Source organism: Alnus glutinosa, chromosome 5 (genome assembly GCF_958979055.1).
Source record: "Alnus glutinosa chromosome 5, dhAlnGlut1.1, whole genome shotgun sequence".
NCBI lineage: Eukaryota > Viridiplantae > Streptophyta > Magnoliopsida > Fagales > Betulaceae > Alnus > Alnus glutinosa.
In genome coordinates this window covers 5,021,346-5,139,047 of record NC_084890.1, presented here as the reverse complement: position 1 = coordinate 5,139,047, position 117,702 = coordinate 5,021,346, and the positions used below count along the sequence as shown (strand labels likewise).

General features: G+C 34.8%; 15 protein-coding genes across 19 annotated transcripts; 10 read left to right on the top strand and 5 right to left on the bottom strand.

Annotated features, from left to right (window-relative positions):
- The first annotated feature begins 6,467 nt into the window (after nt 1–6,467).
- Nucleotides 6,468–8,995, top strand: LOC133868765 (probable NAD(P)H dehydrogenase (quinone) FQR1-like 1). Its single transcript, XM_062305762.1, has 4 exons — nt 6,468–6,619; nt 7,846–7,939; nt 8,067–8,332; nt 8,624–8,995. The coding sequence occupies exons 1-4, from the start codon at nt 6,597–6,599 to the stop codon at nt 8,853–8,855; spliced, it is 615 nt and encodes a 204-aa protein (XP_062161746.1). The 5' UTR covers nt 6,468–6,596; the 3' UTR covers nt 8,856–8,995.
- Nucleotides 8,996–13,040: 4,045 nt separating this feature from the next.
- Nucleotides 13,041–16,203, bottom strand: LOC133869350 (transcription factor bHLH112-like). 2 transcript variants are annotated; one of them, XM_062306326.1, is made up of 7 exons: nt 15,682–16,203; nt 14,719–15,352; nt 14,439–14,549; nt 14,240–14,305; nt 14,067–14,126; nt 13,891–13,944; nt 13,041–13,796 (listed from the first exon to the last, which is right to left on the bottom strand). In XM_062306326.1, the coding sequence occupies exons 1-7, from the start codon at nt 16,026–16,028 to the stop codon at nt 13,644–13,646; spliced, it is 1,425 nt and encodes a 474-aa protein (XP_062162310.1). In that variant the 5' UTR covers nt 16,029–16,203; the 3' UTR covers nt 13,041–13,643. The 2 variants fall into 2 exon arrangements, with proteins under 2 accessions (XP_062162310.1, XP_062162309.1); XM_062306325.1 differs by having other exon boundaries at nt 14,061–14,126; nt 15,682–16,198.
- Nucleotides 16,204–29,802: 13,599 nt separating this feature from the next.
- Nucleotides 29,803–32,633, top strand: LOC133867705 (DAG protein, chloroplastic-like). The gene is made up of 5 exons (XM_062304469.1): nt 29,803–30,209; nt 31,470–31,567; nt 31,663–31,728; nt 31,844–32,020; nt 32,320–32,633. Exons 1-4 carry the CDS (start codon nt 29,845–29,847, stop codon nt 32,017–32,019), a joined length of 705 nt encoding a protein of 234 aa, XP_062160453.1. The 5' UTR covers nt 29,803–29,844; the 3' UTR covers nt 32,020; nt 32,320–32,633.
- Nucleotides 32,634–35,447: 2,814 nt separating this feature from the next.
- LOC133868499 (uncharacterized) lies at nt 35,448–36,542 on the top strand. Its single transcript, XM_062305407.1, has one exon. It carries the CDS (start codon nt 35,533–35,535, stop codon nt 36,370–36,372), a length of 840 nt encoding a protein of 279 aa, XP_062161391.1. The 5' UTR covers nt 35,448–35,532; the 3' UTR covers nt 36,373–36,542.
- A 4,715-nt stretch (nt 36,543–41,257) lies between these two features.
- Nucleotides 41,258–42,327, top strand: LOC133869503 (uncharacterized). The gene is made up of 2 exons (XM_062306527.1): nt 41,258–41,702; nt 42,106–42,327. Exons 1-2 carry the CDS (start codon nt 41,282–41,284, stop codon nt 42,159–42,161), a joined length of 477 nt encoding a protein of 158 aa, XP_062162511.1. The 5' UTR covers nt 41,258–41,281; the 3' UTR covers nt 42,162–42,327.
- Nucleotides 42,328–44,044: 1,717 nt separating this feature from the next.
- On the bottom strand, nt 44,045–46,645 carry LOC133868037 (transcription factor DYT1-like). The gene is made up of 4 exons (XM_062304835.1): nt 46,442–46,645; nt 46,172–46,348; nt 45,301–45,477; nt 44,045–44,116 (listed from the first exon to the last, which is right to left on the bottom strand). The coding sequence occupies exons 1-4, from the start codon at nt 46,643–46,645 to the stop codon at nt 44,045–44,047; spliced, it is 630 nt and encodes a 209-aa protein (XP_062160819.1).
- Nucleotides 46,646–50,723: 4,078 nt separating this feature from the next.
- Nucleotides 50,724–54,219, bottom strand: LOC133869314 (G-type lectin S-receptor-like serine/threonine-protein kinase RKS1). 2 transcript variants are annotated; one of them, XM_062306275.1, is made up of 6 exons: nt 52,830–54,219; nt 52,231–52,559; nt 51,902–52,112; nt 51,523–51,760; nt 51,170–51,320; nt 50,724–51,089 (listed from the first exon to the last, which is right to left on the bottom strand). In XM_062306275.1, the coding sequence occupies exons 1-6, from the start codon at nt 54,106–54,108 to the stop codon at nt 50,790–50,792; spliced, it is 2,508 nt and encodes an 835-aa protein (XP_062162259.1). In that variant the 5' UTR covers nt 54,109–54,219; the 3' UTR covers nt 50,724–50,789. The 2 variants fall into 2 exon arrangements, with proteins under 2 accessions (XP_062162259.1, XP_062162258.1); XM_062306274.1 differs by lacking the exons at nt 51,902–52,112; nt 52,231–52,559.
- A 1,638-nt stretch (nt 54,220–55,857) lies between these two features.
- LOC133868853 (transcription factor DYT1-like) lies at nt 55,858–58,155 on the bottom strand. The gene is made up of 4 exons (XM_062305868.1): nt 57,952–58,155; nt 57,683–57,859; nt 56,784–56,960; nt 55,858–55,884 (listed from the first exon to the last, which is right to left on the bottom strand). The coding sequence occupies exons 1-4, from the start codon at nt 58,153–58,155 to the stop codon at nt 55,858–55,860; spliced, it is 585 nt and encodes a 194-aa protein (XP_062161852.1).
- A 1,970-nt stretch (nt 58,156–60,125) lies between these two features.
- On the top strand, nt 60,126–61,675 carry LOC133869328 (small ribosomal subunit protein mS78 (rPPR3a)-like). The gene has a single exon (XM_062306302.1). It carries the CDS (start codon nt 60,200–60,202, stop codon nt 61,337–61,339), a length of 1,140 nt encoding a protein of 379 aa, XP_062162286.1. The 5' UTR covers nt 60,126–60,199; the 3' UTR covers nt 61,340–61,675.
- Nucleotides 61,676–64,828: 3,153 nt separating this feature from the next.
- LOC133869327 (small ribosomal subunit protein mS79 (rPPR3b)-like) lies at nt 64,829–66,362 on the top strand. Its single transcript, XM_062306301.1, has one exon. The coding sequence runs from the start codon at nt 64,990–64,992 to the stop codon at nt 66,127–66,129; it is 1,140 nt and encodes a 379-aa protein (XP_062162285.1). The 5' UTR covers nt 64,829–64,989; the 3' UTR covers nt 66,130–66,362.
- Nucleotides 66,363–66,777: 415 nt separating this feature from the next.
- Nucleotides 66,778–68,437, top strand: LOC133869329 (small ribosomal subunit protein mS79 (rPPR3b)-like). Its single transcript, XM_062306303.1, has one exon. It carries the CDS (start codon nt 67,164–67,166, stop codon nt 68,301–68,303), a length of 1,140 nt encoding a protein of 379 aa, XP_062162287.1. The 5' UTR covers nt 66,778–67,163; the 3' UTR covers nt 68,304–68,437.
- Nucleotides 68,438–69,321: 884 nt separating this feature from the next.
- Nucleotides 69,322–73,364, top strand: LOC133869325 (small ribosomal subunit protein mS78 (rPPR3a)-like). Of its 2 annotated transcripts, XR_009900413.1 has the most exons (3): nt 69,322–70,565; nt 72,218–72,304; nt 72,973–73,364. XR_009900413.1 is itself a non-coding variant. In XM_062306299.1 (2 exons), coding segments are annotated over exons 1-2 (1,152 nt in total). In that variant the 5' UTR covers nt 69,326–69,414; the 3' UTR covers nt 72,974–73,356. The 2 variants fall into 2 exon arrangements, 1 of the variants encoding a protein (XP_062162283.1); XM_062306299.1 differs by lacking the exon at nt 72,218–72,304 and having other exon boundaries at nt 69,326–70,565; nt 72,973–73,356.
- A 14,739-nt stretch (nt 73,365–88,103) lies between these two features.
- LOC133869321 ((3S,6E)-nerolidol synthase 1-like) lies at nt 88,104–90,752 on the bottom strand. 2 transcript variants are annotated; one of them, XM_062306293.1, is made up of 7 exons: nt 90,480–90,752; nt 90,118–90,385; nt 89,642–90,017; nt 89,331–89,549; nt 89,103–89,241; nt 88,753–89,001; nt 88,104–88,598 (listed from the first exon to the last, which is right to left on the bottom strand). In XM_062306293.1, the coding sequence occupies exons 1-7, from the start codon at nt 90,684–90,686 to the stop codon at nt 88,308–88,310; spliced, it is 1,749 nt and encodes a 582-aa protein (XP_062162277.1). In that variant the 5' UTR covers nt 90,687–90,752; the 3' UTR covers nt 88,104–88,307. The 2 variants fall into 2 exon arrangements, with proteins under 2 accessions (XP_062162277.1, XP_062162278.1); XM_062306294.1 differs by having other exon boundaries at nt 89,774–90,017.
- Nucleotides 90,753–106,378: 15,626 nt separating this feature from the next.
- On the top strand, nt 106,379–107,126 carry LOC133869330 (small ribosomal subunit protein mS79 (rPPR3b)-like). Its single transcript, XM_062306304.1, has one exon. It carries the CDS (start codon nt 106,561–106,563, stop codon nt 106,951–106,953), a length of 393 nt encoding a protein of 130 aa, XP_062162288.1. The 5' UTR covers nt 106,379–106,560; the 3' UTR covers nt 106,954–107,126.
- Nucleotides 107,127–108,015: 889 nt separating this feature from the next.
- Nucleotides 108,016–112,474, top strand: LOC133869326 (small ribosomal subunit protein mS78 (rPPR3a)-like). Its single transcript, XM_062306300.1, has 2 exons — nt 108,016–109,288; nt 112,240–112,474. Coding segments are annotated over exons 1-2 (1,152 nt in total). The 5' UTR covers nt 108,016–108,137; the 3' UTR covers nt 112,241–112,474.
- The last annotated feature ends 5,228 nt before the right edge of the window (nt 112,475–117,702 follow it).

Below are 117,702 nucleotides of genomic sequence, written 5' to 3'. Positions count from 1 at the left end.
ATTGTCAAAAAATGTTGGTTTATCTGACATGATATTCTATGGTCAGTACCCTTTTTTGTTTAATGGGTTGTTTAAGGTTTTGACTCTTCTGCCTTTGGAAGAAACGATGAAGCTTCTTCTTTGTTGTCTTTCACGTGTGGACCGTCTTTGGTGGCGGAGGTTGACTTATAATTCATATCTCTTAGGGCCCGCAGCTTATTAAAATGGGTTGTTTGATATTTACTGCTTCAAGTAGTTGCTGCCGTCCTATGATAGTGATGTGACTATATATATCATCATCGTCATTATACCTTACATGATAAAACTGTGATCATATTTGCTGTAGTATACTTCAGAAATTTAATGAATTTAAGTTCTTATATTTGAAGAGGTATTAGAATACCAAGGGAATAAAGTTTGCCTTCAAATTGGGTTGAAATAAAATTCAAAATGCATGTAATTTTTATATCCATTTTTAATCGAGTATCTGATTTTTATGTGCATTTTAAAGAACGTACGTGAGAATTACATACATTTTAGATACATGTCAGTTTAATAGATTGGATTAGAGCCTAGATGAGATTTCTTCAACTTTGTTTGGAGATATCATTCTAATGAAAAGGACTAAAGACTCTTTGTGCAATTTAGGGATATGAATTTTCAGCAATTTGTTGCTTGGATTATTAGATTCATTATTGATAGAGGAGGGGGGCAACCATCCCTATACGGAAAATTATGAGGTGCTGCCATTGGGATGAGGGATTTATTTGGAGATGCCACCTTTACAGATGGTGCAATTTGGGGATTTGGATCCCTAGCAAATGTGCCATAGTTTCTAAGGAGCATACTTGTTTGAGTAGGTAAGTGGGTTGCTCGAGATTTGTTTAGGTAGGTGGGCCTCACAGAGGCTCTCTCACATTCATTGTCCGAATTACTAGTGATTCCAACAACAAAATTACTGATAATCTCTATCCGCAATCTGGTGGACAATATTGACTTGTCTTGTACGGATAAAGCCATCGGAGTTTATGGATTATTAAGAAGTTGTTTATTTAACATTGCTCGCACGTGTCTTTGATAAGGATAACAAAGGTAAAACCCAAAGGAACCATGAGCTGCTGCCCATTTTTAGCCACTAAGAACACTGGTAGTAGATTCTCTAAATCTCATTCCCTTTCCTACGGCCTACATGCAGGGTAAACTCCTAAAAAATTACTTAAATCAGATTCTCTTGTTATTCCCTAAACTAAAAAAACACCAAGAAAATCAAAAGTTGTATCTTACATTTAGAGAAGCAAAAGTGTATCTCTTAGCATTGTTTTAATATAAATAAATTAAAAAAAATATATATATATATATTTTCTCTCTCATTCCTCTAACATTTATTTGAAACAATATTTAAATGATTTCTCTTTCTTCTCCTTCTCTTAGCATTTAATTTAAAGAATACTTAAATGGTACGAGGAAATGATAAGGGAAACAATTGTAAAGTGCATTTAAATAGGGATACAATAAGTGATTTAATTCTCCAAATTGAAATGTTTTTTTTAAGGAAAATTGCTTCTAAAGTGCTCAAAGTGAGCCCTAGTATTTGCTTGTCTATGAACTTTTCCAACTTCCCAAAAAAAGGAATCTTAGCTTTCAAAGTGTCAGAAGGAGAAGCAGTCCAGACCCAACTTGACTGGAGAAGGCTGCAAACTAAGATGGATATTATTTTGAATATGGTTGATAGATTTGAAATCAAAAAGCATCTTCAATTTGTCTAAATCCCAACTTCTATCATTCTATTTAGTTGTATATGTAGGCTTGGGTATCATTGTTGGGCCGTGTTCATTATTTCCCCATTAGAGGGCTTTTTCTTCATTCCAACAAGGCCCAAATTTGCATATTGGATCCTTTGTTTGTTAAGATAGGAAAGGGGTGGAGAGTTGCCGGCCGAAAGAGAGCGGATGGAGAGGAGAAATTTCTTGACAGACTAATGAAATAATGTCGTCTTGAAAAAAAAACATATCATGGTTTGTGTTTTATATTAGATCCAAATCCATGCTAACTAGCTAGGTCTTCTTATTTGTCGATAATTGTTGGAAATAGTTCGTTTTTTTTTTTTTTTTTTGTGGTTAGGTAAGTTCAAAAAAAATGGTATCAGAACAAAAAATTTTGAGTTCAAATTTTATCTCAATTTGTTGAAAATAGAGGGGCGCCCACATGGGCACATTCCTCTGTATTCAACCCGGGCGATACAATGTCTAGCTTGTAAAATATGATTGGCAAACATAACAACGCATGACAGTTAGTTTTTATAGGGAGTAACCACTCTCTACCCGTTAAGAGAGTAAGATTATATATAGTCTCCTATTAAATGAGTTGAGATAAGAAATTAAGAAAAAACATAACTCTCTCTCAGTTTTTTCGTAAGTGGTTCTAGATCATGAATTTTGTAAATATAACTCTAATACTTTTTGGTAGTGTATTCTGGCCACCGCTCAAAAATAGAGGTTTATTAGAGAATCACGTGGAATGATATTTGATCGCAGTGCAGATAAGGTACGTACTGCCCTATTCTGTTGTGCATTACAATTTTATTTTTAATACCGTTGTTCAACATTCAAATATTTTAGGTGTTGATCATCACTTATAAAGGAGAGTCGCATGAGGAAATTAAAATGTTAGAATACTAATTAAATTGTTAAATTTATCATTTTCTATCTATTTAAAGTTTTGAAATAAATAATGATTAATTGGCATGCAAATTAAACGATCCTTAAAGAGGATTCTTCCATGAGTCTGTTAACAGCCATAAAGTGGTGGATCTGATCGACAGGCATCCTTTTGGGTGGTGGACAATGTTGGTGGTTGACCAACAAAACCTACTTTGCGGAAAAATGAAGAGACTTTGCTACTAACTATGCATGAGTAGCGGTGAGCCAGTAGCGGTGAACCAGTAGTGTCTCTCCTCTCAAAAGCCAAAGGCCACCACCAATCCACCAAAAGCCAACTCAAAGCCATGATGGTAGAGTAGGAATGTTCAGGATTACCCCCAAAAAAGAGAAGAAGAAAAATCGGAGAAGACATCTGGTCTCCTCTACCTCTAGCAAACAAACTAAAGGTCTATTGGATATGATGGCAGGCAGGGGCCATTAATTGTATACGTGAAGCAACAGCTATTTCTTCTACTCACACCTTTTTAGAGCCAATTCAGTCTTCTGTGGGTCCATTGCCAGAAGAGAGACAAAGACAGACACTATTATTGCCACTACCACCTCTACACTGATCATAGAATTTGCGTGCCCAAGATCAAACACCCAATACTTTGAAACAGTATTCAATTTTGTCGCAATTTGTGTTTATGTGTCTAATTTTTCAATCATAACATGTTAACTTTGTATTGAATTTATGTCGAATTCGTGCGTTGGTGATTAAGGCCGGAGGGGAATGCAGCTGAGCTTTTAGAGAGAGAGAGAGAGATTGAGAGGGAGGGAAAAAAAAAAAAAAAAAAGAGGAGATATTTTGAGTACTATAGTTATGGCTGTTTAATAAGGGCAAAGTAATAATCATCAGTGCGTAAATGGGATGAAGAGTAGAAGGTTAATTAGCATAATATATAAGAGAAGCATGCTTGAGGACAAAGGCCATTGATGCCAATGCCACAATAGTTGCCTCCAAAGATAAAGCACGCATGGCATAATTGAGCCAGTTTCGGAGAGCAGACCCACGGGCATGCATGTGCCTTTTTCACCTATTCATATCAATATTATTTCCAGTACTCTCCCAACACATTCAAAAGGCTAAAAGTATTGAATGAGTTGGGACCTTCAATTCTCCCACGCGCTATCTCCCCTCCCGCTCCTTCTCCAGCAGTGAAATAGCTCGATCATAATTCCATAAATCCTAGTCTATTTACAAGTTGAACTCTTAACTTTCACAATTAAAGCAAAAAGTCTGAAATTTATTAGGTCACATGGGTCATGAAGTACCTCCCCTTAAACTTCAGTTAAGTGAGGAAGGCGACACAAGTGACCCATATCCGAAGTGGGAGAGACAAAATTGGTAATTGGACGGAAACACACGTGACCTCGTTTTCATCCAAAGAGACGGACAACATGGACGGAAGGTACTATATATTGATCAAAGTTGGCTAAATTGGGAGGGTCTATATATTGCCCATTTTTGAGCATTGAATGCCAAAACGCAAACGGATATATGAATACTTTAGGGGTGTAAAGTGTACTTTTTCCTATTATAATTAATATCAACACCATTGCCCCATCATAAATGGATCGGGTCATACTTTTCCTTGTTAATAATTGTATTTGTCTATGTATTGGCTTTAATAAACGCATCCTCATATTCTATATATATATATATATATATATTATTTAATAAATTCACCAAAATGACATCGTTTTGGTATTTAATACTAAAATGACGTTTTAGATTAGGTAAAGGTTGTTTTTATATTAGTTTAAATGGTTGTGTTGCTTTCTTGTGTAACACTTGAGCAAAAAGACGACAAAAGTAATGTGAAATCAATATATTTTTAAAAGATTAGGGCTTTAAAAAAAACTAAAACAAACCCAAAACACTAAAAATTAGCTTAAATTATTTTCAAAATCGTTTAAAATAAGCCTTAATAGAGAGCCAAAAGAATAAAATAAATCCAAAAAGCCCATTACCTAAGATGCGGGTAGCAGATAATAACCACAATAATCTCATGGATACGGTTAGTAAAAACATGATACGGGTGCGAGTATTTAAAAGTGAAATCGGCATTTTGCGAATGCGTAGATGCAGATGTCGCAAATAATCACATCCGCATGTATACCCCTAATGTTTATGACTTGTTATGAAGTGTTGTGATGGTGCATTTTCGTGAGTGTACTATTTGTGTACGCGTTAGAGTAGGAGTACAAAGCTAGGTTTTTCATAAATAAAAATCCAAACTTTGGGTTTGTTGGTAAGCTTGTGAGCTCGAGGAGTAGTGTTCTAGATCGAGTTTCGGACAATGTAAAAGGGAATTTTATTTATTATTTATTTTTTGCGTTTGCATGTGTAAGATTGGTAGATATGTAGGTCCTAGAAGTGTTAGTTAAGGAGAACATGGTAATAGATGGAAAGTTTTGATCTTTTGTAGAAGAGTGCATTTTTAAGCCCAGGCAAAACAGTGTTAGGAAGTGGAAATGAGGTGTTTTAAGGCTCTAAAACGTTGGAGAAGTAAAAAATGAGCTAGAATTAGGAGTTTGGAAGAAATAACTGCGATAAAAAATTTTAGGTCGAAGACTTTGATGCTATTACTAATTAATACGGTATTTACAATACTTCGTTACCTTCAGCTTCTCATTGTTTTTTAAGAAATAACTGCGATTTAGCAAGTGACTACCTCTCAAAGGAGCCCAGCTTAATTTGAAAATTAGAATTTTTTATTTTTTTATTATTTTTTTTTTTAAAAAAGAAGAAGAAGAAGAAGAAGAAGAAGAAGAAAAAAGAGAAAGGAGCTTAGCATGTTCATTTGAGTGTCAAATTCTTATGCACTAGATGCAACCTTGGCTTCCCAAATACACAATGATATTACATGATTGAAGCTTTAATTAACTAATAGGAAACGATAAATTTAATTAATTAATTAATATTCTAACGCTCATTCTCAACAAGTGAGGCCAAATATGTAAAATATTTAATAAATAAAAGGAGAATTGTAGAGTAAGGGTTTGGATTCAAGAATAGGAACTCCCCCATTTCAAGTGCAATTGAGAATAGTCATTTTATGATCAATATATATTAGATTTCACTATCTAATGGTGCATATATTGCAAACTGTTGAATACGTTGCCACATATTAAAAAAAAATTAAATAATGGGGCACTGTATACTTAATTAGATGTAATAAAACAAAATCGATTACAATTATGAAATGATTACTCTCTATTTCAAGTTAGAAGATCCTAATCCTCAAACTCTGATCAGGACCTTTGTGATCTAAGACCATGTTGAATCCTTAATTATCTATAAAACTTATGTTAGTTAATATATATATATATATATATATATTCTGAATCCAAATAACGAGGAAGAGAAAATTAAAACAAAGAAAAAAAAAAGTTTTCAAAGAAGTTTCTAAAATGGTAAGTAGCACATGCTATCTATTAAAATATGGATCAAAAGCTAACTACTCACAACTAATTTATTAGGGAAAATTATGATATCAACAACTCCATACAGTACAATTCTAGCTAGAAGATCGAAGAACCCACTAATGATGCAATAAACCCAAAAAAAGTTTTAAAAGAAGTTTCTAAAATGGTAAGTAGCACATGCTATCTATTAAAATATGGATCAAAAGCTAACTACTCACAACTAATTTATTAGGGAAAATTATGATATCAACAACTCCATACAGTACAATTCTAGCTAGAAGATCGAAGAACCCACTAATGATGCAATAAACCCTGACCTCATTGAGCACGACTAATCAAAGACACTAATATGAGTGACATCATTATTATAAATAAGGGTAGTACTCCTCTTCCGTCCTTCCTTGTCGAAGCTCTAATTCACTTCAAAGCACACAGCGAAAGACACATACAGACAGACGTACAGACAGAGACTGAAAGACTCCATCAATGGCTACCAAACTCTACATTGTGTAAGCACCTCTCTCATCTGTCTCTGTCTCTCTCCCTCGATCTCTTGTTTGTTTAATTTTGTCTTGTCTATTTATGTTATCCTTTGCTTTGGTCGTTCTTGGTTTATTTCTTCATTTGGGTTATCTTTTTTGTTAATTAGTGCATGGAAGATAAACCAATCATTTTCCAGGCCCTCTGTGCGTATATGGCTTCTGGGTTTTCTAGTTACGTGTAAATATCATTTTTGCTTTGAGAAAATGTTGGGTTACTCCACCTTCTCATGCATTTGTAACATGATTTATATATATATGCTTAAAAAGTAAAAGCAAAAAATTGGATTCTTTTGTAGAATTTGTGCGGTGCATTAATTATGATAGAATGAGAGTTTTTCTTTTTCTTTTTTCTATTAGTAAAACTTGAAATCTATCCAAGTTATTTGTAGATGTTTCAAATCCTAAATGGTCTGTGTGGTTTATTGGGAAAGGGAATTATAACCTTTTACACTTGGGGAAATTTGACGATTTTTAATATCTTAGGGAATTTCCTGGATATTTTTGGGTGTAGAAACAAAATTAGGAAGCCAAATTAAAGAATCACAATTCACGATTTCTTCTGTACAATGCCAAACCATATTCTAATTACATTAAGAAATTTAGAATTTGTTCACTGAAACCAAGACAAACTTTAAATTGATTTTTTTTTTTTTTTTTTGGTGTTTATGTAATAAATCACATAATTTACACCTTGTCAAAAAGAACAATCACAAATATGTACATCGAAAACAGCAGATTTATAGTATACACCAAATTTTCTGCTCACCTGATCAGTCAGGTGGCATGCAGTTTCATAGAGTTGCAGCCTAAATATGCATGTGGTGGTGTTTGGTCTAATTAATTTTTATTTTTATTTTTGGAAGATCCCTCTTGTTTTCCCCAGTTTTGGCATGCTTGGCGGACGCCAACTAAGATTCCATTTCTTTCTTTTTATTTATGCTGCCTTTTGTTTTTGAAACGCGAACTAACTTTTGAAATCATGATCGATCTGAAAGAGAAATGGAGGACCATGCATGCCTTTTTAGACCTTGTGGTCCCTGGAATTCCCAGCGTCGATCGATCACTACTGAGATTAATTAGTTCATCATTATTAGAAAATTGAGTAAATTTTTTTTTTTTTATAACTGCAGTAATTTTCTACAGTTGAGTTAATATAATCTGAGTGGTTTATTGAAACTTTCCTGATGGTACAGTTACTATTCCACCTATGGACACGTTGAGAAGCTGGCGGAACAGATAAAGAAAGGAGCTGAATCCGTGGAAGGAGTAGAAGTAAAACTATGGCAGGTAGAATTGTTCAGATTAATTATCATCGTAATTAATAATAATATATGCAAAATCTTTCATGTTGAGATCATCCATATATAGAAATGGTTCTTCTGAAACTATGTCTGGCACCTTAATTAATTTGCAGGTACCGGAGACATTGCCTGATGAAGTTCTTGAGAAGATGAATGCACCACCAAAGAGTAATGTCCCTGTCATCATCAATCCCAGTGAGCTTGCTGAAGCAGACGGTCTACTTTTTGGTTTCCCCACCAGATTCGGAATGATGGCTGCGCAATTTAAAGCATTTCTAGATTCAACTGGAATGCTGTGGAGAACTCAGCAGCTTGCAGGCAAGCCTGCTGGAATTTTCTTTAGCACTGGATCCCAAGGAGGTGGACAGGAGACTACCCCGTGAGTTCTAATTTCACAAAGCCTCGCATATGTGTTTCTTCTCATGAGAAAAATGTTATTTAGTAGACTGCTATATAATTGTCAAATAACTAAGTTTACTTGACAATGAAAATTAGCATTTAATTTTTTTCTTTTTAAAAGCCCTTTACTTGATGCATGATCTAAAAAGATGATTTTCTACCGTCACATAATCCCAGTTATATAACAGAATGCTATAACTTCTTCTCACACATTTTTAAGAAGTTAACTTTGTGTTGAAGTTTCCTCCTTTTTCATTGGAAAACTATGCAGATTGACAGCGATTACTCAGCTTGTTCACCACGGAATGATCTTTGTGCCCATAGGGTATACATTTGGAGCTGGCATGTTTGAGATGGAGAAGGTGAGAGGTGGCAGCCCCTATGGTGCAGGAACTTATGCTGGGGATGGATCAAGGCAGCCTTCTGAACTAGAATTGGACCTAGCTTTCCACCAGGGCAAATATTTTGCTGGTTTTGCAAAGAAGCTCAAGGGAACCGCTTGATTTTCACTCACCTTAGCTTATATGTAAACAACTCCCTCTTTATATACTTGCAACAATATTTTCCATCTCAGAATTGCTTATCAGAAATACTACTTGTTTGCCTCTTCTTCGAATAAAAGTATAATCATATGCTTTGCTAATGATCATTTTGTTGTCACATACTGATCATTCTTCAAGACAGTACGTGGCTCTCGTTATAGTTTGTCTACACTTTGATTTTTATATTAGCATTAGTTGATCACTGTTTAATCTCCTCCCTCGCATGGTGAATTGAAGGAATAACACTTCGTTGTTAAGTATATCGAACTAGGGGAAGCCAAGAGGGAGTACTTTTCTTGTGCATAAGAATTTCCGTCAAAATCTGCAAACTTGTGAACAGATAGTTGTATGGCCAATATGTCACGCAATGTCAACTTTTCTCAAATGCGACATAGGCAAATCTGCATCCTAACCTCTCTCTATTTTTTTGTTCTTTTTGTTCTTTTTGTTACTTTTACTTTATATATATATATATATATATATATATATAACTTTTTGAGCCAGGAAATAAATTAAGTTAATTTCAAAGAGCTTTACATTTTTTTTTAAAAAAAATTCTCTCTCTCTCAAAAATAAATATAAAATAAAAAAAATATAATATTATGTGAAAGATAAAGAAAAAGAGAGCGGAAGCTGAAGCGGAGAGAAACGTATAGGTTACATCTTGTCTATTCACTATATTAAACATTATTACATAACTCTCTATTTATAGAGAGATAATGAGTAGTGAGCAAGACACCCTAAACTCAAATAAGGTAAATATTAATAAACCTAATTTAGATAATATAAATATTCTAACATAATGGGAATAAACCCTAGAAGGAAATCAAACCTAAACGGGAAATATTAGTATAAGAAAATACACCAACGTAATATTGAAAATATAATCTAACATCTCTCTCTCTCTCTCTTTCTTTTTTTTTTTTTTTTGTGAAAGTATCTTACATAAAATAGGCCTACGAAAGAAAAGAAAGAAGCCATAGAGATTTACTTATAACAGAAAGAATTACCCTAATAGATATATGTTCTGGTTTTCATTATTAACACAATCCCTTGCTAATAATAAAAACGAGCGGTTGCTAGCCATATTAGTTAGTCAAGTAGTCAAGGCCAGTAGAGCAGGAAGAAATTCACCAAGCAAAGGAGACTCCGATAAAGTAAACAACGGCTACCAGAAGAGCAGCATCCGTTTTCCACAGGGCCCCTCTTTTTCTGTTCCCTACGTATGTGATTGAAAGAAACAAATAGAGGACACATAGCGAAACTCTAATCATAATGGACAATCTTTTCAATTGGGAACAATATTTCAAATAGATCGACCAATTAAGCGCTTGATCACAACCCAAGGTATAGAATTAGTTAGCTAGTGTCAAAGCTTGCCGTCCCAGCCATACAGGAATATTCGAAATTATTTTCTGAAGAGTTTAATTAAGCCATGTGTTCTGGTGTATGGCTTGCAACATTAGATTCTAAAGGTGCAAAAAGAAAGAACCCTTTTAATTAATTCGAGGAAAACTTGTTGCAGAAGACAAAAATATAGTTCTCCGTTGATTAGCCAAAACAGGAAAAAGAAAATCTGCTATCAAATATTATAAGTACGTAACTGCTGCTGGCCTGAAGCATACAATGCTTTATAATTAATTAACATCAAAATGATGCTTAAATGCTTGGATGCTTTTTTCCTCTTTGGTTCCTTTTTATGTCTCTCTACTTTATATTAATAAGTAACCATACTCTTGAGAAAAATTATCCCGATGCTTGAAGGGTATGGTATAATACCCATTGGCCGATCAATTCAAAAGTCACAAAAAGATAATAAAGCGGGCGCCAAGAGATACCAATCAACATGATTTCAAAAATTAAAGTACTTTAGTCATGATTAGTCACTTGTCATACAGATTCTTCAACTTTAAGCTTCTTCGATCGGATTTTACATATATAATATACTTGATTTAATTATAAGCTCTTCACATCATTCATTTTCAATATATTTATAAGCTTAATTTATATATTGTGAAAGGTACGTTTCCTTCAATATATGTGTAATTTATATGTAATATCTTGGGTTTAGATTTAGGGTAATTAATTACTCTGTCTAAATGAGATTCTTAGATAATAAACTGTCATCATAAATGTACGTTGTGATCGATGGCTAATAATTGTCAACATAAATGTCACAAAATATATACTATATATATTGGAAACCATCTCTTGGAGTTGGAAATCATGAATTTTTTGTTAATTAGACTGCCTTTTTTTTAAGTTCGATCTATACAGATTTATTAGTACAAGTAATGAACTATTGAAGTTGTTCTTTATAGTTGTCTCTTAACTGGCAGATAGATATGCTCACCGGCCACATTGTTGGTTGATGTTGGAATGCTTGGGATTAAGGTGTGGAACAGCTCAAATGCTGGGGATTTATCCGTACAATTAGCACATGTAATCCAGTGATTAGCTGTCTGTACAAAGTTTTAATTTCCTCATTATAAAAACAAATTTCTTAAAGTTTGTCTTAGTTTCAGGTAATCAAAATATAGTAACAATTGTAGCATGTTTAATTCCCCATGTTGGACAAATTAGTGGAAGCAACTTAATTGCACCTGATTTCTTTTTTGAAAGAAAAAAAAAATCCTTCAAATTATAAAATGAAGCATGAAATATATGAATAATTTAAAACACATATGTGATCATAAAACTGTACGTAACGATTATCTAAATCTGTATCAATAGATAGAAACAAATTAAAGTATAAATGATTGATGCACATTTCTTTATTGAACCAAAAAATATGTTGGAGATTCGATCTCGGGGATAAATTGTGACAACATTGATGGAGTTTCACCATTTCATAAATATAAGTAATTAAGCTTACTTGAAGCTCAAAATTATTCAATGAAATTAAAGCAATATATATATCTTTTAAAATTGTTTGAAATAGTAATATCAAATGGCTAATCTTTTCACTTAAATTTGAATGGAGGATCACAATGCAAATATGGTCAAATTAATATTATTATTCACTTTTATTATCCATTGTTTAACATTAATCCTTATATATTAATCCATTGATCAAGATCTCAAATTGTTATTAAGTTTCACCTAATACATATATATATTAAGTGGAAATGAATGAAGTCTCATCAAGATCGATGAGGCACCAACCCGTAATAGTTTCTCCCTTTAGAAAATTATCTTCTAAAAATGATGAACAATTGGATCGTAGTGGCAAACTTTACTCAAGAACTGGATTTGAATTGAAATAAAGAAGTAAACAATAGTACCCGTTGAGTCTTTTTTCGCTATAATTGTAGCTAGCTAGCTAGGTTAACTTCCTCACAAAATATACCATAGCGGGCCCTTATATAATCATGCCGGACAAAGTTGTAACAAACTTCCCATTGAAGTCATTCTGCATATTAATTAACACACTAATTAAACATAATGATTCGGAAGACCTTGTACATGGAACAAGTTTTACAAGTCAAAAGACCCAATTTCAGCTTATTAGAAGAGAGTCAACCGAAAGAGCTTATCTAGCTTGCATCCTATTATTCAATAAAAGCAGGCAAGTCAAACTTATACATACGTAATTGAAGCTTATTAATAGTGAAAAAATCATGTTATTTAATAGTAGTAGACTGTTATACGATCGTTATACAATTTGATAATGTAATAGTAAAAATCAGTCATTAGATTGACACTCACAAAAAACAAAAAAAAAAATTAAAATTTAATTTTTACTGTCAACTTATTTTAATTTTATAACAATAATATAATAATATACTAAATAACATTATTTGATAACTATGAATTGTATTACTCTTGAAAGAGATAATGCATTCACCCTTCACCCCGTTGTGGCCATTCCATATCCATAGAAAGCATAACGCTTGGCACATATATGGCCCCAAACGCGTATACACATGGGCACGCGCGCATGCAAATTGAACTCTCTCTCTCTCTCTCTCTTTCTCTGCAAATTATCATTTATCAGAAACCCTAAAAGCAGGAGCAGTGGGCCGCCCTCTGCCCCTCTGAATTCCACTACGACATTCAAAACATATAAACAAATGAAAAAGTTAAAATAAAAAATAAAAAACCCCAATCAAACGAGCTCCACTCACTCCTATTCTTGAATACGAATTCAATACAATAATCTCCTTTATTTCTTCTCCTCTTTTTTTTTTCCTGTTTTCATTAACATAAATAAAAGGTGGTGCCATGCCAGCTTTAGTAGACATACAACAACAGGAACAAAAGGCCCTTTAAGCCCCCTTCCTGCTAAATTCAGCTATCAACAACAACAACACCAGCAAATTATCTCTAAACTAGTGTCAACTTCCGCTGAATTTAGCAGCTGTTCCTGCTCCAAACCCACCTGATCATCGATCTAACTATATTTAATACTTGGGTAATTACTACAACGTACACCTGTATTCTCTCTTCCAGAGGCCTCTAATCATTTGCTACCCTACACATCATTCTGCTTGCAGCTGGCCCAGCACTGCCTGTCGTCCGTCTTTGAAGGGTCACTTCCCTTTATTTTCTCTTTCTCCTTTTCTCCCTTTTTGCTTTTCCTCATCACTGGTACAGCACAGCACTTGTAGCTTCTACGTTTCCCAATTTTCTTTCTTTCTTAATTTCTAAATTTAAATTATCATTTCTAACTTGGCTCAAGTTGTTCATACTATATACTATTTGTTTTGGTATATATGTAGAACACCATATTTGGCCTCACTCTCTTCCCTACCTGAATGTTCCTCCAAATGTTGGCGTCCAAAAATCAGCTGTGGTCTCGTTAGCGACAGGATATGTGCTTGCAATCGGAGCCAAACAGAGTCCTCGGCTTCTTAGATCTTGTTTTGCGCCTTCCGTGTCCTGCTGATGTTTGTCGGAACCCTGCAACATATATAAATGAATGAATGTTTAACCAAGAAATGAAAAGTTAAAAATGGTGATAATCATGAAAAACATGGATGAAAAAGTTTTGTACCTGCTGGTGTTGAATTGGGGTAGTTCCATTTTTCATATATGGATTAGTTAAAACCTGAAATTACAAACACAAACATATATTAGAAAGAGTTAAGATGACACGTTTTCATCCACTAGGGTTCCTTATATGTTTACTTCTTAAGGAGGAATTAAGAAGATAATGGAACATACACTGACTTGCTCATGGAGGAACTTGATGTATTCAATAGCTTCGTGGAGAACGGAGGCTGTATCAGTCTGAAAAAGAAGAATATGAATCAAGGCGAGCTTTCATTTGTTTCATAAAAGTAAAGATGTCTTTCTGATTGTACTCTTTCAAGAAGCAGTAGAGGAAAAATCCAAAAATTCACCTTTCCGAAAGGTGAAACCAATTGCTGGAGTGCAGTTATTCGGTCCCCTAGCTTCTCTTTCCGGACCTGGAGACAGAAAACGCTATATGCTCTCAACAATTTCTTTAAAGAACGAAAATAAACAAAGAAAAACATATACGAATAATAATAAATACAAAGATAAAGCTCCTAAAAGTTTGATCGAATATATATATCGTACCTTAAAAGTTGGTAACGGTGATGGAGTTTCAATTCTAGGCCTTTTGAATACAGGTTCACTGTTACTTTTCTTCACCACAGAGACCGAGTCTTGAACATCATCAATGTTGGGCTGAAATTCCGATATACAAAAATTAGTGCCGAAACCCTAGTTTCTATTAAACTGTTGTATGACTTCATACAATTTGAGATGATCTGCCGGTGAAAATCTGTTACAAGTGATGATCTAAACGCATCGCTAGTTGTATCTAAATAGCATTGCTGGATCACTTGATATTTACCTTTGTGGGGAGGTTGGAGCACTTGGGTTTCTCTTCAAATGTTGGCAGAAGATATTGTGGTTGCGATGAAGGAAAAATTCCTGCTCGAGCATTGTCACTTAGAGCAGCCGTGGAAGCATTCCAAAAGGGTGTTTTGTTGGAGAAGTGCAATCCCCAAGGCGGCGGCTGCTGCTGCTGCTTTGACATAGAGGGAGAGAACTTAGGCCAAGAAGGCAATAATTGATCAATATTAGTGTTCGTCCCATAATTAGCGGTGGAAGAATAGTTCATGGACTGATTGTTGAATAGAGATTGCTGCGGTTGAGAGTCAGGATGATCAAATAAACTTTGTAAGACTGTTGAAGGGTACCCATATGGAGTTGAACCCACCGGAAAGCCGGCGGATAATCCCTGGCAAGTCACTGTACAATTGCCGGAGCTACTGACTGTGTCCAAAGAAAAATCCTGATTTATAGACTTCAAAGCTGCAGTGATGGATAAATCTTGATCACCTCCACTGGAGAAATTCTTGGGGCTCCAATTCTTTTGGATTTGAGAAGAATCTAGCCCTCTTTCTTGTTGGTAATTCAACCTTGAATTCATGTCTTCGTGCATCATGGAATTATAATTGCTCTCAGCTCTCCCACTACCCCGGCTGCAAAAAGATAAGATAAAAGAATATGATTGGCATAGAATTAATTTCTCTAGCTAGCTCCCACAAACTTCTGATCGATCATTTGTATTTTTTTTTTCCTAGATAATCAAAAGCTCAGTTGATCCTATTGACTTCTTTCAAATGAAAAGGTTAACAAGTACTCCACTTTTTATTCCTTAGTGGAAACTTTAGACTGTAAGATCTTCTAGGATTTGGATTAACCATGACAGAAATTTTATATTCAAAATCAAACATCATATGCATCATTTGACAGCTTGCGATACGCGCGCAGCCTATGAGTGGTTAAGCTAGCAAAGCACCAAACTTACAGCAAAGCTTGGTTCCAATCCGATGATGTTGTTGACGGTGATGAAAAACCGAAACCCATCATTTGCAAGGTGGAATCAATCAAGATGCTACTGCTTCCAGTACTGGCAGAATCTGCCTGCTGAGGCTTTTGCGCATCTTGGAAAACCATGGAGTTACGATCAGAAACTGAGTTAGTCTCCTCACATGCCGTCGACCTTCCCTTCATGTCCACCATATCCGACCACGCATAGCCCCCCGTGTCGTTAAGTGCCACGGAACACGGCGATGTGCTCCCGGCGAACGGGCTTCTCGATGTACTCAGCCACCAGTTCCCTCCGCAAACACCGGTCTGAAATTCCTCTGCCATGGCCTGGAAAAAAACAACTTAGTACTCTGTGCTAGCTAAGTCGTCAAACGTTGATATGTTTTAATTCTGTGTGTCTCTAGCTCTCTCTCTCTGAGTCTATGTCTTGGTTAAGCATATATATCAAAACTCTTTTGTGGGGGTGCGATTTATATATGAAACGGTTGGATGGGTACGGACCGTGGAGATTTAATTACCGGAATCCGGTTGACATTTCGATGAGATGATTGGACAAATGAGAGAAAGCATTTTGAATCGAATTCTCTTTTCTTTTTGGCTTTATTTTTTTTTAATACTTTGTTTTTCTTTCTCTTTCATAGTACTTTTTTTTTTTTTTTTCTTAGTATAATACTTTTTATTTTATTTTTTTTTTAATTTTTTTTTTTGTGTTCCTTATAAATAAAGGGATATGGTATGATGATGATGGTGTTTCATCTGACTGACACGTCATGGTTCTGGACGAATAAACTCACCTTCTTTTCGGTAATCAAACGGATGGAATTCTTTGTTGATTATTATAATGTAAAGGCTTGGATAAATCTGAATATTTAGGACCATTTGGTACTTTGATGGTCCAAATGTATGATTGTAGGAGGGTATGTAGTAGGTTACGTTTCTATATTCTGATCGGGTGACGCCTCAACGCGGGGATAGAGGCGCGTGCTCTTCACTTCAAATGATATTGGGATCCCACCCAAAAAAATAACTAATGTGGATGTGGCCAAACACAAATATATGGAACTAGAGGCTCGGCACATCGATAGGAAGGAGCTTATCATAATGGAGTAGTTCAATTGGCTGGAGGTCATGTTTTATAAAGTGAAGGTTAGTAATTCGAATTTTTCTTTCAAAATAATTTTGTTAAGAAAAATGTGGACATAAGATAATAAATTTTAAAGAGCATTGGTTAGAGTTTCACATGTGAGGATGGTAATTTAGCTACCCTCTCTTTTATTTCAAGAGCGGTTGAATCACCCCTACAGACTATAAGATAAGTCGCTCACCCCATTATTCCACCTTTGGGGGCAGTAAAACTACCTCTAGCTTTTGGGGGTGGCCGAACCACCCCCTATTCTATATATCGAGGGTGGTCAAACCGGCCATCCAGTTTGTAGATTTTCTGGTTTGGAATGCGTATTAGCTGTTGTGAAAATAGGGGTCCCAAATTAATTCTTTTTTTTTTTTTTTTTTGCTTTTTACTTCTTTCAAAGGTGAATGAATGGAATAAAGAAAAGAAGCAAAGAGGAAAGAAAGTGCTTCACTCATACGTCTTATTATTCTTAAAGCTCTGGACCTTGAAGTGCAATGACCCATTTCTAACGACAAAATATTGTCCATTTTTAACTCTATTGGATTAGACTTTCAAGGAGTGCACGTATTATTCTCGCAAAAGCACACTTAATTGTGAAATTCTGATAGGGTCATTATCATCACGGCTTTAAAACGCGTTGTGTCAAGAACAGTGCAAATATACATATAAGCACATCCTCATTTTTATACCCAGACGATGTGGGATATTACTATCACCACCTCTTGGGACCCAGCGTTCCCACTGGCAACTCTCATGGGATCACTACATTCTTGGCGTCCTAACAAATGCCTACTGGTAATCCTCATGGGCTTGTGCATGCTCCCCCATCTCAAACTGGACAATGACTCTAATACTATTTATAACGACCTACTCCCAAAGAAACAATATTGTCTGCTTCTAACTCTTCCGAACCAAACTTTTTAAGAGGTCACTCATCTTGGTATTACTCTCGCAGAAGCACACTAAACTGTGAAGTTCTGATAAGTTCATGATCATCACGACTTTAAAACGTATTGTATCAATAAATGTGTGATATATATGTATATATAAACACATCCCTATTTCTATTTATATTGTAAGAGCAACAAATAGATTCGACGTCGATGTATATTTTCCAAGCCGAAGAGGTTGGGGGAAAAATGAAGATGATCGATAACAACATGCCAATAGGTGGGGGCTAGTCCAATATATAGCACAGTTGACTTGACGATTTGCTGCCTAATTTTTCTACAAATCCATTGTGAATATTCCAAATTTTTATAACCAATATATATAATTCGTCGATGCTTATGGCGACGGACCACAAAATTAGTTGACTTCCTCTCTTTATGTGCAAAATATCTCTCAATATTGTCCATGTTTGATTTGTACGTAGGCGCTTGCTTGTATACTATCTTATATATGTGTAACTGTACATGAAACAGTGTATGTTCTTTGGGACGAGAGAGATTTTAGATTATTTCAGAGGAGAAATAGAGTTTTCGGGTACATTAATTGTCTCCGAGATTATGCTTAATTGCCTATGTTTTCTTCCTTGTAGGCACTTGCTTGTGTAGACTTCCTCAAACTTTTATTTAGTCCCTTTTGTTTTTGAGGAGTTGCTCTTGGATTGTTTTTTCCTTGTTGAGATTTCAATAAATAATTACTTTTAAGGAAAAAAAAAAAAAAAAAAACACTTATTGCCTGTCAAATACAGCTGGGCCCTTCAAGTTGAGTATAACGTCTAAGTAAACAGTAGGTTAGGTCTACAAAACTCCAATGAATTCAACAATTTTCTCACTTAATTATGCTATCGAGGATCAATAGACTTTGGAAGTAATAGTACGTACCCTAGCAAAAAATGTATATTTCAGTTTGACTTCTGTATTTGCAAAGTCAAAGTCAAGTTAGGTTAGATCCAAGAATTACTGGCTTCCCCGAAAATGCAAGGAAAACGACTCTTTTTTTTTTTCTCTTTTATATATATATATATATATATTACAAAGCTCAGTTGACTCTAATACTCCAATTGCCCAAAGTCGACTTGTGTTTTTCAACCTCATGGATTTTTTTTTCAGCCACCGTGGTGGAGAGGGGAGGCTCTATGCCACCTTCATTTTTAAAAGAAAGTTTTTTATTCTTTTTTTTTTTCGTAGTTTTCAATCTTTTTTTGGTTATTTTTAATTTTTTTATTAGGTGTAAAATCGAGTTGGCATTAGCACCCTCACAATGTTTAGGAGATATATATATATATATATATATATATATATATATATATATATATATATATATATATATATATATATATATATATTTTACTTCCTACCCAACAGCATTTTGGGGCGAAAATTTCACGTGCAGCGTACGTGATGTAACTTTTGTTTTAAAAGACAAAAAATTAATGAAGAGCGTGAAATTCAAGATTAAATAGTTTGTGAGGTTTGAATGTCACTTTTTAAATTTTGAAAGTAAAAGTAGAAAAGTAATAATACTCTGGGATGTAAAGTATATTTTTTCCTATATTTTTCTTTGAAAATGAAAAAAGAAAGCTATATATTTGGTGGACTTCCTCTTTTATTTTTTATTTTTTAATGAATAGGTTGTTCTACTATTTGTATTATAAGATAATTTTTTAGTTATTGTTGTTTCTTTTGTTTTAAAATTATTTGACTTACTAAACAGTTGCACTTCAAATTAGCAAGTTTATCTGTTTTGATCATGATTTTGTAAGAAAAAAAAAATTTAAATATAATTAAAAAAGGTCTAATAGTCGTTTTTATACAAACTGCTTTTTAGTTCATCTTCTTCTTCTTGATATTTGGACGGCCGATCTACAGCTATTAATAATGATTATCGTGCTCGACCCGCCACTGTATACATTGACAATCAACTTGACTTTGCCATAAAAGTTTTACGTTGAAAACATAAGCCATCGAAGCAACAGATTGTCAAGCTAGACCTAAATCCACACAATTCTATGCTCCATCCTTTGAATCTGCCACCCAGCTTGCCTGTCTATTTCCGATATAGTTATTACCAAAAACTAAATTAATATACTTAATTAAAACAATTTCTTCTTCAACCCAACAACCAATCAACCACATCAAATAAATAATAATAATATTATTGAGCTTCATTATTCGGGTTTAATTAATTAACTTTCAAACCGCCAATGCTTTAGTGAGAGGGCACAAACGTCATGCTTTCTGACCAATGTTGAAAGAGATGAGTCAACGTAGGACCCACACAGCACGCGCGCGTGGGAGGCACGTTGGACCCCCATAGCTGCGCAAAGAGTCAAAGGGCGTGTGTGACATGTTCTTTATGCAAATCATTTGGCGTAGCAGAGACGTACGCATCTTCTACTTGCATCCTCAGCCGTCCATGAACTAGTGGGCCAGATGCTGACGTGGAGGGCTAAGATTCAACCTTCCCTTTGAATGGACAACCTGCTTTTGGAATTTAAAACCACCCCCCCTACCTCAAAAAAAGCCAAAAATAAAAAAGGAGAAAAAAACAAAAAAAAGGGAAGAAAATTTTTACCGTCTACTTTGGATTTTTATTACATCCTCTAAATTCAACGACTCAATAATACTGAAGGGGACCAATTTATGTTTTTATCAACACAGTCAAGGTCTTTAGCTAAGACTTGAATTCAAATTTCTTATTTCTCAAAAATCTTCTTCATTACAACTATAATAATAATAAAAAAAAAAAATTATTTCATTGTTTTGATTAAATTTTTCAAATCTAATAATATTGCTGCATGATGAATAAATTATCGCGTTATTTAATTTTTTTAAATAAGTTAACACCATATAATCCGGTAAATGCAATAAAACAAATTTTACCATATAATCTGTTAAATATAATAAAATAAAATTTAGATCATAAAATAAATTTTAATCCCATCAAAATAGTATTTTTCCCAATCTTATACTGTGTATATTTACCTGCAATATTTGGAGTACTAGTACGTTATTGAAATTTTCAAATGGTATCTTTCAACATAATTCTTATTTTACCGAACATAATTCTATCTGCAATATCTTTTGCTCCCTGCATAATGAATTATGCTTTGTCATTCACTGTCTCGGAATATCTTTTCTAAATTAAAGTATGTAACATCAAATTAAGCCCATCATGAAGATCTTTTTGTTCCCCAAGTTATATAAACTAAATTTTTATTTCGCTAATTTACAATACTAACCCTTAGATCAATCTTTTTAAATAAAAACCACAAATATCTTATTAATTATCTTTTGCTCCCGGCATGGATTAGTGGTCTATTAATTTGTCGACCATACGGATGCCCAAATCAATGGAGATCTGCAATTTTGAGAGGAAAAACAGCACTATCGGTGTCGTGTATATATATATATATATGTGTGTGTGTGCGCTTGGGTAATTAATTAGTGACTGATCGAGTTTATATATAGTGGTTACCTAACTAAAAAGACCGACTGACCCTCTTACTATTTGGAGCTAAGACACCCAATTAAGTGGTCGCTTTCTCTCTAGCGACGACGGAAAAAAGGGAGATTAGGTCATATCCACCCCTTGGATTTTCTTCTTGTCATCTTTTGCTGCCAGAATGTTCCTTCTTGACAAAAGTGACCGCTCTGGACCCTCATGCCCACGCCCCATGTCATGTCTTATGACTCCTTACCATAACCCAAGAGTTGTTCAAGAACGTCATTATGTTAAATATACACATCAATCTGGATCGAGTAGATGAAAACGTTTTACCTTTAGATTGCCGTACCCGATCTCCACAGCGACCCGCTTTATTGATATTGATCCCAAAATAATCCTTTAATTAAGCTTAGCTTAATATATAATATATATATATATATATGGTAAACAAATATTTTGTCACAAACCCCACCTGCGTCTGCCTATAATGTTCGCTTTCGCGACAATAACAGCGAGTAACATCAGATCATTTTGGGTTCAAACTTCAAACCCGCCTGTATCTGCCTACAAAATACGTTTAGAAAGCATTATATTAACAGAAAGGAAGGTAGTAAATGAGTATTTAGAACTGCATGAGAGATTATCATGTAATTACACGATTTATGCTACTATACGTAGAGGGTACAGCGTGTATATAGTTACGTACAACTATACGTTTGTTGACGTCATTCTTAGGCAATAGTGAGGTGTGCAAGATGACAAAATGGAGACACCCAGTTAGGGTTTGGACAGGGGCTCGACACTAAAGAGTAAAGAGAGTAACAACAGTGAGCGGGGCAGGGAAAGTACGACGGGATCACGTGGCAGTCTGGACAGAAGAAAACACGTGCAGGTGACCCACAACTTCAAGTTTATTTCGGAAAGAAAAAGCGTTTGTGGCCGTGGGTTGACCATGTGCAATTGGACGGTAAGTTGTGTTTGTGTGAATCCGGCGTGCGAGCAAATGGTATCTTAGTCAACCCCAAACTCAGTAAAACGTGCACCATAAGAGAGCCGCCCACTATTTTCTTATGATTTTGCTAGCCATACAAAGTATATATATATATATATATATATATATATATATATAATATATAAAATGAAAGTGATTGGTGAGGAATTAAAGAACGGTATGTTTCGGGTAGGTGTACGTGCTTTTTCCTCGAAATATTCATCAAAGGGAGGAAAATCATTTTTCATTTGTCGTGATGGCTGGTGATATGGTTAAAGAAACTAAGAGCGTCCACACAATGAATTTTTTAAAATTTTCTTTCAATTTTAAAAGCTACGCATACTTTTTTTATTTTTTTAAAGATGAAAGGCACTCTACATATATATATATACTTTCTTTATGTGGAAATATATAATAGAATGTCTTAAAAAAAAAAATAGAGCAAAAACAAAGAGAGAGTTTAAGACCCACGCGTGATGACTGTTAATTAGGGCTACATCTTGATTATTGAAACAAAATGAAATTGCATTATAATGAGTGATAGTCATAAAACGATTAAAGAGTGAGTGAGTGAGTGATGAACAAGAAAACTTAAATAAGGAAGGGAATAATGATGGTCTTAATTACAAGAAAACTTAATAAATATACCTATATTAGCTAATATAGAGAATATTCTAAAATATTCTAACACTTTTGGAGAATAACTCTTGAATTTTTTTTATTCTTTCTTTATTTTGGAGAATGAGCCTCACAAAATGAAAAATTACGGAGAGATAAGAGAAAATTTAGTTTTTTATTAGGTAGAGAGAAATCAATAAAATAGGATACAGTGATCTTAATTTCATATACGAAATATCACTGTTTAAAATAAAAGATGAGAAAAATAGGATGCCTCATCATTTTCTTTTTTGAAGAAGAAGATTCCTCTTTAATTAGAGATAGATCTAATATTGGATGGTCTAATGGTTCATACGAATTTGCGAGTAAGAATGTAAGAGTCAATATATACAGCTCCGACATAAGAAAGTCCCCGCCGGATGACTTGAAATGTGATATTTGATTTGATGTTATTTTCAAATTCAAATATCATAATTTCAACACGTATCAAATTGATTAATAGTACGTAGCATATCTATGCAAGATGCTAATACTTATCCGTATCTGGGGAAGAATGTCAACCCCCCTTCACAATTGTGTAAAGAGTAGGGAAATTGTTAGTTCGATTCAGAGTTACCACCAATCATAAGATTTTAGGTTTCCTTGATGATCACTTATGTATAATCAAGTTTATTATCCAAGTAATTAGATGTAAAGAATGTTTTATTGATTTTGTTCCACAAATTACATGTTGAATATTGATGAAGATCAATAATATGATTTTGTTTTTGGAAAATGTTTAATTGGAATACTACAATTTTTTTACAAACTAATATTGTGGTTATTTATGTGTCACTGTCACGTTAAGTACAATCAAATTTAATTGTTTAGTGGCTGACATGATCATAAGTGTCAAATAGATTGTCACTTCAATTTATAAAAAATTTATAATATCTAGTTTAAAATATTTGAAAACACTTTAAAAAATCATAAAGCACTGGAGTACGTTCTTGAGTCCTCGTCTAAATTGAAATCCCAACGAGCCTAAAACGGGCCGCTTTAGTAAGTTTACAATGGGAGCTTATTTTAACGGGAAGATGACCAAATGGATTGGTGACATTCCGCTATAATGTGAAATTCCTTCAAAACAAAGTTATTTTGTGATCCATTTTTATGGAATGTAAACCCTAAATAATGATTTTGCTTGCAAGAATCATGTATCAATTAAATAAAAATTCAAACGGCCGATCTCGTAATATTAATCAAACGACTTAATTACTATTTAAGCTGACCCTAGCTAGCTGTAATTAGCATATTTTACTCATGTGTGGATTGACATGCTCAATGAGAAAATGATTACAGAGAAATTAAACCTATAAATTAGCTTGTTAATTGGATGCTTTTTTCTTGCCGTCCTACCTCAGACTCTATCATTTAACAGCAATTATTAATGTCTAGCTAGGTCTCTACAACTCCTTCTAACCCTAATTGTAGTCCATACCTAACATCTTCTCATTCTCTCTCCCCGTTTATTAAATGAAATTAGGTTTTGTTTCCTCTACTGATATTTCTCTCAAAATTGACTTCTGCAATTAAGTTGATTTTTTTTTTCTTCCATTTTCTCAGCAAATTCACTCAAAAGAGATCGAGCTACAAAAATTCCAAAGGGTGACATGTCATTAATCATTGGCTTTGTGGACTCGTGCAATGTCACCAAATTAGTCTTCTCCGTGGTGGAGTTGACATGATAATTGACTCGCGTTGATGAAAACATTCTTTTAGTCATCACTTACTGGCCCCACGTTTCTAAACCCTTCAAATTCTTAGAAGATATATATGTTTAAGACATTGATTGAAATATGGGTCATTCCATGTCTCATAACCTTCAATTCACACGTATCTTTCATTCTTTAGACTATAATTATCTTGGTGATCTGTAATTAATTAGCAAGAAACTCTTGGATTTTCTTTAATTTGTCTTATATAAACCCTTTTGAAATTTTTGTTTCTTTTGATTCTTTCTCTAAATTTAGAGGCCTGCCATCTTGTATACTTTTTTGTGGTCATTGGTATTTTTGGCTTCAAGTTTTTGATTTTGTTATTTGTTTTGTCAACTATACCCTAGTCTCGCTTATGGATCCTGATCGATGAGATAGCTAGTATGGGGCAGGTCTTATCTAGTTGGTCAAGTTATCGGGCAAATTAGGTTTCGCCTATTCGGATTGTTCAAATAGATGTTCGAGCAAGTAAGGCCCACTTCAATTCTCACATAGAACAACTCTTATCGCACCGATCTCACTACAAAAAATATAGAGCTTTCTAGCATTTTTTAAACGCTAGAAATCAGTGTATAAATGCCAAGAAAAAAAAATTTGGCGTTTATTTTCTGGCGTACCAGAATTGTCGTTATTTCGCTTGTCAGGGATTGGGTTTTGTTAGCTTAAATTAAATGTCATAAAAAATTTAAAAAAATTTTAGAATTTACTGGAGTTTAATCCAAACGCCAAGAAAAAATATTTTCAAATTTTTACTGGTGTTTAACTCAAATGCCACTAAATTTGTGAATATATATATATAAAACACCCCACACCATATATAACGCCCGAAGGTTAAACTGCGTCCCACGACCACCATGAGGTGTGATGGCTGGCGACACGTCAAGCTTCGTTGCACACAAGTTACACAACCCTGAAGCTCCCCTCTTGCGCCTCTCTCATCCTTCTCTTTTCGTTTCTGTTCTTTCTTTTTTTTCTTTTTTTTTTTCTTTTTTGCAACCAAACAAACAATAAAAGCGAAAAAATACGAGGGATGCATGAATTTACTTAGAGTCTGCTCCGCCGAAAACCTTCTATAAATGTCCTTGCATAGCATCTATCTTAGCAGTTTCTTAACTGTCGGTGACACTGAATGGAAAACCCTAGGTGACGGGTCCTATTGCATGATTTAATTTTTTTATTATTTTTTTTTGCAAAAAAATGACATTGTTATTACCTCATTGAAGGACAATTTTTCAGGTGGGTCAATTTAATTCTAATTGATCAAAGGACTTTGAAAAGTCATGGACTGAGGAAGTTATATAATATAAGTTTTTTTTTTTTTTTTTCCTGAAAAGAGGAAGTTATATAAGTTAATTAGTATTTGTTTCGGGTTTCATGATGGTAAAATGGAGGTGAGAGATGGGTTGGACGACCTACTCTTTCTACCTCTTTTCTACACTGTCATTATTGCTGAAGAAAGAAATTATTCATACTCATTGAACATCCTCTCTCTGTCTCTCTCTCTCTCTCTCTCTCTCTCTCTCTAATTGCCACAGTATTGTAGTGACCATGTGAGGTATGCCATTGACGTTAGGGGCAACAACATGTGTTTATATGTCAGTTTCAAATCGTTTCGAGATATGGGTATAAAATTATATGTGTTAACTTTTATTTGACCCATTTAATTAAACGGATTAGACTTCTCAACCTGAGTTAAGTGGCATGCTAATTTCGTTTTAGGTTCGTGGACCGTGTCAAACATTGTTAGTTTTAAATGTCGCGTGTCGGGTTTCAATCGTGTCGAAACACGAAAAAAAGAAAAGAAAAAGCAAATTCTTGACGGTTTTAAACCGTCCAGAAATGCAGAAAAACCATCTAGAATCAATTTTAAATGTTTTCCAAAACCGGCCGGACTTCATTTTTTTTCTTCCTGTTTTGATTTATTTCTTTTTGTTTTATATATTAATATCATTAATTAATATCCACAATTTCTCTCGTTTTTTTTGTTTCCCCATCACCGGCATGCTCTGTTTCTGCCCTTGCCGGAAACTTCTTTTATTTTTTTTTTCTCCCTCGCCAGAAGCTTCTTAAAGGGCCGGTAAAATCTTCCCCTTCCTCCCCAAATGAAATCCAACCCAAAATTAAAATCCGGACTCCCTGGCGAGACCTCAACCCATCATCTCCGTCACCGACAAAAAGGACTAAAAATCACCAACTCCGGTGACCAACAAAAAGGACCAAAAATGAGCAAAAATCACCATAAAAAAGGACCAGAAATCACTAAAAAGGAGGCCTCCTCCGTCGCCGGATCTCCTCCCTCTCTCGATCTCGATCTCTACTTCTCTAAGTCACCCGATCTCCCCAGGTGGTGGCGGTGAGTCATGCGGCCGGGCAGGTGGGGATGAGTGGTCAATCATCCTGTGGAAAAAAAAAAAAAAAAAAAAAAAAAAAAAAAAAAAAAAAAAAAAGAAGAAGAAGAAGAAGCAAACAACAAAATAAGATCAAAAGATAGTAAGAAGGATCAGAGAGACGAGAGAGAGAAAAGAGTTTTGGGGAGAAAAGAGTTTTGGGGAAAGAAGAAGAAGAACGAGAGAGCTAGAGAAAGAGAGAGAGAGAGATCGATGGTTTTAATTATTACAGAGATAGATGGTTCTAATTTTGGATGAGAAAAAAATCGGAGGGATGTGGTGAAATAAGGGGGGCATCACGCGGATTGATGACATGGCGTGAGAAAAAAAATTTCCAGGCAGTTTGTTAAAAACCGTCCATAAAATTCCAGACGGTTTTAACTAAACCGTCTGGAAAAAACATTTACCGATGGTTTTGAAAAAAACTGTCTATAAATTTATAGACGGTTTTTATAAAACCGTCTGGAATTTTATAGACGGTTTGATTAACCGTCCATAATAAATTTTTTCTAGACGGTTTCAAAAAAACCGTCTGCAAATTTTATTTTCTAGACGGTTTTAGATACCGTCTAGAAAAAAAACCGTCCATAAATACCTTTTTTTTTGTAGTGTTAAACATAAATATAATACTATATATGTCAACTGGTACTAGCCTAAATGAGTCAAACGTAACCTCACAACCCTAACCTATTAATTTCGTGTTGAGTTCACGAGTCATGTAAAAAATTAACCGCTCTAAATTTGAGGCCTTCCAGATTAGGTTATAGTGTGAATCATTTAACAGATCCTTTGAACATATAATATTATGTCACAACTTGATATATGGTAATTACACTAATTGGATTGATCTCAAGTTTTGAGTATCTTCATAAAAATGCCCTATATACCCTCCACGCCAACTTCATTGGGATACATACGCATGCATCATGCACTTTTGTTGAACAAGTTGGGATAGTTAAGTAACTTGCCCTAGATGCATGATAATACAAACAAACACAAAACAAATATCAAGGAGCATCACATGTAACAGCTTTTGTATTATATATCCTAGTTCGGAGACAATTAAGAATGGCAAACACGATTAGATAATCCTGTCACATATGTTATACCAGTTTAAGTCAAACAATATATATGCGAGACAACCCTGGCCTGATCCTATAAGGTCAATATTGCTTTCGTCCAAGTAATACTAAATTCCAAATGTCTCACAAAGGAAGGTTAAACTGCTCCTGCAACAAAGGTTTAGTTGATAATAAATCTGATCAAGCTTTTGGTTTGTAAATCTTGTCAAGTTTGTTGGCCGGCGTTAACTGGAAAAAATAAAAAAATCAGTATTTAATTCCCCTCAAGCTTGGAAATTTCCAAACACTGTGTCTCAAGAAATTAAATAGATGTTTGAAAAGAGACGCGTAGAACACATGTGTACAAGGGTTGGTTGGCTTATGTTCCTGTTCTCTAGCGTTTGATCTTCTTCTATATTCTCTGCATTTCCACTATAATAAACATGTTCTTGTTGAACTATGATAAAATATTAAGATTTGGTCAAATTATTATAATAGAGTAAGAGATCCGGTTATTATTATTATTTTTTTATATGGGAATTGATCAAGAACCCTCCTTTTCTCATAAGAGACTAATTAAACTAACTCTCGTTGACATAACTAGTTTGGCCTTTTTCTTGATTTTGTTGAATTTGATTTGATAGTTTAGGTGACGTAACATGAACCTAATCTTGTAATTAAGTTAATTTATATTGATCAATATATATAATACATGAAGGTATCATAGTCTTGATAACTTAGACTTACTTCTTTCACGAAGATTCGACGAGTTTTCCATGTGTTCAAAGTCATCAATGAGAAGAAATTAGGGGCAGCGGGTGAGGATGACTATTTGACAATTAATTCATAGTGGGGGGGCATTTTTTATTATTATTTATTAAACTACCACTTATTTAAAAAATTTAAGCTTGTAAGAGACGGTGAATTTAATCATTTAGGTTACGTTTGGTACACGGAATGCTTATTCTATTAGAAAAATAAATAGCTTTTATTAGGAATTGAAGAAAGTGTGCTTCAAATAAAAAAAAAAAAAAAAAAAAAAAAAGGAATTGAAGAAAGTGAAATAAAATAACTTTGGTGTTTATTTCATGGCTGGGGTCCACGCTTCATAAAGCGGAGATTACTAGTTTGAATCCATCATTCCCCCTCTTGTGTGGATATGTAAAAAAAAAAAAAAAAAACTTTGGTGTTAAAATATATGATAAGCATCTAACACTTTGAATAATCATCATTGCCCATGAGAGAATGATTGTTCCTCATTTGATGTACGCATCTAAGGAATAGTCATTCCCTCATGGGTAATGAAAATGATTATTCTAAAGTCATTTTTTTAATGAAATAGTCATTCTACGTATTAAACATAACCTTAATACTTTAACAGTAATCTCCATTCACGTATGAATTCATACTTTTCCTAAATAAGTAAGAGCTAACACGCAGAATAGTTATGCCGAAAGAAAGGATAAACTGTGGAGCATTTGGGATTCGTCAGTCATATGCACTTCATAAACTTAACCCAATTGAGCCCAACTCGGATTGGACCACAAATATTCTGCCCCAATACAATGGCATGGACTCAAAGAAATTTTTTCCTGCCTAACTCAACCCCTTCAACCCCTTCAAACACACCCACCAAAAAATGAAACCTTGGCCCATTGGGCAAGCAAATGTTAAAACCCTTACAAAATGGGCTGCTCACAAAACGATGTCGTTTCGATCAATAAAAATCTCCTACCCCCCAATCTCCCTCTTATCCCCCACACGGCAATCTTTTATTTCCCATTTCTCTCAATCCTCCAATGGCAATGGTTAGTCTCTCTCTCGTCTCTAAACCCCTAACCCCTATCTCTCTCCCCAAACCCTCCGCACCCGCTATCACTCTCACTCCCACGTATTGTCTCCGCTTCCGCTACACTAGCCCGCACTTGAACCCCGCCGCCGTCGCCAAATCTCGGCCGTTCGTTCGAGCAGCAGCCGTTGATGGGGAGTACTCGGCCAAGAGAAGCAGTGGTAGTAGCAGTGGCGAGCCCAGGGAAACCATCATGCTCCCGGGTTGCGACTACAACCACTGGCTGATCGTGATGGAGTTCCCCAAGGACCCTGCGCCCACCAGGGAACAGATGATTGACACTTACCTCAACACTCTCGCCACTGTGCTGGGCAGGTCTGTTCGCTTTTGTTGTTGTTTTTGTTGTTTCTTTTGTGTTTCTGTGTTAGGTTGCTGAGAAAACGGAGCTTTATGAGTTGAGTTGAGGTTAGGTTCGGATGTGTTCGTGGTAACAGATGGGTGCTCTTTCTATGTGACTAAAATGTAATATATAAGTAGAAGTTACATTCGGTATGTAATTTTAGGGGGAAAGATGTTACTACAATGATGAATGGTTGGGTAAAGAACTGGATTTTATTTGCAAGTGATGATTTTGAAGGTAATTTATGGCTCGGAAATGAATTTTCTAGTTTGTAATGTGGAGAGGTATGTTGTTCTCTCTTTTTTTTAATAATTTCTATTGGGGTCTTGGTAGCATTATCTTGGAAATTGATGGGTTTGGGAAATCAACATGGGTTTAGTGAATAGGGCTAGTTTGCTATTGCTTTTTAGAATGGCTTTTTTGTTTTTTGGTTCTGATGTGACATAAAAATTGAAGTAGTTTTGAGGCCTTTGTGTATTGAGATGTTTGTTGATGCTTTTAATTTTTTTTTGTTTTTTGTTAAAAAGCAAAAGGCAGTTCTAAAAAGCATCATCAAATGAGCACATGTTTCGCCTTAGTGATGCTTGGTTCAGCAGAAATAGGGCGTTTGAAGTTATTTGAAGGCCCTTTGCTAATGCAAGAAATCTAAGTATTTCAATATTGCCCATGACATTAATTGGTGGATGCTACATCTTTGGGTTCCCAAGTTTAGAATTCCAAATGTAATCTAATTCTCTGCAATCCTACACAGACTTAAATTGTAATCGTTTTGCACTTAGACTTGTAAAAAAAAAATTGTTTTGTACGGCTCCGGGGTTTATCCAACAAAGTACCTATACGAAGTGACCCTGCTTTGAAAGGATTCCTCATCATAAAAATAAAAATAAAAAATCGTTTTCCAATTATCATAGTTGCTTTCCTAAACCTAAAATCCCATCAATTTGGGTTTTCCTAAGGAAGAAAGATATCTTAAATTGCTAATCATGCAATGCCTCATTTAGAGAAATGTTCTAATTATGTGGTTCATTGGTTTCCCATTTCATGTTATGACAATTATGATATTATTTTCCCTCTAGTTTAAGATTATCCCATCATAACATTGAGATGCACAACTCTAATGGGACTTCTGTAAATAATTATGTTCTGTTATTGTTGGTGGTTTTGAACCTGTAGCTATATAGTTGCCATCTTTTCTACTATTGTTTCATTAATATTGCATTGTTTTCACGTGTCAGCATGGAAGAAGCAAAGAAGAATATGTACGCTTTCAGTACCACCACCTACACTGGATTCCAGTGCACAGTTGATGAAGAAACATCTGAGAAATTCAAGGGTAGATAGCAATGTCAAGCACTTCTCTTGTTAAACTTTATGGGTTTCTTTATTTGCATTCTTCATTCTAATACATCTTCAAGTGCATTGTTGTAGGATTGCCTGGGGTTCTCTGGGTATTGCCAGACTCATACATAGACGTCAAAAATAAAGACTATGGAGGTGACTGATATGACTGATCTTTGATTGAGAAATAGTTTGTTGTACACCTACATATCCTAATTATGTCGTGATAATTTCTATAATCTTTTATTCACTTATGTTTCTTCTTCTTTAGGGGATAAGTACATCAATGGAGAGATAATTCCCTGCAAGTACCCTACTTATCAACCAAAACAACGTAGTGGATCAAAATATGAAAGTAGAAGGTACGAGAGACGGAGGGATGGCCCCCCTCCTGATAAGAGAAGACCCAGACAAGAGGCAACTACTTCAGACTCAGCCTCTGATTGAGGTAGTGGGATTTTCGTGCCATACTATGCCTTTCTTTCAACATTCAGTACTCTCTCTCTCTCTCTCTCTCTCAAATTTGGATTTCTTACTGCTGAATGAGCTATCAGATTTTACTTGCCTGTAAAAATTTTTCCTGTATAGAACTTTATTTATGTACTTGATTTTGATGCTCTCCTCACATGTAATATTGGTTATTGCACGGAATTGTATTTATAGGTTTTCTTCCACTTGTAAGTTTAGAAATGCCTATCTTTATTATCAGTTTGTAACTTGTTTTGTTTGATGCTATTTCTATTGCAGGTTTTTTCATGTTTGATCTAGTTCTTAGTCTGATGGGAGTTGCACTGTATCATTCTTCAACATGTTTCTGTGAACAATACTGGCATGGATAATTTAGCATGAGGTCAGAGAAACCTGCTTATGAATGAAGTCCAGTGGGGTGCACTGTTGATGTATCTCTTGTCAGATCAACTAAGCAGTTTCATCTAGAGGAGTATGTAGGTCTGATATATGAGTATAGTACATAAAGGGGATTTTGAATTGATGAACTTATATGTATGCGATTGGAATTGTTTTCACATATCAATTTTCTTGCCCTGTCTTCTATCTTATCAGCAGCATAAGTAATCCTTTGTGTAGTATCATTAATTTTCTACTTGACAACAACGTGCATATGTGGTGTCACACTTTGCTAGTTCAGTGATTTATTGTCAAGCGTAGCTTTGACGTCTCTTATGTTTGGGTCTCAACTCATCCTTTAAAAACTTAGCCAAGACTCGCCAGCAAATTTGGTGAAGATCCATTCTTGCAGGGTGTATTTTTTGAAATCTTCTTGGGTAATTTCGGACATTTAATGGAGATGAGGTCCTTCTATATTGTTTCCAGAGTGCTCTGATTACCTGCTGAGCCCAAAGACATGATTATTGTATATCCAACGTTTTGTAGATGAAACTAAAGCGTTTTGAACATAAAAAATAAGATGCATCTTTTAGATTACTTGAATTGATTGTTCAAAAATCCCTGAAGAATTGAGATTGCCTGAAGTCTTGAATCAATACTGATTCCTTTGTTCAGGCTAGGGATGTAATTGAGCCGAGTTGAGTCAAGTTTGAAAATTTTAAGACTGGTTCGTTTATAAGTCGAGCCTAAATAGTCGAGCTCAAATTTGAGTCGAGCTATAAATTACATGTTCAAGTTTGACTCGTTTAAAACTCGGGCGAGTTCGAGCTCAAGCTTGAATTCATTGAAAATGACATTCGAGCCGAGTCGGGTTACTCGACAAGCTCGGCTCAACTTGAGCTCGAGATAGGCTATTAAATTTTTCAATGAATGGTCAAAGTAGAATTCAAGCCCAAATTTATGAACAACCTCTATGCAATTATTGATAATATAAGTATATATTATGTAACTATATAAGGCATATTATAAAATAAAGTACCTAACTATAGTTTATAAGTAATAAATTAACAATATATTATTATATATAACTAGAGAGCATAAACTATGGTATATGTATAATGTGAACAAATAGTAAGTCTAATATATTCTATATAACTAAGTAATTATAATATAAGTATAATATATAACTATTGTTAACCATGTGTGATGTAATATATATATATATATATATATATATATATATATATATATATATATATATATATATGCTAACTATTTAATATTGTTATATAATAACTATTAATAACTTAATATGTTAATTTAACATACTAAATATTGTTATCAAAGTATTACAATTAATATGTAATACAATATTTACTATTTACTAATATATATGTAAGATATGAACAAGCTAACGGGTCGAGCGAGCGGTCCGGTCGAGCTTTAAACGAGCTGAGCTCGCGAGCTCTTATCGAGTTTTGTCGAGCGAGTCAAGTATGTATCACTTACTAATCGAGTGAGTTTTTACAGTAACGATCAAGTTTTTACAGTATCAAGTTCAGATCGGGCTAAACCGAGCGAGTATCAAGCGGTTTGTCGAACGGACTAGTTTATTTACATCCCTAATTCTAGCAGTCATCTGCTTTTATTTCACTCGAAGCTTGCAAACTTAGCTGTATCTTCGAGTCCTGGTATCATTTGCAGCATGGAACTGGCCAGCTTTGGATCCCCTATGTTAATTAATTAAATCCATTTTGTGGAATATCGGGTTGGATTCATGATTAGTCTATCGTGGTTACGATGAACTATTTGTGAACCCAACACAAAATTAACAGATTAAGATTAAAATGTTTTACCCGTTTAATTAAATCAATCGGTTTACAATTGACATTTATAATATTATATTCATATCTTAATAGGATTTCAGTTCAACACGCAAATTCGAATTGTCCACCCTAACTCTAAAGAAAGACCGTGGAGATTCTCTCTAACAAGCTGATTATCTATGTGAATGGGACCACTGGCCCTATAGGTATTTGGTATCTAGGTGACAACAGAGTCTATTAAATCCCAAATATGCTTAAAAGAGAAGGAAGGAGGTCCTTTCTCTGTGAGGCAAAATAAGCATATTCTCTCTTTTTTTAATTTGGGTAAACAAAAGGTATTATTATGTTCCTTACATTTTGCATCTGCACCGACTTAGATTGTCCAAATAGCTTAGCCACCTTCTTAAGCAATTTATGGAAAAAGGTTAATCTTATTAAGCGAAATTTCTGGGATTCTTTTCCAGTCACATCTCGATCCCATTGTGGGATCTACCGATCTAGTGCTCGCAAAAGTAAAACGTCTTCAATCAATGTGACTTTGAAATGTTTGCCCACTCCTTTACACTTTACAGTAAAGAGTAAAGGCAAAGCTGTAAATATCTGTTGACTGTTGTGGTCGTCACATTGCAACAAATTCTTATATGGTAATTTTTTATTCACCTCACAACAAAATTATTAGGTTACGTACCCCTTATTTAAAAAGTTTAAACTAGATAAAAAAATAAAAAATTGTAATTATTGAATTAATATTTTAATATTTTCTGTACAAGTAGACTTATTTTACCTTAAAAGTTGGGCTTATATGAGGAATATTTAACTTACATAAGGATAAATTGTGAGTAACTGAAATAAAGGATAAATTATAAAATTAAGGTTTGAAAGAATTGTTTTTGTTTTGATTTTATATTAAATAATCATTTATCGTAAAAATTTATATAAATAAAAATTGATAAATTTAATTATTTAATTAATTTTTTCACAATAATTTTAGACGATTTTTTTTTTTTTTTCTCGACTAGGCTTCGCATATTAGATAAGAATTGTATGGCCGGATTCGATGGACAGGTAACCACATAAGGATTATGATGCATATGCATGTATGCAGAAAAGTCTGCTTTTATTTTATTATTTTTTTTTATTATTATTAAATTTTTTTTTTTTTGGTAAAGAGGATAAGGACTTATCATCATGTCCTACTTTTCTCCAAGGGCTTGCTTTTTTCTGCTAACTTTGAATCATGCACAAGTTAGCTGCTGCAGAAATTATCAGAGTTTGATTGAAATCGATAATGGCCTACTACAGCTCCAGCTATTTCGAGGATCATGATCTTGTTGATCAGTACGATCAAAACCCTTATGGTGGCAGCTATGATTCAGCTCCAGCTCCAGCTCATGTCTCAATGCCTTATTCTAGCTATGACTCCAACATCCACCAATTCTTTGAGTATAACGCAGTCCCTTACTATGGTTCTTACAGTCCACAGAGTTATTCATCAATGGCGTACTCCTCCTACACTTTCAGCCAGCCAAGGTTTCTGGAGTTCACCCAGAATCCTGCTGCGACTCAATTTCTGATATCTTACTCTACTGTGGAGTCTTATGTGCCTGAATTTGAAGATTATGATCCAACCCCTTATGGCGGTGGCTATGATCCTGCTCAAACCTATGGCAAGCCCCTTCCACCTTCAGATGAAATCTGCTATCCTCGATCTACGCCGGCGGATCCAAATGCTCTCGGGTCTCTCGCATTGCCTAGTGGGAAAGAGGAAACTGATGTTGGAAAAGCAGCAAAACCCAGCAATGGAATTAGTGAAGAAGAGCAGCAACAGCAAGTAGGCCATGAGAGCTACAAAGAGGAGCCGGAGCCGGAGCCGGAGCCTTATGAATATGACAAGCCGGTGCCCTATCCTCCAAGCGGGTATGGGTTGGAAGCCATGGACCTTTGTGAAAGCTTATTTGGGTATTGGCCTTGCTTGTCTCGGGAGAAAAGGAGATGCAGTGATGGCCAAGAATGTTGTGATGATGAAGGAAGAAGCAGCAGCAGCACTGCAGATTATCTCTTTGGAAGTTCATATCCCTATGGTGATCCAAATTATGGACCCCTTTACAGGCAGGTTGAATATGAATGAGGATTAATTAATATTCATGCTAGATTTGCAAATTTTAAGGAACATTTGGGGGTCGCTTGTATTTATTTTATCTTTTCAAATAATTCTGAGATTCTAATTTGTAAACTCATAAGTATGTTTAGTTCTTGATGAAACCTCAATAAGCCTCATTATTTTGCCTCACAAATTCATTATTTTGTTCCCTAAATTTATGAAGATGATTAGGTATCTACTTCTAGTGTTGTTATGAGAAATATAAGAAAAATGATATGGGTGATTTTTTATGACTCTTTTTTTTAAAAGAAAAATTCTTATATTTAGAATATGGAATGGCCTATAAGATATATGCTATTAGCGCTCTTATGACTATAGAAAATTAAGTTTTGTTAGAGTGACAAATTTGACAAAAGGGCCGATTGACATTTTTTTATGTATACCCAACAAGAATTTGCTGCGAATATCAATAATCATGACATGACATCATGTCACGTATGCAAGTTGTAACAAACAATAAAAGAAAGGAAGAAAAATAAATAAATAAATAAAAAACCGAACAAAAGGAACAGTAAAATTAGGGTCAACCGTACAGAGCTTTTGTAAGGTGGATCTATACCCTTTCGCCCCATAGATGAGGTGGGGTTGGAGCCACTCCTTGTCCCCTACCTTTGTAGGGGCGGTTTCGAACTACTCCCACAAAGGAACAAGAGTGATTCTCCACCCTCACAAAGACGATTGGCCCCTTTAATAGTGGTGAAAATCCAACCCAACCCCCCCCCCCAATGAGGGTGGTTCTCTGCCCACGTATCACCGCACCACTTCTATGAGGGAGGATCTCCACCCACGCCCCCCCCCCCCCCCCCCCCCCTACAGGGGTGAAAGTGTGGAGGTGAACCAATAAAGGGGCAGCGGGCTACTTCTATCGCTCTTCAACTTAATTTTTTTTTTCTTTTTATAATTTTTATTTTAAAGAAAATAAAAAATTTGACATTGTTGGGTAATTATACTTTGGGTTATTGGATTGGGCCTTGAGAATAGACCATGTTGGGTGATTATACTTTGGATTATTGGATTGGACTTTGAGAGTAAACCAGTACCATAAATGAGGCAACGCGGGACAGGCCTATCAATCAAAAGAAATCATCGTAACAAAAGACTTCTTTAAAAGAAGTGGCAATGTCGAGCATCCAAGTGAGTAATGCTCGGACACTCGGACGACCAGTTAAGTATTCAGCATATCTTCAAAAGGGAAGATCCCCTCATTTATGAAGATCTTTAGCCATTTATTAAAATGAGATCAGCCAGTCCAATCAGGACTGAATACAGAGGGAACAACGGCGCCATGCGCTGCTGTTCAGGCCGGCTCATCATGTTAATGGTCAAAACACAATAAATGACCGCTGATTGTGTCAGATCAAAGTTAAGTTAGTTCTCGTCGGTATTGTGAAAATCACACGTGCGAGCTCACAAAAAGAATGTGGTATAAATAGAAATCATAAATGGGTAACACCTAATTTTTCAGTTGCATTAATTATCATTCTTCTTCACTAAAACGACGACTGACTTAACCATCGGAGGAGGCGTTGCCGGCCAACCCCCGGCGAGTCTTTTTCTGTTTTGCAGATTCTCAGTCCAACGGCTTAACAATCTTCTTCAGGCCCCCACTGTTAGAAAAGTAACCTTACGATCGACATGTCGCTGTTCGAAAACTGTGTAAACAGACATAATTGTATTTGGAACATATGTGAGAAATCCTTATTGGGCTTGTGACGCGGGACATAATTAAGATTGTTCTAATAGAGTAATATAGCAGCAGAAGTTATGAATTGAAGATAAAAAAAAAAAAAAAAAAAAAAAAGGAATTCAGGAAGAGAGAAAATAATAAATTTGGAAGAGAAAATCCCTAATTGCCCAAAATAAGTAAACAGAGAAATAATTTTGAAAAACTTAAAATTTAATTGATACTTCAAACTTGATTCCAAAATAATACATACATGCCTTTATATAGGCAAAGTTTGAATATTTTTCAAAGAAAATACTTGGAGAAAAAAAAAATAAATAAAATACAAAACATAACTGTAAACTTAGAGACAAAGTAAGATTCTTGTACAGAAAATAAAATATGTTATTCTAAAAAAAATCTTCAAATATTTTGTATGATTATTTCAATTTTTTAGTTGATCTTATTTAAAAAATAATCTTTAAATCTTATGCCTAATTTTCTCATACATCAGCTTGCATAGAAAAATGTCAGTCATACTTCTATCATTAAAAAAAATAAATGAAAAATATAACAAAATACCTATTTCTCACTTGAACAAATCTCAAATTTTTAATTGTCAAAATTAAAAAGGCCCTTGAGGCCAAAACACAAGAAATTTTATAGCAATTTCCTTCAAAATAAACTTCTAAATAAGTCTTTTGAATAAGAATTAAGAAGAGACAAATTCCAACGAAAATTTCGTAACCAAAAAGCATCCAATGACATGTTAATGTAGCTGCTTTGCTTCATTAATTCTATGACATGTACAATTTTCACTTTATTAGTTTCATTTTTGTCTAGAAAAAACTGTAGACTGCTTTTTCTATGAAATAAAATAATAATAATAATAATTATTGTGAGTAATAGGAGAAGGGCATGGGCTGTCAAAAGGTGAGGTCAAAGACAAGCACAGGACATTCCAATCAATTAATGTACGAGAATGTCATTAAGGAAGCCGAAAAAGTTGTAAAGGCATGAAAAGTGGTTGTCGATAATATGTTTGATTAATGTACTTATATTGTTTATTAAGACGGGGATGGATTAATCTATATTTGATTAAGATACAAGCATTAGCTTTACCATATATTAATCTCTTTAATGATTCATTGAGTGCCCAAATGCCCGCAAAATTAGGGGTTTGTGATGTTAAGTAACGCCCTTGGCTTAACTCAAAATCACCATTCACGGATTTGAAAATTGCAACGTTAAATACCGGGCCATGGCCCATGGCTGCTTGAGTAGCTGCCGGAGTTTGTCAGGGGAGTATTTTTTTTTTATTTTTAAGATAAATGCATTAACAAATAATTTAAAATAAAATAAAAAATAGGTTTTACTTTATATCATTATAATATTTTTCAAACCAAAAACAAAAAATACCCCATAAAACATTGACAAACATATATTATAAATACTCGATAATTCGTGTTTTAGATACAAAATTCAATTAAGTTGGTTGTTAAAACAAAGAGTAATGGAAGAAATAACATTTCCATCCTACAATTATCTCTTAATATTAATGTGGCAGTTTCAACTAACATTTTGATCAATTATTTTTTAAAAAATAAAAATAAAAATAAAAATTCAAAAGTTGGTTGGAATTGCCACATCAAAATTGTGGGATAGTTGTAAGATAAAAATATAATTTTTAGAATTTCTCTAAAAAAAATATAAAAAGAAAATATTAATGCTAAAAACTATATTTTTATCATATAATGCACACATGTTAATTCTAACCTACTCTCCTGTTTTTTTAAAATAAAGACTAATTAATCTATAATGAAACATCAATATTATGAAATAATTAAAAAAGAAAAAAAAGAAGTCATTTGTATCATTAATTTGGCACCTTGCCTTCCTCTGAACTTTATTTATTTTTTAATATTTATTTATTTAAGGGTGAAGTTTCAAACCTCGTGAATTTCACCCTGAGCCTGAGAGAAGCACCTTCCCTTCTTGTATTTTTGTGGCCGTCGACTGAGCAGCTCTTGTGAGTTGTGACATAATCAGGTTCCTTTTCGGCCCTTCTTATCTCATGCACAGCTAACCGTCGGTCCTTAACTTAAACCTTTTCAAACACTAAGTTTATGGTTAATTTTTTATTTTTTCTATTAATTGATCACCCGATTACACAATTCAAACCGAATCAAACTAAAAAACTTAGAAATAAACTTTTATAATGAATAATAGAAACTTAATACTAAATGATTTATGCACCGTAGTGTTATGAATAATTAAAAGACTGACTTAAATAGATAACTATAACTATCCTTATTTAATTAAACTACTCCTACCCTAATATAAGATAGAGTCAAGATAACTTTCATGAGATATTCTGTATTGGTAAAATCCTCTAACATGCAAATTCAAATACCCTAATAGATATGTCTGTAGAAAAATAGTACCACCCATTTTTATAGCGCATGTATTTGATCCCGCCATTATAAAATGTATTATGTGTGATAGTTAACAAGAGGTAATGAGGCGCGTTTTAAAAAACGCATGATTTTAAAAATTAAACCGTGATATTACCATACGCCTAACTATATTTTTAAAAATAGTATTTTTATTAACTATATTTTAAAATTGTTATTTTTTAAAAATTACACGTTTTGAAACCAAAAAATCAAACGGACACTTAAGGACAATACCGAGATCTTCCTAAGTACGTTTTTGAAGACAAATTTGTGTGAATTGCATTATAACTCATTCATATTTCCGCAAGAGAGTTGTGATTGTGAATTGCAATTCATCCAAAAGCCAATGCACAAGAAACCCCACCTTTTGCATCTTTGCTAGCGTGGTACCCTCTCAAGTTTTGGAACATTCTAGTTGCGGAGAAATTATCTAGAATTTGAAGTATTATTATTATTATTATTATTATTTGGTTACTGCTACAAATAAAATTAGACCAAGAGGAGTTTGATTAAAGTTATGGGTATATACAAATCACTTCTTATAGAACAAATGTGATTAGGAGTGTCATGCTAAACCATAATATAGACAGTCCATTCTGGCCCCACTTCCCATAATAACCTTCGAAAACTTAACTTAAATTAACCTTAAAAAAAAAAAAAAAAAAAAAAAAAAAAAAAAAAAACTTTAACATAAATTCACTCTTAAAAAACCTAGACCCAGAACATACTCCAACATCAGCTCTGTGCGTCTGTGACAATGCCTCTGACACCCATGTCTTTCCTCACTCTTTTTCTTCTCATTCTCCATCCTCTGACAGCCACCTCCTCCATCCACAATCTCCTCCAAAGCCAGGGCCTTCCGGCGGGGCTCTTCCCGGAGAACGTGAAAGCGTATAGTCTTGATCAAACGGGTCTTCTGGAGGTGCACCTGGACCAGCCATGCTTGGCCAAGTTTGAGAACAGAGTATACTTTGATAGCGTCGTCAGGGCTAACCTCAGCTTTGGTGGGCTTAAAGGGTTGGAGGGTCTGACTCAGGAAGAGCTTTTTCTATGGCTGCCGGTGAAGGATATCATTGTGAACGATCCATCTTCAGGGCTTATTCTGTTTGATATTGGTGTTGCTCATAAGCAGCTTTCCCTTTCTCTGTTTGAAGACCCTCCTGTTTGTAAACCCCAAGGTACCCAATTTTTCTCTGATTTTTTATTAGGTCTCCAATTTTTGGTTTGATTCTGGGTCTGGGTTCTTAATTTTTGGGCAAACTTTTTCGGGAATTGTTAATTTGTTGTTCCCTCTATTACGTTTACTCTGTTTGGCTGGTAAGAAATCCCAGAGGCAAAAATTGGAAAATTCAGGCTTGTACTGTTTGGTGCGCTGAGGGATTGATTAAACAGCCTGATTAGATTTTGCAAAGTCATTTGTTACACATTTTCTCAAATTTTTTTTTTTTAATTCTTTGGCAGCCAAACAGAGTGCTCATTATTCAATTATGTCTCTTTGATTCATTGACTGAAGTTTTCTACCATTTAGGGTTCTATAATTAGCATATGTGGCGAAATTAACAATATAAATGTGGAGTGCAGGTGTGTTGTTGGAGAAGGGTGGCAGGAAGAAGATGGGATTTCAATTTCAGAGATGATAGGTAGATTGAAAACTTTTTCTTTTTCATATGAGAGATCCTCTTCTTTTTGTTTGTCAATTTTTTTCTTTTTTTCTTTTTTGGGAAAAATTGTGAGAGTTCAGTTCATAGATGATGTGAAGGCTGTAAAAAAAAAATGGAAAATCGATTATATTTGTTGATCAAATGGCAAAATTTTCGCAAACTGATTGTGGCGTTTAAACAAAAACTCTGCTGATTGTTTTTGTCACTTTATCTTCTTATTTATAAGGTCCGTTACACTTAATAAGATCGGTCATTTCTTATAAAACGTTACCCTTAATCAATAAGATTGCTCATTATGATGAATGTGCAAAAATTAAAAAAAAATAAATAAATAAAAAATTAATCTTAGCTTCTTAGGTGGCTGTTTGCAAACCATCCGATGAATCAAGATCAGCCTATAGAACATGGATTTGAAGCAACATATTCTCATCTACTTGTGTTTGGGAGCTTATGTTATGCATCCACTCTCACTCGAATGCGAACCAAATTTGAATCTAGAGCTAAACCTTGCATTTTTCTAGCGTATCCTTAAGGTTATAAGCTTTTTGATCTTCGTAACAAATCAGTTTATAGTTCAAGGGATGTTATTTTTCATGAATGCAAATTTCCTTAGCTTCTAATCTTTTACATCCTAACTCTGATGGTTGTTTCAAGCTCCCTCATCCCTCATCTGATATAGGACTGTGCCTATTTCTAATCATCAGCATGACGGTGTTTCACCTTCGTCACCAAATATTTCTGATTCTTCTATTCATAATTCTCTTGCCATTCGAAAAAATATTCACGGGTCAGACATCCTCCTGTTTTCCTAGCATATGCTAAAAATGTGCGTTGTTAGGTGTACTACAATTTTTATTACAAATTATTTACAAACTGACGTGGCAGTCCAAGTGATATTTACTACATCAACCATTAAACAATTAAATTTATCTGTCAAATTTTATTACTTACGTCACATTTGGTACACAGGAATATACCTAGGAATAGAATAGCTATTCTATAGTTTGGTTGAGCCACAATTAGATAGTATTCCCCTAAAATGAAGCATAGTTATTTCTCTTAAAAATAAAGAAAAATAAAAAAAAATAAAAAGAAATGAAAAAAAAAGGGTAAGGAATAACTCTTCCCCATGAATGCAATAATCAAAAAAATGTTTTTCGAGAATACCCTTTTTTTTTTTTTTTTTTTTGGTATAATAAAAAATCATTCATATTTGTCGTGTCCTCCATTAGTGGCCAACCACCCCCTTGGGAGTTGTCAGCCACCACCCGGCCCAGCCAATCACCGACAAGTGCCCAGCACTGGCCTCGGCCCAACCTACCACTTGCAACCATATTCCACGGACCTCCGCTGTCACTGGCCACAACCCACTGTTGTCTTAGGCGGCCCTCCATCACCATTGGTTACGATTCGCCGCCATCTCAGACAAGTTGATGACCTTGCACCGTCACCGACTACTACCAACCATTGTCTCTAAAGGTCCTTCGCCGTCACAAGCCACTGTCGTCTTAAGAGGCTCTCAACCTTCACCCATGTGTGCCACGTAACACTTATAAGGACTGCCATATGAATTTGTAAAAAGATAATAGTAAAGGATTTGGAACCTAATATTGTGAATATTTAGCCGGCTGCCCATTGGAAAAATCTTTGTTTCATAAACTGATCGCTATATTAATTTAAGAATGGTGTATAAAAAAGTCTTGGCTTATTACATTAATTGCACCAAACATATATAATAACCATTACTTTCAAACCTCCAAATGCTTCCGCAGCTAGCACGTATACACTAGAAACCAAAAAAAAAATGCCCTTTTAATTGTATACATAGATGAAGATGATTATTTATACTCTTAATTGCTCTATATGCCATTAATGATCTCTAACAGCAACTCCTGGGTCTGCTGAACTTGAAGCCTTTCACCATAAATTCCCTGAAGTTATAAAAAATTCAAAAATAAATAAACATTATCGATCTGTTGAAATCTATGAAAGCTCATGTAAAAATTGAGGTACTTTGATTTGATTTTTGGTTCTATGTCTGTTACCATTGCATTGGATGTCGTACTGAGACGTTGTAGTTAGTTATGAGTTTGTTTTGAGGTGATGGAGGTGCATAGGAGAACATGTCTTTTTTTTTTTTTTTTTGGGTAATTACCTTTTCCTCTCATGAACTACCGGCCTGTGTCATTTTGCCCCCACGAACTACCATTTCGACCAAAAGACTGCATCAAACTACCATTTTTACACACTTTGGCCCCTTCCGTCAAGAATTCCGTTAACTTGGATGGAATATACCATTTTTTACCGTTAATTTTGATTTAAAGACCAAAATACCCTCTACAGTAATTAATAAAAAATATTAAAATTAATATATTTTATAAAAAAAAACCTGAAAGAAAAGGGGTGGCCGCACGGCCACCCAGCTTCCGGGGTGGCCGCGCGGCCACCCTAGAAAATACCTAGGGTGGCCGTGCGGCCACCCCTTATGCCGGGGTGGGCCGCGAGCCACCCTAGAGGTGGCCGGAGCCACCTCTGGGGGTGGCTTGCAGGCCACCCGGCCACCTCAGGGGTGGCGGCAGCCACCCCTTTTTCTTCAGGTTTTTGTTTTTATTTTTTATTTTTTATTTTTATTTTTTTAAGATGAGGGTATTTAGGTCATTTTTAAAATTGAGTTAGGGCATTTAAGTCTTTGCATGAATTAGACTGACAGAAGGGGGCAAAGTGTGTAAAAATAGTAGTTTGATGCTCTCTTTTGGTCGAAGTGGTAGTTCGTGGGGGCAAAATGACACAGGCCTGTAGTTCATGGAGGGAAAAGGTAATTACCCTTTTTTCTTTTTTTCTTTTTTTTTTTTGTTTTTTTTTGTTTTTTGTTTTTGTTTTGTTTACAAGTAACATTGGAAAGGTGCCACAAAAAATGCTTGTTGTTGCCCACGAGAGTTATTTCAAATGATTGACTGGTTTGGTTAATACTATGAGATTAACTGTTTGAATCCCCACTCAACCGATACATAGTTCTTGCAGGCGGGTCACGTATCCGGAGTTTATATGACGGGTATAATTTCACATCGTCCTGAAAAAAAAAAATAAAAAAAAAAATAGCCTTGTTCTTACTAACCTTAACACAAGATGAAACAAGCATTGCTCCATTGGAGGTAGTAACAATTGTATCAACGAGTTCAAATCCAAGAGCATTCATGGCTTCCATCAGTCTATTGAATCCACCCCTTTTCTTCTCGAAGACTATCTTTACCCAAAGTTTGTTCTCCACAATTTGTGTGGCCTCAACCTCTGCCTAATCACAGCAAAATGAAAGTCATCACCAAGTTATGTGTCTAAGAGTTCAACACAAACAACTTAATCAACTAGTTAATAAATAAAGGGATAATTGTATCGTTAGTCTCTTTGGTTGGCCATAATTATTTTTCACTCCTTGTGGTTCAAAAAGTTCATGAAAGATTCTCGTGGTAAACAATAATTACAAATCAATTCCTAAACACATTTTTCATCCAAAAGTTAACAAATTCTGTTAGTCAGTCACGTCACACCCAAAAGGAAGCTGACACATGTCTATTATAATAAAAAAAATATAAAATATAATAAAAATATAAATAAATAAAATTAAAATATTAGTTTTGAAAAAGGAATTAAAAAAAATACAAAGGCGGCAGCCACCCCCGACAACCTGTCGGGGTGGCTCCCGGTGGGCAGCCACGCCTTTGTATTTTTATTTTTTATTTTTAAAAAAAAACAAATATTTATATTTTATTTTATTTTTAATTGTAAAGGACACGTGTCAACTTCTTATTGGGTGTGACTTGACTGACTAACGGAATCTGTTAACTTAGTGGATGGAAAATTGATTCATGAAGTGATTCGTAATTATTGTTTACCACGAGGACCTCCCATGAACTTTCTGTACTACAGGAAGTGAAAAATAATTATGGCCAATCCCAGAGACCAACGGTGCAATTATCCCATAAATAAACCTGAATGCCGCTTTTCTCCATCTCGTCTGCAGCTTCTGTTTCTTCAGTACTTCTTGGCTTTGTTTCCTCTTCAGACGACGCTTCGATTTCGAAAAGCTGCTCTTGAAGAACATTCACATTCCTCTGCAGGTCCTGGACGTATGAAATGGCATCCTCGATAATAGTTGCTTTATTCATCTAGTTAACCAACCAAAAGAAATCAAATCAGAAGCTAAATGCTTATTGAAAAAAAAAAAGGAGGATTAAGAAGAATGTTGGGTGCATGGTTACATTTGTGATGAAAGGGATTAATGCCCGCAGTGCCAGAAGCCTTTCACTGAGCTTCTGCCTCCTCCTCCTTTCAGCAAATAGGTTCTTAGACTTGAACTCTAGCGTGTCTTCGTTGCTGTACCTCCTTCGTCCCATCCTTCCCCTGCTGCTACCTTCTTCTGTTATGTGTAAATCATTCAAGTCAGAGCCTATTACATATTCCATTTTTGTGAAGAAATTGGTTGTTGAGTGAACTTAGTTAGAGAGAGATCTTCCACTACCTGTTTGATATTGTGTGAGATTATATAACTACTCCTCACAAGGTTAACATGTCATAGAGGAAGAGAGAGGGATTCTATGTGGCAGGGCCGGCTGAATGCCTAGGCAAATTAGGCAATCGTCTAAAGTTAAGATCCGTCCCAAAAAGTGACAACATAATTAAATTTTTTTTTTTTTTTATAAAATAAATAAATAAAGTACAATTCCAACAACTTTTTTTTCTTCTTCAAACTAATTATTGGATCTGTTTTTCTACATGTGGATCCTGCACATCTAATGGTTAATTTTAAAAAAAGTTGTTAAAGTTGTACATGAGTTGTAGACATATCATCTCTCAAGATAATAAGGAGGAAATGAAAGAAAAATAGAAAGATACATTAATTGCACCCCTAAAACAGTTAATGAACTTATAATTTCACATAAACTTAAAACCTAAGTTCGTTAATTAAATTTTTAGAATTAAGTAAATTTCATTTTGTGCTAAATTCTATATAAAAAGAATTATATGTAGTTCAACACAAAATATGATATTTGTTGAAATTAAATATCTCTTAACATAGATAAATTTTGCAAGTCGTTTGGAAAAAATATAAAATATTTAAATATAAAAATGTCTCATATAAATTTATCGCCTTAAGCATCAAAATCTATAAAGCCGACCCTTCTAGGTGGTTTTTCAATTTTTGTGCGCCCATACAATTCTTATAATAATCGTGGTTCTTATTTTGCTAATTAAGAGGCTTAGGGATTTTACTGTGCCTTATGCCAGCTTTCTTTTACGGCAAAATGAGCCGCCTCCGAACTATACACCGGAAATATTCTCATCTTCCCCCAACTGTGCCTCTCAATTCTTATGACAGTGGAAAAAATCCCTCATAGCTTTGATCTGTTGCGTTGTTTCTTGCTTATGAAAAAAAATTCACATAATATTCACATGACTATGATTTTTGACACATTCATCAATAACTTTTTAAATGACTTAATTATTACCACCCAAAAAAAAAGAAAAAAAGAAAAAAAGACTTTAGTACAAATATATTCAATAATGAACAGAAATCTATCTCCTAACAAAATATTTTAGCTTTTCAATCATTGTATGAATATAATTGAGCTATCCGGGATATTTCTTTACATGCCATGTAGACTCATGAGACAAAGGAATCTGGGCGGTTACAATCCTATTCTATAAGCCAACTATTATAATGCCACTTTTGATCAAATGAAGATTTCAAAAGTCATTTCATTATTAGAGGGATACAAGATAAATTTGTAGGATTACTTCACAATATCTGGTTTGTGTTATCAATTTATTATGTAGTGTACCATGTGGCTAGTTTGATAAGGGTGAACTCTTCGCTTAGTTTTCAATAGAGGCTTTAGTTTGTGTCATTTGCCATGTGCATAGGCGGTGCAAGCCAAGGAGGTGGCATGCATCTCTAATTATTGATGCGGCACTCTCAACTTGTGTTCTATACGCATAGGACAGAAGACACAAGCCTCATGTGCGTAGGACGCAAGCTGGGGTACCACACATCCCTAATTATTAATGTAACACTCTCAACTTATGTCCTATATATGCGCACATAGACAGAAAACGCAAGCCTTACTCTACGATAGGATAATTCAATTAAGTTGCATTCATATTTATACTTCACCTTATTCTTTCTATAATATAAAAATTCTTTATTTTTTACTTACATTTTTTTAAAAAAATAAATATAAGATGGGATAGAGTCAACATTGAATTCGATATTATTGTTTTATATTAAAATTTAAACTAATAAAATTAATTACTTAATCATTATTCTAATACAATGAAAATTTGAGTTTACATGCCATTGAAATGCCACCCAACAGTTCTACGAGTAATTCTAGCCGGCGCTCTAGCGTCCCTCCCATGTCCATCTCCGTCTGACTTGGCACGCCACGTCAGACCTTTTTTTTATTAAAAAAAAAAATTCAAAAATTTCAAAATTTTCAAAGCATGTTAACCACGAAATAGCTGCTGCCAAATTCTCCCAAAATATTTTTGCCCCCAAAAAGCTTACCGCCTTTCCCTCCTTCCTCCCTTCCTCCACCCCACCGACAGCCACCCACTTGCTGAGCACCGTCGACCACCAGCTACCACCGCCACCGAACCCCGGTTCGTCCATCTCCGGCCTCCATCCACCACCAAGCTCCGAAGATCCATCCATCGTATAGCTCCAACGACCCATCGACTGTTCCACCACGACGAGCCCAGCCCAGCCCAGCCACCACCACCGCCAACAAGCCAAGCCGAATCACTACCACCGCAGAGGACTTCGACGACCCATCCACCGTAAGGTCTTCTCTGTTTTATTTTGATTTTCCTTTCGATTTTCTCTTCTTCATACAGATCTCGATTTTGTGGTTTATTTGTGTGCTAATCGCCTGTATTGTTTGTTTGTATAACTTCACTCATTAGTCACTCAAGAGTTACACAAGCATATACATATACACACACATGTATGTATATATTTTTGTATAGATACCAATGAATCGTACAAAAGATATTTTTAATGATGGGGTTAGTGGCAGAGCCAGGGATTTTTACTTGGGGGGCTGAATATTGTTGCCAGGCAAAAGAGGGAGGAGGTTTGAAAGGCGACTTGGAGTTGAGAAGAAGAGACAAAGCAGAAGAGAGGGAGGGAGGAGTTGAGGGGAGGATGGATGAAAGGAACAAACGTCTAGGTTTTAGAAAAATAAATCTTTTGGTTTATAGAAACTTTTTAAGGGTTAAATTTTTTGATTTAAAAAAGAGCTCAAATCTTTTATCATATTTTTTTAGGAGAGGACTTTTAGATTTTAAAAAGAAAAGAAACCCAAATATATTTCGTGATGGTGCATTTTGTAAGAAAAGAATTTCCTATGTCTGTGTTAGTGTGTGTGTGTGTGGTTGTTCTTGATGAGGAGTTGCATATATTTACATTGTGTATGTATTTTAATGAGTTGATATGAGCTATTTGTTAGTTAAAGTCCTAGTGTCGTTATCATTGATTCTGATTTGGGAACTCATATGCAATTCATGTGATTGAATATACGAATTTGTGGGTTCAATTGTTTGCTCTAGTAGATCTTTGTAAATTGTTGACAGTATTGGTAGACTAACATGGGTTCCTCCTCCAGAAGTTTAAATCAATGAATTTTGAAATTTTTCGAGTTTGAGCACAATCAAATTTGTTACTCTTGTTGATTCTCACTGTGGCCAACTAGTTGTCTATGTTTATGACATGCCGTGCCAATCAAGGTTGATTTTTTAGTTGTCCCTTTTAGTAAGTATGTTGTTTAAATTGAAAGTTTATCATACTTATATAGCACTATGTAGATTGTCTTTTATTTGTTTTTTTTTTTTTTTTGGCTGATTTTGTTCATTTTTTAAACATGCAGTGAGACACTGCTTGTCATGGTTAGTTTTGCAATGCTGTGTGATTTAGTTGCTTCCTAGCCTTGTGGGCTTTATCAAACAAATAGATTATATAGTTTATAGCCGAGCTGAAGGTTAACTTGATAGATTATTGTCACTTTTTGATAAGTATGATAGATTATTGCCACTTACAAGGCATGAATTCTTGACTGGATGAATGATAAGTTAATAAGTTTCTTTATAACTAGATTGATATGGTTTATGGTACTTGATCTTTTAATATTTTTCCATTTTTCCATTGTGGCTTTTTTGTGCTTCCAGACAATTGGCAGAGGAGTATCGTCTTCTTATTGGTTTATATTTATTTATTAAGATGGACACGTATCGTTTTCTTATTGGTTTGATGTGACATTTAACAGAATCTGTAAAAAAATTTAACGGAATTTGACTCCAGGGATCGATTTGTAATTATTGCTTACCACAAGGACCTCCTATGAAATTTTTGAATCATAAAGAGTGAAAAATAATTATGACATACCACAAGGACAAATGGTGCAATTATCCCTTAATTATATTCTCTTGGTAATGATTTTATATTTTATTCATATATAAAAGAGAAATACATATATCTGTGTACAATTGATTTACAGGAAATTAAGCTCAAGCTGTAATAGCATATTGGTGCACTATCCTAACAACTTATGGTTAGCGAGCATTAATCATAGTAATTGTTACTTTATTTACAGAACAAGCACCTTCACTAATTGATTTATCTTTACTATTGTAAGTGCTCTTCAGAATAAATGCAGGTTGTTTTGGATAAGAAAGAAGTGTGTCATTACCCAACATGAAAATAACTGCTGACATGGTTGGCCTATCTATTGCATATTCTTGCACACACAACAGACCAATTTGAATACATCTCAAAACTTCTTTAGCAGATTGGTCACCCAGTGATGAATCAACTATTTCCATGGCTTTATCTTCTCTCCATAGGTCCCAAACCTACAAACAACATATTCATCACATTAGGTTTAAAAAAAAATAGCAGGCGGATTTGATAAACACTTTGCCCATATTCTTACATGTCCAATCAAGTTTGAGGAGGGACCATCATGATAATAAGCACTGTTCTTTTTGCCAGTAATGAGCTCTAGCATCAAAACCCCAAAGCTATATACATCAGACTTCACTGAAAATAGCCCATGCATTGCATACTCCGGTGACATATATCCACTGTAGTAGCAAAATAAAATGATCAAAGATAGCTTTATGTTTGTGCATTAACATGGCATATAAACTTTCTAAGAACACAATAGGAAAAAGAATTACAAAGGTTTGCTTAAAAACCACTTTGATTTGTACGTACTTTTAAGACATATAATAATGGAAGGTACCTAATAAGATGGAAACTATCTTTATTTTGTAATGCACTTACTATGTTCCAACGACGCGTTTTGTATTTGCTTCATTTTGGTCCCCTCCAACAATTTTAGCCATACCAAAATCAGCAATTTTTGGATTCATTGCATTGTCAAGTAGAATGTTGCTGGCCTTTAAGTCTCTATGGATAATTCTTAATCTTGAGTCTTGATGAAGATATAAAAGCCCTCGAGCAACCCCACAAATAATCTCGAAGCGTTTTCCCCAATCTAACAATGACCTTTTTGTTTTGTCTGAATGAAGAAATGAGAACTTTAAATATATATGCTTTTGTATTTTTGCTACATACTAGGAATTAATTCATATGTTTGTAGTTGGAAGACCATTTTTGAGTGATACTGCAAGAAGTTTATGTGAAAAGTATACATACGTACCAAAAATGAAAAAGTCCAGGCTTTTGTTTGGCAAGTACTCATAGATTAACATCTTCTCTTCTCCTTGAATGCAATAACCTAGAATCCTCACAAGGTTCCTGTGTTGGAGTTTAGCAATTATTCCAACTTCATTTTTGAATTCTTCTACTCCTTGTCCGGAAAACCTTGATAGTCTTTTTACTGCAATTTCCTTATGATTATCTAAGAGACCCTGAAATTGAAGTACAAATCTCATTTAGTCATAATGCATAGAAACAAATCTAGTGCATTAACACACATATGAACTGAAGTTACTCAAATTTTGGGACTTTTTCAGGGAGACTAGCTACCTTATAAACTGGGCCAAAACCACCTTCTCCAAGCTTGTTTGCATCAGAGAAATTATCTGTGGCTGCAGCTATGATATTTAGATCAAAGTATGGTAAATCTGAATTTCTTGTACTCTCATCAAACTCCCTGCTTTCTTGATGGTATTTTGAAGTTGAGGTACCACTAAACAGATTTTTCATCCTATTTTCATCCTCATTACGTCTTTTCACCCTCATTACCAGCCAATACACAATGGAGACTAAAAGAAGCAACGTTACAGTAACAGAAACCACAAAAACTGCCAGCATCCTCTTGTTCCGAATAAGGCCATTTTTCTTTGAGTATTGAGCTAAAAAAAAAATATTTGTAAGAAACTTATATCGATTTAATAATTAATTTCATCATTTCTTATTAGTTTAAGTTCTAAAGATATATGATGATTTAATATGATATCAAAGCAGACGTCTTAAATTCATACGAGCTTAAATCCAGACATAAGTAAAGTGTTATATATTAATTAAATTATTAAATTTACTATTTTTTATTTATTTAAATTAAGATAACGTTTTCCAATTCAACAAACAGTGACAAAAGAAAAAGCTATAAATGTGAAGAATACCTAATGTAGCTACATCCACACGTACATACAAGTCTTGTCCCCCATTGGCAAACGTTCTGGTGTCCACCAAGTGCCCGTGCCATGACAAGCACCCAATCCCACCCCTTGTTTCATCTGCACTTGTGTAAGCCGTACAAGAACAGTTCCTTAAGCACTCCTGCTTACATTCCTTCAAACTCAAACTCATGTCCACACGTGCTATAGAAGTATCCGGCACCTTCACACGTGGCAGCTTCACAAACCCTTCTCCACTGCGGCACGCGGATACTCCTTGGCTCCTCACGCACCCGCCTGACCCGTCTCTCAAGTACCATTCACGGGTCGAATTGGGTTCAAACCCGGGTAAGCATGTGCACTGGAACTTGTTGGGATCGTATGGGTCGCAGTAACTATTTGGACCGCACTCTCCGAACGTATCGCACAACTCTTTCGGAGTATACCAAAACACGAACCATCTACTCTCGTGCCACGTAGACCGAGCAACGACTCCTGATTCGTTCATCACCATTCTGGTGAAAATTTTAGGGTCGTTTACACTATACACTATCGTGACCTCATCTTGATTATTCACAAAACTAACGTTGAAAATAAAATGTTGATTCATTTCAGGTACACCGCTCCACCTTTGGCCGGTCCAAGGTCCGCCTCGCCACAATGGAGATCCACCCTTGTTTAAGAACAATTGTGGGTACCCAGTTGGGTCAATCTGTAATGAGCTGTTGCCGGTTGCCGGGTCATCTTCGGACTTCCAAGATGTTAGGTACCGGTTGAACCCTGTCCGCCGGTCCAGCCCAAATTTCATGAACGTGAGCAGAGTATTCGTGGGATAATCGAAGCTCTGCCATGCGAAATTTTCGCTGTCTCGTAGAACCAAAACAAGATTTCCAGAATCTAAGAGCCGAGCCGCCATAGAATTGTTCGTGGATGAGACTGAAGCGTTTGTTGACCAGACAGGAGTGCTTCGGTTTTTGCTGTTTAGGACGAGGTTTCCGCGGGTGTTGATGGAGAGGACTCCGGAGGTATCATTGAGAGGGTTGTCTCTGTTTGCTACCCACACAACGGTTTGTTCAGGAACTTTGTTATACCATATTCCGACGTAGTGGCGGCCAGAGTTTCCCGGGCTGAAAAACCCAAGGGCGAAAGTTTCTCCTTTCGAAACTAGGATGTCACCGTCTTTAAAGGGCTCGTTCGGCGAAATGGTGTCAAGGGAAATGCAAAATCGGAAAACAATTAGGGAGAGAAGCAACCATGTATTCAATAGCTCTTTGGCAGGATTCATGGTGGTTTTTCCGATGAAGATTATAGGTTGGTTGGCTAATGAGAATGCTTTGTGTCGGTGTTGGGGTTAAGAAAAATCAAGAATCAAACTCAACTTGAATAGAGGGACATTGAGGTCGAGATCTTAGGAGGAGAAAAATCTGGGAGGTAGGTGAGGGTCTTTAAGAGGGGCGATTGGTGCAACTGGGGTGCACCTTTCTAGAAAGAGACTTGGGATAAGACCCACCTCATATCTCTATGCTCCTGCGTGAGCCTTTTTCCGGTTTTTAATTAGCTAGGTGCTAGAGCAAATAGCTAGAATGACATTCAACTTTCTAACCTACTGGACGAGCCTGTTAATTCGTATTGTCATGTCATTATCGACGTTGATCAACACACGTGGGCAAGAAGTCGACCATAGGTTTCAGCTTACTGGCTTGGAGCAAAGGTGTCCACATAATCGGTACCATGGAGAATATATGGTGGAAAACAAAAAAATGCCAAAAAAAGTGCTGGAAAAAATCAATTTTCAATTGCACAATTTGCACGTACTTTGACATTGACCTTAAACGTCTGTACTCTTCGGAGGGTGATTTGTTGGTTTCAGTCGATGCCAATCTCTTTGGGGTGGATTCATTAGGATGAATCTTCCAAATCATATCGCCTATTTGTGGTTTAAGGTTATCTTCACGGCCTGAGTATGACAACGGATTTTGGTATTTAAATATGAGACAAAAAAATTGATTATGAGGGTACAAAGGTCCCCCATAGCTTGATGGTATCGGTTCAATGGAAGTTACATGACGATTGAGAAAGGGGCATTGATATCATCGATCGAAAGCCATTTATTGATTTGCTAATTTAAATCAATTCAGATCTTAACATATAACCAAATAAAAGCTACATTTAATGCTGAAAATTAATACTCTTCTTTATTTTCAGTAATCAAGCATTGAAAATTAATATTCAACAGATTCTTCAAAATCTCTTCATTTTCCTAAATATTGAGAAAAATTAAATCTCAAAAAAAAAGAAAAAAAAAAAAAAAAAAAGAAGCCAAATCCATGAGATAATCTATAGATTTCTTATTTATTATTTTAATTTTTAAATTAAAAAATATTTATCCCTCCTCTCCCCTCTTTGCCTCTCTTTGGAGACTGTATTGAGACTTGAAATTTTCTTAAAAAGACTTGCAGGCACGAAAGAAACTTACATATAGTAAAGAAAAAGGGGCACTTTATTTTAATAAAATACCCCGTGACATTTACTCATTTAGGACCCCCTCTCCCATCCATGTGTAGACTCGACCTAGGGTCCATTAATTGGTGAGGCAGGAGCACCCTACCTTTACCAACTTTTGCACTCTTTCTTGCAGTTGATATATATATATATACAGAACAACAACTTACAGGTGGATATTAATTGCTTTGTAGATGATGTGTACCGAGTCTTTCAAGACTCATCTAATATCAGCCACACAAACACCCACTATACTAATTTTAGTTCTCACTCTTATTTATTTATTTCAACTCAAAAGATTGATTGATTTATTATAAATTTAATAATAAATTTTAAAATGACATAAGACAAACATAAAGGTGACGTGCAGCATTAGAAGTAAGAGTTTTGTCCTTATCATTTATAGGTGATAAAGACGACTCAAAAGGCAATTTTGAGGACTTCATTCAAAGAAAAACTCTTGCCCCGGATAGAAGGTTTTTCAATTGCCAAATAAGAAAGAGAAATGCTAAACGTGAGCCTTTTGTCCGTATCATGTCCGTCTCTTTCCAGCATGGCACTGACAAATTTATTAAAAAAATGAAATAATTTAGGAAACACCGGGATACTGAAACTTCATTGCACCATTACAAATTTTCTCTCATTTCTCTTTCCCTCAAATCTCCTTCCCCATTTTCCGACAATCTCCATTTTTTTCGGCTGATTTCCAGAAGAGGCGTGCCCCCATTTTTCGGCCGATTTCTAGCAGAACCCGGTCTGCTGGAGACTGGGTTCGACAGAGAGCGGCGTCAGCGTCGGATCTAGGCGGCCGGTCTGTGCTGGGTTGTTGGGTTCGAGAGATCGAGAGAGCTGGGCAGGTGGGTCGTAGAGAAACCCAGTCGATCTGGGCAGCGTCGAAGATCCGGTACCCATCGGTGAGAGAGCTGGGCGTCGATCTGGGAGTCGGTCGGTGGGTCGTAGAGAAACCCGGTCGATCTGGGTGGCGTCAGAGATCCGGTACCCGTCTGTGAGAGAGTTGGGCGTCGGTCGGTGGGCCAGCAGGATCTGGGTGGTTGGTCAGTGCTAGGGCGTCGGATTTCCGATCGGTGGGATGGGGAAGGCGACAGTGAAGAGGGGAGGATTTGGTCGGTGGGGGAGGGGACAATGGAGAGGGGGAGAAAAATGAATCTAAATGAACCCTTTTCTTCAAGCTTTCTTGTTTTAGAAAAAAAAAAAAAAAAACGAAAAACAATTACACGTGGAAAAAAGGCTGAAGAGGGACGGACAAAAGGCGCATGCGTAGAAGCTCTCAATAAGAAAAACCCTAATAAAACCCTCTCAAAATCCACAAGGCCCTCACACACCTGAGCCTACTAAAGCCGTTGCTCCCTATCACTGCGTCATTTCTCTTCTAGCCCCTCAAAATCCTAATAAAAAATTGATTATAATATATATATATATAGTCTTGTTCTTACTAACCTTAACACAAGATGAAACAAGCATTGCTCCTTTGGAGGTAGTAACAATTGTATGAACGAGTTCAAATCCAAGAGCATTCATGGCTTCCATCAGTCTATTGAATCCACCCCTTTTCTTCTCGAAGACTATCTTTACCCAAAGTTTGTTCTCCACAATTTGTGTGGCCTCGACCTCTGCCTAATCACAGCAAAATGAAAGTCATCACCAAGTTATGTGTCTAAGAGTTCAACACAAACAACTTAATCAACTAGTTAATAAATAAAGGGATAATTGAATCGTTAGTCTATTGGGTTGGTCATAATTATTTTTCACTCCTTGTGGTTTAAAAAGTTCATGGGAAATTCTCGTGGTAAACAATAATTACAAATCAATTTCTAAACATATTTTCCATCCAAAAGTTAACAGATTCTGTTAGTCAGTCACGTCACACCCAATACGAAGCTGACACATGTCTATTATAATAAAAAAAATATAAAATTTAATAAAAATATAAATAAATAAAATTAAAATATTAGATTTGAAAAAAGAATTAAAAAAAAATACAAAGGCGGCAGCCACCCCTTTGGGGGTGGCCACGTGTCACCCTCGGCAACCTGTCGGGGTGGCCTGGGGTGGCTCCCAGTGGGCAGCCACCCCTTTGTATTTTTTTTATTTTTAAAAAAACAAATATTTATATTTTATTTTATTTTATTGTAAAGGACACGTGTCAACTTCTTATTGGGTGTGACATGACTGACTAACAGAATCTGTTAACCTAGTGGATGGAAAATTGGTTTATGAAGTGATTCGTAATTATTGTTTACCACGAGGACCTCCCATGAACTTTTTGAACTACATGGAGTGAAAAATAATTATGGCCAACCCCAGAGACCAACGGTGCAATTATCCCATAAATAAACCTGAATGCCGCATTTCTCCATCTTGTCTGCAGCTTCTGTTTCTTCAGTACTTCTTGGCTTTGTTTCCTCTTCAGACGACGCTTCGATTTTGAAAAGCTGCTCTTGAAGAACATTCACATTCCTCTGCAGGTCCTGGACGTATGAAATGGCATCCTCGATAATAGTTGCTTTATTCATCTAGTTAACCAACCAAAAGAAATCAAATCAGAAGCTAAATGCTTATTGAAAAAAAAAAGGAGGATTAAGAAGAATGTTGGGGGCATGGTTACATTTGTGATGAAAGGGATTAATGCCCGCAGTGCCAGAAGCCTTTCACTGAGCTTCTGCCTCCTCCTCCTTTCAGCAAATAGGTTCTTAGACTTGAACTCTAGCGTGTCTTCATTGCTGTACCTCCTTCGGCCCATCCTTCCCCTGCTGCTACCTTCTTCTGTTATGTGTAAATCATTCAAGTCAGAGCCTATTACATATTCCATTTTTGTGAAGAAATTGGTTGTTGAGTTAACTTAGTTAGAGAGAGCTCTTCCACTACCTGTTTGATATTGTGTGAGATTATATAACTACTCCTCACAAGGTTAACATGTCATAGAGGAAGAGAGAGGGATTCTATGTGGCAGGGCCGGCTGAATGCCTAGGCAAATTAGGCAATCGTCTAAAGTTAAGATCCGTCCCAAAAAGTGACAACATAATTAAATTTTTTTTTTTTATAAAATAAATAAATAAAGTACAATTCCAACAACTTTTTTTTTTTTTAAACTAATTACTTGATCTGTTTTTCTACATGTGGATCCTACACATCTAATGGTTAATTTTAAAAAAAGTTGTTAGAATTGTACATGAGTTGTAGACATATCATCTCTCAAGATAATAAAGAGGAAAGGAAAGAAAAATAGAAAGTTACATTAATTGCACCCCTAAAACAGTTAATAAACTTATAATTTCACATAAACTTAAAACCAACATATTGTCTAAGTTCGTTAATTAAATTTTTAGAATAAAGTAAATTTCTTTTTAAGTTAAATTCTATATAAAAAGAATTATATGTAGCTCAACACAAAATATGGCATTTGTTAAAATTAAATGTCTCCTAACATAACATAGATAAATTTTTCAAGTTGTTTAAAAAAAATATAAAATATTTAAATAAAAAAATGTCTCATCAAAATTTATCGCCTTAAACATCAAAATCTATAAAGCCGACCCTTCTAGGTGGTTTTTCAATTTTTGTGCACCCATACAATTCTTTTAATAATCGCGGTTCTTATTTTGCCAAGAGGCTTAGGGATTTTACTATGCCATTTGCCAGCATTCATTTATGGCAAAATAAGCTGCCTCCAGACTATACACCTGATACATTCTCATCTTCCCCCAACTGAGCCTCTCAATTCTTATGACAGTGGAAAAAATCCCTCATAGCTTTACTCTGTTGCGTTGTTTCTTGCTTATGAAAAAAAATTCACATAATATTCACATGACTATGATTTTTGTCACATTCATCAATAACTTTTTAAATGACTTAATTATTACCACCCAAAAAAAAAAAAAAAAAAAGACTTTAGTACAAATATATTCAATAAGGAACATAAATCTATCTCCTAACAAAATATTCTAGCTTTTCGATCATTGTATGAATATAATTGAGCTATCCGGGATATTTCTTTACATGCCATGTTGACTCATAAGACAAAGGAATCTGGGCGGTTACAATCCTATTCTATAACCCAACTATTATAATGCCACTTTTGATCAAATGAAGATTTCAAAAGTCATTTTATTATTGGAGGGATACAAGAGAAATTTGTAGGATTACTTCACAAGATCTGATTTGTATTATCATGTAGTGTACTATGTGGCTAGTTTGATAAGGGTGAACACTTAGCTTAGTTTTCAATAGGGGGTTTAGTATGTGTCATTTGCCATGTGCATAGGCAGTGCAAGCCGAGGTGGCATGCATCTCTAATTATTGATGTGGCACCCTCAACTTGTGTTCTATACACATAGGACAGAAGACACAAGCCTCATTTGCGTAGGACGCAAGCTGGGGTACCACACATCCCTAATTATTAATGAAGCACTCTCAACTTATGTCCTATATATGCTTAAATAGACAAAAAAACGCAAGCCATACCCTTCAATAAATAATTCAAGTTGCATTCATATTTATACTTCACCTTATTCTTTCTATAATATAAAAATTCTTTATTTTTTACTTACATTTTTTTTTTTAAAAAAAAAATATAAGATGGGCTAGACTCAACATTGAATTCGATATTATTGTTTTATATTAAAATTTAAACTAATAAAATTAATTACTTAATCATTATTCTAATACAATGAAAATTTGAGTTTACATGCCATTGAAATGCCACCCAACAGTTCTACACCCAATATTCAATTGCCACGTAAGAAAAACCCTAATAAAACCCTCTCAAAACCCACAAGGCCCTCACACACCTGAGCCTACTAATAAAGCCGTTGCTCCCTATCACTCCGTCATTTCTCTTCTAGCCCCTCAAAACGATGTCGTTGTCTCGCCTCCTCCGCCGCGCTTTCTCCACCTCCGTCGAATCTGACTCCAAACCTACCATCAGATCCATTTCTCGCGATCTCTACGAGGAGCGCAGCCTCAAACAACTCGTCCAGAGGTTCAAGAAGTCCTCCGAGCACGAACGCTTCCGCACCAAAATTGGCATATACAAAGTAACTGTCCACCGGCTAGCTTCGGCGAAACGTTACAACTGGATCGAAGAGATCCTCGAAGATCAAAAGAAGTACAAGGATATCTCCAAAGAAGGCTTCTCAGCTCGACTCATATATCTCTACGGGAAATCGGGCATGTTCGAGCATGCTCAGAAAGTGTTCGATGAAATGCCTGACCGGAACTGCGAGCGCACGGCGTTATCACTCGGCGCGCTCTTGGGGGCATGTGTGAACTCGAAGAAGTTTGGCTTGGTTAGTGAGCTTTTTGAGGAGTTACCGAAGAAGTTGTCCATTGAACCGGATTTGGTTTCGTATAATACTATTGTTAAGGCGTTTTGCGAGATGGATTCGTTTGATTCCGCAGTTTCAGTGCTTGATAAGATGGAGAAGAAGGGTGTGGAGCCAAATTTGATTACATTCAATACCCTTTTGAATGGGTTATATGGGAAGGGTCAGTTTGCAGACGGTGAAAAGATATGGGAGCGAATGGAGAAGAAGAATGTGGCTCCTAATGTTAGGAGTTACAATGCAAAGTTGCGTGGATTGGCGTTGGAGAAGAAAACCAAAGAGGCGGTTGAGTTAGTTGAAGAAATGAAGAGCAAGGATGTCAAACCAGACGTTTTTAGCTTCAATGCTGTGATAAAAGGATATATGAATGAAGGGAACTTGGAGGAAGCTAAGCGTTGGTACAATGAGATAGAGAGGAGCGCGCTTGCCCCGGATAGAAGGATTTTCGAGATGCTTATTCCCTTTGTTTGTGAGAAGGGTGAGGTGGAGCTTGCCTTTGAGCTGTGCGAGGAAACCTTCAAAAGGAAATTACTTGTTGATGCTTCGTTGTTGCAGCTTGTGGTGGATGGACTGGTTAAGGAGTCTAAAATTGAGGAAGCCAAGAAGCTTGAGCATCTGGGAAAGTTTAATCAGTACCGTCGTTATAGTCTGAAATTGCCCTCAGATGAGTAGTTCAATCGCTTTCTTTCTTTCTTTCTTTTTTTTGGGTCTTTTCTCTCGTAGTTATGATTTTAAAATGTAGTGCTTTTTTTTCCCCCTGCCCTGTTGGTCTTCTGTCTCAAATATAATTAAAGCATGACCTTTTTTTTTTTTTTTTTTTGGTGGTATGTGCCTCGAAAGATATGATCGTTGTCCAGATAGCCTCATGGATAATAATGAGTTTATTGATGGTCCATTTAGAGGGGCGAAGGGCGATGAGGCTTTCACTTAATGCTTGAAGTATATGTATATATAGAGATGACATTTTTATTTCACAATTATCTCATAACGTTGATGTGATAATTGCAATTAACTCTTAAATTTCACCTCAATAGTGCCCTTAGGATGGCCGACCACTCTTTTGGCAATATTTCCCATTTTATCATTGGGATTGCAATGTCTCCCTTTCATGATGGGATTACAAAAATTAAAACATTGAATGGGGCATTACAAAAAGGATGGTAGTTAGAGGGGATAAATATAGTTTTGCCTTTTTTTTTTAGAATGTAATATGGCATTTGTCCTTTTTTTAATGCTTATCTGGCTTAATCCATGGTTTTCATTTTCAATGAACAACCTAAATAAAAGAAATTATAGGCCCTATAATTTTTTAGAATTGTAAGACCTCTATTCAAATATTTTAGCTTTTAATAGTACATGTAACGACTATTAGGGAAAACCATTAGCCACATCTTTGCTATCACCTAAAACATGATTAGTCAATTTGAAGCTTCTTATAATCATTTATAAAGTTCAGTTTTACATAATAACTAAGCAATTTGTAACTTAGGCCCCGATTAATAACTCTCCTCCCCTCCCCTTATTTTCACATCTCTCAAAAAACATCAACTTCAAAACATTCTTAACCTGTTTTACTTTTTATATCACATAAATAATTTTTTATTATTATTTAAATAAAAAAATTCACTACAATACAAATTTTTTTTTCACTTTTCCATATAAATTATTTCTACTTTATATCACATCAATCACTTTTTATTTTCATTCAACAAAAGAATTCCCCTCATAAGGAGAGGGGAGGAGGGTTATTAAACGGGGCCTTAGCTTTCATAACTATCTTTATAAACCACTCATTTCATGTGAATTACTTTTCATTTTTCAAATGTGACAAAGGGTTGTTACAACTATATATATGAGTTATCCATGATGTATCTTTACATGCATTGGCATTGGTTTGGTCGAACTAAATAATATAAATCGATGGGTGGTTAGGGATGGATATTTTCCTCAATTATAAAAAAAAAAAAATAAATAAAAAAAAAAATAAAGGACAATTCTATTCCCTAAGTTTTCCTTTTTTGCTATTTATTTATTTTATTTTTATTTAAAGTTAACAATCCTATTCCTAAGCCAACCATGACAATTCTAAAGGATGTGGTTTATATTGTGCAGAGTACCATGTGGGCAGTTTGAGAATGATGAACTCCTTACTTTTTTTTAAAAAAAAAATTTAAAATTTTTATTTTTATTTTTAAGAAGGAAAAAGATTACAGGGGATGAACTCCTCACTTTTGTTTCCAATAAATTTGACTACAACTCATATTCGTCTGCTAAAAAAAAACAATCTACGAAGTAGGGTAGTTTGGTTCCTCTATGGGATAGGTGGTGCTGTTGTTCCTCTACGGTGCTACTTAAATTGACAAATTTATCTTTGATTTGAAAATTATTTTTTATGGATCAGAATTCTCTCTATTTCATTATTAATTTCATGATTTAGACTAAATTTTTCAAATTTAATGATGTATATATCATCATGTCATTTAAAATTTTGAAATGATGTGACATTATGTACGTTTTAAGGAGATTAAGAGTCTGTTTAAAATTGCGTTAAAGTGCTTTAAAATTACTTTTGGCACCTAAAAAACTGTGCTAAACAAAACGTTGGCTTGTTTATTGAAAAACTAAAAAAAAAAAAAAATTAACTTCTTTGGCTTTTTTAATTCTAAAAGTTGCCAAAATACACTTTTAGGAAAAGCTTAAGAATAAACTTTTTTTTTTTTTTTTTTTTTTCCTTCTTCTAAAAAGCTCCTTTTGATTTTAAGAGTTCTATTTTCTAACGCAATCATAAATATGATCTAAGAGTACGTTTGCCTCTACGATTTTGTTGGTAAAAAATACGATTTTAAACAAAATTACAAACAATGTATCGCTTGAAAATACGTTTTTAAAAAAAATAGTGGTATGAAAACGTTTAAAAATATACGTTTTCAAATAGCTAGTAATGAGATGTGTTTTTAAAAACTTACAACATTATAGGTCAAACTATAATTTTAAAAGTATAATCATGATTTTACCAGACGCTTAAATTTGTTTATATAAATCGTATTTTCAAATCGTTCATTTTGAAACCACAAATGCTAACAAACCTAAATACAACAAAACCAAAACTTAGATCCTCTCCTTTCCACTTATATTCATTTCCCCTCATGCCGAACACCTAGAAAAATAAAACGAACAAACACAACCCAAATATGTAATTGGGTTGAGAGAGTAGTGGGGGCATCGCTTCCGATTCTAAAGTCAATAAAGTCGGGAGCAATGTAGACTAGAAGATTTAGGGTATTCATAGTGTGTACCTTTGGCTGCGTCCTTCTTCGGTTGGAGCACCTGGGCTTGCGGGCTCCGGAAGTCGTGCTTGGGCTGCTTGAACGTAAGCCCGGCAAAGCTTTGGGGAGCCTTTGGGCCGGTTGGATACTGGGTCAGTAGGGAGTGCAAGCCTTCATTCCATCACGTAAAAATTAGGATTATTAATTTTTAATACGAATAGAGAACCTAACACAAAATTAAAAAGATTGTTTTAAAGAGTCTAGTCTATTTAATTAAGTGGGTTGAATTAGAGTTAACCTATATGATTTTATACCCATACTTCTACACAATCTAAACTTGACACGCAACATAATGAATGGAATGCAATTTGATACGAACCCAATACAAAATTAGAGGGTTAGGGTTAAGAAAATTAATCCGTTTAATTAAATTGGTTGGTTTAAAGTTGATTTATATAGTCTTATATCCATACTTTGACACGACACAACCCCGACTTGTGAATACAAATTACTACCATACGTAAAATTCTCATAAGAGCATTTCTAGTGAGCTTTCAATTTCAAAATTTCTACCAAATTTAATAAAAAAACTAAAAAAAAATCCACTTCAACAAACTCTTTATAATTTCTTTATTTTGTCTTTTGTCAGAATTTTAATCTAAATTTGGCTCACAAATTTTATGAGCTATTGAATATTTTATTATTTCTCTCTCATTTTAATTTACCTTTCATTTTTCTTCTCTCCTCATTTGTTAGGAGTGATTAGTTAAAATCAATAAAAAATTTGTATTTAGTTGAAATAAAGAAATATTTGGAGAGGTTAATGTGTGAAATTTGTTAAAAGTAATAGATAAAATACCAAAATTAGATTGTTTAGCTAAAATTTAGGAAAAAAAAAAATGAATAGCTCAATGCTCTAAAACCCTCTCTATCCTCGGTTTCAGCCTCATCAAACCCTCTCAAAACCCCAAGACCCTGACGCACCCGGAGGGACAGAGCCTACCAATCCATTGCCGCTGTTTTCACGCCGTCATTTCTCTTCCTACACCTAAAACGATGTCGCTGCCTCGCATCTTCCGCCGCGCTTTCTCCACCTCCGTCGAATCCGACTCCACACCTTCCCTGAAATCCATTTCCCGCGATCTCTACAAGGAGCGCAGCCTCAAACAACTCGTCCAGAAGTTCAAGAAGTCCTCCGAGATAAAACTGTTCCGCACCAAAACCAACATATACAAAGACATGGTCCATCGGCTCGCTTCGGCGAAATGCTTCAACTGGATCGAAGAGATCCTCGAACACCAAAAGAAGTACGAGGATATCTCCAAAGAAGGCTTCTCGGCCCGACTCATAAATCTATACGGGAGATCAGGCATGTTCGAGCAGGCCCAGAAAGTGTTCGATGAAATGCATGAGCGGAACTGCGAACGCACAGTGTTATCGCTCAATGCGCTTTTGGGGGCGGGTTTGAACTCGAAGAAGTTTGACTTGGTTGGTGGGCTTTTTGAGGAGTTGCCAAAGAAGTTGTCCATTGAACCGGATTTGGTTTCGTATAATACAGTTATTAAGGCGTTTTGCGAGATGGGTTCGTTTGATTCGGCAGTTACAATGCTTGATGAGATGGAGAAGAAGGGTGTGGAGCCAGATTTGATTACATTCAATACCCTTTTGCATGGGTTATACGGGAAGGGTCAGTTTTTGGATGGTGAAAAGATATGGGATCTAATGAAGAAGAAGAATGTTGTTCTGGATGATAGGAGTTACAATGCAAAGTTGCTTGGGTTGGCGTTGGAGAAGAAAACCAAAGAGGCAGTTGAGTTAGTCGAAGAAATGAAGAGTAAGGAAGTCGAACCAAGCCTGTTTAGTTTCACTGCTGTGATTAAAGGATTTGTTAATGAAGGGAACTTGGAGGAAGCTAAACTGTGGTACAATAAGATAGAGCAGAGTGGCCTTGCCCCGGATAGAGTGATTTTCAATATTCTTATTCCCTTTTTTTGTGAGAAGGGTGAGGTGGACCTTGCCTTCAAGCTGTGCAAGGAAATCCTACAAAGGAAGTTCCTTGTTGATGTTTCGTTATTGCAGCTTGTGGTGGATGGACTGGTTAAGGAGTCTAAAATGGAGGAAGCCAAGAAGCTTGTGGAGCTGGGGAAGTTTAATAAGTACGCTCGTTATAGTCTGAAATTGCCCTCAGATGAGTAGTACAATCGCTTTTTGTTGGCCTTTTGTCCCGTAGGCCAAATGCTTAATGGTGCTACAACAAATTTCGAAAATGCAGGGGTTTTGTGGGAGCTGGAAAGGTTGAGCTATTCTTGTTTTAGTCTGAAAATGCCATTGGACAAGTAGTGCAACGGCAATTCAATTCTTAGTTAATCTTGTTTAAGCCATGTATTCTGACAATTTATCCGCTATCTACTGTCTTTTCTTGCTGAATGTATTTCTGAGCTTGTGCCTCTTCCTCTATTGGTCTTGAACTTCTTTTTTGATTTCTATCATGACTCATGAATGAATTCATGAAGACGAAAGTATGAGAGATTACTTTGTCCGTGGTTTATAATATCATATGACAAACCATGTTTGTTATTTAATGTGGGAAATAGAATTGTTTGGTAATTCAAAGTGTAACCAAGTATAGTCCCAACATTGTTGAGAAGGAAGGATGATTAGTATTTAAGCCATCTGGAGGTTACAGTAGTCCTTCTGACGATGTGACCTTAAAGTTTATCCATGGTCATACTCTTGGTTTTTCCATTATTACCATACAGAGTGATGTGACCTTAAGGTTGATGTCTTATAAATACATGCTAGTCTTTCACATTGTTCCTTCTTTCCTATTTGTTTGAGTTTCAAGAGACCAAATAAATGGGTGCCTCTCATTTTCTTTTCCTACTTTTTCTTTGCAGCCATCTTGTTATTGTCTGCCTCACATAATAATTAGTTAATTTCGAACCTCAAAATGCTACCACAGCAAGTCAGCAAGCAACGGTATTAAGAGGAAATCAACTGCACAAAATGCGGTTTTATTTTCATGAATCGATGAGTGATCCATCATACTCTAATCGCTCTATATGCCATTAATGATCTTTACCAGCAATTCGCAGATGTGCTGATTTGCAAGAATTTCACCGGGTATATTTTGCCAAACACCCATTAAAGCCTCCTAACAGCCCAAAGACTCGCCCTCATTTTCACTCCCTCAGTTCTCTTCCAACCCCAAACCTCCCAACGAGCAAATAATGACGTTCTCTCGGATTCTCTCTCGCTCTTTCTCTACTTTCCTTCAACCCAACTCCACAATTAGCATCAAATCTATTGCCAACGACCTCTACAAAGAACGCAGCCTCGAGTGCCTTGTACAGAAGTTCAAAAAGTACTCCGAGCTTAAACGGTTCCGCACCCGAGCCGGCATATATGAAGACACGGTCCGCAGGCTCGCTAAGGCAAAATGCTTAGGATGGATCGAAGAGATCCTTGAAGACCAAAAGAAGTATGAGGATATCTCCAAAGAAGGCTTCTCGATACGACTCATGTCTCTGTATGGAAAAGCAGGCATGTTTGAGCATGCCCATAAAGTGTTCGATGAAATGCCTGACAGGAACTGCAGGTGCACGGTCCTATCGCTCAATGCGCTTTTGGGGGCTTGTGTGAACTCAAAGAAGTTTGATTTGGTTGATGGGATTTTTAAGGAGTTACCGAAGAAGTTGTCGATTGAACCAGATTTGGTTTCGTATAATACAGTTATTAAGGCGTTTTGTCAGATGGGTTCCTTTGATTCGGCTGTTTTGAAGCTTGATGAGATGGAAAAGAAGGGTTTGGAGCCAGATTTGTTTACATTCAATACCCTTTTGAATGGGTTATATGGGAAGCGTCTGTTCTCAGATGGTGAAAAGATATGGGAGCTAATGCAGAAGAAGAATGTTGTCCCTGACATTAGGAGTTACAATGCAAAGTTGCTTGGACTGGCGTTGGACAAGAAAACCAAAGAGGCGATGGAGTTAGTTGAAGAAATGAAGACTAGGGCAGTCAAACCAAATGCGTTTAGTTTCAATGCTCTGATTAAAGGATATGTTATTGAGGGGAACTTGGAAGAAGCAAAGTGGTGGTACGATAACATAGGGGATGGCGAGAGTGCCCCTGGTAAAAAGACTTTCGAGATTGTTGTTCCCTTCGTTTGTGAGAAGGGTGAGCTAGAGCTAGCCTTTGAGCTGTGCAAGGAAATTTTTAAGAGGAAGTTCCTTGTTGATGTTTCGTTATTGCAGCTTGTGATAAATACACTGGTTAAGGAGTCTAAAATGGAGGAAGCAAAGAAGCTTGTGCAGCTTGGGAAGAGACATAGTTATTGCCGTTATGACCTGAAATTGCCTTCAGGTGAGTAGTGCTATGGTTTTCCAGTCCTTGTTTCGTTGCAAGGACCTTCGGTGGAGCCGGGGAAGGCCGAATAATTATTTTCGTTGCACTTTTGTGCTTAGTTAATCCTATTGAAATCTGTTATCAATTCTCTTTTGGAAAACTACATTTATCCTTTCTAACTTCTACCCAATCTATGATGTTCCTCCAATTTACATTCTCAAACTCCTAGATATTTTTTCTATCCGTTTTTAGTAACTTGGACAAAAAATGCATCTTACACCCACACGGGATGTAAAATGTTCATTATACTCTTATCATATAATTGAAAATACAATTATAGTCTTAGATTATTTTATTTTATTTTTAAATTTTGAAAAAAGCCTTCCTGGCCAATGGCCATAGAGACCTGCAATTATACTTTTAAGATCACGATCAATAATACGAAGTCGAGAATCTTCACAAAGATAAAATATCTCCCAAGCAATGCCTCCTATGATCTTGTAGCGCATTTGCCATTCCAAATGTGCATGCTTTATTGGATCTACATCTCCAAACAAGAATGTGTTTCATGAAGCAAGATATGTGAAGGCATATTCTAATAAGATATGCAACTATAAAGAAATATAATGAATACAACCTAAGGTTGTTGTGATGATTTGACTCCTATTACTGAGTTAATGAAAGCACATAAATTTCTTATGCACTAGTTTGCAAGAAATTTCATACAAACTATATCTAAGATTGATATTATCCATTAGCATGTGAAAAACACATATTGTTTTAATAGCATGTGAGAAGCTTCTCACATGCTTAAAAGACACATGTTATTCTTGTATTCAATTTGTAAAAAATTTATGTTTTAAATGAAATTCGGGTCGCTACATATAGCATTCCTCTTTCAGGCTAAGGGTGATTTTAGTTTTAACAAGGTGCTAATTGAAATAGGCCTTAGCCAACAATATTGTGCATGACCTCGCCCAATAGGACTCATTGACTCAACCTGCCCCCATCCCCAAATGTATTCCATTTTATGTCTTAAAAAAGCCAAACGTTGCATAAAAATTAAAATACTAGTCCCATTCAAGTTAGGAAGGTTAAAACCGCAAGTCCGAAAGCCCTTCTCCACGACCATCAACCATGTCTTCCCTCCACCGTCGTCTCCATGGCATATTCACCAGTACTTCTGTCCGTGCAACATCCCAGACCAACACCGTCAAAGCCTCGGCCCGAAACGCTCGCACCAAAGAAGGTAAACTCGAACAACTGGTCGAGAAGTTCAAGAAATCCTCCGCGTCCCACCGCTTCCGCGCCTCGCACGGCATCTACGAGTCCACTGTTCGCCGCCTTGCTTCTGCCCAGAAATTCTCCATGATAGAAGAAATCCTCGAAGCCCAGAAGAAGTACCCGGACATCTCCACTGAGGGATTTGCAATCCGTCTGATCTCCTTGTATGGTAAAGCGGGCATGTTTGACCATGCACACAAGGTGTTCGAAGAAATGCCTGAGCTGAATTGTGCGCGTACAGCCAAGTCCTTCAACGCCCTTTTGGCAGCTTGTGTGAACGCCAAGAAATTCGATAAAGTTGATGAGCTTTTCCGGGGACTACCGCAAAAAGTGTCAATAGAAGTGGATTTGGTCTCTTATAATATTGTTATCAATGCATTTTGTGAGATGGGTTCGTTGGATACTGCACTTTTGATACTTGATGAGTTGGAGAAGAATGGGTTGGAGCCTGATTCGGTAACATTCAATACGCTTCTCAATGGGTTTTATAACAATGGTCGGTTTTTGGACGGAGAGAAGATATGGTCTATGATGGAGAGCAAGAATGTTATTCCTGATATTAGAAGTTATAATTCAAGGTTGCGCGGTATGGTTCATGACAAAAGAATATCAGAAGCAGTTAATTTGTTTGATGAAATGCGGAGCAAAGGAATTAACCCGGATGTGATTAGTTATAATGCTTTGATTAAAGGGTTCTGTAATGATGGGAAGTCGGAGGAAGCGAAATGGTGGTATAGGGAGCTAAGAGAAAATGAATGTAGTCCTGATTGGGTCACTTATGTGACCCTTATTCCACTTCTTTGCGAAGAGGGTGATTTCGATATGGCTCTTGAGCTCTGTGCAGAGGTTATCAATCAACGGTTTACTATTGACACAGGGTTAGTGCAGCGTGTGGTGGATGGGTTAGTCAAGGAGGCAAAGATTGAGAAAGCTAAGGAGCTTGTAGAACTGGGAAAGTCAAAAAAGTTTTTCCATTACAAACTAAAATTGCCTCTGGACAAGTAGTTAAGTTGCTCTTTTGCTCTTGCATTTTTATTCTTCTATTTAATTATTATGACATTTTACAAATGTCTTATCTTAGCTGATGGCAATGACATTACTGAATTGGGATTATAATATATTAATATCAGCTTCAATTTAGTGCTTACCATGTGATAGTATTATCTTAGCCTTTTTGGTTGTGACCATCTGATAATTTTATGTCTGTTTTTATGATCAAATTGTCATAAGTCTTTGTGGCCACAACCCGAGAGATAAAGAGTCTTCATATAAAATTATAGAGTCTTACTGTCTGAAAATGACAAATTATGGAAAAGAAAGACCTATGTGAGGGTATTTTAAGTGTGTCTTGTGAACAACTGTTTGTGATGGAGAAATGCTTAATCCTATATGGTTTCTATTATCAATATGTGTATAACATGGATCCAATGTTCTGTATGTCATGTAGAAGTTCCTCACATTATCCTTAGAATTTTTTTTTTTGGTTATTTGTAATGCCGAACTTTTGAGTTTGGAGGATATGTTCGAGATAAGTTTTAAATTCAAATTGCTTTGGCTGGGGTTTTAAAATTACAGATTTCTTCATAATAGTGAAATTCACATGTAATTCTAGCACTATTTGTAACGCTCAGAGTTTTTTATTTTTTATTTTTGGTCTTATAAAAAAAAAAAAAAAGAACCATGTGAGTAACCATCCCTCTTGTCTTTCTCTTCCCCGTAACCCCTCCCCTGTTTTGGTGTCTGTAAGCCTTCCCCTTCCTTTTAACTGAAGCTCACTCCTTTTACTCTTTTTCCCGACCTTTTGTGACGTAGTGAGAAGCGATAAACGTGAAAGAGAAACTGTATTATCAATGCACAAAATCAACACACACATAACAAACTATGGAAATGCTTGGTGGCTACATAAACCGAAATATAGAAAGATCCTAAAGCCATTAAAGAGTAAAATCTTCTAAGAAATGAAATAAACAACGAAGGGAAAATATAATAACTAAGATAATTCTTGACGACTCCGTCAATCTAAATTTGAGAATCTTCTAGAAGGGGAATCAGGAAATTTAGAAAAGTTTTTATGCCGAATATCTTCCAAATCACAATTGGTCAATAGTCTTTTCTTTCATTTCTTGAATGACATCTAATACTTGACCATTTCTTTTCTTGTTTAAATCTTTTTGATTTGGTATATTAATATGATATCTATTATAGATGTAAAAGAATCAATTTCACCGCCACATCATAGACCAATTAATTAATTCTCGGCGATACTAAAATACTCGCCGATAATTTTTCGCTCATCCCCTCATTCGTTTCTCACTCTTCATCGACCCAGCCGGTAGCCTTTTCCTTGTGTACTTCCACCACTGGATATTAGTTGTCCTCATGTCCACTTGGTTCCAATGATACAAAATGTCTCGCTTAAAGTAGTTTACTCATTGGAACCTAATGTTTGGTTCCGACGGTAAAACACTTTCTTCCCGGCTTGCTAATAACCCTTTCATAATCCTCTTTGTTCGACGGTAAGATTGTTCCTGAAAAAACCTGTTTGTTAACAATCCCGATGTCAAGACGAGCCCATTCGGTAATAAGAACATCTCAGGAAAAAGATGGAATTCTTGTCCTACATTATTTAGGCTCTCACTCTAGTTATAAACGGCAGGTATCACGCAGCAAGCTACCTTCATCTGGTGACATTCCCATCAAACTTTTCTCCCACAAAATCCAGTCATACCCATCGTAATTCAAGGTAAAAGCTTCAAATTCCCCTAGTTTCTACAATGTTCTTTGTGAGCATAGATTTGTTGTGTTCAATGTGAGTTTTCTTTTTGGGTATTCTTTTCTTTTGCTTTAAAGATTAGATTTTTTTTTTTTTGGTTTGTGGGTGTTCTTGTTTTTCATTGGTTTTGCTTCATAGGGGAACTTTTAGATTGTGGGTGTTAGTGTTTATGAAATGCAATTGGAAGAAAAACTTTCTTTTCATGTTTCTATTGTGGATTAATTTATTACGAATGAGAAATATGTAGGTCTGTTTGAATGTGAAACTAGGGGTTCTATTTGTTTTTGGGTAAGGTTTCTCGTAAACTTACGCATTGTTTTGAAAGTAGTCACTGAACATCGTTTGAAAGTACCTTTGAGGTTAGTGTCAGTTAAAGTTTGTGCACAAGCAATGTAAATCTTGGTAGCATAATTGATGTCTTCTTGGCATATTTGATCTCTTTGTGGCAAAACCGTTTTTACCCTATCATGTGATCTTAGATAAATTCGTTGTAAAAATATTATTTTGTGGGAATTTGTTTGGCTTACAGTGTTTTGGAATGTGAAATGTTATTTAGCTTAAACTTGCAATTCCCCTAACCCCATTATCTATGCTACTTACTCAACATTAACTCATCTTATTTATTTATTTATTTTCAGGATTAACAGGTGGTCGCTCGAGTTGAGATACTCAGCGGTTATTGGAGTGAATTCTCATATTTTTGTTAGAATTTAGAGGTTTCAGCATTTATGTCATTATATTAGTTGTTTGATCTGTTTGAGAATAAGACTTGGAGCTGATAGTTTCTAAGTATATTGGACACAAGAGTAATATTAGATATTATATTTTTATCTCATAACTATCCCACAATATTTACATGACAATTCCGACCCACCCTTTAATATATATATTTTTTAAGACTACTACGTTAGAATTATAGAATAGTTGTAGTGATAAAAATGTTGTTTCTGGCATTACATTGTACCCAAATTATGCTATTGGGGAATATATCTTAGACACAATTGGCATTTTTTATTTATTGTGTTTGACAGTTATGGAGATCAAACTTTAATGAGGAAGTTTGTTTTTGTTATTAAGTTTTGTTGGAGTATTTAGAGAGCTCTAATTGATGTTTGAAAAGTAATTTGGTGGTATAATAATCGAATCTTGGATGAAAGAGAAAAGGTTCAAATAGGTTTAATTTCAGTTTTTATTAGGTGTCATGTTCTGCCTTAGGCTCGGGGGTCAAACTATTAATGTGTGGATTTGAAACATGTAAAGAGAGGTGCTATTTCGAATTCATCAAAAGTTTTTATTTGGAAACTATGAACAAATAAATTTCTCTTTTTCTCTAAATTCACAAGTTAAAATGGGGCCTATAACTTATTCTGAAATTATTAGTCTGCCGTATTAGATAAGTGCTATAATTCTTGGAAGTGTTAGAATCATATTTAAAGGATTTATTATTATTATTTGTCAAATGTCAATTCCATCATTAGAAATTGCAATATCCACAAAGCTAACGAAGATGATGTGGAGAATGTGGTAGAAGTTCATATTAGTGGAGGTCGGGGATGTTTGGTAACTGTTTTCAAGTCAACTCTTTTTATTTTTTTTATTTTTTGAGAATCATGTTTGGCTCATTCTCCAATTTCTTTTCAACCCATAATTTCTACTCTTTTCTTTCCTTGGTATTTAAAATTTAAAAGAAAGTTCAAAACATTAAAAAAAAAAAAAAAGAAGAAAAATCGCACACCCAAATAAATAATTTTAGACGTCATACTCATGTTTTTCTTAAGTCACTCTAATAATGATATGACTTTTAAAATCATCATTGAACTTATAATTGGAGTAATTTTAAAAGTCACTCTTGTGTCTTTTTATCCATTCAAAAATTATATGACTTTTAAAATCACCATTTGATCAAAATTCAATAGCAATCAATCATAAGCTTAATAATATTTTAAAAGCTACATCATTTTTGGGAAATAGGATCATCTCCACTTCAAATGAAATTGATACAATTCATTTTATAGTCAAGATTTAGAGTTGATGCATCTAATAGTATACATAATTTCATATTATTTAATTTTTTTAAAAGACGTGTCAACATTGACTTCATATATACCATTAGATGCATCAACGTTAAATCATAATCTTTCATTTGAAATGGATACTATCCATTTCATTAAATGAAATAAAGATGATCATCTTCCCATTTTTTGAGGGACACAAGAGTAACAAAAAAGTATTGACTTCTAGCACTACTACTTGTGATTGTTCATTATTGAATTTTGATTAAATAATAATTTTAAAAGCCACATCGTTAGTAGAGGAACATAACTATAATATCTAGAATTACTTTATTGAAATTGAATTTGACAAAATTGGTCGGACGGAACCCATTTTGTTGGAAGGAGGGATTAGCAGTGATAGAGAACCATGCCAAGTGAAGTTCCTTACAGATCTGCTGGCTTGCTTAGCAATTTGTGGAACATTAATACATATTGATTCATGGGTAGCCTTGTTTTTTGTCATCCAAATCAGATTCATTGCTTTAGGTGCAAATAAAAGGCGAAAGATCATTTACCAAAGGATGATGCCCAATTGAAAGAATTGGTTTAGAAATACGGTTCAAAGGGTGGTGCCAAAAAAGGGTCAGAATGTTCTCAAATTATCTGTTTGAATATGAGAGGATTCAAGTAAAGGATTATGAGAGACCAGTTATGGGACCCATATCACTAAATAAAAATTGGGATGTCTAATCATTTATCGAATCAGATGGATCCCATAAATAGTCTTTCACAATCACCTGTCCGAATTATCTCAAATTCAGACAGATAATCTGAGAGCATCTGATCCCAAAAAACCGTGACAAATAAAGATTGAAATTAGTTGTCAGAATTCTAGGATATTCGAACCCAAAAGACGGGTCAAAGGGGATTGGTACATGCTTTGCGCCAATAAAGCGTGGTATATTCAAGCCATTAATGTTTTAGATTCCTCGCATTGGAGGCATAAAATTCTCAAAGAAAATTTTAGTAAAGATCCTTTAAAACTCTGGTCAAGAAACCCTCAATTTTGTAGTTTAAAATTAAAAGATCCTAATGTCATAATTAGAGTCAGACCCAAGATCTATACCAAATAAGATATAGATGAGTTTATATTCAAATCAAAGAACTTCTAGATAAAAAGTTTGGTAGAAGAGACAAACGGTCCAAATTCTAGTCTAGCTTTTATGGTAAGAAACCATAGTGAACTTTAAAGAGGTAAACTATAAGAGGCTTAATGCATGTACCATTAGAGTTTGATGTATATTTTATTCCTCAAAAATATGTTTTGGTTAATCATATCAAAGGATCAAAGATATTTAGCATATTTGCGTGTAAGTCAGGATTCTGGCAAATATAGTTAATAGAAGAGTTAAAAGCTTTAACAACTTTTAGTATTCCCAGAGGACATTACCATTGGAATTTGATGCCCTTTGGTCTTAATATTGCCCCTCAAGTATATTTGGGGACAAGAACAAAATAAGATTTTATCTCACTTTTTAAAAAACAAATTAGATTATTTCACTTTTTCTTATTTTAGCTCAAAAAAATCAAACTATTCAAATATCTTTTTCAATGTATTTATTTTGGAACTCGCGCACTAAATTATAGTTGAATTCAAATTTTAAAAAATTGAACCCAAACGTGAATTTTTGTGTGGTTTATATAGATGATATTCTTGCATTTTCTAAAACCTTAGAAGAACATAAGAAACACCTTAAGATTGTCAATTTCAAAAGAATGGAATAATCCTTTCTCCAAAGAAAATTGAGGTAGAAAAGGAACTATAGAATTTTTTAGATTAGTTTTGAATCAATCGGGTTTAAAAACAAGAACATATAATCTCTAAAATAAGAGAATTTCTTGAAAAAAATTTGAGAATTTCTTTAAAAACTAGTGTGCCAGCTAAAAAGAGTTATTTTAGCATTTTGGTAAATAACTTTTTCAACAAACGATGAGCCTGATGTGAGTGCTTTAAAGAAATACATTTGTTTCTTTGTCTTCTTGGTTCTCGACAACTTTAAGTTGACTCGAAAAATTTCATATTTGAGCCTCGGCAACTTTAAGTCGACTCGGCTTCTGAATGTTCTTTCTTTCTCGGCCTCGGCATCTTTTTCCTTTTGTACTTCCAGTGTCGGCAAATAGCTTTCCTCACGTATACTCGATGCCAACTATACAATTGTCCGTGAATTCTCCCGTTTGGCCATAATTTCGAAGTCAAGTCAGACCCTTTCGATAATAAGGGCATCTCGAGAACAAGATGGAAACCTTGTCCTACATCACAAAACTTTGCATGAAGGCATTGATCGTTCAACCATTAAGTTGATTGTTTGATGATAACATTGAACAATTGATGATTGTTGAATATATCCTAAAATTTTAAAATCTTTTTAACACTTTTGCGGAACACTTGCATATGGGTGCTATAATATATATATAAGAAAATTCTACACTTAAACAATTTAAAATATTAATTAAAAAGTTCTCGCGATTTGTGAATCAATATTTATTTTAAAATAAGTATCACGTATTTAAGTGGGGTACTGTTACAGAATTGCAATTACTATAAAATAATTTTTGTTGTTCGCTTTTTTATACTATGTTTATACTATATACAGAAAATATATATATAATAAACACAATTCGAAATAGAATATAAATAAACATATATAATATGTGTATCATAAAAAGTATATTTATCAAAATTCATAAATATGCCCCAAGATTAATATCTCAGTAAGGTAGCATGAAGGCATATTAGTGAATATATGAAGAAACAAAAAAATACAAAAATAAAATATATAAAATTGCAGCCTAGCCTACACGCTTTTAGAGAACTAAAATGATCAAATATTGAATCTATTGGAGAAGTGGCCGGTTCGTATCTCTGGCTGCCCACCCCAGGGTACTAGTCCGGCCGTACGCTCCTCTTTCATTTCCTGCTCCAATTTTCTAAAATTGGTTAAAGAAAATTCAAAAGAGAAAATTTTTTGCACAATAGTACAAGTTTGTAACTACATGAAATGGAACTCATGTAATAAATTTCAACACATAAAATGTCTACAAAAAGTACAACAGTTGCAACAATCAGCCCTCAATCCAAAATATTCTGGTTATGTGACTAAGGTTTGTTCGTACTTTCGTGTGGGGACCAATAAGGGGCATCTTTTCTTTTGACTACGATAATGCACTCCACAATTATTCATCACTAACTGTTTTCTGGTGGACTTCGATCTGTACGTACGTTCTCGTTCTTGTTTGTTAACGTAGTATTGTCAATTTATATTGACCATGTAACATTAATTAAACACAGATGGTCCTCAATCCTCATCACGTGAAAGCCCTACTATTCAGTGAGGTAAAAGTCGAGAATTAGGTCCTTGTCACTCGCACGAGGAACACCCGCGTTGATGATCACAGACGCCCCCTCGTAAAGCTAAACCAAAATTAAGGAAAGATGCCTTCAGTTTTACACTGCCATGTAAAATCATGCATAATTAACGCTTGATGTTAATTTCCAATTAGATTTCAAAATTTCAACTTCTTAATAGTAATATGTATTGAATTATTTCAAAAAACCCTGTTTGGCAATTGATTTCTTCACATTAACAAACAATTTTATTTACTTTCCGCTCACAAAAAGTCATGACTAATTAAGGATATTGTTGATTGCAATTGAGAAGATATAGGCTTCTTGTAAACCCAAAGTTTATTGAGTAATTAATTTGACATGATAGTTGCAATTTTATTGACTTCATATATACCATTAGATGCATCAACGTTAAATCATAATCTTTCATTTGAAATGGATACTATCCATTTCATTAAATGAAATAAAGATGATCATCTTCCCATTTTTTGAGGGACACAAGAGTAACAAAAAAGTACTGACTTCTAGCACTACTACTTGTGATTGTTCATTATTGAATTTTGATTAAATAATAATTTTAAAAGCCACATCATTAGTAGAGGAACATAACTATAATGTCTAGAATTACTTTATTGAAATTGAATTTGACAAAATTGGTCGGACGGAACCCCATTTTGTTGGAAGGAGGGATTAGCTGTGATAGAGAACCATGCCAGGTGAAGTTCCTTACAGATCTGCTGGCTTGCTTAGCAATTTGTGGAACATTAATACATATTGATTCATGGGTAGCCTTGTTTTTTGTCATCCAAATCAGATTCATTGCTTTAGGTGCAAATAAAAGGCGAAAGATCATTTACCAAAGGATGATGCCCAATTGAAAGAATTGGTTTAGAAATACGGTTCAAAGGGTGGTGCCAAAAAAGGGTCAGAATGTTCTCAAATTATCTGTTTGAATATGAGAGGATTCAAGTAAAGGATTATGAGAGACCAGTTATGGGACCCATATCACTAAATAAAAATTGGAATGTCTAATCATTTATCGAATCAAATGGATCCCATAAATAGTCTTTCACAATCACCTGTCCGAATTCTCTCAAATTCAGGCAGATAATCTGAGAGCATCTGATCCCAAAAAACCGTGACAAATAAAGATTGAAATTATTTGTCAGAATTCTAGGATATTCGAACCCAAAAGACGGGTCAAAGGGGATTGGTACATGCTTTGCGCCAATAAAGCGTGGTGAGCTCATATTCAAGCCATTAATGTTTTAGATTCATCGCATTGGAGGCATAAAATTCTCAAAGAAAATTTTAGTAAAGATCCTTTAAAACTCTGGTCAAGAAACCCTCAATTTTGTAGTTTAAAATTAAAAGATCCTAATGTAATAATTAGAGTCAGACCCAAGATCTATACCAAATAAGATATAGATGAGTTTATATTCAAATCAAAGAACTTCTAGATAAAAAGTTTGGTAGAAGAGACAAACGGTCCAAATTCTAGTCTAGCTTTTATGGTAAGAAACCATAGTGAACTTTAAAGAGGTAAACTATAAGAGGCATCAGTGCCTCGAGCTAAAGGGCCCGCATCTTCGGAAGCATTGCCCCCGCGTACTTTCATTCTTAGGTTTAAATTTGAGTTGCTCAACCCCTGTTTTTGTTCTTTTATTTTTTCTTTGTAATAGTTTCTGATGTACTTAAAAAAAAAAAAAAAAAAACTATAAGAGGCTTAATGCATGTACCATTAGAGTTTGATGTATATTTTATTCCTCAAAAATATCTTTTGGTTAATCAAATCAAAGGATCAAAGATATTTAGCAAAATTGCGTGTAAGTCAGGATTCTGGCAAATATAGTTAATAGAAGAGTTTAAAGCTTTAACAACTTTTAGTATTCCCAGAGGACATTACCATTGGAATTTGATGCCTTTGGTCTTAATATTGCCCCTTGAGAATATTTGGGAACAAGAACAAAATAAGATTTAATCTCACTTTTTAAAAAACAAATTAGATTATCTCACTTTTTCTAATTTTCGCTCAAAAAATTAAACTATCCAAATATTTTTTTCAATTATATTTTATCTCGAAATTCGCACACTAAATTATAGTTGAATTCAAATTTTAAAAAATTGAACCCAAACGAATTTTTGTGTGGTTTATATAGATGATATTCTTGCATTTTCTAAAACCTTTGAAGAACATAAGAAACACCTTAAGATTGTCAATTTCAAAAGAATGGAATAATCCTTTCTCCAAAGAAAATTGAGGTAGAAAAGGAATCTATAGAATTTTTTAGATTAGTTTTGAATCAATCGGGTTTAAAAACAATAACATATAATCTCTAAAATAAGAGAATTTCTTGAAAAGAATTTGAAGACCAAAAAAAAAAAATGAGAACTTTACTTATAACCCATTATCTTTCATCACTTTTACAATTCGGATATTCATATTTAAAAAAAATGTTAATTTAAGGTATCCATCTTTTAATTTATTTATTTAATTAATTTTTTTTTTTAATTTCAACTATTCTTTAAAATTTTTCATTAAATTTTATAAAAAATTTTAAAATACCCCTATTTTTTTTTTTTTTTTTTTTAATTTTTTATTTGGTGAGTACTATTCAATCTCATCAAACTTTTTCAGCAAACGAGTGTGCCAGCTAAAAAGAGTTATTTTAGCATTTTGGTAAATAACTTTTTCAGCAAACGATGAGCCTGATGTGAGTGCTTTAAAGAAATACATTTGTTTCTCGATCACTCTTCCATAAAAGACTATTTGTTGAGTCATTATACATCATCGAATGTAAAATATAACCTTTCAGCTTTATAATAAAATCCTTGCTTTAGGCGCCTCGTATCTCAAGCTGCTTGGAGGGTTGTTTAGGGTTCTCGGGCCTCGCACTCTAATCTTTCATTTTCTGCTCAAATTTTCAAAACTCTATATATATATATATATATATATATGAAGATAGAAAATCCAACTTCTACTGGTTAGGAATACATACATGATAGTTGAGGAAGATGCGGTTAAAGTTTTTTAGTACTTTCATGTAGGGACCAATGGAGATCTTTAATTAGCTTTGTCTAAGATAATGTACAGTGGAGAGCCATGAAATCGATCATGTTCGAAGGGGTCGAACTAAAATTGTAACGTCCTCAAAATTAATTAATCCAGAGTGTTATTCGTAGTACCTCTACACTAATTAAATTGTAATTAGTTAAATTTACCATCTTAATCACTAATTATCATAGTAAAATATAGCGGAAAGAGAAAAATAATGATCCAATATTATTCACTATCATCAATTATAAACACAAAGCTTTCAAAGTGATATTCAGTACAATGTTCAATGATGTGATTGCTATATATCTACACTATGCAAATTTGACCATACGAGTCATTCGCTTAACATCTTTAGCCCAATAGAATGCTCTAACCTAATTGTCCATCAAACCTGCTAATTTTCAACACATCTGCATAAGTCTACGATTTAATAAGTAAATCATAATTCCCAAAATATATATATCCAATTATCATAATTCCTTTAATGATAAAATATTTGTCTTAATGCAATAAACATGCGTTGGAAACATTAGGCTACATTAGGCTCATAACATAATTATTAAGTAAAAGGCACATTTTATAAAGAGAACAAGACATTTGCATGTCAAGAATCAGAATTTCTTAAAATTAAATGCCAACTTAACCCATAACATTGAAAATATAACTAAGCGTGTTTAGGTACGAGAATATACATTAAAAGTATGCATGAAAACAAAGGATTAAAAATTTGATTAAGCTCATTATCAGAAGGTAGAAACTCTGCAAGCCTTAAGGAACAAAACCTTCAAGAAAGCCATCTCTCTCCCCTTCTTTCTCTCTCTCTCTCTCTCTAGGGTATGGGTATCTAAAATGGGCGAAAATAGAATTTATGATTTATCCTTGGTCTTTAGATAGGGCAATTCTTCGCTGCATGTTTTTAGAATTTTCTTTAAAAACTTTGCATGAAGGCATTGATCGTTCAACCATTTAGTTGATTGTTCGATGATAACATTGAACAATTGATGATTGTTGAATATATCCTAAAATTTTAAAATCTTTTTAACACTTTTGCGGAACACTTGCATATGGGTGCTATAATATATATATAAGAAAATTCTACACTTAAACAATTTAAAATATTAATTAAAAAGTTCTCGCGATTTGTGAATCAATATTTATTTTAAAATAAGTATCACGTATTTAAGTGGGGTACTGTTACAGAATTGCAATTACTATAAAATAATTTTTGTTGTTCGCTTTTTTATACTATGTTTATACTATATACAGAAAATATATATATAATAAACACAATTCGAAATAGAATATAAATAAACATATATAATATGTGTATCATAAAAAGTATATTTATCAAAATTCATAAATATGCCCCAAGATTAATATCTCAGTAAGGTAGCATGAAGGCATATTAGTGAATATATGAAGAAACAAAAAAATACAAAAATAAAATATATAAAATTGCAGCCTAGCCTACACGCTTTTAGAGAACTAAAATGATCAAATATTGAATCTATTGGAGAAGTGGCCGGTTCGTATCTCTGGCTGCCCACCCCAGGGTACTAGTCCGGCCGTACGCTCCTCTTTCATTTCCTGCTCCAATTTTCTAAAATTGGTTAAAGAAAATTCAAAAGAGAAAATTTTTTGCACAATAGTACAAGTTTGTAACTACATGAAATGGAACTCATGTAATAAATTTCAACACATAAAATGTCTACAAAAAGTACAACAGTTGCAACAATCAGCCCTCAATCCAAAATATTCTGGTTATGTGACTAAGGTTTGTTCGTACTTTCGTGTGGGGACCAATAAGGGGCATCTTTTCTTTTGACTACGATAATGCACTCCACAATTATTCATCACTAACTGTTTTCTGGTGGACTTCGATCTGTACGTACGTTCTCGTTCTTGTTTGTTAACGTAGTATTGTCAATTTATATTGACCATGTAACATTAATTAAACACAGATGGTCCTCAATCCTCATCACGTGAAAGCCCTACTATTCAGTGAGGTAAAAGTCGAGAATTAGGTCCTTGTCACTCGCACGAGGAACACCCGCGTTGATGATCACAGACGCCCCCTCGTAAAGCTAAACCAAAATTAAGGAAAGATGCCTTCAGTTTTACACTGCCATGTAAAATCATGCATAATTAACGCTTGATGTTAATTTCCAATTAGATTTCAAAATTTCAACTTCTTAATAGTAATATGTATTGAATTATTTCAAAAAACCCTGTTTGGCAATTGATTTCTTCACATTAACAAACAATTTTATTTACTTTCCGCTCACAAAAAGTCATGACTAATTAAGGATATTGTTGATTGCAATTGAGAAGATATAGGCTTCTTGTAAACCCAAAGTTTATTGAGTAATTAATTTGACATGATAGTTGCAATTTTATTGACTTCATATATACCATTAGATGCATCAACGTTAAATCATAATCTTTCATTTGAAATGGATACTATCCATTTCATTAAATGAAATAAAGATGATCATCTTCCCATTTTTTGAGGGACACAAGAGTAACAAAAAAGTACTGACTTCTAGCACTACTACTTGTGATTGTTCATTATTGAATTTTGATTAAATAATAATTTTAAAAGCCACATCATTAGTAGAGGAACATAACTATAATGTCTAGAATTACTTTATTGAAATTGAATTTGACAAAATTGGTCGGACGGAACCCCATTTTGTTGGAAGGAGGGATTAGCTGTGATAGAGAACCATGCCAGGTGAAGTTCCTTACAGATCTGCTGGCTTGCTTAGCAATTTGTGGAACATTAATACATATTGATTCATGGGTAGCCTTGTTTTTTGTCATCCAAATCAGATTCATTGCTTTAGGTGCAAATAAAAGGCGAAAGATCATTTACCAAAGGATGATGCCCAATTGAAAGAATTGGTTTAGAAATACGGTTCAAAGGGTGGTGCCAAAAAAGGGTCAGAATGTTCTCAAATTATCTGTTTGAATATGAGAGGATTCAAGTAAAGGATTATGAGAGACCAGTTATGGGACCCATATCACTAAATAAAAATTGGAATGTCTAATCATTTATCGAATCAAATGGATCCCATAAATAGTCTTTCACAATCACCTGTCCGAATTCTCTCAAATTCAGGCAGATAATCTGAGAGCATCTGATCCCAAAAAACCGTGACAAATAAAGATTGAAATTATTTGTCAGAATTCTAGGATATTCGAACCCAAAAGACGGGTCAAAGGGGATTGGTACATGCTTTGCGCCAATAAAGCGTGGTGAGCTCATATTCAAGCCATTAATGTTTTAGATTCATCGCATTGGAGGCATAAAATTCTCAAAGAAAATTTTAGTAAAGATCCTTTAAAACTCTGGTCAAGAAACCCTCAATTTTGTAGTTTAAAATTAAAAGATCCTAATGTAATAATTAGAGTCAGACCCAAGATCTATACCAAATAAGATATAGATGAGTTTATATTCAAATCAAAGAACTTCTAGATAAAAAGTTTGGTAGAAGAGACAAACGGTCCAAATTCTAGTCTAGCTTTTATGGTAAGAAACCATAGTGAACTTTAAAGAGGTAAACTATAAGAGGCATCAGTGCCTCGAGCTAAAGGGCCCGCATCTTCGGAAGCATTGCCCCCGCGTACTTTCATTCTTAGGTTTAAATTTGAGTTGCTCAACCCCTGTTTTTGTTCTTTTATTTTTTCTTTGTAATAGTTTCTGATGTACTTAAAAAAAAAAAAAAAAAAACTATAAGAGGCTTAATGCATGTACCATTAGAGTTTGATGTATATTTTATTCCTCAAAAATATCTTTTGGTTAATCAAATCAAAGGATCAAAGATATTTAGCAAAATTGCGTGTAAGTCAGGATTCTGGCAAATATAGTTAATAGAAGAGTTTAAAGCTTTAACAACTTTTAGTATTCCCAGAGGACATTACCATTGGAATTTGATGCCTTTGGTCTTAATATTGCCCCTTGAGAATATTTGGGAACAAGAACAAAATAAGATTTAATCTCACTTTTTAAAAAACAAATTAGATTATCTCACTTTTTCTAATTTTCGCTCAAAAAATTAAACTATCCAAATATTTTTTTCAATTATATTTTATCTCGAAATTCGCACACTAAATTATAGTTGAATTCAAATTTTAAAAAATTGAACCCAAACGAATTTTTGTGTGGTTTATATAGATGATATTCTTGCATTTTCTAAAACCTTTGAAGAACATAAGAAACACCTTAAGATTGTCAATTTCAAAAGAATGGAATAATCCTTTCTCCAAAGAAAATTGAGGTAGAAAAGGAATCTATAGAATTTTTTAGATTAGTTTTGAATCAATCGGGTTTAAAAACAATAACATATAATCTCTAAAATAAGAGAATTTCTTGAAAAGAATTTGAAGACCAAAAAAAAAAAATGAGAACTTTACTTATAACCCATTATCTTTCATCACTTTTACAATTCGGATATTCATATTTAAAAAAAATGTTAATTTAAGGTATCCATCTTTTAATTTATTTATTTAATTAATTTTTTTTTTTAATTTCAACTATTCTTTAAAATTTTTCATTAAATTTTATAAAAAATTTTAAAATACCCCTATTTTTTTTTTTTTTTTTTTTAATTTTTTATTTGGTGAGTACTATTCAATCTCATCAAACTTTTTCAGCAAACGAGTGTGCCAGCTAAAAAGAGTTATTTTAGCATTTTGGTAAATAACTTTTTCAGCAAACGATGAGCCTGATGTGAGTGCTTTAAAGAAATACATTTGTTTCTCGATCACTCTTCCATAAAAGACTATTTGTTGAGTCATTATACATCATCGAATGTAAAATATAACCTTTCAGCTTTATAATAAAATCCTTGCTTTAGGCGCCTCGTATCTCAAGCTGCTTGGAGGGTTGTTTAGGGTTCTCGGGCCTCGCACTCTAATCTTTCATTTTCTGCTCAAATTTTCAAAACTCTATATATATATATATATATATATGAAGATAGAAAATCCAACTTCTACTGGTTAGGAATACATACATGATAGTTGAGGAAGATGCGGTTAAAGTTTTTTAGTACTTTCATGTAGGGACCAATGGAGATCTTTAATTAGCTTTGTCTAAGATAATGTACAGTGGAGAGCCATGAAATCGATCATGTTCGAAGGGGTCGAACTAAAATTGTAACGTCCTCAAAATTAATTAATCCAGAGTGTTATTCGTAGTACCTCTACACTAATTAAATTGTAATTAGTTAAATTTACCATCTTAATCACTAATTATCATAGTAAAATATAGCGGAAAGAGAAAAATAATGATCCAATATTATTCACTATCATCAATTATAAACACAAAGCTTTCAAAGTGATATTCAGTACAATGTTCAATGATGTGATTGCTATATATCTACACTATGCAAATTTGACCATACGAGTCATTCGCTTAACATCTTTAGCCCAATAGAATGCTCTAACCTAATTGTCCATCAAACCTGCTAATTTTCAACACATCTGCATAAGTCTACGATTTAATAAGTAAATCATAATTCCCAAAATATATATATCCAATTATCATAATTCCTTTAATGATAAAATATTTGTCTTAATGCAATAAACATGCGTTGGAAACATTAGGCTACATTAGGCTCATAACATAATTATTAAGTAAAAGGCACATTTTATAAAGAGAACAAGACATTTGCATGTCAAGAATCAGAATTTCTTAAAATTAAATGCCAACTTAACCCATAACATTGAAAATATAACTAAGCGTGTTTAGGTACGAGAATATACATTAAAAGTATGCATGAAAACAAAGGATTAAAAATTTGATTAAGCTCATTATCAGAAGGTAGAAACTCTGCAAGCCTTAAGGAACAAAACCTTCAAGAAAGCCATCTCTCTCCCCTTCTTTCTCTCTCTCTCTCTCTCTAGGGTATGGGTATCTAAAATGGGCGAAAATAGAATTTATGATTTATCCTTGGTCTTTAGATAGGGCAATTCTTCGCTGCATGTTTTTAGAATTTTCTTTAAAAACTTTGCATGAAGGCATTGATCGTTCAACCATTTAGTTGATTGTTCGATGATAACATTGAACAATTGATGATTGTTGAATATATCCTAAAATTTTAAAATCTTTTTAACACTTTTGCGGAACACTTGCATATGGGTGCTATAATATATATATAAGAAAATTCTACACTTAAACAATTTAAAATATTAATTAAAAAGTTCTCGCGATTTGTGAATCAATATTTATTTTAAAATAAGTATCACGTATTTAAGTGGGGTACTGTTACAGAATTGCAATTACTATAAAATAATTTTTGTTGTTCGCTTTTTTATACTATGTTTATACTATATACAGAAAATATATATATAATAAACACAATTCGAAATAGAATATAAATAAACATATATAATATGTGTATCATAAAAAGTATATTTATCAAAATTCATAAATATGCCCCAAGATTAATATCTCAGTAAGGTAGCATGAAGGCATATTAGTGAATATATGAAGAAACAAAAAAATACAAAAATAAAATATATAAAATTGCAGCCTAGCCTACACGCTTTTAGAGAACTAAAATGATCAAATATTGAATCTATTGGAGAAGTGGCCGGTTCGTATCTCTGGCTGCCCACCCCAGGGTACTAGTCCGGCCGTACGCTCCTCTTTCATTTCCTGCTCCAATTTTCTAAAATTGGTTAAAGAAAATTCAAAAGAGAAAATTTTTTGCACAATAGTACAAGTTTGTAACTACATGAAATGGAACTCATGTAATAAATTTCAACACATAAAATGTCTACAAAAAGTACAACAGTTGCAACAATCAGCCCTCAATCCAAAATATTCTGGTTATGTGACTAAGGTTTGTTCGTACTTTCGTGTGGGGACCAATAAGGGGCATCTTTTCTTTTGACTACGATAATGCACTCCACAATTATTCATCACTAACTGTTTTCTGGTGGACTTCGATCTGTACGTACGTTCTCGTTCTTGTTTGTTAACGTAGTATTGTCAATTTATATTGACCATGTAACATTAATTAAACACAGATGGTCCTCAATCCTCATCACGTGAAAGCCCTACTATTCAGTGAGGTAAAAGTCGAGAATTAGGTCCTTGTCACTCGCACGAGGAACACCCGCGTTGATGATCACAGACGCCCCCTCGTAAAGCTAAACCAAAATTAAGGAAAGATGCCTTCAGTTTTACACTGCCATGTAAAATCATGCATAATTAACGCTTGATGTTAATTTCCAATTAGATTTCAAAATTTCAACTTCTTAATAGTAATATGTATTGAATTATTTCAAAAAACCCTGTTTGGCAATTGATTTCTTCACATTAACAAACAATTTTATTTACTTTCCGCTCACAAAAAGTCATGACTACATAGTAATTGAGAAGATATAGGCTTCTTGTAAACCCAAAGTTTATTGAGCAATTAATTTTACATGATAGTTGCTAGCAGTACATGTCTACATAGTAATCAAAGGCTCGATTTTTCCGAAGGTGCTTAATTAATTACATCTCTACATAGTGACGCTTTCATAAAGCATGGATTTCATGTGCTCCTCCAGGCTTGGAAGGCAATGGTTGTTGTCATAACTGTACAACAATGGAACCAATCTTGCAAGATTAAGAGACGCCTCAATGAATGTTGCTGGAAATCGATTTGGAGAGAGGCACTCTTTGTTTAGATGCTTCCACGCGTCTGAAATCATATTCACAACCTTCTCTCGTGACTCTTTGATAGAGCAGCCTTCGTTTTCCTGCATGTAGTAGTCTATGTATGATCCGTCATGGCCATCTTGACTCTCATCCTGCCATTACAATTGGCATGCGATCAATAAGTTAAGCATGAAAGAAATATATTTATAAACTAGGTTGACTTAATCCATAAATGTTTTGTTTGACCGTTTAGTTAATTGGCCGTTCGTATGCATGTGAATTAACTTCATGTTAATTCCTACTTACCATGGCACTTCCCAAGTCATCCCAAAGCCGAAGAATCGTGCCCGGAGAAGATATAATGCCGGGCATGTTATCAACAAATTCTGCAGTTTCTTTGTTTAAGCGGTGACCCAAAAGAAAGAAAATGTGAACTAGTACCACATGAACCCCTGAACTAACAACTGCGTTCGTCAAATACGCTTCTGACGTCGGCGAGCGCCCAGTGGCAAACCATTGTGCCTCCACTAGAAAGGCATTGAACAAAATCGCCCACTGCAACGATCAAAGTAGATGCTATGTTGGTAATTTGAATGAAATATAGACAAGAAATATTTGGTTAATTAATTAGCGGGGATATATATAAAAATATATACCGTCTTTCTTAGAGAGTCTATGGGGTTCCACCCATGCTTTTGATAAATCTTGTAGCTAATTTCGTTGGTGATGTCGTGAAGAGCCTTGAAGCATATCTTCATGTACTCGGGTAGTTGCTCAAGAGCAGCAAAATCCCATCTGTGTGCAGTATACAATTAAATATCAGTAATGGTTGATAGGGGATGAGAAGAGAAAAATTAATTCCTGTGATAGAGATGCGCGCATACTTGTTGACAGCTTCTGTGAAGAGAGTGAGCTCCTCAAGCGTTCCATAAACATCGAAAATGTCGTCTATTATGTAGATGAGAGAAATGGGTTTTGTGAGGTCAACCCTTTCGTCTGACAAGTCTGGATCTGTGAGACAGGCCATGGAAACAGTGTACCATTTGAGTGGTTGGTCCCTGGCAAACTTTAGCTCCTTCGACAAACCAAGATCTGTCCACCATCTATGATATTGACGAGGATTGACGTTAGAGGTGAATAATTATCTTGGCAATTACGAGATCAAGTATATATAACAAGTGATCATTAAACTTACTTGGAAACTTGAACAATTTCGTTTTGGTGCATGGATTGGACCATATTGAAATCCATTTTTGCTAGTTGTTGTAAATCTTTTAACCACCCATTTTTCTCTTCAAAATTACCAAGAAAGTTTTTAACCATGAACCTTGACAAGCTTTTGTGATAAGGATGCCTCAAAGTCCTCCCAACAGCTCTGACTTGGTTATCATCATCAAGATGTCTCACCCGTGCATTCAGGAGCAGCTCACTAAAGTTTGCAGCTTCATCAAGTATGTCTTCACCTTCTATACTTAGCTGTGAAGCTTCATACAAAGCCATCAATCCGTTAATGTCTTCAGCCAGTTCTTTGTTAAACTTCCCCTCCTTGTCTTTGAAGTTGTTAAAAACATCTGTTCCAAACCATAAATGATGGGGGTTAACATATATCATCAATTCTATTATAGAATAACGTATAATTAACACGTACAGGTAAAGAAAAGAAATACCCACCGGCAGGCACATAGTAACCTTGTTGTCTCAACAGTCGGAAGCGAAGAGCAACCTCATGAAGCTGATGACCGCAGTCACCGTGAGCCACGTATATAACATAATGCCCGCGTAAAATTGCTTCAATCTCTTCCTGAAAGTAGTAATCAATGCCCAGGCGTTGGGCAGCATTAATCATGTTTAAACTTTGGAGTGGATCTTTTCCTACATTCCTAATTAGCACATGCCCGCATTCTTCAATTTTCTGTGCATGTCGGACGCTAGAACCGTCCTGTACGTAGACCAAGAGAGTGATCGAGCTTTAGAAATCGAAAACTTCAAGTTTAATTTTAATTAGCGAAGTAATTAAGAAGGCCGAAACTTACCGTATCACGTTTAATCCCATACATGTGACGTTCTAAGGGAGTAGGCCACAAAATTGTGTTATCTTGGGAAATATTATTGCTCCAATCTTTGTGAGCACTAGGCAAAGAGGTAAGGCTGAAGGGGTTTGAACTGGGAGTTTGTGGAATTCTTTTTGGAGCAATTGGAGGAATGGAGGAAGCAAAGAAAGCTTTAGTAGACAATGCCATATATGGAGAACTAATTAACGACTAATTAATCACACAAAGTGAACGAGATGGGGAGGAATTAGGGATCGAGAGATTTTTCGTTTGTAATTTTGATGGTAAGAGGTGTTCTTAAATAGGATGCGAAAGATGCTTCTTAACAACATGTTTTTGGAAACGTTTTTATCCTGTGATACACGTGCTTCTCGTTTGTAAATATTATGTGCATGTATATATATATATATAGTACCGGCCGGATTTGAAACTCTGCTCTTTTGTTTCGACTTTTGTGATCATCGATGGTGACTAATTAATTTTTAAACCATACAAATTAACTTGCGTGCCCCACGCCGTCTATGTTTAAATTCAAGCAAAAGAGCTCCGGAAAATGAAGGTGGCAACCACGTAGTACTACTAAAAGTTATTATTTTTGTTATTTTTGTGTCTTTACAAAAATTAAATGGCTTTTAAATTCACTTTTAAGCTTGTAATTGACCACTATTAAATTTTGATCAAATGATAATTTTAAAAGTCACATCATTTTTAGAGTGACACAAAAGTGACACATGATGGATTTCTAGAATTACTCGGCGACCACCTCCTTCGATTTGACACAAAAAAAAAGGGAAAAACTTCCTTATCAGTAATTCTAATTGATCTTTCATTACTTTTACAATCATACTCATAAACTTTAAATGTGTTTTTATAGTGTTTTCATTTTTCAATTTCACACCTCCGTTATAATTTTTAGTTAAATTTTTTTTGTATTTTTTTTTAAAAAAAAAACATGAGTATTTTGAGAAATAATTGGACAGGATTGAACGGAAAATTCTAACGGAATGGTAAAATCAAAAAGAATTTGAAAGATGTATACACTAAATTCACATTTTTTAAAGTTTAAGAATATGATTCCAAAACTGATGAAAGACCAGATGTGGTAAGTGAAGTTTTCTAAGAAAAAAAAATTGTTTACATTTTTATTAGGAGTACAATTGGAGTTTTACATATCTATTGAAAAATAAATGAAAAAAAAATGGATAGAAAGACCTAAATTGCCGGCTGACGTGACGTAGTTTGTTGACAAGTTTGTTTGCGTAATGTATAATACTGTCTATCTAAGAGTACTAGTAGCAGATATCCAACCATTTTTCATAAATTATGAAACAAAATTATTTTTTGATTCCTATTAAAAAACATTTCACAATAAATTCTCTTATATTTTCCTATATCAATTAAATACTCTTTCTTTAATTTATTATTATTTTATTATTTTTCTTACTTTCCTACCTTTTGTCATTTTACTTTTTGTTATTTTTATCGTTATATAATTCATTGGGTAGCTACAGTGCTACCCATTTAGGAGAAATATAGGAAAATTGATGTAGGTAATTTTTTGTGGCTTTTTTCAAAATTTTCCTATATTTAGGAAAGGAAACCATTTATAAGGTATCTGCTACTAGTGCCTTAATAGTTGTTATTTGTACACACATTGTGTGTACGTACACATATTGTACATACACTCATATTTGGTGTAGGTTCTATATATGTAAAGTAGGTTCCACATGCATGAGCAGAGATGGAACTAGGGGCGGGGCGGTAGGGGCCATGGCCCCCCCTCAATTCCAAAAAAAAAAAAACTAAAACTTAGCCTTCTAGCACTTATCAATAATTTTTTTTTTTTTGGCTCTTGACCCATAAGAGTTTCTGACTCCGTCCCTGTCAGCATTAGTCTCACACAAAATGTGCATGTACGACCCACCTCACATTCATAAGTCTCACACCAAATATAAGTGTGACTACAATATGTTTACACACAATAATACAAATGTCAATATTAGCTGTGCATATAAATGCAAGTAATGTTTCTTGCACACAAAATGTACACACTTCGTACACAAATGCAAATAGTTTTCATCTTTTTTAGAGAGTGTTACAAAAACACTTCTTACACACCTACCTTTTTACATGGGGTAGGACCCACACCATATGAGCCCCACTCCATGAGAAAGAGTGGATGCGTAAAAAGTTTGTAATGACTGTTCTTTTTTATATTTTCCCCTCCCTTACTATAAATGCATGTGACACACGTACTAGACAGAAAATCAATTTTCATGGGAAATTGACGGGAAGAAGACAAGTTCGCTATCAAGCTAGGAAGAAAGACGTCTAACCTACTACCGGCCGGCACCGGCCGGCAACGACTCAGCAAGAAGCTACAGTCGTTGAAAGTCACATTAATCCACAGTACCGTACCACTTACACTAGTGCATGGAATGCCCGCATGTTACATGCATGTGTCTCCGGCCAGTATCTCCAAATAGGTGGTTGTTGAGTTTATTAATTACCTTTCACATTTTATTTTAAGATTAATTAGATGCCTTGTACGTACATTCTCTTAATTTTTCCTTTTCTTTTTTGGACAAATTAAAAGATACCTTTCAAATGGCATGAATACCCCTCTTAATCTTCTCTTAATTTTGCATTTAATTCTTTTTCAATTCCCTAAATAACAATAATGGAGCGCTCCTACAAATTAAGAAACTTAAAAAATGATCATTTCAATGTGAAAGCAGGAATTAATGTGTAGTGGATGTTAGTGCGGCATGAAACACGTACAGATGGCCACAGCTCGTGAGAAGTACTGTCTCCTTTGATAATTAAGAAAAGGCTAATTCGTATTAATTAGGATAGATATTTTTATAAGTGGAAGTTGCTTGGCAATTACAGGAGGAGTAATATTATCGACAGCTTTGACGTCGTTTTTCTCAGAGAATTGTCAAGCGTCTTGTGAATGAGACATATATAGAAACATATATGGAATCCAAAATCATGAGGCACATGTGGGAGACAGTCCATGTAATATTTGAGGCTGCCATGCACCCTTGGGTTACATCAAAGCAAATTTGCCAAATTTGTCAACGATATGAGTACTGTTAAACGAGTACTAATGTTATACGTGCATCACCCATTACCCCTCGTCATAACCTCAAAGCTTAATTATGTGGCGTGGTCAATTAATTCCCGTGTTACACATGACATGACTGACACTATTGGCATAGAAGCAATTTGCATCATGAAAAGTGATTTTTGCACAACAACTATACACGTACAATAATTACACAACTCTATTACTCCATGTGAGTAGAATTATATAATTATTGTGTATAGTTCTTGTGTAAAAATCATTTCTCTTTGCGTCATATTACATTTGTTAGTTGCGTATAGAGATTTTTTAATACTTATTGGTTCAAAATTAGGGAGCCATCATAGTACCTCATCGATCACCTTAAAGCTTACATGACATGATCGATCCCTGTGTTACACATGACATGACCCTGGCTATATTGGCATAGAAGCAATTTCCATCATAGTACGTTTGTTAGTTACATGAAGATATTTTTTAGTACTTATTGGGTCGATTGGAATAGGGGGCCATGGCCTACTAGTTTTGATTTATATATATATATATTAGGCTTTACCCTTATTTATGCTTTGGCTTCTCTTTATCATAATTTCCGATTCTATCATATCTAAGTACTTAAGAGCATCTCTAACAAATGAGTTAAACTCTCTATGTTAATTAAATTTAGCTACTATGAGAAGTTTTTTTTTTTTTTTTTTTTTTTTTTTTTTTTTTTTTTTTTTTTTTTTTTTTTTTTTTTTTTTTTCTCCCATAGATTAGGTAAAGAGTAGGCAAAATACAATTAATGAATAACAACTATAGCACTCTGATGATTATTTTATTCTTTCTCAAATTACTTTTTGTTCTAGCTTTTAACGTTGGGAATAATATAATTTAATTCCCCAAACTACCAAGGCTTACACTCTGGCCTTCTAAACTACCAAAACTTTTGAAAAGACCAAGTTTGACAAAATATTCCCATAATACCCATGTCACGTGTCATTTTTTTTAATTAAAAAATCAAAAAAAAAATCAAAAAAAAAAAATCAAAAAAAATTAAAATTAAAAACTAAAATTTTATTTTATTTTTAAAAAAATATTACGATCGAACGAAGGACGTGCTGCTTCTTTCCGGCCAGCATCGTAGTTGGGCATGATGCACGCCTGCAGCTCGGTGAACTCGTCCCCGCCTCTTCGAACGCGGACATGGCTAATTTTCTATCATTCGATGTCTATGTTATTGATCTTTCAAAGGTTATGAATGATTCTAATCTGAATTTTGTTTTGTTAAAAATGATGAGCAAGTATATCATCGTTGTGGAAGATCTCGATCGGTTTCTACCGGAGAAATAGACGATAACCGGAAGGGTGTCGGGAAGATCGAGTCGCGGTTGGGAAATAACGTCATCCCAAACACCCATCTTTTAAAAAAAAAAAATTAAAATAAAATTAAGAAATAAATTTTTGTTTATTTATTTTTTAAATTTTTGTTTAGGTTTTTTAAAAAAATTCTAAAAATTATTTTATTATTTTTAATGAAAAATGCCACGTGACAGGGTATTATAGGAATATTTCGTCAAAAATGATATTTTTCAAGTTTTGGTAGTTTGGGGAGCCAGAATGCAAACATTGATAGTTTGAAGAGCTATTCGGAGAAATGACAATAGTTTGGAGGGCCAAATTATATTTTTCCCTTTTCATTTCTTTTCTTATTTTCCTGTCATTTCTCAAACATCATCTCTCCATCCCTATCCTCTTTGCTGACTCTGAATTCTCTCTTCCTCTCTCTAGCTGGCACGAATCTCTCTCCATCTTCTATTCGCTCACAAATGGATCTTTTTCTTGCGGGTGATAATTTTGGGAATAAATATGTTTTTGGGGGTGGGTTTTTGATTTTAGAGGATTCTGATGTATGGGTTTCTTCATGTATGGATTTTGATGTATGGGCTTCTTCATGGCAGATTTCAATCGGTTACTACCGAGTGAATGCCTGAGATTCGTGGACTTTGGCTTGGGATAGGATTGCAGGAGCTTGGACGGAAACATTAAAGGGGAAAATTAGCAGCGGTATCATGGTTTTTGAGGAGGTTGAATGCCCTATATATGGAAGTTTTTTTTCGTTGGCTTTGTGGGTTGCAACCTTCAGAAACAATTAATTGTTGGAGATGCACCTTCTGAAATATTCAGAAACAACCTTCGCCGCTGGCCTTCTGTTGTGTCCATTGTGCTTCACAATTTTTTTTTACTAAAAATAAAAATAAAAAACAATATTTAAATAAAAGAATACAGAATTTGTTAGGAATTTGTAAATAAAAGTAACTAAAATAGATAAAGTTGATTTTTTGAATAGCCAAAATAGAGAACGTTTGCTAGAGATGCTCTTATGAATTGTTTATTGCAAGTAGGATTGGTGCAACAAAGCCCATAAAATTTAATTGAGAGAATAAAAATAAAAATAATATTCAATATGGAGTGAGTAGAAATTTTTTGGACCTTGTAATAAGCATTGAACACCTAAAATTCCAATTAGAATTTAAAGAAACAATAATAAAATCTTTTATCTCAACTGCCAATTTAATCATAATCTCTTGACTATTTTGAAAATGGTTATTTTGAGTTGCCAACCATCCCTTGAAAATTTCAATCAAAGAAAAATTCTAATATGTCCATATCTAAGAAGGTCCAGACAAGAATAGTATTTGTTGAACAGTTGATCAAATCCAACACGGACCACAAACATTATGGTCCTAGTGATAATCATTTCCTTGGAAGCAAATGAATGATTTGCTTCATGGTAACGTCTCTAGATCAGAGGAAGTAATCGTGGCAATATTAAAAATTTGAATGGACATTATCAAGTGAATAATACGTAGTTGGACTTTTCTTTAAAAAGAAAAAAAAAAAAAAAAAAAAAAAATTGGTTGAGGGTCCCAACAGGGCGCGCGGCAGGCACCACGAAAAAAAATGTTTGCCACATGACTAGTTTGAGGGGGCCAACTACGGTTTGGTCACTTCAATTAATGATCGACCATAACCATATATGGCTTGTACGTTATCTTTTGTTACTGTTTTGGTATAATGCATGAACTGTCCAAATTAGAAGAATGTTGATAGCCATTCGTTAATTGATATTTTACTTGCCAAACAAAAGAACAAAAACCTATAAAGGAGACGATGACAACCTTTTTTTTTCTTTTCGGGTTTTTTTTTTTTTTTTTTTTTTTTTTTTCTTTTTCTATTGAAAAAAAAAAGGCATCAGTACCTTAATACATGTCCAACCAATTATTTTCTTTTTCTCTCTCAAAGTAATCATAACTCAAGATTTTCAAGAAAATGAAAACACAGAGTAAAGAAATCTCAGGTTCCTTTACCTGAGATTGTAGAGATCACTGAAGATAATTTTTTTTTTTTCTATTAATTTGTGCAGTTATTCAAGATGAACTCTTTAATTTTTGTTGGTTTCAAAACCGGTTCTTTAGAAATTAATGAGAGAAAAAAATATATATATTAGAAGATGGAATTGTTAGAAGGTAGAGGGTGGCTTGGAGAATTGAAGATTGGAAAAAAGCTCTTTTGGAGAATTGAAGTTTGCTCTTTTGTTGAATAACTGCACATATTAATAGAAAAAAAAAAAATTATCTTCAGTGATCTCTACAATCTCAGGTAAAGGAACCTGAGATTTCTTTACCTTGTGTTTTCATTTTCTTGAAAACCCTGAGTTTTGATTACTCTGAGAGAGAACTTAAAACAACACTAACTTATGCAAAATTAAACACTAAAACATTTCAAAAAAAAATAAAAATTAGACTATTATTTAAGGGCATTATAAAAAATGGGATTTACAATTTATCTCTTCTCCTAAATATGCATGTGAAATTCAATATGGACATAGATTATGTGTTATTTTTCAAATTCCTCTACTATGATAGTTTTGAAATTTGCACATTATACCCGACTGAACAACATAAGCGAAAAAAGAAAAAAAGAAAAAAAGAAAAAAAAAAAGTTAGTGTTGTAATAAGCCACAATTTGGTTATCTTTATTTGCATATCTATGAGGATCTGAAACTGTAAGCGCTGCCCTTTCCTGCAACCAAAATAACACCCCAAGCCTCGGCCAAATCAAAATTTGAGATTCCATGCAACAGACACAACCCACATGGTAAATTTGAAAACCCATTTGGCCAAAGATACAAAGAAGCTAAACTTGATCATAATGTTTCAATTCAGGACATTTACCAAACCTAAACAAGTTTTTAGCGTCGGGGAGACAGATTCGACCGCCAAATCCGCCTGTTCAAAATCTTCCAAGTAAGGCAAGCTCACCAAAGGCAATATCAAGCAAAGATCGTGGTCCAGATCATTCATCCAAGATCTGGTCTAGATCATTCAACCAAAACTACAACCTCAACAAAACAGAGGCAAAATAACCCAAAAGAGCAAAACAGCTAAACCAAAGCTAGACACACAGTAACTTCTCTAACACCAGAAGCCAACCCCCTACCAAAATAGACAACCGGCAGCAGAAGATATTTACAAATTAGAGTTTGGAAAATGGTTTTGTTATGCCAAAATGGAGAGAGAGAGAGAGAGAGAGAGAGAGAGAGAGAGACCGCGGCTGGATCTCGGCGGAGTGCATGCACAACTTTTCTGATGGTTTGAACTTTGAACAATTACTCGATCTGCTCAATAATGCTACACTCACTACAAAAATAGTGGCATTTGGCCACTTATAGTTTGCCACGTGTACGAACACAGTACACGTGGCAAACTGTTCGCCACGTGTGAGGCTCGTGTTGGATCTGAAAGTGACTAACTAACCAAATTGCCGCGTGTATACTAATACATGTGGCAGATCAAACACGTGTATTGTAATACACGTGTCTGACAGTCAAACACATGTATTCAAATACTCGTGGCCACCTGGCCACGTGTACTCTTGTACACGTGTCTGACAGTCAAACACGTGTATCTTCATACACGTGTCTATTTTGGTTCTTTTTTTAAAAAAAAAAATAAATTAATTGTATTTTTTATTTAATTCTTTAATTGTATTTTTGAATTAAATTAAAAATACAATTAAAGAATTAAATAAAAAATAGAATTTGAATTTGAATTTTTTCAATTTAGTTTTGTTATTGTTTTTTTTTTAAAATTTGTTTGGGTTAATTAATTTTTTTTTTTAATTTTCTTATTTCCGACCACAAATAACCCACAAATAACGTAATATTTATTTTACCCAAAAATATCACAAAATCAAATTACACAAACCAATAATTAATAATGTATTTGTTAACTACGCAAATCTTTACAAACAAAAAATAATTACAAAAAATAAACATATACGTTAATAAAAAAAAATAATTACACAAAATATCTACAAATCCGAAGGGCGTCCCTGCGGAGCACGAGGTACCGTCCCAGGCGTGTTCTCGCCAACCGGCGATTGTAGCGGGCGAAGGTGTAGCGATAGGGGAGTGCTGGCTTAGCCGTCGTCCAATAGGCGACAACGTATTAACCGTTGTCGCATTACCTGCAAGTAATATAGACAATTAAAGTATATAATATTACTTGCAAAATTAAAGGGGTAATGAAAACAAATTAAAATTAATTTTGTCCTATACACAATATAAATCATACATGCAAATGTACTACTAACAGACGACGTACTACCTACGTTTACAGGTGAAGACTAAGCACCAAGACATGGTTGTGATACTCCCATTGAGGACATGAAGACCTCGAATTGTCGCATGCGCTGCTCCATGGCGTCGAACTGTCGCATGCGCTGCTCCAACGCGTCATTCCTCTCTCGCTCAGCCCGTAGCTCCGCTTGAATTTCTTCCATCTTCCGGGCGTGTTCGGCCCAATCCTGAGACGTGCCCTCAGATGGTCCCCCCTGTGAGCGAGGCCTGTATGAGAAACATGTCCCCCGAACAGGAGTAACGTTCGGCCCAACCTACCGAACCCTCCCTGCGTACTCAGGCCTCCCAACCGCCTGTTCGTACGCGTCGTTCGGTGCCCAACGCATCGTGTCTGCTGAGACGCTCTGCGTGGCGGCTGGATCACTGGATAAATTCTGTGTCATCCTCTCCTGTACGTCGTCAACATGAAATACTCATATATTGAATAATGCCATATCACACACATAATTTAGAAATATTAGTAAAATAGATCAGTAGCATACGCATAGGACCCGTGTACATTCATTCAAGTAAGTGCCGTCCTTCCTTGTGTGGGTCTTCACGAATGACGCGGCGCGAGTGGGGGGCGTGCCAGATGTACATGTTTGTCGTCATCCAGTTGAAATATATAACAAACAGAGAGCGAGAAAATAGTGTAAAGAAAAAGAAAAACAATTAGCAACAAATATGAAAAACATAAACATGTATTTGTTCATACCTCATCGTGATTAAATCTGGCATAACTTTTGGATCTCGTACAATGGGGAAGGTCATTCTGCTCCCGCAGCCTCTTCATCCATTCAGAGGTCACCTACGCATTGAACATGAAGATAGAAATGTAAGCATTGACACACTTAAAGTAGTAATAAAATTAAATGAACTGTTATTAAAAAACCACAACATTTTTTTGTCATACAATGAAAGACCTACATACCCTTTTTTGCTCAGTGCACCAATCGCTCAGCAAGAACTCTACATCTTCTGCGTCATACTTCGCAAAAGCATTGTCTGGCACTCTCGCACGTATAATCTCGGGCGTGTCACCATCTCGAATATCTAGCTTGGTTTTGAACCTCGACTTTCACGAGCGGTGCTTACAGCCAATATCATTCAACGCTTCCTGTTGTGCCTTGCGCTTGTCTATTGATACAGGTAGATAGAACTCCTCCTGCACATTCAATTTAAGCATTAGTTTAAAAATTCCAAGACAAACTTAATTTTAAGTTTAATTCAAATAAATAAATAAATTAGATTCATAAACATACCATCAGCGCGTCCCACATAGCTTGCTTAATCTGCTTATCTACCTTCGCTCATTCGTCCCGCATATGTATGTAGGACCCGATCCTAATAAGCATGCCCTCAGCCCGCCTAAAACGATTGCAGGCTCGTCCTACAGGTTGTAGAGCAGCATTCTACTGCAACACAACCTTCTTTCCCCTCGGGAGCACCCAATTTCTCTCTAGGTTCCTAATCACCTCATAATATATGCTTCCGTCTGAGTTGTACCCTAATGAAAAAAATATACAACATTTAATTAGTTAACATTAAAAAACATAATTATATTAACAAATTGTAAATTCAATTTATTTTTCTTTCAAACTTAATATTTATTTTTGGTAACATAATATGAGTTTTAAGGAGGTCTAAATATGTACTTACCCATCAACTGAATCTGGTCAATCTGTATGTGTTGGGTCGCCTGCGACCTCCTCGCCAACCCTCCCGCTGGTGGAGGCTGCTGATCATCATCTGAAAGCATATCCTGGGGGCTATCGGGGGCCAATTGATCGGTACCCAACATCGCAACGTCCCCCCCATATCTGGCATCTGACTCTCATCGGAAAGTAGTACTTGGCTCTCTCCAGATATCGGCACCTGGCTCTCCCCAGATAAAGGCACTTGGCTCTCTCCAGGCCCCAAGCCCTGACTCGTTGCCGATGCTGGCATCTGTCTCAACCCTATAATTTGGCTCTGCATCGCTGCTTGTGCTGGCATTTGTCCCAACCCCACAGCCGGCATCTGCATCTCTCCGGTCTATGGCAGAGGAAACCTATCATCCTGTGTCTCACTATCAAATCCACATGGCATAGGTCCAGTATATGTATACGGAAAGTACGGCGCATAACCATGTGGCCCAATCCCCTCTCGCACCCACCATCGAGCCACGTTACATGGTGGGGTGAACCCTATCTGAGATAATGTCAGCAGCTCCGAATATGAAGAACTGCAATATCCAGCTGTGCTGGTCTGCCCGTGATCTGACGTGGGCACGGCCACCGTACCCAGTAACAATGGTCTATAAGCAGCATCTGGGTGGTGTGGCCACGCCGCAGTATATAATGCCGTCGAATCTGTGGGCGTGGTCATGGGGGGCACGGGTGGGCGGGGTGCCCGATATGCACAAGGAGGGGGTCTCTGGTCCATCGATACCTACGAACAAATGTAGAAAAATTAATTAAAATTTGTATTTTATTGTTACTGGTTTAGGGTTTAGGGCTTAGGGTTAGGGTTTTACGGTTATGGTTTTAGGATTTAGTGTTTAGGATTAGGGTGTTAGGTTTTTTTTTTTTAAAAAAAAAGGGTTTAGGGTTAGGGTTAGAGTTTTTGTTTTGTTATAGGTTTAAGCTTTAGGGTTAGAGCTTTGCTTTTTGTAAAGGGTTTAGGATTTAGGGTTTATGGTTATGGTGTTTGTTTTTTTTAGGGGTTTAGGGTTAAGGTTTTTGTTTTTTTTTAAATGGTTTTTTTTTCATTAATTATTGATTTTAACTTTGGTTGAAATTGTCGGATACGGTTTTATTATAAAATGATATGGAGTTTGTTCTAAAATGGTTTTTGTAAGAAATTACCAAAAAGGATTCCTTCAATTTTATTTTTCTCTCTATTGCCAAAAATGTTGAAATAGTACGATATACTTGTTTCAATTTTATTTTAAACAATTCCATAATTTTATTTTTAAAAAGTGATTTTGTATATGAGGACCATTTTTATGAGTCATTTTTCCATATTTTGGTTTTTTAGAATTCCCAAAAACTAAAATATGATAATTGCCAAAAATAATAATAACAACACAAATTTGTAAATGGTAAAATATATCACCAAAAAACATAAAACTGTACGCATGCATATTTCCCATGCATAATAACCAACCACAGCAAAACCAAAAAAATGACACAACAATATATATACAAACCCAACAATATATAGTAATACTGGAATGATAAACAATTAGGAAAAATATATAAACAAATACAGTAAAATGTATGAAATTTATTATAGCCAAAAAATGAAGGAAACAAAATTTGAAAATTACTCACAATCCTGTACTCTGTGGTGTAATATATGGTTCTTGTATTTTTTGTACCTGCATTTTTTGGGAGGAAAAAATTAATACTAACAGAAAAAATTAAAAACAAAAAAAAAAAAAACAAAAACAAACGTTACATTACAGAGAGGGAGAGAGAGAGAGAGAGAGAGATACAGAGAGAGAGGCAGAGAGAGATAGGGAGAGATACACAGAGAGAGGTAGAGAGAGAGAGAGAGAGAGAGAGAGAATAAAAGGGCCAGAGAGGGTACTGAACCCTTACCCTAAGTGGTGGCCGGCCGGAGTTTAGACAAGTAGAGAGAGATAGAGAGGGAGAAAGAGATAGAGAGAGAAAGGTAAAGAGAGAGAGATAGAGCGAGATATTAGAGAGAGAAAGAGAGAGAGAGAGCGAGAACCGAGCAGAGAGAGCTGGAGAGAGGGCGTGTCACCGGCGGGAAGGGCGGACGCGCGGTGGCCGGGGAGCTGGCCGGTGCAGCTGTGATGGAGAGGGAGAGAGAGAGAGAGAGAGAGAGAGAGAGAGAGAGAGAGAGAGAGAGAGAGAGAGAGAAAACTCAGAAATGGAAGCTACCCATTTCGAAAATATATATATATTTTATAAAATAATATATTATTTGAATTTTAAATAATTTATATATATATAAAATTCGCAGTATCCGGCCAGGTGGCGCGCGGGAGAACTCTCGCGCAGCTGACCTGGCCAAACAATTGGACACGTGTACTAAGTACACATGTCCAATCAGGGATGTGGTATTATGCCACGTCCCCAATGGGCGACGTGTATTTAAAATACACGTCGCCCATTGTAGCATTTGTATTTAATAAAAAAATTATATTATAATTATATAATTTAACCACGTAAACAAAAATACAAACCCATGCAGCCCTAAGTGTATGTACTGTACATATAGCTAAACCCTAAGCTCTAAAACTAAACTGTAAGCTATAAATTAAAACTAAACTCTAACCCTAAAATTAAACCCTAACACTAAGTATATATACTATATTAAACCCTAAATTAAAACTAAAACATAACCATAAAATTAAACCCTAACCCTAAGTGCATATACTATATATAGCTATAAACCATAATCCTAAGTGTACGTACTATATATAGCCATAAACCCTAACCCTAACTCTAAAAGTATATACTATATATATATATAGCTATAAACCATAACCCTAAGTATATGTACTATATATAGCCATAAACCCTAATCCTAAGTGTATATGGCTATATATATATATATATATCATTTTTATTCCCTTTTTTTTTTTTGGAAATTTAATATTGTATTTATAAAACCCACATATAGTACATAAATTCAATGATCGATTTACACATCTCTTGTACAAACATGGATAAGAGATGTGTAAGAAAATAAAATTAAACATTTCTCTTTAAGAATGAGAAAAATCAACATTTAGTTTTTTAATTTTTATTTTTTTAATTGTTTGAGGAGGTTCTCTCTTTAACTTGATTGAATAAAATTCGACTTAAATACTGTAAAAAAACTATAAGATATACGTTATAGTTTTTTTCATTTTTCCAACTGTTTAGATTTAATATCACAATCTTTCTCATACAAAATTAGAGTTAATATACTGTAGTTTTTTGTAACAGCACATAAGCCAAATTCATTCGAATTTCTATAATATCAAAACAATCTAATTATAATCAATCTAGGATTTAATGTTATATTTAAAAGTGTACAATAATGACACGTGAAAAATATATTGACATTATTATTCATAAAATGTAAAATCAATTAAATTATAACCCATAGCCCTAAGTGTATATATTATATATACCTATAAACCCTAAAACCCCTAACCCTAAGTGTATATACTATATATAGCGATAAACCCTAATCCTAAGTATATATACTATATATAGCTATAAACTCTAACCCTAAGTGTATATACTATATATATCGATAAACCCTAATCCTAAGTATATATACTATATATAGCTATAAATCCTAACCCTAAGTGTATATACTATATATAGCCATAAACCCTAACCCTAAGTGTATGTACTATATATAGCCATTGACCTAAGTGTATATACTATATATAGCTATAAACCCTAAGTGTAAATGCTATATATAGCTATAAACCCTAATCCTAAGTGTATATACTATATATATCGATAAACCCTAATCCTAAGTATATATACTATATATAGCTATAAACCCTAGCCCTAAGTGTATATACTATATATAGCTATAAACCCTAGCCCTAAGTGTATATTTTATATATAGCTATAAACCCTAACCCTAAGTGTATGTACTATATAAGAGACTAAACCATAAGTATTTAATTTATTATGTAACACGGAACCCTCAAAATAATTACATTTACTATATATAGCCATAAATAGCAAGGTTAGGGTATATATATACAAGTCATTATAAATGTATATAGTTTTTAAACCGTTTACATGCATGCATATCTATATATATAGTATTAATTATAGGTTTTTTAACTTTTTTTTTTCTTTTTTTTTTTTCTAAACATAGATGGTGTACAAAACTAAACCCAAATTTGAACTATTTGGTTTAATTATATATATATATAGCACCAAATTTGGTTTAATTATGCATATAGTACAATATGTAAATCAGGTTAGGGTTTACGTACTTATCAGTATACCATATATATATAAATAAGGAACTCAACATGTAAACTCCAAGTATAGAATTTACATATAGCATATAGCCTTAAAACCTAACCTTATGTGTATATGCTATGTACACCGTAATTATATATATATGCACAAATTTAAGATTATGATATATAGTTAATAAAATAAGGAGTTTTTTTTTTTTAATATATATTTGGAAAAAAAATAACAGTTGGCCACATGTATTTATTACACGTGGCAACATATTTTTACACGCGTCCAATTGGACAAATGTATTTAATACATGTGTCCAGGTAGATGCGTGTATAAAATACACGTGTCCAGATGGACACGTGTATTAAATACACATGTCTACTTGGACGCGTGTATTTAATAAACGTGTCCAATTAACCGCGTAGATTAATTACACACAATTAATTGGATTGTTTATACCACTAGTTACGTTGTCAGAAAGACACAGCGGCTAGTTAGGACGTTTTTTTTTTTTTAGTGACCGGCCTACCAAAGACTAACAGACGAATTAAAGTACTGCTCATTTCTGACATTTTCCATCGATCATTTTAGCGTGAATCACATATCTCAGATTCTGTACCTAGTATCCCCAAAAACGTTGAAGACTTTTGACGTACGACAATGCAAACTATGATTAATGTGGTATAAAAAGTTATATTTGTGGTAAGTATCTTTGTCTGAATAATAATAAAAATATTAATGTGATGTAAAAAGTTTAAAAAGTTATAATATTTTTAAATTGACTTTTTTTTTTTTTTTTGGGGGGGGGGGGAAAAGTATAGGGAGAGATAAGTTGTTTGCTGAACAAGTCCAAAGAGAATGTAATTTAATGATTTGTTTAACCAAAAATAGGTTACTTTTATACGTGCATAATCAGAATTTTGTGTGGGGTCCAAATCTACGTAAATAAATAATCATAGATAAAAGTCTTTATGCAAGGGTGGAACTGTTTTTTTTTTTTTTTTGTGTGTGAGGGTGGAACTAGATCTTGAGAGTCACAAAGTTTTTTTTTTAATCAATGAACAAATTAACACAAATAAAATACAACCAAATGAACAAGTGAATAATAATAATAATAATAATAATAATAATAATAATAATAGGGTTCCTTTGATTCGGCTGTTTTGATGCTTGATGAGACGGAAAAGAAAGGGTTTGGAGCCAGATTTGTTTACATTCAATACCCTTTTGAATGGGTTATATGGGAAGGGTCGGTTCTCAGATGGTAAAAAGATATGGGAGCTAATGTAGAAGAAGAATGTTGTCCCTGACATTAGGAGTTACAATGCAAAGTTGCTTGGATTGGCGTTGGACAAGAAAACCAAAGAGGCGATGGAGTTAGTTGAAGAAATGAAGACTAGGGCAGTCAAACCAAATGCGTTTAGTTTCAATGCTCTGATCAAAGGATATGTTATGGAGGGGAACTTGGAAGAAGCGAAGTGGTGGTACGATAAAATAGGCGAGGGCGAGAGTGCCCCAGCCCCTGGTAAAAAGACTTTCGAGATTGTTGTTCCCTTCGTTTGTGAGAAGGGTGAGCTAGAGCTAGCCTTTGAGCTGTGCAAGGAAATTTTCAAGAGGAAGTTCCTTGTTGATGTTTCGTTATTGCAGCTTGTGGTAAATACACTGGTTAAGGAGTCTAAAAAGGAGGAAGCAAAGAAGCTTGTGCAGCTTGGGAAGAGACATAGTTATTGCCGTTATGACCTGAAATTGCCTTCCTGTGAGTAGTGCTATGGTTTTCCGATCCTTTTTTCGTTGCAAGGACCTTCGGTGGAGCCGGGGAAGGTCGAATAATTATTTTCGTTGCACTTTTGTGCTTAGTTAATCCTATTGAAATCTGTTATCAGTTCTCTTTTGGAAAACTACATTTATCCTTTCTAACTTCTACCCAATCTACAATGTTCCTCAAATTTACATTCTCAAACTACCAGATATTTTTTCTATCCGTTTTTAGTAACTTGGACGAAAAATGCATCATACACCCACACGGGATGTAAAATGTTCATTATACTCTTATCATATAATTGAAAATCCAATTATAGTCTTAGATTATTTTATTTTACTTTTAATTTTTGGAAAAAAACCTTCCTAGCCAATGGCCATAGAGACCTACAATTATACTTTTAAGATCACAATCAATAATACGAAGTCGAGAATCTTCACGAAGATAAAAGATCTCCCAAGCAATGCCTGCTATGATCTTGTAGCGCATTTGTCATTCCAAATGTGCACGCTTTATTGGATTTACATCTCCAAACAAGTATGTGTTTCATGTGTTTCATGAAGCAAGATACGTGGATGCATATTCTAATAAGATATGCAACTCTACAGAAATATAACGAATATAACATAAGGTTGTTGTGATGATTTGACTCTTATTAATGAGTTAATGAAAGGACATAAATTTCTTACAAATTGGTTCGTAGAACATTTCATACAAACCATATTTAAGATTGACATTGTCTATTGGCATGTGAGAAACACATATTGTTTTAATAGCGTGTGTTTCTCATATGCTTTTTTAATAGCATTAATAAGAAAACATGTGTTTTTCACATGCTTAAAAGACATATGATATTCTTGTATTCAGGTTGTAGAAAATTTTCTACAAACTAGTTTGTAAAAAATTTCTGTCCTGAATGAAATTCGGGTCGCCACATATAGCATTACTCTTTTGGGCTAGGGGTGATTTTAGTTTTAACAAAGTGCTACTTGAAATAGGCCTTAGCCAACAATATTGTGCATGACCTCGCCCAATAGGACTCATCGACTCAACCTCCCCCCATCCCCAAATGTATTCCATTTTATGCTTAAAAAAGCCGACCGTTGCATAAAAATTAAAATACTAGTCCCATTCAAGTTTGGAAGGTTAAAACCCCAAGTCCTAAAGCCCTTCTCCACGACCATCAACCATGTCTTCCCTCCACCGTCGTCTCCATGGCATCTTCACCGGTACTTCTGTCCGTGCAACGTCCCAAACCAACACCTTCAAAGCCTCGGCCCGAAACGCTCGCACCAAAGAAGGCAAACTCGAACAACTGGTCGAGAAGTTCAAGAAATCCTCCGCGTCCCACCGCTTCCGCGCCTCGCACGGCGTCTACGAGTCCACGGTTCGCCGCCTCGCTTCTGCCCAGAAATTCTCCATGATAGAAGAAATCCTAGAAGCCCAGAAGAAGTACCCGGACATCTCCACCGAGGGATTTGCAATCCGTCTGATCTCCTTGTATGGTAAAGCAGGCATGTTTGACCATGCACACAAGGTGTTCGAAGAAATGCCTGAGCTGAATTGTGCACGTACAGCCAAGTCCTTCAACGCCCTTTTGGCGGCTTGTGTGAACGCCAAGAAATTCGATAAAGTTGATGAGCTTTTCAGGGGACTACCGCAAAAAGTGTCAATAGAAGTGGATTTGGTCTCTTATAATATTGTTATCAATGCATTTTGTGAGATGGGTTCGTTGGATACTGCGCTTTTGATGCTTGATGAGTTGGAGAAGAATGGGTTGGAGCCTGATTCGGTAACATTCAATACGCTTCTCAATGGGTTTTATAACAATGGTCGGTTTTTGGACGGAGAGAAGATATGGTGTATGATGGAGAGCAAGAATGTTATTCCTGGTATTAGAAGTTATAATTCAAGGCTGCGCGGTATGGTTCATGACAATAGAATATCAGAAGCAGTTAATTTGTTTGATGAAATGCGAAGCAAAGGAATTAAACCGGATGTGATTAGTTATAATGCTTTGATTAAAGGGTTCTGTAATGATGGGAAGTTGGAGGAAGCGAAATGGTGGTATAGGGAACTAAGAGAAAATGAATGTAGTCCTGATTGGGTCACTTTTGTGGCCCTTATTCCACTTCTTTGCGAAGAGGGTGATTTCGATATGGCTCTTGAGCTCTGTGCGGAGGTTATCAATCAACGGTTTACTATTGACACAGTGTTAGTGCAGCGTGTGGTGGATGGGTTGGTCAAGGAGGCAAAGATTGAGAAAGCGAAGGAGCTTGTAGAACTGGGAAAGTCGAAAAAGTTTTTCCATTACAAACTAAAATTGCCTCTGGACAAGTAGTTAAGTTGCTCTTTTGCTCTTGCATTTTTAATCTTCTATTTAATTATTATGACATTTTGCAAATGTCTTATCTTAGCCGATGGCAATGACATTGCTGAGTTGGGATTATAATATATTGATATCAGCTTCAATTTAGTGCTTACCATGTGATAGTATTATCTTAGCCTTATTGGTTGTGACCATGTGATAATGTTATGTCTGTTTTTATGATCAAATTGTCATAAGTCTTCGTGGCCACAACCCGAGAGATAAAGAGTCTTCATATAAAATTATAGAGTCTTACTGTCTGAAAATGACAAATTATGGAAAAGAAAGACCTATGTGAGGGTATTTTAAGTGTTGTTTCTTGTGAACAACTGTTTGTGATGGAGAAATGCTTAATCCTATAGAGTTTCTATTATCGATATGTGTATTACATGGATCCAATGTTCTGTATGTCATGTAGAAGTTCCTCACATTATCCTTGGAATTTTTTTTTGGTTATTTGTTATGCCAAATTTTTGAGTTTGGAGGATATGTTGGAGATAAGTTTTAAATTCAAATTGCTTTGGCTGGGGTTTTAAAATAACAGATTTCTTCATAATAGTGAAATCCACATGTAATTCTAGCACTATTTGTAACGCTCAGAGTTGTTTTTTTTTTTGGTCCTATAAAAAAAAGGAAGAACCACGTGAGCAATAACCATCCCTTTTGTCTTTCTCTTACCAGTAACCCCTCCCCTGTTTGGTGTCTGTAAGCCTTGCCCTTCCTTTTAACTGAAGCTCACTCCTTTAACTCTTTTTCCGACCTTTAGTGACGTAGCGAGAAGCGATAAACGTAAAAGAGAAACTGTGTTCTCAATGCACAAAATCAACACACATGTTGATAGAGAAAATTGATAATATTATTGATGGCAAAATTGAATTGTTTATTCCATTATAATTGCTTCTAATTTATAATGAAACCCTAAAACTACAAAAGGATAAAATATTCTAGGAACTGAAATAAAACAAAAGAAACGAACTATGGAAATACTTGGTGGCTACATAAGCTGAAATATAGAAAGATCCTAAAGCCACGAAAGAGTAAAATCTTCTAAGAAAGGAAATAGACAACGAAGGGAAAATATAATAACTAAGATAATTCTTGACGACTACGTCAATCTAAATATGAGAATCTTCTAGAAGGGGAATCAGGAAATTTAGAAAAGTTATTATGCAGAATATCTTCCAAATCACAATCGGTCAATAGTCTCTTCTTTCATTTCTTGAACGACATCTAGTAGTTGACCATTTCCTTTCTTGTTTAAATCTTCTTGATTTGGTATATTAATATCTATTATGGATGTAAAAGAATCAATCTCGCTGCCACACCATAGACCAATTAATTAATTCTCGGCGGTACTAAAATACTCGTCGGTAATTTTTCACTCATCCCCTCAGTCATTTCTCACTCTTCATTGACCTGGCCGGTAGCCTTTTCCTTTTGTACTTCCACCACTAGATATTAGTTATCCTCATGTCCACTTGGTGCCGATGATACAAAATGTCCCCTTTAAAGTAGTTTACTCATCGAAACCTAATGTTTGGTTCCGACGATAAAACATTTTCGTCCCGGCTTGCTAATAACCCTTTCGTAAACCTCTTTGTTCGACGGTAAGGTTATTCCTGAAAAAGTCCGTTTGTTAACAATCCCGATGTCAAGACGAGCCCATTCGGTAATAAGAGCATCTCAGGAAAAAGATGGAATTCTTGTCCTACATCATTTAGGCTCTCATTTCAGTTATAAACAGCAGCTATCACGCAGCAAGCTACCTTCATCTGGTGACATTCCCATCAAACTTATCTCCCACAAAATCCAGTCATACCCACCGTAATTCAAGGTAAAAGCTTCAAATTCCCCTAGTTTCTGCAATGTTCTTTGTGAGCATAGATTTGTTGTGTTCAATGTGAGTTTTCTTTCTTTTTCTTTTTCTTTTTGGATTTTGTGTTTTTGGTTTGTGGGTGTTCTTGTTTTCATTGGTTTTGCTTCAGAGGGGAAGTTTTAGATTGTGGGTGTTAGTTTTTATGAAATGTAATTGGAAGAAAAACTTTTTTTTCATGTTTCTATTGTGGATTAGTTTTTCTACGAATGAGAAATATGTAGGTCTGTTTGAATGTGAAACTGAGGGTTCTATTTGTTTTTGGGTAAGGTTTCTCGTAAACTTATGCATTGTTTTGAAAGTAGTCACTGAACATCGTTTGAAAGTACTTTTGGGGCTTGTGTCAGTTAAAGTTAATTTGTGTAGAAGCAATGTAAATCTAAGTCTTTTAAGTAAGACCAATAGCGTATAGGAGCCTTTACTGCTACAAAGGTTTATCACGTGAAGCTGAATGGTATATCTTCTATATATTGGGGGGGGGGGGAAGGGAGAGAGAGAGGATGCGACATGAGTAAGTAGTCAGAAAAGATGAGCACAATTAGAACGTTGAGGGAATCTGAAACTACACTAGTACTTGGGCTGTGGAGTTCATGCGCTAAAAAGGGTAGGGGTGGCATGAATGAACCATTGCTAAGACATCAAATGGTATATCTTGAGAACAGAGTCAATCTTATCTTTGTGCAAGCTCCAGTAACATGTGCTGCAGCCTTTTTAAAACCTTCCCATCGACTTTTAAAAGACACGACCTCTCAAGGATTTTTGGAGCCAGATAGTCAAAATCTGTCATAATTGATGTCTTCATGGCATATTTGATGTCTTCCGCATAAATGATGTCTTTGTGGCATAATTGATGTCTTTGTGGCATAACCGTTATTACCCTATCATGTGATCTTAGATAAATTCATTGTAAAAATATTCTTTTGTGGGAATTTGTTTGGCTTACAGTGTTTTGGAATATGAAATGTTATTTAGCTTAAACTTGCAATTCCCCAAACCCCATTATCTATGCTATTTACTCAACATTAACTCATTTTTTTATTTTTTTCTCAGAATTAGTAGGTGGTCGCTCGAGTTGAGATACTCAGCAGTTATTGGACGCAATTGGCATTTTTTGTTTATTGTGTTTGACAGTTATGGAGATCGAACTTTAATGAGGAAGTTTGTTTTTGTTATTAAGTTTTTTTCGAGTATTTATAGAGCTCTAATTGATGTTTTAAAAGTAATTTGGTGGTATAATAATCGAGTCTTGGACGAAAGAGAAAAGGTTCAAATTAAGTAGGTTTAATTTCAGTTTTTATTAGGTGTCATGTTCTGCCTTATGCTCGGGGGTCAAACCATTAATGTGTGGATTTGAAACATGTAAAGAGAGGGGCTATTTCGAATTCATCAAAAGTTTTTACTTGGAACTCGAAATCCCTTCTCCATCCAAAGGGAGGGGGTGTCTCTTGAGTAGGAACTTGATTTTTGCAAACTATGAACAAATAAATTTGTCTCTCTTTCTCTAAATTCACAAGTTAAAATGCGGCCTATAACTTATTCTGAAACTATTAGTCTGCCGTAATAGATTTCTTGAAAGTTAGAATCATATTTTTTTTTTTTTTTAAAAAAAGAAAAAAAAAAAATTGTTGGCAAATGTCAATTCCATTATTAGAAATTGCAAAATCCACAAAGCAAACGAAGAGGGGAGAGAGGAGATGGGGAATGTGGTAGGCCGGTGATGTTGGGAACTGTTTTCAACTAAACTCTTCTTCTTTTTTTGGTTTTTTTTTTTTTTTTTTTTTTTTTTTTTTGAGAATCATGTTTGGCTCATTCTCCAATTTCTTTTCAACCCATAATTTCTGCTCTATTCTTTCCACAGTATTTAAAATTTAAAATTTAAAAGAAAGTTCAAAACAAAACAAAACAAAAAAATCGCATACTCAAACAAGTAATTATAGACGTTATACCTATGTTCTTCTTGTATACCTTTAATAATGATGTGACTTTTAAAATTATCATTGGACTTGTGATTGGAATAATTCTAAAAGTCATTATTGTGTCCATTAAAAATTATGTGACTTTTAAAATTACCACTTGATCAAAATTCAATAGTGATAAATCATAAGCTCAATGATGATTTTAAAAACTACATCATTTTTGGAGAATAGGATCCTCCATTTCAAATGAAATAAATACCATCCATTTTTAAAAGACGTGCCAACATTGACTTCATATACACCATTAGATGCATTAACGTTAAATCTCATGACCTTTCATTTGAAATGAATACTATCCATTTCATTTAATGGAGATGATCATATTTTCATTTTTGGAGAGACAAAAGAGTGACTTCTAACATTACTCCTTGTGATTAATCATTATTGAATTTTGATTATTAGAGGGACATGAATATAACGTATTGAATTACCCTATTGAAGTTGAATTTGACGAAATTGGTCGATCAGAACCCCATTTTGTTGTAAGGAGCGATTAGCTGTTGTAGAGAACCACGCCAAGTGAAGTTCCTTACAGATCTGCTGGCTTGCTTGGCAATTTGGGGAGCATTAATACATATTGATTCATGGGTAGCTTTGTTTTTTGTCATCCAAATCAGATTCATTGCTTTAGGTGCAAATAAAAGGCAAAAGATCATTTACCAAAGGATGATGCCCAATTGAAAGAATTGGTTCAGAAATACGGGTCAAAGGGTGGTGCCAAAGAAGGGGTTAGAATTTCTCAAATTATTTGTCCGAATGTGGGAGAATTCAAGCAAGTGATTATGAGAGACCAATACTTATGGGACCCACATCACCAAATAAAAATTAAGTTGTTCAACCACTTATCCGATCAGGTGGATCCCATAAGTAGTCTTTCACAATTTTCTGTCCGAATTCTCTCAAATTTGGGCAGATAATTTGAGAGGATCTAATCCTCAAAATACGTTGCAAATATAGATTGGAATTATTAGTCGAAATTTTAGGAAATTCGAACCGAAATATGGGTCAAAGGGGATATGATTGGTACATGCTTTGCGCCAATAAAGCGTGGTGAGCTCATATTCAAGCCATAAATGTTTTAGATTCATCGCATTGGAGGCATCAAATTCTCGAAGAAAATTTTAGTGAAGATCCTTTAAAACTCTGGTCAAGAAACCCTCAATTTTGTAGTTTAAAATTAAAAGATCCTAATGTCATAATTAGAGTCAGACCCAAGATCTATACCAAATAAGATATAGATGAGTTTATATTCAAATCAAAGAACTTCTAGATAAAAAGTTGGTAGAAGAGACAAACGGTCCTAATCCTAGTCTAGCTTTTATGGTAAGAAACCATAGTGAACTTTAAAGAGGAAAACTATAAGAGGCTTAATGTACCGGCCATTAGAGTTTGATGAATATTTTATTCCTCAAAAAGGTGTTTTGAACAAGCTCCTGAAATTTCATTACTGAAAAGAAACCCCAAAGGGGAATACACCAAGGCCAAAGCCACATAACAAATACAAGAGCGAATAAACTGAGAACACAACCCGTAAGCCAAAGAAACTTCATCCACTAAGCCAGGAAAAATCCTGGCTTAAAGCAGCTACCAAAAGGTAGACTATAAACAAAGATACAAGAATGTACAAATACAAACAGAAAAAAACAAGAAAAACCAGCACCAGGAGAACCGCCGCCGGAGCTCAGGGCATGTAGAAAACGCACCTACTCCGGGAACCCTTCCAGCATTGAACGACCTCCACAAGCCCAGATCGACACTAAACTAAGCTGGAAAAGCAAACGGTGACCCTTACGCGCTAACCCAGGGAGGACACTCCCCGGCACGTACTGGCCACGCGCCGCGCAAGAAAAAACCGCACGGCTCCGTCGAGTGACTACCGAAACCAGAGAAGGCCGACGACCACCAAAGAAAAGCTCCTGTCGACGAACACCCAACCGAGACTTATAGATCTAGCAATAAAGCACAACTCCACCGGAGACCCATCGACATCCGCCATTCCCACAGGCCAGATCCTGGGAATCCTTCTGCTTGCACCAACAACAACAAAATCAAAACAAAACAACAACAGAAAACACTAACCTCTCCGGATCTAACTTCGGGAGGGACCACAGCTCCACAACCATAAGGTTGGGAGAACAAAACATCCACCACTGGAGACCAGTGGGATGACAAAAGCCACCCTAGCCCTCACAGGCTAGGGGGAAGACCAGCACCAGGAGGGAGACATGAAGCCTCCCCCCCCCCTCCCGTGAAACAAAGCTCAAAGATTCTCTCCCTGTATCTAGAACCTTTCAGAGACAGAGAGAGCTCGAAAAGGTGTTTTGGTTAATCAAAGATAGTCAGGATTCTGGCAAATACAGTTAATAGAAGAGTTTAAAGCTTTAAAAACTTTTAGTAGTACTCCTAGAGGACATTACCATTGGAATTTGATGCCCTTTGGTCTTAATATTGCCTCTCAAGTATATTTGGGAACAATAACAAAATAAGATTTTATCTCACTTTTTCAAAAACAAATCAAATTTTATTTAACTTTTTCTAATTTTATATCAAAAAATCAAACTATCCAAATATCTTTTTCAACTTTATTTGTCTCAGAATTCACGCACTAAATTATAGTTGAATTCAGATTTTAAAAAATTGAACCCAAAAGTGAATTTTTGTGTGGTTTGTATAGATGATATTCTTGCATTTTCTAAAACCTTAGAAGAACATAAGAAACACCTTAAGATATATTGTCAATTTCAAAAGAATTGAATAATCCTTTCTCCAAAGAAAATTGAGGTAGAAAAGGAATCTATAGAATTTTTTAGATTAGTTTTGAATCAATCGGGTTTAAAAACAAGAACATATAATCTCTAAAATAAGAGAATTTCTTTAAAAAAATTTGAAGACAAAAAAAAAGGAGAACTTCACTTATAACCCATGATCTTCATCACTTTTGCAATTAGAGTATCCATCTTTAAAAAAAAATGTTAATTTAGGGTATCCATATTTTAATTTTATTTTTTTCAATTTCAATTATCCGTTAGAATTTTTCATTAAATTTTACAAAAATTTCCAAAATACCCTTGTGTTTTTTTTTTTTTTTTCTTATTTGGTGAGCACTATTCACGCTCATCAAACTTTTTCAGCAAACTGGTGTGCCAGCTAAAAAGAGTTATTTTAGCATTTTGGTTAGCCAAAGTAACTTTTTCAACAAACAGTGAGCCTAATGTGAGTGCTGTAAAGAAATACGTATGTTTCTTTGTCTTCTAGGTTCTCGATCACTCTTCCATAAAAGACTGTTTGTTGAGTCCTTGTAGATCATCGAACGTAAAATATAACCTTTCAGCTTTATAATAAAATCCTTGCAATATTGCTTTAGGCGCCTCGTATCTCAAGCTGCTTGGAGGGTTGCTTAGGGTACCCGGGCCTCGCTCTCTAATCTTTTCATTTTCTGCTCAAATTTTCAAAATTCTATATACATACATATATATATATATAAAATCCAACTTTTACTGGTTAGAAATACATACATGATAAATATATATAAAATCCAACTTTTACTGGTTAGAAATACATACATGATAGTTGAGGAAGATGTGGTTAAAGTTTTTTAATACTTTCATGTAGGGGCCAATGGAGATCTTTGATTAATTAGCTTTGTCTAAGATAATGTACAGTGGAGAGCCATGAATTCATGTTCGATGGGGTCGAACTAAAATTGTAATGCCCATAAAATTAATTACAATAATTAATTCAGAGTGTTATTCGTAGTGCCTCCACACTAATTAACTTGTAATTAGTTGAATTTACTACCTTAATCACTAATTATCAGAGTAAAATATAGCAGAAAGAGAAAAATAATGATCTAAGTCGAAACTAGAATAACTTTGACAATATTATTCACTATTATCAATTATAAACATAAAGCTTTCAAAGTGATATTAAGTACAATGTTCAATGATATGATTACTATATATCTACACTATGCAAACTTGATCATACGAGTTATTCCCTTAACATCTTCAGCCCAACAGAATGCTCTAACCTAACAGTCACTACAAAAAACTTGCAGTTTAGCCACGTGGTAGATTATCGGTATTGCAGCCATGTGGTAATTTCGCTACGTAGCAGATTACCCACGTCGCGATTTAGCCACGTGGGTAAACCACTACGTAGCGAAATGTTTGCGCAGGTAATTAACCACGTGGATTTTTCACATCGCCAATTAGCCAGGTGGATTATTTCCACATCGCCAATTAGCCACGTGGTACATAAGCCACGTGGCTAAAATATTCATTATTTTTTTTTCCCAATTTTTTCAAGAATTGAAAATTTTTCATTTGTTTTTTGAAAATTTTAATAAATTAGCCACGTTTCCAATTGGCCACGTGGCATATATACCATGTGGCCAATTTATTTATTTATTTATTTTACAAATTAAAATTTTAATCACGTGGGTTTTTTGCCACGTGGCCAATTAGCCACATGGCAAATAACCCACGTCTTTATTTGCTTATATAGATTAAAAAAATTAATTAAAAAACCTGTGTGA

Excerpts from the sequence above, each read along its gene's own strand:
- LOC133869503 (XM_062306527.1), top strand. The coding sequence starts at position 41,282 with ATGCCTCTGACACCCATGTCTTTCCTCACTCTTTTTCTTCTCATTCTC. Across the intron at positions 41,703-42,105 it reads TCCTGTTTGTAAACCCCAAG|GTGTGTTGTTGGAGAAGGGT; the intron begins GTACCCAATTTT and ends TGTGGAGTGCAG.
- LOC133867705 (XM_062304469.1), top strand. The coding sequence starts at position 29,845 with ATGGCAATGGTTAGTCTCTCTCTCGTCTCTAAACCCCTAACCCCTATC. Across the intron at positions 30,210-31,469 it reads CTCGCCACTGTGCTGGGCAG|CATGGAAGAAGCAAAGAAGA; the intron begins GTCTGTTCGCTT and ends TTCACGTGTCAG. Across the intron at positions 31,729-31,843 it reads CAAAAATAAAGACTATGGAG|GGGATAAGTACATCAATGGA; the intron begins GTGACTGATATG and ends CTTCTTCTTTAG.
- LOC133869350 (XM_062306325.1), bottom strand. The coding sequence starts at position 16,028 with ATGGCAGAGGAATTTCAGACCGGTGTTTGCGGAGGGAACTGGTGGCTG. Across the intron at positions 15,353-15,681 it reads GATTGGAACCAAGCTTTGCT|CCGGGGTAGTGGGAGAGCTG; the intron begins GTAAGTTTGGTG and ends ATCTTTTTGCAG. Across the intron at positions 14,127-14,239 it reads TGGTTTCACCTTTCGGAAAG|ACTGATACAGCCTCCGTTCT; the intron begins GTGAATTTTTGG and ends CTTCTTTTTCAG.
- LOC133869330 (XM_062306304.1), top strand. The coding sequence starts at position 106,561 with ATGGAGTTAGTTGAAGAAATGAAGACTAGGGCAGTCAAACCAAATGCG.
- LOC133868765 (XM_062305762.1), top strand. The coding sequence starts at position 6,597 with ATGGCTACCAAACTCTACATTGT. Across the intron at positions 6,620-7,845 it reads GCTACCAAACTCTACATTGT|TTACTATTCCACCTATGGAC; the intron begins GTAAGCACCTCT and ends CTGATGGTACAG. Across the intron at positions 7,940-8,066 it reads TAGAAGTAAAACTATGGCAG|GTACCGGAGACATTGCCTGA; the intron begins GTAGAATTGTTC and ends ATTAATTTGCAG.
- LOC133869314 (XM_062306275.1), bottom strand. The coding sequence starts at position 54,108 with ATGAATCCTGCCAAAGAGCTATTGAATACATGGTTGCTTCTCTCCCTA. Across the intron at positions 52,560-52,829 it reads TGTGGATGTAGCTACATTAG|CTCAATACTCAAAGAAAAAT; the intron begins GTATTCTTCACA and ends TTTTTTTTTTAG. Across the intron at positions 52,113-52,230 it reads GTTTTGGCCCAGTTTATAAG|GGTCTCTTAGATAATCATAA; the intron begins GTAGCTAGTCTC and ends CTTCAATTTCAG.
- LOC133869328 (XM_062306302.1), top strand. The coding sequence starts at position 60,200 with ATGTCGTTGTCTCGCCTCCTCCGCCGCGCTTTCTCCACCTCCGTCGAA.
- LOC133868853 (XM_062305868.1), bottom strand. The coding sequence starts at position 58,155 with ATGGAATATGTAATAGGCTCTGACTTGAATGATTTACACATAACAGAA. Across the intron at positions 57,860-57,951 it reads TAATCCCTTTCATCACAAAT|ATGAATAAAGCAACTATTAT; the intron begins GTAACCATGCCC and ends TTGGTTAACTAG. Across the intron at positions 56,961-57,682 it reads TGGAGAAATGCGGCATTCAG|GCAGAGGTCGAGGCCACACA; the intron begins GTTTATTTATGG and ends TGCTGTGATTAG.
- LOC133869326 (XM_062306300.1), top strand. The coding sequence starts at position 108,138 with ATGTCTTCCCTCCACCGTCGTCTCCATGGCATCTTCACCGGTACTTCT.
- LOC133868499 (XM_062305407.1), top strand. The coding sequence starts at position 35,533 with ATGGCCTACTACAGCTCCAGCTATTTCGAGGATCATGATCTTGTTGAT.
- LOC133869327 (XM_062306301.1), top strand. The coding sequence starts at position 64,990 with ATGTCGCTGCCTCGCATCTTCCGCCGCGCTTTCTCCACCTCCGTCGAA.
- LOC133869321 (XM_062306293.1), bottom strand. The coding sequence starts at position 90,686 with ATGGCATTGTCTACTAAAGCTTTCTTTGCTTCCTCCATTCCTCCAATT. Across the intron at positions 89,550-89,641 it reads GAAATTGTTCAAGTTTCCAA|ATGGTGGACAGATCTTGGTT; the intron begins GTAAGTTTAATG and ends TCAATATCATAG. Across the intron at positions 88,599-88,752 it reads ATGACTTGGGAAGTGCCATG|GATGAGAGTCAAGATGGCCA; the intron begins GTAAGTAGGAAT and ends TTGTAATGGCAG.
- LOC133869325 (XM_062306299.1), top strand. The coding sequence starts at position 69,415 with ATGTCTTCCCTCCACCGTCGTCTCCATGGCATATTCACCAGTACTTCT.
- LOC133868037 (XM_062304835.1), bottom strand. The coding sequence starts at position 46,645 with ATGGAATATGTAATAGGCTCTGACTTGAATGATTTACACATAACAGAA. Across the intron at positions 46,349-46,441 it reads TAATCCCTTTCATCACAAAT|ATGAATAAAGCAACTATTAT; the intron begins GTAACCATGCAC and ends TTGGTTAACTAG. Across the intron at positions 44,117-45,300 it reads TTGTTTCATCTTGTGTTAAG|GGAATTTATGGTGAAAGGCT; the intron begins GTTAGTAAGAAC and ends TTATAACTTCAG.
- LOC133869329 (XM_062306303.1), top strand. The coding sequence starts at position 67,164 with ATGACGTTCTCTCGGATTCTCTCTCGCTCTTTCTCTACTTTCCTTCAA.